This window comes from Somniosus microcephalus, chromosome 17 (assembly GCF_052327205.1).
Source record: "Somniosus microcephalus isolate GS21.2 chromosome 17, FLI_Smic_1.0, whole genome shotgun sequence".
Classification (NCBI taxonomy): Eukaryota; Metazoa; Chordata; class Chondrichthyes; order Squaliformes; family Somniosidae; genus Somniosus; species Somniosus microcephalus.
In genome coordinates, this window is record NC_141003.1 from 19,707,242 (window position 1) to 19,851,420 (window position 144,179).

Here is a 144,179-nt window from a genome sequence, read left to right on the forward strand (position 1 = left end):
TGTGCTCGCTGACCTACATCAGCTCCCAGTCCAGAAACAGCTCGATTTTAACATTTTCATCCTTGTTTTCAAATCCCTCCCTATCTCTGTAACTTTCTCCAGCTCTACAACCCTCCGAGATATCTGCGCTCCTCCAATTCTGGCCTCTTGAGCTCCCTGATTTTAATCGCTCCACCATTGCCTTCAGCTGCCTAGGCCCTAAGCTTTTAAATTCCCTCCCTAAATCTCTCTACCGCTTTCTTTCCTCCTTGAAGAAACTCCTTAAAACCTACCTCTTTGACCAAGCTTTTGGTCACCTGTGCTAATAACTCCTTATGTGGCTCGGTGTCAACTTTTGTTTGATAACGCTCCTGTGAAGTGCCTTGGGACCTTTTACTATGTTAAAGGCGCTATATAAATGCAAGTTGTTGTTGTTGTTGAGGTAATGCGAACTCTGTACAAATCATTGGTTAGGTTGCAGTTCGAATAGTGAGTCCAGTTTTGGGTGCTTTATTTTAGGAAAGATGCCGAGGCCAGGGAGCGGGTATGAAGAGATTCTCTAAGATGATACCAGGTATGAGAGGTTTTAATTATCAGGAGAAAAATGAAACTAGGGCTCTTTTCACTAGGACAGAGAAGGTTACGAGGAGAGCTGACAGAGGTTTTCAAAATTAGGATGGGTTCTGAGAAGGTAAATGGAGAAAAATGATTTCCACTGTTCGGTGAGCATCATTTACTGAGAAAAAAAGGGAGCGGTTAGAAGAATTTTTTTACACAATACGTTGGTAGGACATGGATGGCCCTAGCAGAAATAGTGGTCGTGGTGCTAGCTTTCAAAAGGGATAAATAGCTGAAATAAATAAAAGGGTATCATGAAAGGGCATGGGAATGGGACTAAGTGGCTAACACCTTCAGAGAGCTGGCGCAGCCATGACGGGCCGAATGCCCTCTTTTGTGGTGCAAAATTCTATCATTCTACGATAGACCTTAAGACAGGTAGTAAAGATGTTATAGAGAAAGATAACAAATTAACACAGCCGTAATAAAGGAGAGGAGAAAAGAAAAGAGAAATTGACAAAACAACACTGGCTAGTTGACTGAGGAATGAAGCTGGAGATTTTAAGTAGCTCTGTGGCAAACTACTAGAAGAAACAATATAGAGTTAGGGGGTGGACTCACAGCCTGGTGAGATGTTGCAAGTGAATGTGAAAGTAATTTAAGTCAGGATGTTATTTCATGGTCGGGTATCTCATTACTATGAAATTGTGTTTTTTTCTTTCTAGCTCGAGGGTTAGACTGAAAATGTGAGTGAAACAACATGGCAGAAATGTTTGCAAAGGATTCCGATAAATGTTTAAACTATGTAATGAGATAATAAGATGGAGATTGGCACATGAGTACATTTCACGATCTGCCCTTAGAGAGAATGCTGATGGGGGTTGATGGAAAGATTCCACAGCTAATTTTAAACCAATTAGTGTCTGTGGAGACTAAGACAGTCGAGGTCACAGTACTTTCTTGCATAAATAGAATACCTTTCATATTCTACACGTGCAACATTAAATATTTTTATTCAATCGTTTTAAACCCCCTTCCCCACGGTCCTTCCAAACATAGTTTGCCATTGTTTAGAAATAAAATGTGAGTAATCAGCATGTAAATGTAAAATGTCGTAAGGTAGTAAGAGGAAATACACTTATGCCTTCTCGTGATTATCAATTCGTATCACAGCCCTTGGTAAAAAAAAGTATTTGGGGGTGAAATCGAACTTTAGAGGGGCGCAAAGATGTTCTGATCTGGAATGCACGGCCTGAAAGGGCGGTGGAAGCAGATTCAATAGTAACATTCAAAAGGGAATTGGATAAATACTTGAAAAGGAAAACATTTGCAGGGCATTGGGGAAAGAGTAGGGGAGTGGGACTAATTGGAGAGCTCTTTCGAATGGCCTCCTTCTGTGCTGTATGATTCTATGATCCCAAAACAGGTGGTAGTGGATCAGTCGCCTGTTATACACTGTCTGATTTAACATTCCATTAAAGTCAGTAGGAAGGAAAATCAGACAGTGTGTATAACAGGCGGACGATCCGATCCGCTACCACCTGGTTCACGCCCCCACCAAAGTTGAATTCCCCCCCCTCCCACCTTAATGTCCTTTCTGCTGCCCTGTGCTAGACCGATGTCTAATGACAGGGACATGTTCAAAACAAGATATATCCACTTGACTGTAAAGAGAATAGCTAGTTTATTCTAGTAAGCTGTGGCTGGTATGATCTGCATCAAACCAGAAAAACGATTAGTGTTTCCCAACTGCTTCACCACAAGATATATGCTGGTACTTTTAATAACACATCTTTGCTTCTGAAAAATAGATACCAGATTTGTTCATTAATGGATATTCAATAAAAATGCACATGTCCGGTGAATATTCAAGAACGAATACAAATGAAAGTTCTTTCTTTCTTTCCTTTAACATTCAAGAACTACGCAGATCTTTCTCTGTAGTAATTCACATTCTGCCATGCTGAACGTAAAACAATCCCGTCTGGCCTTGTCTTCCCTTGCTCTTAAAAAAAAGCTGCATGCCAGCGAAGAGGGGAGGGGCAAAATCATAAAGAGAATGCAGTGAGGAATATCTCAGCAGTGTTCGGCCAATGGGAGGAGCTGGAGCGAGTGGGATAAGAGATTTTTCATCCTGAGCAAGGATCAGCGTGCGCTGCTGAATTTTGTCCACTGCATTGTTCTATTGGTGATTATGCCAGTGAGTTGCTTAAATATTTTTTTTATTCGTTTATGGGATGTGGGCGTCGCTGGCAAGGCCAGCATTTATTGCCCATCCCTAATTGCCCTCGAGAAGGTGGTGGTGAGCCGCCTTCTTGAACCGCTGCAGTCTGTGTGGTGAAGGTACTCCCACAGTGTTGTTAGGTAGGGAGTTCCAGGATTTTGACCCAGCGAGGATGAAGGATCGGCAATATACTTCTAAGTCAGGATGGTGTGTGACTTGGAGGGGAACTTGGAGGTGGTGGTATTCTCATGCGCCTGCTGCCCTTGTCCTTCTAGGTGGAAGAGGTCATGGGTTTGGGAGGTCCTCTTTTATTGAACGGTAAATTAACTGTAAATTAAATAGAACTTTAAATAAAACTTATCAAATCGAATTAAAATGTCGTTTGCCGGGGTGATGATGCACTCAGTCCCCACGGCGCCCACCGGTCTCGGAAGGCCTCAAGTGTGCGGGCGGACACCGCGTGCTCCATCTCCAGGGCCACCCGGGCACGAACATAGCCGCGGAAGCGAGGCAGGCAATCGGGCCGGACGACCCCCTCGACCGCCCGCTGCCTGGACCTGTTAATGGCCACTTTGGCCAGGCCCAGGAGCAGTCCTATGAGGAGGTCCTCCGATCTGCCCGCTCCCCACCCCCCGCATCGGGTGCCCGAAGATCAGGAGCGGGGGGGACTGAAGTGCAACCAAAAATCGAGGAGCAGCCCCTTTAAGTAATGGAACAGGGGCTACAACCTCTCACACTGAGTATAAACATGGAACACAGACTCCTTGAGGCCGCAGAAAAGGCAGGCGGCTGGGAGTCCGTGAACCTACTTAACATTTTATTGCACGGGACTGCTCCATGCAACACCCTCCAGGCCAAGTCCCCAATAGAAAAGGAGGTGGGTTTGGGAGGTGCTGCCAAAGAAGCCTTGGCGAGTTGCTGCAGTGCATCTTGTAGATGGTACACACTGCAGCCACGGTGCGCTGGTGGTGGAGGGAGTGAATGTTTAAGGTGGTGGTCTTCCTTTGGAGTAAACATCACACTATTCTCCATGGGGAGAGCGTGAAGATACGAAGGCTGATTACCGTCTGACAGATCGCAATGTGAACACTCCATCCATGGCCGTAGCCATCTTTATACCAGACGATAGGGTGGTTAATCCTATACGGGTTGGGGGGAGGGTTTTATCGGCTCCCTGAACCCATACAATGAGGAGGGGGCCACCAACACCCTCCAGACGTGAGTATCCCCGCTTGATGTCAACCCAGAATTCAGAGCCAGAGCTCCGGTCTCCACTCGTCGGGACTGTTGGGAGTCGGATTTGAACCCTGCCCCTTCTGACGCAGAGGCGGGAATACTATCACTAAAAGAACGAAAGTCTTCCATTTATACAGCACCTTTCAGAACCTCAGGACATCCCAAAGCTCATTACAGCCAAGTAAGTTTTTTTTTTGAAGTGACAGTTGTAATGTAGGAAATGCAGCAGCCAATTTACGCACAGCAAAAGTGATAATGACCAGATAATCTGATTTTTAAGTGATATTGGTTCCCCACCCCACACCCTCATTGTATGGGTTGTATGATATTGGCCAGGACACCGGGGAGAATTCCCCAGCTCTTCTTCAGAATAGTGCCATGGGATCTTTTATGTCCACCCGAGAGGGCAGACAGGCCTCGGTTAATGTCTCATCCGAAAAACAGCACCTCCGACAGTGCAGCACTCTCTCAGTACTGCACTGGAGTATCAGCCTGGATTTTGTGCTCAAGTCTCTGGAGTGGGACTTGAACCCACAACCTTCTGACTCAGAGGTGAGAGAGAGTGTTGCTCACTGAGCCAAGGCTGACATGAAACCAAAGGCCACTGAGTGAAAGTTCTCTATTGAAACTAAGCGGCCATTCCTTATGGGTTGCTAGACAGTGATTGATGACAGATTATTCAACAGTGAGGGGCTTAATACTGTCCACCAATGCACATTCCAGCAGGGGGCAGGCAGTGTTTTAACATGAAGAGTGGGTATCCTGGCTCATCTGCTGCTGATCTCTCACCCACGCCTTTGTTACCTCCAGACTTAACCATTCCAACACACTCCTGGCCAGCCTCACATCTTCCACCCTCCATAAACTTGCGCTCATCCAAAGCTCTGCTGCCCCCTATCCTAACTTGCATCAAGTACCGTTCATCCATCACCCCTGTGCTCGCTGATCTACACAGGCTCTCGGTCCGGCAACGCTACAATTTTAAAATTCTCACCCTTGTTTTAAAGTCCCTCCTTGGCCTCGCACCTCCCTATCTCCGTAACCTCTTCCAGCCCTACAAGCCTCCGAGATCTCTGCGCTCCTCCAATTCTGGCTTCTTGCGCAGCCCCGATTTTAATCGCTCCACCATTGGCAGCCGTGCCTTCAGCTGTCTGGGCCCTAAACTGTGGAATTCCCTCCCTAAACCTCTCCGGCTCTCTTCCTTCCTTTAAGATGCTCCTTAAAACTTACATCGTCACCTGTCCTAATATCTCCTTCTGTGGCTTGGTGTGAAATTCTATCCAATAACGCCCCTGCGAAGCGCCTTGGGCCATTTTACTACATTAAAGGCGCTGTATAAGTACAAGTTGTAGCTGTTGTTGTAAATCCTTGCCCCAAAGGCATTTTTTTTTAAATGGAGAACAGAAATAAAAAGTAAAGAAATAATTTAAAAATAGAAAAAGATTGTTTTACTTGGAAAGGCCGAATCTTGGTTACACACATAAAAAGCTAAGTGATGTCAATTTCATGTCAGTTTCTGGACAGCCCTCCGTGCATCTGAAACCATGTCGGGGACGGAGGATTAGTTTCAACGTGGATTAATATATTTTTTTAAAAGAGAAAACTTTGGAACTTGTGGAGACTTATGCAAGGACGTGTGTTGTGGTTCTTGTTTAAGTTTTGCAGAAAAGTAAATGAAACAAAGTTCACTATTGATATTCAGACAAGTTATTAACCAATGTCGAACTGAAGATAACAGGGTGCTTGAGGTTTGACCTGAATTAAACAGCAGTGCACACCCTGACTGGGGAGGATTGTGTTGCTTCCGGGGAAGGGGGCAGGACACTGGGGCAATCACGTGATAAAGGCATATCTCAGCTGTTGGCAGGTCTCTTTGCTCAGGACCCTTCCTCTATCTGCTTTCAGTCCAGGGGCTTGTGCCTAACTCCCGAGAGACGCTTTAAACCTCGTCAGAGTAACTGCTGTGCTTTCCAAATGAAACGACATCACTTTGCGGGGGGAGCCAGAACAAGCGTTAACGATTGAAGAACAGGCAAAGTCAACTTTTGTACATTTTCGACCTTAAGGGACTTCACAAAAATGCCGCTAGTCAGGTCACTTTCGGTGACCTCTTTAAACGGGCTCCCTCTCTGGGAAGATGAAAATTTACCCGTGGAAGATCTAATGTTCTTTGAGGTTTCTTGGGAAGTCACCAACAAAGGTCAGTAATCGGCTTCAATTGCAGAAACCCCCGAAGCATTGGTAACCACCCGCTCCCCAATGTCTCCAGACCGTTAGAAGATTAAAGATGCTAATTTGTTGTCGGATTTTACAAGAACGCTTAATTTCTAAAATGGTTTATCTCAGTCTCCCTTTTTAATAGCCTATAACTGGCGTGTAAATCCTTAATTTCCCAGCCAGCCTCGGTGTTATCAGCTTTCTGGACCTCTGGCCTTTACACGTTGCTCATTAACTTCTAGCCAGTTGCCTCTGGGTGAGTGAGGGGCTGGAGCGTGTAGGTTGGTTTGGACAACGCGATTGGTTTTCTAGCTGGGAAGTTGCATCGTCCGCCTTTACTCTGAGTTGTACAGAATTTGGCATTTCAGTTAGATTCATGTAATAGAATAACGTTCACAAAGCCTGGAACTGAATCCATGACCTCTAAATGACGAAGGGTTTCGACCTGAAATGTTGACTCTCTTTCTATCTCCACGGATGTTGCCTGGTCTGCTGAGTTTTTCCAGCATTTTCTGTTACTTCCATGACCTCTAACCCTTCCACAGATTGGGTTATAGATGGATGTTTGTTTTTTTTCCTTTTAGACTGATTTATATTTAAATATTGATGCAATTCATTGACTTTTATAGGAAGGAGCAGGAGTAGGCCCTCTCAAGCCTGTTCTAGAGCTTCTGCCATTCAATTAGATCATGGCTGATCTGAACTCGACTCCATTAGTTCTCCATATCCCTTGATGCACTCGCCTAACAAAAATCTATTAATCTTTGTTTTGAAAATTCCAGTTGTCCCAGTATCTGCAGCCTTTTGGGGGCGAGCGCGTTCCAGATTTCCATTACTTTTGTATGGAAAAAGTGCTTCCTGATTTTCCTCCCCGTGTTACCAGCAGCCTGCTAGTGAATCTGTTTTTGAGGTGCTCAACCAGATTGTTAGTGAAGCTGTCCCGGCTCACTTCCCCGAGTTGGCCCTCGGTAAGCAGGGGGCTAGCACATGGGTGGGAGTTCGCATGGTCCAGCCAGTCATAAGCTCGTGCGGGGAATACCCCTTGTCCTGGTCAAAAGTTGACAAACTGCTCTTAAAAAGCTGACACAATCCCAGCCCCCACCCCCTCTTTCCCCCCCCCCCAAAAAAAAAAATTGCCAATTCAAATAACAGGCCTTTACAGTGACCAGAATAAGTTAATTCTCTTTTATTACATGGCATTACAAGATTTTCAGAATCCCAGTTCACAACTTGGGACCACTTTTTTTGCTTTGGAAAAACAAACCTAAAGCCCTTGCTTACAACGTGATTCGAATCATAGGAGCTTACAGCACAGAAGGAGGCCATTCGGCCCGCCATGCCTGTGCTGGCTCTTAGAAAGATCGGTCATGCTTAGTCCCACATCCTCGCTTTTTGTCCGTAACCCTGCAAGTTCCTCATCCTCAAGCACCTGTCCAACTCCCTTTTATAGAATCAGCTTCCATCACCTTTCCAGGTACAGCGTTCCAGATCCCGACAACTGAGTGGGGGAAAAAAATTCTTCTCTTCTCCCCTCTAGATCTTTTTCCAATGATTTTGAATCTATGACCTTGAGTTTTTGACCAACTCACCAGAGGGAATATTTTATTCCCCTATTTACTCTATCAAAACCTCTCCTCATCTTGTGAACCTCTATTAGGTCACCTGTTAACCTTCTCTGTTCCAAGGAGAACAGTCCTAACTTTTCCAACCTCTCCTCATAACTGAAGTCCCTCTTTCCTGGTATCATCCTGGTAAACCTCCCCTCTACCCTTTCTAAGGCCTTTACATCTTTCCTGAAGTGTGGGGCCCAGAATTGCCCACAATACTCCAGCTGAGGCCTAACCAGTGATTTTATAAAGTTTTAGCGTGATCTCATTGCTTTTATATTCTATTCCTCTATTTTTTAAACCCAAGTAAGAGTTCAGGGGGACCTTGGGTTTGTTGTAACCTAAGTTTCTGGTTAAGGCCAACATATCTGACACTTGTATTGCATCTAGGAAGTAGTAGCAGTTTGTGGTAATAACAAGTGTTGGAAATACAGGGTTCACTAATTCAAAAGAAAGATCCAGGACGTGAGTGCAGAATGACTCGGGCGGTGAGTGGAGGAGCAGGCTGCTGTCTAGGAAACATGGCAGCCCAGAAGCTAGTGGAAAAGTGGAGTATAGGCAGTAATTCAGGGGACCAATGAGGCGTGCAGTTGAATCAAGGATCAGGTGGGAAGGGTGAGTGAGGATTGCACCAGGACAACATTGAGGTAGCTGATTGAAAGCTAGTAAACCGTTCCTTTTCTGGCTGCTCAACTTGGCGGTGTTGCTGAAGTCCAGCCCAGGAGATCAGTGGGCAAATGGAGATGAATCCAGGAAACCAGTGGAGCAGTGTATTTCACAACAGTGAAGGCCAGAAGCCAGCAAGAGGGTGAAAAACAGGCCAGAAGCAGGTGAGGAAGTGAACTTCAGCCCAAATGAGCAGAAGAGAAGAGCGCAGAAGCCAGTGAAGTTCAGCCCATTTGAGATGGAAGCGAGTTAGGTTGCTGTCTTGCCCAGAAGGTTGTTTCCAGAGGATCTTTCAGCTTCCTCTGTGCAACTGTCCCAGGGCAGAGTTGGCAACCAGCATTGGCAGGTGTGGACCAGAGCACAGGGAATTACAGTAACAATCCTCCGGCTGGGACTGTCCTCCTGATTGTAAACTCTTCAGTGGGAGTCCAGACTGGAAGGTTAGTGGCAGGAGAAGCAGAGTGGAGCAAAGGACAAGCAATCGGCCTATAATTGAGAATAGCAACAGAGCAGATGGCCAGTGTGGCAGCCCTGCCCCCTCTCTCTTCCCCTTCCCCCCCCCCCCCCTTCCCTTTGATGCCAAGACTGGAGGGGGGAGGGGATTGAGCTGCTAAGAAATGTGGGAACAATACTGGTCAGTAACTTGAGTTGCAGTTCCACAATGCAGGTAAGGACCACAATGCAACTCTGTTTGATAAAATACTGTGTTTTTTGAACTGCTTTGCATTCTGGTCTTTGCTCAAATCCATTGCTTTCCCTTCTTGGAAGTTCTAAGTGTTGATTTGGGACTGCAAATGCAGCTGGGGCTGGGGACTGCAAATGCAGTTGGGGCTGGGAATTGCTAAATTGTAGGCATGTGTGTAGGTCAGACCTTAATCTTTTAATTTCCTTAGATCAAAGATTAATTCCGCTGCAATACCTGCTTTGTATTTTTGCAACTGATATTTCTCTTGTGTAGACAGAGGGCACCAAACTGCTGCAAACGGCCGACTGTTGCTCCAGGATAGAATTCTCCCTCTGGCCACAAATCCTCCTCCTCGATTTTGCTATTTGTATTAGGATTAACATTTTTTGCCAAGTCCAAAGCAATTTGGGGACAGGATAAGGATAGGAAAAGTTAAGATTTCCAGATCGAATGTTCTTGTTTTATTTGCTGATAATGAAAATAAACTGAGAACTTAAATACTAATGTCTCCGTGTCATAAAATATATAATTGAACTGCAACCACTTCTCTACCTCTTCTCGGGCGCACACACAAACATCTCGGAAATTTCACAGGGTGGTGAGAATGAAACGAGAGATTGGATGCCTGAAAATATGGCTCAAGCGAAGGGAGGCTTTTGAAGGTGGATGAGTTGTAGCTGACCAAGAACAGCTGCCAATAGAGGAGAGGAGTGGGCAATGAAGAGTGCATTTCCTTTTTGGAGGATAGGAGTGGAAGGTGTATGCAGGGTACGTAAACCTAAAGGAGATTGATGAGGGATGGTGGGGCTAGGCCATGGGAGGAGTTTGAACATGCGGTTCACTGTTTTAAGTCAATTTGCTGGGGCACAGGAAGCCAGTGGAGTTGGGTGAAGATTCAGTAAAGGCGAAGACTGAGGACCACGGTGTTTTAGATGAGCTGTAGTTTTTGGAAGTCCATAAGGAGATCAATGGGAGAAATCAGGGTTTGAAGTAATTAAGATGCAACTTTTAGGGTTTTGCCATCAAGAGCAGAGGTAGGCAATCTTCCAGAGCTGGAAGAATGCAGTTTTGATAATGGATCAGATGTGGGGGAGGAAGATGAGCTTGGAGTTGAGCAGTACACCAAGGTTCCAGATCTCTGGGCTAAGCCTAAGACTCTGGCTATGGAGGTCAATTGAACTGAGGCTGGAGGCACATAAACGTTTGCAGGAAATGACTTTTGATTTTGCTGGTGTTTACTTAAAGGGTTCATCAGGTCTTGAGGTTGGACAGGCAGTTGAAAGAGGTCTATTGTCTTTAAGATTGGGTGTTGATTTACACTTTAGAAATGTCCAGCCAGTCTGCTGGCTGAAAAACTAATTAGGGTTGGTCAGACGTTTAGTTTATTAAAGGGAAGTGAGTCAAAATTAACACGTACGAAAATGTAGAATGAACATATACAATTTCTGTGAGTTTAGAGGTTATTGAATAAATAGAGGCAATGCAGTAGGAATCTCAAACCTCCACCAAATGATGTCTGCTGCAATCCACAAATGATATCTATCAGCCATGTAACTAATTATTCTGTTTTCAGTATTCACCACTAGACTACTTCTTTATCTTGATTGACTTGTGTGGGCAGGTGAATGCCAGTCATAACCTCAAACCTTAGATATTTATGTATTTGCATCTTAATGCATTCCAGTAATACTTCTAATGCTGGGAAAAGGAAATACTACTGGTGGAAAGGAAAATGGAATAGAAATATGAGGGGGGGAGGGGAGGCATGGTAGTTGTTTATTCCTTTATTGCTAACACCTCAAAGTTGGGAGCGAGCCTTTGGCTTAGTGCTAGCACTCGAGTCCATTACCAGGGTTCGAGCCCTGTTCTAGACAATCCCAGCGAGTGGAAACCAGAGCTCTGGCTCCAAATTCTGGGTTGCTATCCAGCGGAATAGTTGTGTCCTTTGGGCGTGGGTGGCCTCCCCTTCCCTCACCGTATGGGTTGTGTGTACACTATCGACTGCTATAAAGATGGTTACGGGCATGGAAGGAGCGTTAATCAGCCTGAAAATCCTTCTACTTCATGCTATTCTCCAATGGAAATGCGACGATATGAAAATGGCAACCAAATTTTCTACATTAACAAAGGACCTACCTAACTCGCATCAGAGTCCCTTGGTGATAAATGTCACTGCCTACTGTGGAACTGAGCTGCACAAAGATCCATAGGATTTGAGGCTCAATCCCTGCTTTTAGCTGATCTCAACTGGGATCAACTAGCTGGGGGTGCTAACATTGGGCTCCATTGGGAAATGCATGTGTGTAAACTGGCTTGGTTATGGTGCCACTCAAGGCTGGCCAGCCCATCACCACTCCTCCCCAGGCTCACACAAGACTGGCCATTTTGTGAAGTACTCTAGGGCAGATTGTGAACCAGCCTGAATCAATATCTTCAGGAAAGGAGAACAAATTAGGGGTGGGGGGGTCAGTACTCCCAGTAGCGCATAACATCAATATGTTGGGCAAGTGACTCATTCCCATTGCGCTCATCTCCAACAATGGCAATTAATTTTGATTTAACTTTCATTGTGGACATAGCTAGTCACCATCAGGATTCCATGTCCTCTCCCTTTTTTAAGCTTAGCACACTCTTTAAATGTCTTTCCTAGGTGATGTGCGCTTATAAATTTAAAGAATATTAAAAAGCTGCATGCAAAATTTTATTCTGATCTCGCATGTAAAAGCAGTACTATTGCATAATGTCAGTTCTGCCATTCTGAGATCTGTCCATCAGAAAGATAAGGAAGAAAAGTTGCACCTACGTTGCGCCATCAATTCTCTAGCCATCTCAATTCACTGCCTGGGAATTACTACTTGAAGTGTTGTGTAGACAAAGGCAGCAGGTGATTTTTCACAAGGCAAGATCCCAGAAAGAGTGAATGAGATCATGGACCATTTCAACAAGTCCTCTGGATAGACTTAAAATGCTCTAGTAATGATGTATTCTAACAGCATATTACTTGGTTTTAAATTCTTTCTTTCAGTTGGTGGTATCTACACTGTCATCCAGACGAAGGCCAAAGTCACAGCAGATGAATGGGGAGAGAACTATGTGCTGATAGGTCCATATTATGAGCAGAATGTAAAGACGCAAGTGGAAGTGTTTGAGCCAAGCAACCCGGCCATAAAAAAGGCAATGGAGGCCTTGAGGTATTTTGGGTTTCAGGTAAGGGCTACCCTGTGTCTGGGGGCAGGGGGGTGGGGAAGCAACTTGCTCATGTTCAGTGTCGATTCAATAGTAAACATTGATTCATGTAACTTCATAACCATTGGCTTTATTGGAAATGGGGGCAATCTGGGCAGTGCAATTTCTATATTTTGGAATTTCATCCATTACCCTGAGTGCTCCCAATTCCTTTGAACATTAAAAGAGGTGGCTGCAGAGACAGTGGATGCATTGGTTTTGATCTTCCAAAATTCCCTAGATTCTAGAATGGTCCCAGCGGATTGGAAGGTAGCAAATGTAACGCTGCTATTCAAGAAAGGAGGGAGAGAGAAAACCGGGAACTACAGGCCAGTTAGCCTGACATCAGTCGTCGGGAAAATGCTGGAATCCATTGTTAAGGAAGTGGTATCAGGGCACTTAGAAAATCATAAAACCATGTTGACTCTGCCTAATAATGTTATGAAGGGGAAATCATGTTTGACAAATTTATTAGTTTTTTGAGGATGTATCTAGCAGGGGAGATAAAGGGGAACCAGTGGATATAGTATATTTGGATTTCCAAAAGGCATTTGATAAGGTACCACATAAAAGGTTATTACACAAGATAAGGGCTCATGGGGTTGGGGGTAATATAGTAGCATGGATAGAGGATTGGTTAACGGACAGTAAACAGAGAGTAGGAATAAACTGGTCTTTTTCAGGTTGGCAGGCTGTAACTAGTGGGGTGCCGCAAGGATCAGTGCTGGGGTGACAGCTATTTACAATCTATATTAATGACCTAGATGAAGGGACCGAGTGCAATGTATCCAAGTTTGCTGACGATACAAAGCTAGGTGGGACAATAAGCTGTGAGCAGAACAGAGAAATGTGAGGTTATTCACTTTGGTAGGAAGAATAGAAAAACAGAATATTTTTTAAATGGTGAGAAACTTTTAAATGTTGGTGTTCAGAGAGATTTGGGATCCCTCGTGCAAGAAACACAGAAAGCTAGCATGCAGGTACAGCAAGCAATAAGGAAGGCAAATGGCATGTTGGCCTTTATTGCAAGGGGGTTGGAGTATAAGAGTAAGGAAGTCTTGCTACAATTGTACAGGGCCTTGCTGAGACCACACCTGGAGTACTGTGCACAGTTTTGGTCTCCTTATCTAAGGAAGGATATACAGGAAACTTTCGTTTTAACCAGAGGTTAAATGTCTGGAAAGCTCTATCTACTGTCAAAATTCAGGAGCCGTTTCCTATAAGTTTTTTTACTTCTCGTTGCTTTTTTTTTCCAGTCAGGCTCTGCAAGGTCTAGCTGAAGCTGTTGCTTAGCTACAGAGACGCTTTTAAGCTGCGGCCGACTGTTTTGAAGCTGTAACAGGGTTTGTTGTTTTGCGGATACCAGAAAGTTTCCTGTATTTGCTTTGGAGGCGGTGCAACAAAGGTTCACTAGATTGATCCCTGGGATGAGAGGGTTGTCCTATGAGGAGAGATTGTGTAGAATGGGCCTATACTCTCTGGAGTTTAGAAGAATGAGAGGTGATCTAATTGAAACATACAAGATTCTGAAGGGAATTGACAGGGTAGATGCTGAGAGGTTGTTTTCCCTGGCTGGCGTGCCTAGAACTAGGGGGCACAGTCTCCGAATAAGAGGTCGGCCATTTAAGACCGAGATGAGGAGGAATTTCTTCATTCAGAGGGTTGTGAATCTTTGGAATACTCTGCCTCAGAGGACTGTGAAAGCTGAGTCTGAATATATTCAAGGCTGAGATAAATAGATTTTTGGACTCTAGGGGAATCAAGGGATATGGAGATCGGGTGGGAAAATGGAGTTCAGGTCGATGATCAGTCATGACCTTATTGAATGGTGGAGCAGGCGCGAGAGGTCATATGACCTACACCTGCTCCTATTTCTTATGTTCTTATTAACAAGTTGAGCATTAGTACAAAACCTAAACAATTGATTAAAGTTGGGGGAGGTGACTGAAATGTGAAATTAAAACATGCAGTAGGTCAGTCAGCGGCTGAAGGTAGATTAACACTCGAGGGTCTGATGAAAGGCCCCTCTAACATAGCCTTTCAAATGCTGACTAATTTGTACATTCTGATATTGAGATTTGCTGACTGGTTTTATTTGCTCTAAGTAATACAGTAAAATCAATACATGAAATGTAACAGTGATTTTATCCAGGTATAGTAATTTTATTCAGAAGTTGGATAAATGTATATAACTTCCAGTACCTCACTGAAAATGTTTTTCTGTTTCATTGATCCTTTGTTGTGTTTTGTGAAGCAGATGAGTACAGGAAAAGTTCTGATATCCGGCACCGACTGGACCGAGCTGCTGCCGATCTATCAAAACTTCCGGATAGACCAGCGCTAATGTTGAAGGATAGGAGGTTTTCATCTCCGTATCTGACAACAAACACTGTTGCTTAGCAACAGCTTGTAAACACTTGGCCCGTACCTTGGAAGCGTCTCTGAAGCTGTTGCTAAGCTACAGAGATGCTTTCCAGAGCCTGACTGTTTTTAAAAAAAAAAATGCTAGGAGAAGAAAAAAAACCTAACCAAAACGGCTGCTGATTTCTGCCATTAGATTGAGGTTTCCGGGCATACAACCTCCGGATAAACCAAAGTTTCCTGTAATGATATTTCATATCGCTTGGTCTTGTCATTTTCCAATTTGGACATGGAGGATAAGGGGCTAGGTCCTCACAAGTAAGGAGTGTGATGGAATATTCTCCACTTGCCTGGATGAGTGCAGCTCCAACAACACTCAAGAAGCTCGACACCATCTGTAACGTCCGTGTGTAATTGAGACACGGACTGCAGGAGTTGGTTATAACAGGTGTTTACTGAATGGAGACAAAACTGGAACTACTATACAAAGTTACTACACAGGCTTATATACAGCGGTGGTCACTACTGGTGCTGCAGAATATAGTTCCTTCTTCAAAGTGCATACACTACAATTCCTCCCCTTTTAGCTAAACAGTACATAGCATTCGATTAATAATTAAATAACATATTTACAATTACAGTTGCTATATACATTAGCTGAAATTAAACAATTATAAATTCAGTCTTTGAGGAGGCTTCCTGATTCTGTCCAGATAACGCCTCTTTGGGGTATCGGGTTCTTCTGGCAAAGTTGATTCGGGATCAACGTTGTTGTTTGGTTCGTCTGCTTCCAATATCACCGATTCTGAGGTAGATGCAATTGGTACTTCGGTTTCATCACCAGGTGTATCGGATCGTGGTGTGGATTTGGCGTTTTCCAGTGACTCTAGAATCTGGTCAGCATGGCATCTTACAATGCTCTCCAACGTCCACGGTATACATTAGAGGTCCTTGCCGTGTGCAGATCGTTCCTGGCTGCCATTTCTCTGTGTGGTAGTCCCGGGCCAAAACTGGTTGACCTATCTTGAAACTCCTGGTTGGCCTTTCATTCATATTCTGAAACTGCCTGTTCTCCACATCTCTTCTGATGCTTGGCTTAACCAAATCCAAGCGGCATCTTAGTCTTCGATTGAAGAACATCATGGCTGGAGTTTGGTTGGTAATGTGTCGCATTCCGGTAGGCAAACAAGAAGTTATCCACCTTGTGTTGTAGGGGTATGTCTTCATTACACATTGCCTTGATAGCCTTCTTGAATGTTTGCACGAACCTCAGCCAATCCATTGGTGGCTGGATGATATGGGGCGGATGTGTAATGCTTAACACCATTGTTCTTTAAGAACCTCCGGAACTCTTCAGACACAAACTGGTCCATTGTCGGAGCAAATCTGTTCAGGCAGCCCATTTCTGGCGAATATGGTTCGTAAGACTGTGATAGTTTTTTCTGTGGTGGTTGAGGACATTTTTATTACCTCTGGCCACTTTGTGCATCCACCGCAATTAAAAACATCGAGTCCACAAATGGACCAGCAAAATCAATGTGTACCCTTTGCCATGGAGATGAGGGCCACTCCCATGGATGTAGAGGGGCTTGTGGTGGGGCGTTTTGGACCTTCTGGCATCCTGTACAGCTCTTGGTCATCTCTTCGATTTCTCTATCAATTCCCGGCCACCACACAAACGCTCTGGCTAAGTTCTTCATTTTTACCCCTCCCAGATGACCCTCATGAAGCTCATTGAGCACTCTATCCTTCAATTTGGGTGGAATTACTACTCTGGATCCACACATCAAGGTTCCTCGGCACACTGACGGCTGTTCTCTTCTCGGCGAGAATGCTGGCAACAGTGGTTCGCCATGTGCTGGCCATCCCATCACCATTAAATCATAGACCCTGGAGAGTGTCGGGTCATTTTGTGTTTCCTTTTCTATGTTTGCATTCGTCACAAGTAGACATTTGACTATGGTCGAGTGGAATATCTCCACAGGATCCACTGCAGGTGCTTCTTCCACCATCGGCAACGGTAGGCGTGACAATCCATCAGCATTCCCATGCTGTTTAGTTCCTTTGTACTCGATGTCATATTGGTGTGCCCCTAGGAAAAGGGACCACCTCTGTAGCCGTTGTGCTGTCATTATCGGGACGCCCTTCTGGGGGTTTAAAATGGAGACAAGAGGTTGATGATCAGTTAGTAGAGTAAATTTCTGTCCGTGCAGGTAGTGATTGAACTTCTTCACCCCCCACACCAGGCTGAGGGCCTCGCTGTCAATCTGGGCGTAGTTACGCTCGGCTGAAGTTAACGAGCGTGACGCAAAAGCTATCGGCCTCTCTGAACCATCAAGGAATTTATGTGACAGTACCGCTCCAATGCCGTAGGGAGACGCATCACACGCCAGTCTTATCGGTAGTGATGGGTTGTAGTGAGCCAGTACTTCTCTTGAAGTGATTCAGTCTTTACACTTCTGAGGCCCGCTTACATTCATCGCTCCATTTCCATGCTACTCCAGTTTGTAGTAGGGCATTCAGTGGGTGCAGAATTATGGACAAATTTGGCAAAAACTTATGGTAGTAATTCACCAATCCGAGGAATGACCTCAGTTGCGACACATTTTCAGGCGCTGGAGCCTTAACTACCGCTTCAATTTTGTCAGGGGACTTATGTAACCCCTCTTCATCAATCACGTGGCCACAATACGATATCTGTTTCTTAAAAAACTTGCACTTGGGGCGATTGGCTCGTAGCCCATGTTCTCTTAGTCTAGTGAGCACCTGCTCTAGGTTGGCAAGGTGTTCACTGTCATTTTCACCTGTCACTAGGATGTCGTCTAAGTAACTGAGTCCCCGGAATCCCTTGCAGGACTTGTTCCATCGCTCTTTGCCATATCGCCAGAGCTGATGCTACTCCGAATACCAGTCAATTATACTGGTAAAGACCTTTTGTGAGTGTTTATCGTGAGATATTTCCTAGAGGATTCTTTAACCTCCATCTGCAAATATGCTTGTGCTAGGTCAATTTTTGTAAAACGCTTCCCTCCAGATAGTGAGGCGAAAATATCTTCTATCCTCGGGAGAGGATACTGTACTGTGTGAAGGACTGGGTTCACCGTCACCTTGAAGTCCCCACAGATGCGAACCTTCCTTGGCTCCTCAGACTTATTGTTTAACGTTTTCTTCATGATAGGAACGATGGGTGTCGCCCACTCGCTCCAGTCTACCTTAGATAACACACCTGCATTCTCTAGATTCTCCAGCTCTGCCTCGACGGCTGGGTGAATTGCATACGGTACCGGTCTTGCTTTGAAAAACTTGGGAATTGCATTCTCTTCTATTTTTATCGAGGCGGTTACGCCTTTAAGAGTTCCCAGTTCTTGTTGAAATACCTCTTTAGCGTTTGCTAAAATTTTTGACAATTGTCCAGGTGTGACGTCATCATCTTTTTTACCAGCCACAGTCAGTGCCTGAATGGAGTGCCAGTCTAAACTTTCTGATCCATTCACGTCCCAATAACGGTGGTCCACCATCTTGCAGTATGTACAGATACAATTTCTGTATTTCCTTGCCATTGTATTCGACAGGCACCCTTATTTTCCCTCTGGGGTATACTTTCTGCCCCGTATACGTCTTCAAGACAATGGATGTGTCTTTCAAGGGTATGTGTGAGAATAGCCGCTCGTAGTCTCGTCGATTCATGACGGTCAGGGCTGATCCTGTATCCAATTCCATTTTGACTTGGGACCCTGCTATCGTGAGGGTGACCCAAATGGTTCGGTGATCCTCTTTTGCGATTACGTTGTGTAGTTTGAGACAGCTTAGTCTCTTGTTCCCGGATTCACTATCGCTCTTCTGGTCTTCGGAACTACTGTCCGTCATCTTTTGTACTTTCCTGTACTGTTCCTTAGTAGCCTTTTTGTTGTCGTTCGTCTTCTTCCCGGACCTGCAAACTCGTGCAATGTGTCCCATCTTTCCGCATTGCCTGCATATTTTGTCCTTAGACCAGCAGTCCTTCTGGTCATGGGTTGTTCTGCCGCAGCGATAACATTTTTCAAATCCCCGTGTCATTTCATGGGTGCCGTATTCCTGTGGTTTTTGCTGTATTTCCGCAGCTCCCCTTGCTGCTGCTTCGTACGATACTGCCACGCTGAAAGCCTTATCTAGCGTCAGCTCTTTCTCAGAGTAACTTCTTCTGTGTTCCTTCACTCAGGAGTCCACAGACAAATTTGTCCCGTAGGGTATCTGCCAGTCCTGCTCCGAACTGGCAGTGCTTTGATAGCTTGCGTAGTTCTGTAAGGTAATCAGCATTGCTCTCTTTATGCTGATTTCTCTTGTGGAATTTAAATCTTTCTGCTATCAGCAGCGGTGTAGGATTTAGGTGTTCCTGTAGGATATCAACAATTTCGTTAAAACTCTTCGCCATCGGTTTGACTGGAGTGATCAGGTTCCGCAATAGGCCGTACGTTCTTGTGCCCATTAAGTTTAGTAGTACCGATGCCTTTTTCTCATCGGCTACTTCATTTGCCTTGCAATATACTTCGACTCTTTCCACATACGTGGTCCAGTCTTCTATTGCATTATCGAAGGCAGTGATATTGCCAGTCTTCGGCATCTTGGAGATCTAAGATGGCGCCTCCTGCACTTTGCCTTCTTCCCCGATTGAACAAAATGGCGCCTCCCGCGCTTTGCCGCCTTCCCCGCTGGATTAAGATGGCGCCTCCCGCGCTTTCTGTCTTTACCGCTGTTGCTGGCGTTTTTATGCCTTGATGGCGACGCCCTATGGTCTTCGCGAACTTCCCCCTCCGCGCTGCTGCTAACGCCGCTCTCAGCGGTCCCCGTGGTAAACTGCAGCTCCTCGCGGCTTTCTGCGCTTCTAATTTCTTTAATTACTGTTCCCGTCGTCAGAGCAGACCCTATGGGACACTTTCCTCCCTTTTCTCGGGTCTGTACGCTGCCCGACTTCGTAGCACCGGCCGCGCCCTGTGTGCTCCACCCTCTCTCTCTCTCTCTCTCTCTCTCTCTCTCTCCTCTTCCCGACAACGCTGCTCGGCCCCATTGAAAAGCCACCCGATCGAGCTCTAGCCCGCCGCAGCCCAGGAAGGATCAGTGTACTACCTGCCACCAGCCCGATTAGCTGGAACACTATAGACTGGATAACCAAGCCCAGCTCTCGACAGTCTCTCCTGCAAATCTTCGAATTCGATGAATCAGAGGGCAGTTGCCCATGGTCGACGCCCGTTTCTTCTGTTTTTTTTCTTTTGGATTTCTTCCTTCTGGCCTCGACCTCTAACAACTTCGCTTCAGGGATGGATCCCCGTGAGGTGGTGCAGAACTGTAGGTAAGTTCGGATCTGTTCGTCGCCAGTGTAACGTCCGTGTGTAATTGAGACATGGACTGCAGGAGTTGGTTATAACAGGTGTTTACTGAATGGAGACAAAACTGGAACTACTATACAAAGTTACTACACAGGCTTATATACAGGGGTGGTCACTACTGGTATTGCAGTATACAGGGGCTGCAGAATATAGTTCCTTCTTCAAAGTGCATACACTACACCGTCCAGGACAAAGCAGCCCGCTTGATTGGCACCTCATCCACCACCTTAAACATTCACTCCCTCCACCACCGGCGTACTGTGGCTGCAGCGTGTACCATCTACAAGATGCACTGCAGCAACTCGCCAAGGCTTCTTCGGCAGCACCTCCCAAACCCGCGACCTCTACCACCTAGAAGGACAAGGGCAGCAGGCGCATGGGAACACCACCACCTCCAAGTCGCGCACCATCCTGACTTAGAAGTATATCGCCAATCCTTCATCGTCGCTGGGTCAAAATCCTGGAACTCCCTACCTAACAGCACTGTGGGAGTATCTTCACCACACGGACAGCAGCGGTTCAAGAAGGCGGCTCACCACCACCTTCTCGAGGACAGCTAGGGATGGGCAATAAATGTTGGCCTTGCCAGCGATGCCCACATCCCTAAGGCGAATTTAAAAAAATATATAGATAAACAGAGCATGATGGATGAGAAAGTAAATTTAAAGAAAGTAAAAACTAAGTATCATTCAATGTCCAGAGTTGAATGGTAGAAGTATTTGAAATCAAATCTTGAGTTAAGGCAAAAGTAGTAGTCGGCAATTTGGATCATTGAAATGTGCTTCACCCGAGAAGGGCATCTACATTTGGTTTAAATTCACTCTCTGTAGGGACGTTTGACAAAGATTTCCACTCCTGATTTGCTGTTCATTGTGTCCCATGCTGGAAGATACAAGTGTGGTCAGGGTTGAGCTTGGCTATGATACTAGCACAGTCAAACAGCTTGAAAATACATCCTGTTGAGGCATGAAGAATAATCTCACCGAGTGAGATTCTGGAGGGTGACCGTGAACCCAGACCTCAGCAGAAGGTAGCTGTTGGAAGGAAGGGGATGGAGCCAACAAGCTGGTGATAGTACAAGGTCTTGGTTATGAGTTTAGAAACTTGAAAGAATTGGCAGTAATTAGGCTGGTGGTAATTTCTATGCAAAATGTTCACTAAAACCTTTTTTCTGATCAGAAGCAAGTCACCCTGACTCATGCAATCTTTGTTTCCAGGTTTGCTTCGGCAGATGGTTGATTGAAGGTAATCCGTATGTGCTGCTATTTGATATTAGTTCAGCAGCCTGGAATCTGGACAGGTGGAAAGGAGAATTCTGGGATGCCTGCCACATTGGCGTCCCCCATCACGACAGCGAATCGAATGATGCTATAATTTTTGGGTCCTTGACTGCCTTGTTTTTGAAAGAGGTATATTGACTTTAATACTGCATTAGCAACTCTGTTCAGTACTTCAGCTATTGCTGTGAACTAATGTAGAACGCACCGATATCTTTGACTTCAGAACATCTTCAAATATGTCTTTTCCTCCTCCTCCTCACTCTTTTCCCCCCCCCCCCCCCCCCCCCCCCGGCCCCACAGGACATTAGTTTAGAGCCTTTCCTGACAAATATGTGTCCACGACACACACTATCCATGATTGAAGGCTAATTTGACCATCTATTTACAGGGAAGCTAAAAGGATGGCTAGTTTGTGAAATGAAAGAAAACTTACACTGGTGTAATAAAGGTGCTTTTGTTGAGGTTGGGATAAGGCACATTTTTGGAGAACAGTGGAGGGAGTTCTACTCTTCCCCAACTTGTTCCTGACTGCCAAAAGTCGCAAAAGGCTGCTGGGAAATGGAGCAAATATGCCTCGTTCTGATGAGGTCAGAATCCAAGAGGTCAAAGTGTGAACCACTAGAAATAACATTTTACTGGCATGGAACAAAGGCGGGCAAGTGCTGTTGAGGTATAGATCAGCCAAGATCTAATTAAATGGTGGAAAAGAATCGAGGGCTGAATGGCCTACTCCTGTTCCTCTGCGCAAGGACCAGCTCAAACTCCAACGCAGCTCATTCGGGTCAGACCTTGGGAAATGGAGCTCTGGCACTTTTTAACTCGAGCGATGCAGTTAATGTTATAGCCTCTCGTTTCCACTCTTCTTGTCATTGTTGGCTGTTATTCAGGTCTGCCACACCTGGAACGAGTACATGGTAGAGGGGAGCGGAGAATTCAGGAACCATGAGTAAACTGGAGTAGCACCAGACTATAGGCTTAATATATATATTTTTAAATGGAACTCTTTGTTAGCTTAGTTATTATATAAGATTCCTCTTTTTTTGTATTTTGGTTGTTACTTTAAATGTGTGATGAACCTTAGTACCAACATGATTAATGGGTCACTTTCTTTAGACACTGAATCTCGCTCAATATACAGTTGTAACTGTCTGATGCCTACTTTCCATCCATTCATAGCTTGTAACGTGCATCTTTAAGATGTTTCCATTGTTTTGTTTTTCCAGCTTTCTGATCAGTTCCACGACAAGCCAAATCTCATTGTCCAGTTTCATGAATGGCAGGTAGGAGTGGGACTGATACTAAGCAGAGTCCGAAACCTCCCCATCGCAACAATCTTCACCACCCACGCCACATTGCTGGGCAGGTACTTGTGTGCTGGCAATGCTGACTTTTACAACCTACTCGATAAGGTAAGCTTGTTTAACCGTCTGATCCTGTGATAATTATTCCACCAGATAAATTCGGAAATGAAAGATAAAACTGTTCAACGGGGTTTAATAGTTTTACTCAGCTGAAGCGATTTTTGCATCTTTTCTTGGCATAACCCATGGTTACTGACATTTGAAAAATTGTATTTTGTAAATTTGAGCATCAGCTTCAGTTCTCCGAACTTCTGCTGCGACCAAGATGGCGATATTTTGACAGCACCTCAGATGGTGCTAGAAGTGCCGTGTGTGTGTGTGTGTGGGTTGTGTGTGTGGGTTGTGTGTGTGGGTTGTGTGTGTGGGTTGTGTGTGTGGGTTGTGTGTGTGGGTTGTGTGTGTGGGTTGTGTGTGTGGGTTGTGTGTGTGGGTTGTGTGTGTGGGTTGTGTGTGTGGGTTGTGTGTGTGGGTTGTGTGTGTGGGTTGTGTGTGTGGGTTGTGTGTGTGGGTTGTGTGTGTGGGTTGTGTGTGTGGGTTGTGTGTGTGTGGGTTGTGTGTGTGTGGGTTGTGTGGGTTGTGTGTGTGGGGGTTGTGTGTGTGGGGGTTGTGTGTGTGGGGGTTGTGTGTGTGGGGGTTGTGTGTGTGGGGGTTGTGTGTGTGGGGGTTGTGTGTGTGTGGGGGTTGTGTGTGTGTGGGGGTTGTGTGTGTGTGGGGGTTGTGTGTGTGTGTGGGGGTTGTGTGTGTGTGTGGGGGTTGTGTGTGTGTGTGGGGGTTGTGTGTGTGTGGGGGTTGTGTGTGTGTGGGGGTTGTGTGTGTGTGGGGGTTGTGTGTGTGTGGGGGTTGTGTGTGTGTGGGGGTTGTGTGTGTGTGGGGGTTGTGTGTGTGTGGGGGTTGTGTGTGTGTGGGGGTTGTGTGTGTGTGGGGGTTGTGTGTGTGTGGGGGTTGTGTGTGTGTGGGGGTTGTGTGTGTGTGGGGGTTGTGTGTGTGTGGGGGTTGTGTGTGTGTGGGGGTTGTGTGTGTGTGGGGGTTGTGTGTGTGTGGGGGTTGTGTGTGTGTGGGGGTTGTGTGTGTGTGGGGGTTGTGTGTGTGTGGGGGTTGTGTGTGTGTGGGGGTTGTGTGTGTGTGGGGGTTGTGTGTGTGTGGGGGTTGTGTGTGTGTGGGGGTTGTGTGTGTGTGGGGGTTGTGTGTGTGTGGGGGTTGTGTGTGTGTGGGGGTTGTGTGTGGGTGTGTGGGTGGTGTGTGTGTGGGGGTTGTGTGTGTGTGGGGGTTGTGTGTGTGTGTGTGGGGGTTGTGTGTGTGTGGGGGTTGTGTGTGTGTGGGGGTTGTGTGTGGGTGTGTGGGTGGTGTGTGTGGTGTGTGTGTGGGTTGTGTGTGTGTGTGGGTTGTGTGTGTGTGTGGGTGGTGTGTGTGGTGTGTGTGTGGGTGGTGTGTGTGTGTGTGGGTGGTGTGTGTGTGTGTGGGTGGTGTGTGTGTGTGGGTGGTGTGTGTGTGTGGGTGGTGTGTGTGGTGTGTGTGTGGGTGGTGTGTGTGTGTGTGGGTGGTGTGTGTGTGTGGGTGGTGTGTGTGTGTGGGTGGTGTGTGTGTGTGGGTGGTGTGTGTGTGTGTGTGTGTGTGTGTGTGTGGGTGGTGTGTGTGGTGTGTGTGTGGGTGGTGTGTGTGTGTGTGGGTGGTGTGTGTGTGTGGGTGGTGTGTGTGTGTGTGGGTGGTGTGTGTGTGTGTGGGTGGTGTGTGTGGGTGGTGTGTGGGTGGTGTGTGTGTGGGTGGTGTGTGTGTGGGTGGTGTGTGTGTGGGTGGTGTGTGTGTGGGTGGTGTGTGTGTGGGTGGTGTGTGTGTGGGTGGTGTGTGTGTGGGTGGTGTGTGTGTGGGTGGTGTGTGTGTGTGTGTGTGTGGTGTGTGTGTGGGTGGTGTGTGTGTGTGTGGGTGGTGTGTGTGTGTGTGGGTGGTGTGTGTGTGTGGGTGGTGTGTGTGTGTGGGTGGTGTGTGTGGTGTGTGTGTGGGTGGTGTGTGTGTGTGTGGGTGGTGTGTGTGTGTGGGTGGTGTGTGTGTGTGGGTGGTGTGTGTGTGTGGGTGGTGTGTGTGTGTGTGTGTGTGTGTGTGTGTGTGTGGTGGTGTGTGTGGTGTGTGTGTGGGTGGTGTGTGTGTGTGTGGGTGGTGTGTGTGTGTGGGTGGTGTGTGTGTGTGTGGGTGGTGTGTGTGTGTGTGGGTGGTGTGTGTGGGTGGTGTGTGGGTGGTGTGTGTGTGGGTGGTGTGTGTGTGGGTGGTGTGTGTGTGGGTGGTGTGTGTGTGGGTGGTGTGTGTGTGGGTGGTGTGTGTGTGGGTGGTGTGTGTGTGGGTGGTGTGTGTGTGGGTGGTGTGTGTGTGGGTGGTGTGTGTGTGTGTGTGGGTGGTTGTGTGTGTGGGTGGTGTGTGTGTGTGTGGGTGGTGTGTGTGTGTGGGTGGTGTGTGTGTGGGTGGTGTGTGTGTGTGTGTGTGGGTGGTGTGTGTGTGTGTGGGTGGTGTGTGTGTGTGTGGGTGGTGTGTGTGTGTGTGGGTGGTGTGTGTGTGTGTGGGTGGTGTGTGTGTGTGGGTGGTGTGTGTGTGGGTGGTGTGTGTGTGTTCTTGGAGAACCAAGAAAAAAGCTGTGAAACTTGGGGGAGAATAAATTTCTCTTTCCGGAATTTCCCACCGGACCACTTCTTAAAGGCACGAGCCCCACCCCAGTAACCTACCCTTCACTCTAAGGATTCTGGGCACAGGAAGTGTTACTGTTGCTGTGAGGAGTGTGCAGCCATTGTAAAGCAAAGACCTTTCATTGGTCTTGTGGTGTGTTGGCAGATTAGTTGGGCCCAGCAGGTTAGCTCTGTTGTCCACTTGCTGACTGTGCTTGTTCGTACTAGCCACTGGCTTCTGTGCAACTTTAAAAAAAAAAAAAAAAAAAATGTTGCCAGTCAGCACTCAATCAAGCCTAAGCTCACTTAACCTGCAGACTACAGTTGTTCTCGAGTTTCCATCTGCAATATCACGGGAGATTGACTAATTGTTTTAAACAGTACTGACGTCGTTTCGGAGTAGGTGATAAAATGCATGCAATCGGTTTTAAGTATAGATGTGTCTCATGCAAAGCATAACACAGCCAACAATGAGAGAGCATGCGTAATGTGAGTTGCTTATTTGTAGAATGTGCAACGCATAGTTAAATGTTTTCCAACCATGGATTGAACTGTTTCCACGCCACGTATCTGATCAGCATCTTGAGTATAGATGATTGAGGCGTGATCTAATTAAGGTGTTTAAAATGTTAAAAGGATTTGATAGGTTAGATGCGGAGAAATGAATTTCCTCTGGTGGGTGAATCAAGGTCAAGGGGACATAATCCTGCATGGTCATTCGGCAGCAAAATCAGGAAGCACTTTTTTACGCAAAGGATAGTAGAAATATGGAACTTTTTTTCCTCTTTCCACCCCTACTACCCCCCATAGATGCTGGGAGTCAATTGAAATTTTCAAGACTGCAATCAATAGATTTTTGTTGGGTAAGGGTATCGAGGGTTATGGAGCAAAGGTGGGCAAATGAAGTTGAGGTGCAGATCAGCTGTGATCTCATTGAATGGCGGAGCAGGCTCAAGGGGCTGAATGGCCTCGTTCTGTTCCTATGCACATTACCTAGAAAGTTAAGGCTGTCTACACAAAGAGTCATACAATATTCTTTTTTTTCTCCCCCACCCATAATTCCTCTTTCTTAGTCTTTGCAGTACACTCGTTCTGTGGCTGAGAAGACTTGCTGGAAATCTTGTCGGCTAACTTTGGACTGGTGTGACTGGCCCTCCGAGTTCTTTTCTTCCTCCTGTGTGTGGGAAAAGTATTCTGTCTCTGCTTGAGCCTTCCCCTGTGGACCAGTAACATTACAACATGCAGGATAATCTGGACTCCATTAGAACAGGATACATTTCCTCAATGTTTGGGGAAGGTGTGGGAACACATGCAGAACCACATTTGAATCTTTTGAAGGCCAGTTTTCTTGGAGCAAAGGGACAGTTTTGCTGCTGCTATAGAAGATGTGCCACTAAGAGATATACTAATAAGAACAGGAGTAGGCCATTCGGCCCCTCGAGCCTGTTCTGCCATTTAATGAGATCATGGCTGATCATCCAAATTCAGTACCCTGTCCCTGCTTTCTCCCCATATCCCTTGATCCCTTTAGCCTTAAGAAATATATCTAACTCCTTCTTGAATATATTTAATGAATTGGCCTCTGGTAGAGAATTCCACAGGTTCACCACTCTCTGGGTGAAGAAATTCCTCCTCATCTCAGTCCTAAATGGCTTACCCCTTATCCTTAGACTGTGACCCCTGCTTCTGGACTCCCCCCGCCATTGGTAACATCTTTCTTGCATCTAGTCTGTCTACTCCTGTTAGAATTTTATAAGTTTCAATGAGATCCCCTCTCATTCTTCTAAACTCTAGCGAATATAAGCCTAATCGACTCAATCTCTCTTCATACGTCATTCCTGCCATCCCAGGTATTGGCCTGGTGAATCTTTGCTGCACTCCCTCCATGGCAAGAACATCCTTCTTCAGATAAGGCGACCAAAACTGCACACAATACTCAAGGTGTGGTCTCACCAAGGCCCTGTACAACTGCAGTAAGACATCCTTGCTCCTGTACTTGAATCCTCTCGCTATGAAGGCCAACATACCATTTGCCGCCTTAACCGCCTGCTGCACCTGCATGCTTACCTTCAGCAACTGGTGCACAAGGACACTCGGGTCTCGTTGCACTTTCCCTTTTCCCAATCTATTGCCGTTCAGATAATAATCTGTCTTCCTGTTTTTACCACCAAAGTGGATAACCTCGCATTTTTCCACATTATACTGCATCTGCCAAGCATCTGCCCAATCGCCCAACCTGTCCAAATCATACTGGAGTTTCTCTGCATCCTCCTCACAGCACACACGCCCACCCAGCTTTGTGTCGTCTGCAAACTTGGAGATATTACACCTAGCTCCCTCATCTAGATCATTAATATATATTGTGAATAGTTGGGGTCCTAGCACCGATCCCTGTGGCACCCCACTAGTCACTGCCTGCCACTCGAAAAAAGACCCGTTTATTCCAACTCTTTGCTTCCTGTCTGCCAACCAGTTCTCTATCCAAGTCAGTACCTTATCCCCAATCCCATGTGCTTTAACTTTGCACACCAATCTCTTATGCGGGACCTTATCGAAAGCCATCTGAAAGCCCAAATACACCACATCCACTGGTTCTCCCTTATCCTACCAGTTACATCCTCAAAAAATTCCAGTAGCTTAGTCAAGCATGATTTACCTTTTGTAAATCCGTGTTGACTTTGTCCGATCCTGTCACTGTTTTCCAAGTGCCCTGCTATTACATCTTTTATAATGGACTCTAGCATTTTCCCCACTACTGATGTCAGGCTTACCGGTCTGTATTTCCCCGTTTTCTCTCTACCACCTTTTTTGAATAGTGGGGTAACATTAGCTACCCTCCAATCCATGGGTACTGTTCCAGATTCCATCGAATGTTTGAAGATGATCAGCAATGCATCTACTATTTCTAGGGCCACTTCCTTAAGTACCCTAGGATGTAGATTATCAGGCCCTGGGGATTTATCGGCCTTCAATCCCATCAATTTCCCTAACACCATTTCCTTACAAATACTGATTTCTTTCAGTTCCTCCCTTTCATCAGACCCTATGTTCCCCGACATCTCTGGGAGGTTATTTGTGTCTTCCTTTGCGAAGACAGAACCAAAATATATATTTAGTTGGTCAACCATTTCTTTGTTCCCCATTATAAATTCCCCTGATTCTGACTGCAAGGGACCTACGCTTGACTTCACCAATCTTTTTCTCTTCACATATCTATAAAAGCTTTTACAGTCAGCTTTTATGTTCCCTGAAAGCTTACTCTCATACTCTATTTTCCCCCTCTTAATTAATCCCTTTGTCCTCCTTTGCTGAATCCTAAACTGCTCCCAATCCTCAGGTTTGCTGCTTTTTCTGACCAATTTATATGTCCTCTCCTTGGATCTTATGCTATCCCTAATTTTCCTTGTTAGCCACGGTTGAGTCACCTTTTTTGTTTTATTTTTATGCCAAACAGGGATGAACAAATTCTGTAGTTCATTCATGCGATCTTTAAATGTTTGCCATTGCCTATCCACCGTCAACCCTTTAAGTAACGTTGCCCAATCCATCCTAGCCTACTCGTGCCTTATACCATCGTAGTTTCCTTTTATTTAAATTCAGGACCCTAGTCTCTGAGTCAACTACTTTATTCTCCATCTTAATGAAGAATTCAATCATCTTATGATCACTCCTCCCTAAGGGGCCTCGCACAACAAGATTGCTAATTAATCCTTTTTCATTACATAATACCCAGTCTAAGATGGCCTGATCTCTAGTTGGTTCCTCGACATACTGGTCCAGGAAACCATCCCGTGTATATACTCTAGGAATTCCTCCTCCATAGTATTGTTACTAATTTGGTTAGCCCAATCTATATGTAGATTAAAGTCACCCATGATGACTGCTGTGCCCTTATTGCACGCGTCTCTAATTTCCCATTTAATGCCATCCCCAACCTCGGCATTACTGTTTAGGGGTCTGTATACAACTCCCACTAATGTTTTCTGCCCCATGGTATTTCTCTGCTCTACCCATACAGATTCCACATCAGCAGAGCTAATATCCTTCCTTACTATTGTGTTAATCTCCTGTTTAACCAGCAATGCTACCCCACCTCCCTTTTCCTTTTTGCCTGTCCTTCCTGAATATTGAATACCCCTGGATGATGAGTTCCCAGCCTTGGTCACCCTGGAGCCATGTCTCCGTAATTCCAATTACATCATATCCATTTACATCTATTTGCGCAGCTAATTCATTCACCTTATTACGAATGCTCCTCGCATTAAGACACAAAGCCTTCAGGCTTGTTTTTTTTAACACGCTTAGTCCTTTTAGAATTGTTATTTACTGTGGCCCTGTTTGATTTACACCCTTGGTTTCTCTGCCTTCAACTTTTGCTTTTCTCTTAACTGTCTTTTCTTTCTATCCTTGCTTCCCTTTCCTCTGTCTCCCTGCACAGGTTCCCAACCCCCTGCCATTTTAGTTTAAACCCTCTCCAACAGCACTAGCAAACACACCCCCTAGGACATCGGTCCCAGTCCCGCCCAGGTGCAAACCGTCCAGTTTGTACTAGTCCCACCTCCCCCAGAATCGGTTCCAATGTCCCAGGAATTTTAATTCCTCCCCTTTGCACCATTCCTCTAGCCACGTAGTCATCTGAAATATCCTTCTATTTCTACTCTGACTAGCATGTGGCATTGGTAGCAATCCTGAGATTACTACCTTTTTGATGTCCTATTTTTTAATTTACCTCCTAACTCCCTATCTTCAGCTTTTAGGACCTCATCCCGCTTTTGACCTCTATCATTGGTACCTATATACACCACGACAACTGGCTGTTCACCCTCCCCCTCCAGAATGTCCTGCAGCCTCTCCGAGAGAACCTTGACCCTTGCACCAGGGAGGCAACATACCATCCTGGAGTCTCGTTTGCGGCCGCAGAAACACCTATCTATTCCCCTTGCAATAGAATCCCCTATCACGATAGCTCTCCTGCTCTTTTTCCTCCCGCCCTATGCAGCAGGACCACCCATGGTGCCGGGAAGTTGGCTGCTGCTGCCTTCCCCCAATAAGCCATCTTCCCCCAACAATATCCAAAGTGGTATATCCGTTTGAGAGGGGGATGGCCACAGGGGAACCCTGCACTACTTGCCTGTGCCTACTACCCTGCCTGGCGGTCACCCATTCCCTTCCTGCCTGTGCAGCCTTTACCTGCGGTGTGACCAGCTCATTAAACGTGCTATCCACGACGTCCTCAACATCGCGAATGCTCCAGTATGTATCCATTCGCAGCTCCAGAGCCGCAATGCGGTCTGCCAGTAGCTGCAGCTGGATACACTTCCCGCACACATGGTCGTCAGGGACACAGGAAGTGTCCCTGATTTCCCACATTGTGCAGGAGGAGCATGCCACGGGGCTGAGCTGTGCTGTCATGACTTACCCTTTAATTAATTCAAATTAAATCAAATCAATGCTACCAATTACACTACAATTAAATGATATACTCAAGGGCCCTTGTTTACTAGCACTCCCCGCTACACAACAGAGATCTTAGAAACTATAACCACAAAAATTAAGACCTTCTAAACTTTATAAACTATTATACTCATAGACTCAGTATCCACAGCCCCCTGGGGTAGAGAATTCCAAAGATTCACCATCCTCAGTGAAGAAATTTCTCCTCCTCTCAGCGAACCCTTATTCTGAGACTTTGACATAAGAACATAAGAAATAGGAGCAGGAGTAGGCCAATTGGCCCCTCGAGCCTGCTCCGCCATTCAATAAGATCATGGCTGATCTGATCCTAACCGCCAATCCACTATGACCGGACTATCTCCTGAATCTAACAGAATTAGACACACGAAACAGGAGCAGGATCAGGCTACACGACCCCTGGGCCCGCTCCGCTACCCACAGGGCCATGACCGATCCAAACCTAGACTCGTCCAAATTCCTGCCCGCTCCCCGTAACCCTCAATTCCCTTTTCTTCTAGGAAACTGTCAATTTCTGTTTTAAATTTATGTAATGATGTAGCTTCGACAGCTTTTTGGGGCAGCATATTCCATGGACTTACCACCCTCTGAGTGAAGTAGTTCCTCCTCATCTCAGTTTTGAAAGAGCAGCCCCTTATTCTAAGACTATGCCCCCTAGTTCTAGTTTCACCCATCAGCTGGAACATCCTCCCCGCATCCACCCGATCCAACCCCTTCACAATCTTATATGTCTCAATAAGATTGCCTCTCATTCTTCTGAACTCCAATGAGTAGAGTCCCAATCTACTCAACCTCTCCTCATATGTCCATCCCCTCATCCCCGGGATTAACCGAGTAAACCTTCTTTGTACTGACTCGAGAGCAAGTATGTCTTTTCTTAAGTATGGACCCCAAAACTCTATGCAGTATTCCAGGTGCGGTCTCACCAATACCTTGTACAACTGAAGCAATACCTCCCTATTTTTATATTCTATCCCCCTAGCAATGAAAGCCAACATTCCATTGGCCTTCTTAATCACTTGCTGCACCTGCATACTAACCTTTTGAGTTTCGTGCACCAGGACCCCCAGATCCCTTTGTACTTCAGTACTTTCCAGTTTCTTGCCATTAAGATAATAACTTGCTCTACGATTTTTCCTGCCAAAGTGCATAACCTCACACTTTCCAGTATTGTATTCCATCTGCCAAATCTCTGCCCACTTAGCCTGTCTATGTCCCCTTGCAGGTTTTTTATGTCCTCCTCACTCACTACTTTCCCTCCCATCTTAGTATCATCTGCAAACTTTGATATGTTACACTCGGTCCCCTCCTCCAAATCGTTAATATAGATTGTAAAGAGTTGGGGACCCAGCACTGACCCCTGCGGAACACCACTGGTTACTGATTGCCAGTCTGAGAATGAACCATTTATCCCAACTCTCTGCCTTCTGTTAGATAGCCAATCCTCTATCCATGCCAGAATATTACCCCCAATTCCGTGATTTTTTTATCTTAAGCAATAATCTTTTGTGTGGCACCTTGTCAAATGCCTTTTGGAAGTCTAAATACACTACGTCCACTGGTTCACCTTTATCCACCCTATATGTTACTTCCTCAAAGAACTCCAGCAAATTTGTGAAACATGACTTCCCCTTCATAAAACCATGCTGACTTTGTCTTATTAAATTATGATTATCCAAATGTCCTGTTACTGTCTCCTTAATAATGGACTCCAAAATTTTACCTACCACAGATGTTAGGCTAACTGGTCTATAGTTTCCAGCCTTCTGTCTACTGCCCTTTTTAAATAAGGGTGTTACATTAGCAGTTTTCCAGTCTGCCGGGACCTTTGAGTCCAGGGAGTTTTGGAAGATTATTACCAATGCATCCACAATCCCTACCGCCACTTCCCTCAAGACCCTAGGATGTAAGCCATCAGGTCCAGGTGATTTATCCGCCTTGAGTCCCATTATTTTACTGAGCACCACTTCCTTAGTGATTTTGATCGTGTTTATCTTCTTTTCCCCCCCCCCCATAGCCCCCTGCTTGTCCGGTGTTGGGATATTCTTGGTGTCTTCTACTGTAAAGACTGATGTAAAATATTCATTCAGTGTTTTTGCCATCTCCATATTTCCCACCATTAATTTCCCGGTCTCATCCTCTAAGGGACCAACATTTACTTTAGCCACCCTTTTTCTTTTTATATAACTATAAAAACTCTTACTATCTGTTTTTATATTTTTTGCTAATTTACTTTCATAATCTATCTTCCCTTTCTTAATCAATCTTTTTGTTATTTTTTGCTGTCTTTTAAAGTTTTCCCAATCCTCTATCCTCCCACTAGATTTGGCTACCTTATATGCCCTTGTTTTTAGTCGAATACTATCCTTAATTTCTTTACTTAGCCACGGATGGCTGTCTTTTTTTCTTTTACACTTTTTTCTCAGTAGAATATACTTTTTTTGGAAGTTGTAAAATAACTCCTTAAATGTACGCCACTGATCATGTATCGTCTTACCCTTTAATCTATTTTCCCAATCCACTTTACTCAATTCCGCTCTCATACCTTCATAGTCTCCTTTATTCAAGCTTAGCACACTTGTTTGAGATACAACCTCCTCACCCTCTAATTGAATATGGAATTCAACCATGTTATGGTCACTCATTCCAAGGGGATCCTTTACTAGGACATTTTTAATTAATCCTGTCTCGTTACACAGGACCAGATCTAAGGTTGCTTGCCCTCTGGTCGGTTCAGTTACATACTGCTCAAGAAACCCATCCCTAATACACTCAATGAACTCGTCCTCAAGGCAGCCCTGCCCAATTTGATTTGTCCAATTAATATGATAGTTAAAATCCCCCATAATTATAGATGTTCCCTTATTACAAGCCTCAACTATTTCCTGATTGATACTCCGTCCAACCGAGTTACGACTGTTCGGAGGCCTATAGACTACGCCCACTAGTTTTTTTCCCCTTATTATTCCTTATCTCCACCCAAACTGTTTCATTATCCTGATCTTTTGACCCAATATCATTTCTCTGTATTAGTGATTCCTTCCTTTATTAACATAGCCACCCCACCTCCCCTTATTTCCTGCCTGTCCTTCCTGATTGTTAAATAACCTGGTTCTGAACTCCCCAGCCAGGGGAATCAGCCTCTCTGCATCTACCCCGTCAAGCCGCTTGAGCATTTAATAGCTTTCAATGAGATCACCCCTCATTCTTCTAAACTCCAGAGAATATAGCCCCAATCTACTCAACCTCTCCTCACAGGTCAGCCCTCTCATCCCAGGAATCAATCTAGTAAACCTTCGTTGCACCACCTCTAAGGCAAGTATCTCCTTCCTTGGGTAAGGAGACAGAAAGGCACTAATTTAAGCTGCAAAGGACATGAACGATTCAAAATTTATAAACGCAACGCATCGATTGTGTGGAACATTGTCTTGCTGCTCTGCCGAATTCTTCAGCAAACTCATTCAGTATATAGATGAAAGGGGAGGAATTTGGATAACATTCCATTACAGATCAAAAGCATTCTAACATGCCCTCAAGTTGATCTGGACACAAGTGTTTTGTGTGTTTATAAATTCTGAATCATTTATGACTGTTGGAGCTGAAATGGGTAATGCAGCCTTTCTGTAGAGCGAGAGAGAGAGTGCCAAAAACCAGTTAACAGTGTTGGCGATTCTGTAACCATGCACTTTGTAACTTAGATTTATCCAAAGCTTACACCAAAGTGGCTTGAGGTTGCAGCTGTTGAGGTCCAGTGTTGTCGAGAAGCTTGGTTTGGAGTTCTTCCAATGGCAGAATTTGGTGCTCAAAACATTTTTTAAGACATAAATCTGGATCTGCCCCATTACTGACTTGCTTTAAGAAGCAAAAGACTGTTCTATGTGCGGGGATATCTGTCTTGGAAGTAAAACGCTCGAGATGCCATTGGGCCTTTTAGTCTGTTTTTAAAATGTGCTTTGTCCCCTCAGCAGCTCTCATTGGAATGGAGGTCTTGCCGCTTGATCCTTTGAACCTGACATTTATATAGAGTGCTCGTGCCTTCAGGGATCTGTCCATCAAGTGTAATTTAATGAGCAAACTGCAACTCGAAACAATTGTGCTTTGCTGCTGGCCTTTTGGGCCTCATTGACCTTTTTTTACAGTCAGGAAAGCCCTTGTTAGAACATCTGATCTTCAAGTAAATGTTAGTTTGTCAAATCTCATTGTAATGCATAATGGCTACAGAATTGTAAATGTAGATGCCTAACAAGAATTGTTACATCTACGGTCTTGTGGGTTATTTCTTGATCGTATCTCCTCGGTGATGCAAAGACCTAAATTATGACTTATTATTGAAGTACTAGGGGAAAACTCATACCCTCCCACTTTTTCCACCTCTTAAACAGTTCGATGTTGACAAGGAAGCAGGGGACAGGCAGATTTACCACCGCTATTGCATGGAGCGAGCCAGCACCCACTGCGCACATGTGTTTACAACTGTCTCCGCCATCACCGCTGTCGAGGCAGAGAACATGATAAAGAGAAAACCAGGCAAGGTTTACGTTGGCCTAAGCAAACCCCTCCACTAGCTGTGCGTCTCAATAAACCGACCCAGTTTTGAAGATTGCTACTGTTCATTCTGCCGTTAGGAAATAATCGGCCATCATTCACCTAATATGATCAGTTTGGAAATATAGTTTTGTGCTTGTAGTGGTTCGATATTGTTTTGCCGTTTACTAATAGCGAAGAAGGTTACTCCAGAAATTCCTGGGATGTTAAGAACCAACAGGAAGTGTATACATGCGTTGAGAACCCCCCCCCCCCATCACCCCACAGATCTAGATTAAGGGAGGCGTTCATTCAGATATGGATCCTGTCCCCATGTATTCTTTGAGCTGCTGGTTCGTAGGAATTAAACTAGGAGAACTGACCCTTTTGCTGGTACAAACAGATTGAGTATATTTTAACATTGCAAAATTATACCCAGTCTTTTAACACCTTCAGTGGGCAAATGTATACCTCATCATGCCAGTCTCTAGTTAGAACTGAATTAATGGCTTTTTAGTTCTTTAACACTCCATGAAAAGTAACCAAATAAGCCAAATTGTTCAAATTCTTTGTGCCTTATGCTCGGGGTGTTTATTATTGGTTGCCCTGCCATTTAGTGCACCTAGTTTTATGGGGTTTGTGTGATGGGAACATTCAGATAATGGCAATTATTTGATTTTCACTGCAGTGTTCTTATTGAGAGTTGTCGGAGTGAAAGTTCCTTAAGTTATGTGCTGTTTGTGTGTTCTAGCACTTGATTAATTCCTGCTTTGGGAGTGTGTTAAAACTGCTGCTGGAAGGCACTGTGCATTGTGTTGTGCAAATCACAGGCTACACCAGTTAACATAGGGACTGCTACTTGGAAATGTTATGGTAACAACATTTTCCAGAGGACGTATGTGCTAACTTGCTAACTCCTATTTATAGCAGGCATTGTTGCAGTGATTACGGACTGCTAAGATTCATCTCTAAGCCGAGTTTAGATAATTACGGATGATGGCCAGTTGACCCATTTTGGGTCATCCATCCAGAATGGCCCTAATGTCCTACCATTACATCCAACTGGTTCTTAAATAACTCTTTGCCTCCACTAATAAATGGGAATCTGTTCCATGTATTGTATTGATCACTGTGTGAAGAACCTCCTGATACTTGTCCAAAACTGGCCTTTTATTAGTCTGAATCTGTGCCCTCCTTGCTCTCTTGTCCGAATTAATTTAAAGTAGGTTCTGGATCTACCTTTTCCGTTTACTATCTCTGGGACCTCTCTCTCAAATTGCCTCTAGGACACCTCTGCCATTCAAGGCTAAGAAATCCAAGTCTCTCCTTGTAACATTAGGGATCGTTCTAGAGGCTGTTCTTTGCACTGTCTCCAATGGTTGACTGACTCCCCTGTTTCTTGGTAGCCAGCCAGCATACTAATGGTATCGCACCTCCATGGGCTGTGGGCAATGAGGGCTGTGCCTGAGGCAGCCATGTTGGTAGTTGGTTCGTTTCCTGCTTTGAATGCTTTCTGGCTCCTTGACTGTCCATTACACGGGGGAGCATGATTGTTCGAATGTATCGACGGGAGAGCTGACTACCTGGTCGATGATGATAGTTATCCCTGCTAGGCTATACACCCCCTCGGATACAGTTAGAAGGTTGATCCATTTCTTTTGATTGTTCCATGCCAAAGTACAAAAATCTAATGTTTGTTACTTAACTGAATTAAATCTGCAAAGAGACATCCCTACAAAACTTAAGTTAATCTTCTTCATTTTTCTTTGTGTTCTAGACGTAATCACACCTAATGGGTTAAACATCAAGAAGTTTTCTGCCATGCACGAGTTTCAGAATCTGCATGCCTTGTACAAGTCTCGCATCCAGGAATTTATTCGAGGCCACTTCTACGGGTATTGCATGCTGCTTTTTCATCTTTTAATGTGTTGTAGCAACACGCTGGGATTTTTATGTCCAGTGAAAGGCGTCTTTAGACCACTACTGCACTCTATATAGCAGGCTTTATCAATCTTTGAAAGCTTAAGAGCCATAAAAATGAGTTATGATCTGACCAGCCATAAGCTTCAACTCCACACACTCACTGATTTAACCCATTGCAAGCATTCCATGTACAAAAACACTGGAATCTAGCAGACCCTGTGCTTTGCTTCCAACCACCTTAAATACCACCAATCCATCTTCATGCTTCTCTTTCTCACACAGTTACCAACAGTGGCTTGGTCCATAAGCCCAGTGTGGTTCCTTCCATTAAGTAACAATTTCAGGCACGGCTTCATCCCTCTTAAGTGACTGAGTGTGTTTTTTGCTACAAAGATAAGATTGCCAAAAATTAGTGTGCAAACTAGTCTGAAAACAGAAATAAAAACAGGAAATGCTGGAAACACTCAGCAGGTCAGGCAGCACCTTTGGAGCAAGAAACAGAGTTAACGTTTCAGGTTGATGACCTTTCGTTAGAACGGTCATCAACGTGAAACATTAACTCTGTTTCTCTCTCCACAGATGCCGCCTGACCTGAGTATTTCCAGCATTTTCTGTTTTCATTTCAGATTTCCAGCATCTGCAGTATTTTGCTTTTGTATTAGTCTGAAAACAGATTCATTATTGGGCCATTATGATGCAAGAAATCCCACCTACTGCAAACTACTTTTTAGTACTTGGTTTCCTGACTACTTGGTAAGACTTTCTGAAACAAAGCATTTATGTGTCACATTTCTGTGTGTGCAAAACAATCCAATCCCTGTATATATTTAAAAAAAAAGTCATAAATATTGTGTAAGGGCAAGATATGCAAAGTCAAAACCTGCAGCATGTATTCACTGGGACTATAGTCCTCTTGTTATATCACTGATGTAGTTCTGTAAATATGTCTGCACTGAACACTCCGTTTTTATAAATGGAAGAATATTTTAACATAGTTGAAATTCTTTTTACATTCTTTTTAAAGGGGCGTGTTATTGAAGTGCTCCCTTTTGTTGGAGAAAATTGAACCTTTTTTAATAAATCTGTTTGATTCCAGCCACCTGGATTTCAATTTGGAAAAGACCCTCTTCTTCTTCATTGCTGGCAGATATGAATTTACAAATAAAGGAGCTGACTTATTCATAGAAGCTTTGTCGAGATTAAACTTCCTCCTCAGGGTAAGAATGCGGGAAGAGACAAAATTCCATCGGGTGCTTGCGCTGAATTGTAACATTATTCCGGAACAGTTCTTCTCGAGCATCACGACTACTTGCTGTAGTTTGTGATCAGCTGTCATGAATATATTCTATTCTGCGCAAAGCTGATAGTTTAATCAGATGCTCGAGGTGTCCAGATGAAAAGGATTTAAGTATATAAATCTCATCTGGATGCTGCCGTTTAGATTATTGGTTCACCTATAGTGTGTGGTTTTATTGAATAACTACAAGCCAAGCCATTTCATCTGCAGTGAGAGTGCACTAAATGGTGAGGCCAGATGGCCAACAGATTTGTATTTCGAATCCAAGAAATTCTAGCCCAGAATGCCGCCATACTTGTGCTGCTGATTTTCAGCGAGAGCTATCCACTCTAATCCCATGCCCCTGATTCTTTTTCCTCTTAATTTCGTTCTTTTCAAAATCATATCCAATTGCCTTTTAAATGCTGTTCGTCTCTGCCTCAAATGCCATTTTGTAGAAAAGCATTCCAAGTTCTAAGCCGTCTGCTTAGAGAAATTCTTCTGCCTTCTCCTTACATTCTTTCAGCGATGATGCTGGCCAGCGGAATCGCCCCATAGCGCTTTGTGTAACCCACATCGCAAGGCGCTTACAGGCACAAGCTGACATTCAGTGCATCGCCAACTAGGAGCTATTGTATGTGATCTGTTTAGCTGTCTGTTTTAATGTAGATACTTGGCCCGTTCCACAGCAGTGTCAGAGTACGATGGGAGGAAATGCCCAGCCATCATATAATATCCATTTTCAATTTCAACACCATCCAGGTTGCCATTAATCTCCAATTTGGTTTAACCTCACTTTTTGTACAGGCTGTACCTGAATTTTTCACGTGTTTTGCCAAAAAGTAAAAAGAAAATCAACTATAATATATAAAAAGGCTGATTTATATAGTCTAAATGCCTTTGAATTAATCACTGCTTCAGAAACTTTACCTAGGTGGATTATGCCGATGGGAAAGTTTAAAAACCCAAGTTACTTGTGTATTTTTTATGGATGGGAGCTGCCTTTAATATAACTGAACTGGAAGGGGTTAAGTATTAATGTGACTCTTACAAATTCAGGTTTGTTGTAGACTGCTTTTCTGCCTTGGTGGCAGCGGTCTGTCCTGTCCTGAGTATCTTAACTTCTGAGAGAGCGGACCCGCACTGCCCTATACGTACTTGTACGATGGTGTAGCAACCGTACACGTTTGTGATCTTAACTAGATATTGGTGTCTTTCACGAGCAGCCTACTTCAGTCTCTTACCAAGGCGCAAACACTTGAAGAGATGAGGCCTGATTCAAATCAATAAGCTGCTATATTTCACGGTGAGGTGAATAAAAGGAATAGCAGTTAAGATTGGACTAGTTCAATTCAAACTGTACAACTTATCCTCATGTAATACACACAAAACAAGGATATGCAGCATTGCTTGATGTGATTTGGTCTGATCTGCTCAAACCTGCAGCCCTCAAATTTAAGGGTCTTCAAGCGGGTTGAGGGATAAATGTTGACCAGGGCACTGGGGGGAAAATACTGCTGCTCTTCAGATAGTGGCATGGGATCTTTTTATGTCCACCTGCGAGGAACGATGGGGCCTTGGTTTAACGTCTCATCCAAAAGATGGCACCTCCAACGGTGCAGCACTGCCTCCGCTCCTAGATTATGTGCTCAAGTCTCTGGAGTGGAACTCGAACCCACGACCTTCTGACCCAGAAGCGAGAGTGCTACCCACTGAGCCAAGGCTGGCACAGCGTCATGTCATGATTCTGCCTCAGGAGGGGGGGGGCCCTTGCAGTAACCCCCTGCCACTGGCGCTGGAGAGAAGAAACAACAGTAAAAAGAGGCTGCTGGCAGATTTTCCACTACCATCAGCTGGAAATGGGCTGCGTCCCTGATTTATGGTGACTGAAAAAATGCATTTTCTGATGGGTGTTATTGTAACCTACTCCATGACCCATGGGATAAAAGGAAATACTGGGCTAATAAGTGAAATTCGGTTTTTAGTACAAGATTCCAGGATGTTTATCTCTGCTTTGGGGAACAAATACTTCTATCAATTTTCTTTTCTATATGAAAATAACAACTACTTGCATTTAATGTAGTAAAACATCCCAAGGCACTTTACAGGCCCGAGTTTCAGACAAAGTTTGACACGAGCCACATAAGGAGATAGTGGAACAGGTGACCAAAAGCTTAGTCAGAGAGTAGGTTTTAAAGAGCATCTTAAAGGAGGAGAGGGAGGCGGAGAGGTTTAGGGAGGGAATTCCAGAGCTTGGGACTGAGGCAGCTGAAGGCACGGCTGCCAAAACCATAAATATTGGCCTGGAAACTCTATGCTACCTGCAGAATACCAACCCCACTTACCAGCAGTAGGAACAGTCAAAGTAACAGGTTTGTCAATGTTTAGATTTAAAAAGAAAAACCTTTTATCTGATTTGTAAGATTATAGCCAGTCCGCAGCGCTGGTGATTGGACCACATGAACCATAAAGAGCGATCAGTTTGTGGGGGGGTGTTGGGTGGGTGCAGAAATGCAGCCTGTTTTTAGCTACTATAGAAGTTGCCCATTTCCTCTCCCCTCTGCTCAATAGTTTTTGGACGTCATGCCTCCTCCTTCCCAATATCACAGCCTCAAGTCCCAGAGAAACCCAGCCAGAGCTCTGCACTCTTTTCCCCCCCCCCCCCCCCCCTTCAGACCCCTGGGTGCTGTACTGGTGTAGCTCAGAGCAATATCAATATGTTCCTCTGATGTGTGGATGCATTACATTTGGCAATGGAATAGCAACAGAAATGATATTGTTGGCAACTGCATATCACGATGTGCTTCTAATTTAAAGCAATATATCTGCTTCCTGTTTCACAAACAGGAGCCACTCGATTCAGAGAGCTGTCCTATAACTCGCTGCCAGACGTCTCTTATCCTGCATCTACTGCACTTCTTGAACAATAAACATTTAAGCCTTTTTTTTACTCTTTCCAGTCCGTCTTGACCAATCTTAGTTTTTTTTCCCCCTAAGAATGTTCATGAGCTCAAGAGTAACAGCGCCAGGGACCCGTGTTCGAATCCGGCCTCGGGTGACTGTGTGGAGTTTGCACATTCTCCCCGTGTTTGCGTGGGTTTCCTCCGGGTGCTCCGGTTTCCTCCCACAGTCCAAAGATGTGCGGGTTAGGTTGATTGGCTATGATAAATTGACCCTTAGTGTTAGGGGGATTAAATACGTGGGGTTACAGGGATTGGGTGGGATATGTGTCGGTGCAGGCTCGATGGGCCGAAATGGCCTCTATCTGCACTGTGGGGTTTCTGTGATTCTGTGAACCCGCACTCAGTGCTACGGAGCCTGTGTTTTCTCAGCAATGTGATCCACGTTTGAAAGTCAGCAATCCTGACAGTGCCTCCGACAGGTCTGTTTATTGTGAAATTGGTTGGCTGAATGAATCGCTCTTCCATGAAAATGTGGAAGATGAGTTTTCTACCTTCAGGGAATCTCTTTGATACTGAATGGCCTGAACTTACAAATCGCTGATCGACCAAACTTTTGACATTTATCCCACCTTGTGAGAACTCCTTGCCACTTTAGAAGAGTTCATTTTAAATCAGTACTTAAACTCGATGTAAGTACAGGAAACTCTCGACTTACCGGCACCCAAACAACCGGAAACCTCGGTTAACCGGCAAAATTCAGGAGTAGGTTCAGTTAAGTTTTTCTTCATATTAGTGGCCGTTTCTTGATTCTTGGCTGTGTAATCGGGGTTTCCTGCACTTGTTGCTAAGCAACAGGGACGCTTGGTCTGTGGCCGGGCTTCTTGCACCTGTTGCTAATCAACAGGGAAGCCTGGATTTGTTGCTGTGTACGGAGCTCTCGTACCTTTTAAACTATAACTCTCTGTAATCCGGACTTTTTGATAAACCGGCACCACGTCGGTGCCGGATAAAGAGTTTCCTGTAGTGAGCATGTGGAACTCGCTACCGCATGGAGTGATTGAGGCATAGATGTATTTAGGGGAAGCTAGATAAGTACGTGAGGGAGAAAGGAATAGAAGGATGTGTTGATAGGGGGAGATGAAGTTAATAGAGTAGGAGGAGGCTCGTGTGCTGCATAAACACCAGCATAGACCAGTTGGGCCGAATGGCCCTGTTTCTATGTAAAAATGTGTTACTTTTCTCAATAGATTTTTAAAAACACAGTATATAACATGAAAAATCATACTGGGCTTGGAGAGGTAAAGAAAATATTAGCCAGATCTTCTGCTCAAGGTCGATTGCATGGGGACAGGATCAAGCTTGCACATGGTGCTCTCGTGGTCCAATAACTTGGGTTTGAAGCAGCACTGAGTTCTACTTGATCTGCCCATGATTACTGTGCCGCTGGAATCCAAAGTGGTTCAAACTTTGCTGTTTCAGGTTAATGTGAGAAATTGAAATCTTGGTCCAAATTGGACCGTTTTGAATTAGATGCACCGATCTGTTAAATGCTAATTTAAGGAAAATGTGAGGTCATCCACTTTGGACCTAAAAAGGATAGAACAGGGTACTTTCTCAATGGTGAAAAGCTAAAAACTGGAGGTCCAAAGGGACTTGGGGGGCCAAGTACATAGATCATTAAAATGTCATCAACAGGTACAGAAAAATAATCAAAAAGGCTAATAGAATGCATTACGTATGATATACAGCACAGAAATGGGCCATTCGGCCCTACCAGTCCATGTTAGTGTTTATGCTCCACTCCAGCCTCCTCCCATCTTTCCTCATCTAACTCTATCAGTATAACCCTCTATTCCCTTCTCCCTCCTGCTTATCTAGCCTCCCCTTAAATGCATCTATACTATTCGCTTCAACCATTCCCTGTGGTAGTGAATTCCACATTCTCACCACTCTCTGGGTAAAGAAGATTCTCCTGAATTCCCTGTTTGATTTCTTGGTGACTATCTTATATTGATGGCCTCTGGTTCTTCTCTTCCCCACAAGTGGAAACACTCTCTATCTATTCTATCAAAACCTTTCATAATTTTAAAGACCTCTACTAGGTCGCCCCTCGGCCTTCTCTCCAAGAGAAAAGAGACCCAGCCTGTTCATTCTTTCCTGATGGGTATACCCTCGCATTTCTGGTATCACCCTTGTACATCTTGTCTGCACCCTCTCCATGCGCCTCTTTTTCTATAATATAGCGACCAGAACTGCACACCGTACTCCAAGTGTGGTGTAACTAAGGTTTGATACAAGTTTAGCATAACTTCCCTACTTTTCAATTCAGTCCCTCCAGAAATAAACCCTAGTGCTTGGTTTGCTTTCCTAGATTCTTTTAAAATGCACAAATGTAATCCATCCGGATCAGGGGTTTTATCTTTTTTGAGTTTGATTAGTTTATTTTAATATTTCTCCTCTTTATTTTAAATGCATTTATCTCATTTCTAGTCTCATCATCCAATGTCATGTCCACCTGTTCTATCTCCCTGGTATCTATCACTGCCTGTGCTATTATCCTGCCCATACCTTAGTGGCCCTATTCTCATCCTGATTTTCCTTTTTTATATTTATGTGCCTCTAAAATATTTAACTCTTGTTTTATGTTCCTTGATAATTTAATTTCATAGTTCCTTTTTGCCTTTCTAATTTTTTTTTACTTCTCTCCTAAACTCTTCATATTCTCCCTTATCATGCTCTCCCTGCTGTCCATGTACTTGGTGTACGCCTCTTTCCTTACCTTCAATTTTTCCCTATGTCTTTATTCATCCATGGTATCTCATTAGTGTTTAGCTTGTTCTTGTTTTTTAGTGGAATATATTTTTGCCGGACTCCGTTGAACACCTTTTAAAATATTTCCCACTGCTGTTCTACATTGTTTGTCTTGACAAAGGGTTCACCTGAAACATTGACTCTATTTTCTCTCCACAGATGTTGCCTGGCCTGCTGAGTTTTTCCAGCATTTTCTGTTTGTCAATATTGTTGTCCATTTTATTTTCCCAAGTTCTATTCTCAGTCCCTCAAAATCGGCTTTTCTCCAATCTATTGCCCTGGTCTTCGTCATACTTATGTCCTTCTCAATTATGATCTTAAAGCGTATTATATGATGGTCACTGTTGTCTAGATGTTCCCCTACTTTTACTTCTTTTATCTGCTCTGGTTCATTCCCCATTACTAGATACAATAGCGAATCCTCCCTTGTTGGGCTTCTTGCATATTGGGTTAGAAAGCAGTCCTGTACACATTGTAGGAACTCCATTCCCTTATCCTCTTTACCTACATCTTCTGGCCAATTAATATCAGGATAGTTGAAATCCCCCATGGTGTTACTCATTTCCCTCATTTGTTTGCCTATTTCTTCCTCCCTTCCACTATTGGGTGGTCTGTAGACTACCCCTATTAGTGTGATTGATCCTTTTATTATCTTTTATCTCTCTCCACATGGATTCTATTTTTGTCTTGCTGATAGCTGTCACTTTTTTCTACTGCCATTATGTTATCCCTAATAAGTACAGCTACTTCACCTCCCCTTTTTCCCTCTCGGTCCCTTTTCTTGTCTCGGCAATCCCTACTATGTCTGGTTCCTTGCAACTTCTTATTGCCTCCAGTTCCCCTGTTGTATTACTGACACTGCAAATTGCTGTACAGACAGTTTAACCCATTTTTAATAGCAGTTCATCTCAATTTATTGTTAACTATCTTTTTACACTCCTGTTCTATAACTCTCTTTCTCTTTATTTCCTGACCATCAATGTCCTCCCTTACTTTATTTTTTTCCTATGCTCTCTCTTTTCCCATTTTGTTTATATTTAGGCTGGTTTAATTTCTTGTAGATCCCTCTCCCCATCTTACTAGTTCAAAGCCTTTGCCACTCCCCCCCCCCCCCCCCCCCCCCTCCCTATTTACCCTTTCCACTAGGACATGGGTTCCACCCCGGTTCAGGTGGAGCCCGTCCCATCGGTACAGCTTCTTCCTGTCAGTTCTGATGCCAGTGTCCCATGAAAAGGAACCCCTCTTTCCCACACCAGCCCTTTAGCCACGTGTTAATTCTCATGAACTGACTGTTTCTATGGCAATTTGCACATGGCTCGGGCAATAATCCAGAGATTGCACCGTATCTTGCGGCCCCTTCGGATGCGATAGCGAAGCGATTGTGCTGAAACCCAGAACTTGCGATCTGTCAAGAATCATCTTGACAAATCGCATGCATTCCCGGGAAAAGGGCCTCCGCGGGCGGAGTTTGCCCAACTTCTGCCCAGCGAATGCCCGTGAAATTCTTATGCCTGGCCTTGAATGGAGAGCAGCGTAGGTTTAACAGAATGATACCCAGACTCCAAGGGTTAAATTACGAGGAGAGATTACACAAATTAGGGTTGTATTCCCTAGAATTTAGACGGTTAAGGGTTGATTTGATCAAAGTTTTCAGGATATTAAAGGGAACAGATAGGGTAGATAGAAATAAACTATTTCTGCTGGTTGGGGAGTTTAGGACTAGTGGGCATAGTCTAAAAATTAGAGCCAGACTGTTCAGGTGTGAAATTTGGGAGCTCTTCTACACACAGGGTGGTAGAAGTTTGGAACTCTCCTGCAAATGGCGATTGATGCTAGATCAATTGTTAATTTTAAATCTGAGATCGATAGATTTTTGTTAACCTAAGGGATATGGGGCAAAAGCAGGCATATGGAGTTAGGTTGCAGATCAGGCATGATCTCATTGAATGGCAGAACAGGCTCGAGGGGCTAAATGGCCTACTCCTGTTCCTGTGTTCCTATAGCCTGTAAATATTCTACACCCCCCCCCCCCCCCCCCCCCCAAACAATCTCCATCCGTGGCAACTGGGAGTTTTGACTAGTGAATCCTTTGGACTTCAATGTGCTTATCTCTTAAGTGATATCTTTAGTCTGTCAATACCCCGTCCCTTCATAAAAGTTTGGACTGTGGCTGTAGCAAAAAAAAAACACTACCTAATTTTATAAAGTCGTGCAGTTTTGTGAGGGAAAGGGTAACTCAACATCTTGATGATTATTTGTGCACTGAAACCCTGTCAAATTGGGTACAATCTGTGTTTGTGTGTGTGTGTGTGTGTGTGTACGCACACACGGAGGTGCCCACTTTCAGATCAGATGTTAAACCGTCACTTTTTTGCTTTGAAGAGCAGGGAGTTCACCTAGAGATCCAGTCAACATTCATCCACCAGCAAAAAAATAACTTGACTGCTCACTTCATCTAATTGCTGTGCACAAATTGGTTGCCACACTTGCCTACAAAACAGTGACTACACTTCCAAAGTAATTCATTGGCTATAAAGAAAGACTTACACTTATGTAGTGTCTTTCACGACCTTGGGACATCCCAAACCGCTTTACAGCCAATTAAATACTTTTGAAGCGTGGTCACTTTTTTGTAATCTAGGAAACTTGGCAGTCAATTTTGGATGAGGGATAAATGTTGACAAGGACACTGGGGAGAACTCCCCTTGCTCTTCTTTGAAATAGTGCCATGGAATCTTTTCCGTCCATCTGAGAATGTAGACCGGGCCTCGGTTTAATGTCTCACCCAAAAGACGGCGCCTTCGACAGTGCAGCACTCCCTCTGTACTGAATTGGAATGTCCGCCTAGAATTTGTGCTCAAGTCCCTGGAGTGAAACTTGAACCCACAACCTTCTGACTCTGAGGAGAGTGCTACCAACCATTGTTGACACTGTAAAGTGCTTTTAGACATCTTAACATTGTGAAAGCCACTTTGCAAATGCAAGTTTGTTCTTTTCTAATGACTTTTTTAAAAAGAAGTTGCCTTGGCAAATGAGGTTTTCGTCAATGTTATTTGTTTTCTCCAATGTTAGAAACATAGAAGATAGGAGCAGGAGTAGGCCATTCGGCCCCTCGAGCCTGCTCCGCCATTCAATGAGATCATGGCTGATCATCCAAATTCAGTACCCTGTCCCTGCCTTCTCCCCATATCCCTTGATCCCTTTAGCCTTAATAAATATATTCAAGAAGGAGTTGGATATATTTCATGAACTGGCCTCCACCGCCCTCTGTGGCAGAGAATTCCACAGGTTCACCACTCTCTGGGTGAAGAAATTCCTCCTCATTTCGGTCCTAAATGGCTTACCCCTTATCCTTAGACTATGACCCCTGGTTCTGGACTCCCCGGCCATCGGAAACATCCTTCCTGCATCTAGTCTGTCCAGGCCTAACAGAATTTTATAGGTTTCGATGAGATCCCCTTGCAATCTTCTAAACTCCAGTGAGTATAAGCCCAATCGACACAATCTCTCCTCATACATCATTCCTGCCATCCCAGGTATCAGCCTGGTGAATCTTCGCTGCACTCCTTCCATGGCAAGAACGTCCTTCCTCAGATAAGGAGTCTTCCTATGCACGAGAGCATATTTTAAAAATTTGCCGTACCATGAGTAATATCTGTTCTTATTGAACCACACGGCAGATGATGTTCACTGAAAGCATTACACTATATCCAGTTTTCAAACGTAAATAGACAATTAATGACTCTTAGAAGTAGTGTTGAAAACTGTGCCGTGCAAAGATTTTTTTTTTTTGTGCTGGGAACTAAGAATTGGTTCATTTTACATAGTGTTTCTTTCTTTTAGGTTCACAAGTGTGATGTAACAGTTGTGGTGTTTTTCATAATGCCGGCAAAAACACACAACTTTAATGTTGAAACATTGAAGGGGCAGGCAGTCAGAAAACAGCTATGGTAAATCAATCTTTTTTCTTATTTTTAAATGTTCTCTGTTGCATTTGAGAGCTTAACAGTATTTTAACATCGGTGTCACCTGAGCGAATAACCTTAGTAGCTAGATCATTCTTCATTGAGCAGTTGAATACAGATTCCATTCTATTATTAAGACGATCCATGGTTATTTTTAACATCTTTAAACAAAACATGGAATGGTGTTGATTTTATATTCATCCCCTGTTGGGGGAATGGAGTGGTCTATTGGGTAAGACACTTGTTTAAACACAGCCCAGATTGATGGAATGAAAGTCGTCTCTATCTGTCTGTAAGGGCCCTGTGTAAAATGAGTTTGGAGCAGCCTGAATCCTGTTGGAGTGGTTATGGGCCTACGACACAAAACTACCCCAATTTGGCACTAATTGACAATCTCTCATGGCCACAATCTCTCCTGGAACTCCCTAGCTAACAGCACTTTGGGAGTACCTTCACCACACGGGCTGCCATGGTTCAAGAAGGCAGCTCACCACCACCACCTCCTCGAGGGCAATTGGGGATGGGCAATAAATGCTGGCCTTGCTGGCCTTGCCCACATCCCAGGAATGATTTTTTTTTTTTTTTTTTTTTTTAAAAGATAGCTGCTATGAGAAATGAAGGGGGACACACAAATGTCACACTGATGCAGTCGGGTGTGTTCTGCGGTTGGTGCGGCGGTCCTTTGCCGAGGCTGCCCCTGTCTATGCTGTATGTATCTGCCCATTGAACGTGTGATGCCGATACTGGGCATTTGAAATGGGAAGAGTTTCATTTCCCAGCAATAACCTTCCTTTAACTCGAGTGCAAATAAAATAAATAAACATTGCGTGAGATAGCAGCCCAACTGGTTCTATTCTCCTACGAGCCACTGACGATTGAATAAAAGAATTCAAACAGACATGCACTTACTGCCCATCACCACCAGTAAACCTGGAGCTGTAACCATAGCAACTCTCTGCTATACCTGCAGTTGGTTTTTTTCTGTGACATCAGTACCACAAACTAAACCTGCTTGTGCCATGCAGTTGATACAAAATTATTACCACAGTAAAATTTACATAGATTGCCAAAATATGTCCAATTAATTGCCTATAATCTTAGGCAGTCCCTCGGAACCGACTGCGGGACCTACAGTCTCTGTCACAGGTGGGGCAGATGGTGGTTGAAGGGGCGGGTGGGTGGGGTGCTTGGGTTGACATGTGCTCCTTCCGCTGTTTGTGCTTGGCTTCCGCTTGCTCCCGACGAAGAGACTCGAGGCGTTCGGCACCTTCCCAGATGCTTCTCCTCTGCTTTGTGCGATCTTGGGCCAGGGATTCCCAGGTGTCGGTGGGGATGTTGCACTTTTTCAAGGAGGCTTTGAGGGTGCCCTTGAAGTGTTTCCTCTGCCTACCTAGGGCTGTCTTGCCGCGTCGAAGCTCCGAGTAGAGCGCTTGTTTTGGGAGTCTCGTATCGGGCATGCGGACAATGTGACCCGTCCATCGGAGCTGATCGAGCGTGGTCAAAGCTTCGATGCTGGCGATGTAGGCCTGAGCAAGAACACTGATGTTGGTGTGCCTATCCTGCCAATGGATAGGCAGCGCTGGTGGTACCTCTCCGGTGCTTATAATAATACTTTAAAATAAAACAGTGTGGCGGTACCACCGGTTGTCCCTTACATTGAGATACATAATTCCCTTTAACTTACCTTACTGTATGTATAACTTACCTGTTTGGGCCATTGCCCCTTTAACCTACCTGTTTGGGCCGTTGCCCCTTTAAGACGTGCCCTTGCGCGCTGACGCCACGTACCACGTGACGTACATGTGGCGGCCGCCGGCCCGACTCGGTCTTCCAGGATGGCCGCCGGCACAGCCCGGCCTCGCGACTTCGGCCGCATCGGCCAGCCGACGGGAGCGACGTGATCTTCCGCTCCCGCGGCAAGCATCGGCTCAGCCTTGCCTCCAACTCCCGCTCGCGACTTAGGCCTCAATGGCCAGCGACGCAACAACACGCATCACGTGACGCCTTAAGCGCAGGAAACGCGAACAACGCGATGACGTCATCACGCTCTCCACAGGACTGCGAACTCCGTCCTCGTGGCGTCCCCGCTGGGGAAAGACCTACACCACTGTTCCTACAGTCAGCCATCTTACCTGCTACCTTACCTGTTGTATTTAACCTGTTCCTGTAAATAAACAACTTATTTATAGTTTGTCGAAGTCGAACTCGATTATTTAGTGGCGATGCACACGAATCGCTACAACAGAATAATTCAAGACTCCCATCATGACGGAATAACAATCAGGTGCACCACTCCATGGCCGCTGTTACAAATTTCAGGTCTACCCTAGTGGACCTCATGTCCCTTACTCATAAAAGCTCACCCATACTGCCCAATAGCTAGTTGTATGATAGCAGAAATCCCCTTGCTATTTGGACTCTTCACTCTTGAAGGAGACTTCATGCAGGGAATAAATCCTGTACATTTATTTATTTATTCTAAAAGGCCTCTTCCATGTGTAAGTTTCCCTGATTTCCATGCTTTGCTGCTAGCTGTAATTGGGAGCTCATTGGACTCTTGGACAGAGACATGTCTCTCCCGGTGCCTTGGTTGGTAAAATTACCAACCAGTGTGCAAATGAGCCCTATGAAAGCCAGGTTCCATTGTTAATCTGCGTTAAGTTGACTGCTCCATGTCAGGGCAGCTGTTGGGGCACCACAATGCTCCTAGGCAAGGAAGGAAAACAATGAACCAAGGATTCCTGCTCCTGATTTACTATCCATTGACTCCTGCTGTAAAGATTGATTGTGGCTATTGGATGAGGGCAGGATCTGCTTTGGTTGTAATTCCCTCCAGCCACCCCCAGTTAAATGGCCTGTACACCCACTGAGTTTACACATGAATGGCACCTTGGGCAGTGTACCAGATGGTGGCCAGTGACTTCAACACAAGTCTGGCAAAATTGTTTGGATAAAGTATTCTTATCCAACCAGAAGCTTATTGTGTTTAATAACACTATTCATTCTTAAAACAGCACGAGTTCTTTTCAAGAAGCCCACATCCAGGGGATAATAGGAGCTAGTTGCTAAGTCTACTTGCCATCCCTGGTGTATTTGCCAGAGTGACCGATTAATGTTTGAATTGAGTATGAGACTAAAAGGGACATGAGTAAACTATGTGAGACTCTAATCATAGCATAAAGCCTCACATGGGAATTCGGATCAGAGAATTAAGTGCAGAGGTCGGAGGGCACAATTCACAAATATCCGATTTTTCTAGTCATTAATTTTATTGATCTCCGACCTTCATTCTCTGAGATCAGTCAAGTGAGGCTGTGCACCAGACTGAAGCCTTGCAAAATTTTACCCTATGGCTTTACACTGGAAGTAGCAATTGGACTCCTTGATTATTGTCTGTATTGGAATACTGAGCTGAAGGCTACTTTCAAATGGCACGTAGCTAGCACCAGTCCCATGACTCAACATTGGGCACAGTTGTTCCTTGCTATAAGGTAAATTCCTTTGCAACAGCCTGATGAAAAGGATTGTAGGGAGAAGTAAATTGGTGCCGAGTGTTTCTGCATGCCCTGGATGTCAACCCTGGCAATGCAATATCCAGTGCTCACTGCAAACTTTGTATAGCCGCAAGACATTTCATTGTTTTCTTTTGCAGGGATACTGCCCATTTAGTCAAGGAGAAATTTGGAAAGCGGCTTTACGAAGCATTGTTAAAGTAAGTTACTCAGAACCTTCAGCATAAAGTTAAAAAGAAAAAAAGTATATACGCATTATCCGTAGTCTGTGATTGGCAGTACATTTTAAAACTCAGGCGTGCTTTGGATGAAGTTACCCTTTTGGACATGTAGTACAAATGAGCAGAGTAAAGCTGGGGCAAGTTGTATTGAACCATTTTACATGTGCACAAACTGGCTGTCTACTTTTACTTGCAGTCTGTGCTATTATCAAACTACGCACAAGCTTATGTTATGTAGGGAAAACAGGGATTCGATCACGTTAACCGATAGATACTTGCATCCACCTATAAGTGCCTTTTTATGTGATTATTTGTATCTAAAGATTCTGATCATTAAGTTTCTGTGAAACTTGTAAAAGGATATGACCCATTACTAAGAGGTGCTTTAATGGTTTGCAAAAAATGCAGACTAAACTCAACGCATGGGCTTTGGGTAGCTTTGTGTTAAGTTGCACCAACCACCCAAAAATTGATTTGACCTATTCCATTTCTGTCATGATGTAATACTCTTACCAATTATCCTATATATTTGCAGAGGAGAAACTCCAGATATGAACAAGTTCCTTGATCGCGATGACTTGACCATAATGAAAAGAGCCATCTATGCAACTCAGGTATATTTGGAATTGAAATAATCTTTACATCTGTGTACAGATTGAAAATTACTTTTTTTTTAAAAAGGGAAAATAGTTATCCATTGGCTGTAAAGCGCTTTTGGGTGTCTTGTAGTGAAAGGCGTTATATAAATGCAAGTCTTTTTGAGTTTGAAATTTCAAGAGAAATGTCTCAATTAATTGTACTTTTTTGAGACCTTCTGAGTGAAACGTGTCGGTGGAGAGGAAGAATAATATACATGCATGTTGGCCATAATTTGAAGTTCAGAAGTTCCCACTGAGTTAGTCATTGCAGTGAATGCATGGTTTTCCTTTTCTTTAATCTTTAACATGTTCCAGCTCAGACCATTTCATTTTTTTGTTAACATCACAAAACACTAATTGTGTCAATAGATGTCTCTGGGACATGACTTAGGCCTGCACTTCAATCCATCACTCCCCTTGCACATTTTAAAATCAAGGTGCTCTCAAGCTGCTAAATGCATTACACCGTAACAGGAGCAGGCCATTCAGCCCCTCGAGCCTGTTCTGCCATTCAATGGCTGATCTGTACCTCCACCCCATATACCTACCTTTGACCCATATCCCTTTGATACCCTTTAGCTAACAAAAATATGTTGACCTCCGTCTTGAAAGTTTCAACTGTGTTGGGGGAAGAGGACTTCTTCCAAAAACGAAGGAAGGGAGAAATAAAATGCATAGATTGTTCTGCAGTATTTTGATCATCTTGCACTAACCTTAAATATTTGAATATATTTCCATTTTCAATACAAATGAGCTGTGTTGCTGTTTATAACCATTTGTTGGTTGGTTGTCAATGATTTGGAGTTCGTGCCTCTATCAACGAGTCGACTTTATATTCTGAACCCTGATTCTGGCAAAATCCCTTAATGTATTGGGGTGGTTTGTGGCAAGGATTCAGTCATGTCCTTCTTTCGATGTGATTTGCCATCTATTTAATTTTGTACGGTTTTATTTTGATGACCTAAAACAGCTTTTTGCCCACCATGCAGCATTGAGCCGTTGTTTAGCATTGCTAGTACTGCAGCCACTGATCAGAGCTTTGTTCTTACTGACTTCAGCGCCAAACATTGCCTCCTGTGACCACACACAACATGCTCGATGACGGCAAGGACCCCATCCTCAACACCATCAGGCGAATTGGACTGTTCAACAATCGGGCTGACAGGGTCAAGGTACGCGCTTTATCTTCTGTTCATGGGTGAGAATGCATGGCTACAGACCCAGCCTGAGTGATGGGCCTCGCTTTTATGCAATGTTGCATCAGTTATCGGCATGTTCGGAATGAAATGGCATTGTCCAATAGCAGTAGATAATACTGCAGTCCACACGATAGGAATGACCACTGGTCTAAATCTACAGACATCTAGTTAGTTATCTGTTCAATTCACAATGATCCAATATGAGTCACCTGAGGTTCTTACAGCTCCCTCTTTGGCTCTTGCCTGCCATAGTAGTTAATCTGTGTAAAAACTTGTTTGGGGATTTAAGTACATCACAAAGCATTGAATGACACAGGCTATTTGACCCAACAAGACCTGCAAAACTGGAAAGGCCTTTCCCACAGGCACTGGTTTAAGGGTGAACTGCTGTCAGGTGGAGCAGGCACACATGGCCAGAACTTGCTGGCCAGCAGTCCATGTTTGCATTCCCTTTATTTTCCATCGATTTTCCCCGTTTCTGTTCAAACGTAAACATGGTGGCATAGGCTGCTGACTGGCCTGTTCCAGAACCTGCCCTTGCTGAGATCTTTCATCCCCGGTGTGAAGCGCTGACAGCTGAAGGAGCTCATGTAGTTCTGGTTACTGTCTCCTTAGAAAAGTAGGTGGTTTGTGGAACTTATTTTTGCTTGTATTATGAAAACAGTAGGTGTCACATTGGGATTTTGAATGATTAGTCATTATTTAAACATTATGCTGGATTGCGTGTGTGCAATAAGTCATGCATTGAAGTGAAGCAGTAAAGAGATCGATTCTCTTCATTCAACCCCACCCACCTGCCAATTGTTGATGTAGGCCCCCAATCCTGGCAAACCCAGGGCAAGCTCACTGCTGGAAGTTAATGGCCAGTGGCCTGGTTATCCATATTTCCAGTTAAATCAGTGGAATCAAATTCCCCGCACTCTGGGGAGTCTGCCCATCAGTTATTGCACATTCCTAGATCATGGGGACTCCCTCACTGCTCATACACAGTCTCCATCATTCATGTCTTCTTGATGTTGTCTATATAAATCAGTACCTGTTGTCATCCCTTGTATGACTTGTGCATCAGTTATTTATTCTACTTGGGGATAGTGCCGGAAAATTTCTCTCTGACCTGCAAATAAATCCAAAAAAAGTCTTCATCTTGTCTGCACTTGTTCTTCGAAATGAGCCAGTCAATTTCCACAGAAGATGCTTCATGGTCACAGCAGCACTGCAACCCTTGTGTTCCATGTTTTGATCATCTGTACTTATCCCTATCCCTAGTGTGTCAGCTGTGGATCGGTTAGTAGCACTCTCGCCTCGGAGTCGGAAGGTTGTGGGTTCAAGTCCCACTCCAGAGACTTCAGCACAAAATCTAGGCTGACACTCCAGTGCAGTACTGAGGGAGTGCAGTACTGAGGGAGTGCTGCACTCTCAGATGAGATGTTGAATCAAGATGTCTGCCCCCTCAAGTGGACATAAAGGATTCCATGGCTCTATTTAAAGAAGAGCAGAGGCGTTCTCCCCAGTGTCCTAGCCAATATTTATTCCTCAACCAATGTCATTATCATATTGCTGTTTGTGGGAGCTTGCTGTGCGCAAATTGACTGCTGTGTTTCCCCACATTACAACAGTGACTACAGTTCAAAGGTACTTCATTGGCTGTAAAGCACTTTGGGACATCTTGAGGTCATGAAAGGTGCTTTAGAAATGCAAGTCTTTATTTATTTATCGACTTAATCAATGAAGTATTGATTGCTTTGGTCGGCAATCAATTTTGTTTATCTCTCTCGGTGGGGGATCATTTTCTTCTCCTGTCCAGCCATGCTTGAGACTGATTAGTTTCATACTTGTGTTCATGCTCACCGTCCTGTTCATGCTCACCGTCCATTTTAAAGACTTGAATCCAGCAGATGCTGCTAAACTCGCTTTAATGTGTGGTGTTATTATCTCCCCTCTATGTTCATGCAAATATCCTCTGCTGAGATGGTGGGCAAGCAACCACTTCCCAGACCAATACCTCTGGACAGTAAAAGGCACAAACCAGAATACTCCCGAGTCCTGGCTCTTTATCTTTTCCTCCCATCTTTCTAGGATGGGCCTAGCCTGCTCTTGGGACCTCCTCAGAGTGTCTGGTAGGGGATCGGGGAGCACCATTGTAAGCAGCCACAAGGATTGATTCCACTAATGACGTGGTGGTGTGGCAATGCACTATACAGCTGGAAGCGAGGCATTGCATGACCTAAGCTTTTCACTGCCTGGCTGTAGCTGATTTGAGATTGCTGCTTATAAGTTACATAAGAATTAGTATTTTTTTTGGGGGGGTTGGAATGTGGGTGACATTGGCAAGGCTGCTGTTCTTGCTCTTCTCTGGTTGCCCGGAGGTGGCGGTGGCGGGGCTTCTTGAACCACCGCAGTCCTTGTGTTGAGAATTCCAGCGACGATGAAGGAATGGCGATGTATGTCCAAGTCAAGAAGGTACGTGACTTGGAGGTGATGGTGTACCCACAGTACTGCTGCTCTTGACCTTTGCAATGGTAGAGGTCGCAGAGGAGGGAGGTGCTGTTGAAGTAACCCTGGTGAGTTGCTGCAGTGCATCCTGTAAATTGTACATCCTGCAGCCAGAGGGTGCCATTGGTGGATAGGCTGGAAATTGAGTCCAGTGACCGGGACGCCAATCAAGCGATAGTCCTGGAGAGTAACTTCTTCTTTCTGAAGTGTTATAGAAGGAGTCTCCTCACCACACCTACAAAGTTTAGCAACACCAGAATGTTTCAGAAAGGATTAATAACTTTTCTGAACTATGTTGAGAAGTAATTTCAGTAATATGATGCTGAGGTTTTTAATCCTGGTGTGTGGAGCTTTAATCTACTTACACTTGGCCAAGCATGCTGTCTGCTGCTATCCCCCATCATTGCTTTACACATCATAGATAAATGAACATTGCATCCATTAATGCACTGTGATGTTCTTGGCTTCACTGATTGGGACAAGTATCATTAGAGCTGGGCCAATATAACTAATTTACAGTGATATAAAAATCAGTCTGTGAGGTGCTTAGTGGAGGGGAAAAGATAAATTTGGAAAATCTGAAGTCGAAACTAAACTAGGCTGATTGATTGGTATCTTAATGAGGTGGAATGTGAATATCGTTTAGATCAGTAATTATTTTAATGAACGTGAACTGTATTGTTTTAACGAGTACAGATGGCTGAAGATTTGGCTTCTCCCTCATCCAATAATGGTTCTGCATGATAGGTGCAATTAAATGTTGTGGTCTTTCATTTAGTTTTCACAGCTATTGATTGTGTCCTGCCTCCACTGAGCTTTGTCAAGTTAGTGATGAAATTGTTTCAGCTTTTCAGAAATACTCCATGTAATTGTAAATTGGTGAAATTGCCAAAAGAAAATGTTGACCTGTTAATAATTTAAACTCTTGAATATGGATTAGTGCGTATTTAATAGTTTTCTAAATCGTAGTTCAGGGATTCTGAAGTTTGCTCCCTTGTAACTTGTACTTACCGTCATTAATCAGCTCCATGTTTTATACAGGGGATTAGTTAAAGATATAGTTACTCTGTAGCTGCCAATCTCTGATCAGTAACAACTATATCCACATCTGCCAACCTAGAAAACTAGGAAAATCTAAACTACTTCTGTAACCGCGAACTGCTTAAAACAACCCTGAATATTGGCCTCCTGACACATGAATACACAGAGATAGACTGTACATGCAACAGGACATACACAAGTTTTTAAAAGCTGCTTTATAGAATCTTATTCATTGTACTAAAACATACCTGTAACTATGACTCAAACTATCAGCTCATCTTAAGATTTTTCTCCCTCAAATTCATGCATAGCCAACAGTGGCAGAAAGTAATATTTGTCTCTAAAAGGTTCCAGTTCTGCCTCCCAGCTGATAATTGGAATTGAAGGTTGTCAGTATCTAGTGGGGTGAGTGAAATGCTGAGTTGACACCTGGGCTCAAATGCTTAACCGTACGATTTAAGATGCTGACATTTGGCATGTGTGCAGTGACTGTTCTCATCCGGCAATAGCTTGTTGACACTGGCTGGCTATGATTTGGTCTGCCAGATCCCAAAGGGAACTCTGCGCCAACATGCTCATCTTCCACAAGTTTTAACTGGCGTCTGGCGGTCCGAGCTTGACATACACAGAAGTTACAATGCAGAAACTGGTCATTTGGCCCAAAAAGTCCACAACTTATGTTTACCTGCCAAATGAGCAAGTAGTCCTAATCATATTTACCCACTCTGTTCCCATGCCCCTTTTTTCTCCTTTTCCTTCATCCACCTCTCCAATCTAATCTTGAATGTTGACATAGTTTCTGCCTCAAACTCTAACCCTGGAAGTGAATTCCACAGCCTCGCAACTCTGCACCAAGGTTTCTCTCTCTCTGTTCCAAATCTCTTGCATTTCATCTTGTATCTATTGCCCCTGATTCCTAGATCCTAACATGGTAGTCAACCGCAAGTGATGTGAAGCTGGAAGTCTTTCACTGCTTTCCTCTAGTCAACTGGTGGAGTATTGCAATGTTAGCGTTGCTGTGACCTTAAAGTTGCAGTGTAAATGTACCCTGGGTGTCCTTGTGCAAGAAACACAAAGTTAGCATGCAGGTACAGCAAGCAATAAGGAAGGCAATGGCATGTTGGCCTTTATTGCAAGGGGGTTGGAGTATAAGAGTGAGGAAATCTTGCTACAATTGTACAGGGCCTTGGTGAGACCACACCTGGAGTACTGTGCACAGTTTTGGTCTCCTTATCTGAGGAAGGATGTACTTGCCTTGGAGGCGGTGCAACGAAGGTTCACTAGATTGATTCCTGGGATGAGAGGGCTGTCCTATGATGAGAGATTAATGGGCCGATACTCTCTGGCGTTTAGAAGAATGCGAGGTAATCTCATTAAAACATACAAGATTCTGAAAGGGAATTGACAGGGTAGATGCTGAGTGGTTGTTTTCCCTGGCTGGAGTGTCTAGAACTAGGGGCCATAGTCTCCGGATAAGGGGTCGGCCATTTAAGACCGAAATGAGGAGGAATTTCTTCACTGAGGGTTTGAATCTTTGGAATTCTCTGCCCCAGAGAGCTGTGAATGCGGAGTCTTTGAGTATATTCAAGGCTGAGATCGATAGATTTTTGGACTCTAGGGGATAGTTCAGGAAAGTGGAGTTGAGGCTGATGATCAGCCATGATCTTATTGAATTGCGGAGCAGACACGAGGGGCCGTATGGTCTACTCCTGCTCCTATTTCTTATGTTCTTAAACCAAAGTGCCAGTTAGGGCTAATTTCAGAAATGCTTTCTGAATAGCAATATCGGTGTTTCTCTTCCAACAAATACTTGTTTTTGTTTTTTTGGCCCGGAATTTGTGGTCAGAGGCGTACTGCCAGAGTACGCCTCTGACCTGCTTGGAAATATCCGCACTTGCCTTCAGGCTCCCAGGCTGCGGAAACTTTGGGTCCTGAGCCTGCGGGCGTAACGTCCCAGGGACGCAGGTGGTTTGGAAGTGTCCTTGGGATCACGTGGGCCAAGCCCTCCTATCAGAAAGGAGGATTCCTGATATCCTTATGGGGATTTCATTTACGAACGGAATCCCCATAAGCATATTAGGAATCCCCAAATAATTAAATAATTTATACAACTGGAATAAAAATAAATGTTCCCATTTACAAATTTAATTACAAGTCTCTTAAATAAAGCACATACAATAAAAATTAATTTTTTTGAAAAATAATTGTAAACATTTGCATAAATGAATTTTAAGTGCTTGTGCATGATTTTTAAATTTTAAATTTAAGATTTATATTAACCCTTGCGCTGGTGGAAGCAGGCCCTATGCCTGCTTTTACCAGGCATAAGGATTTCGTGGACATTTGCTGGGCAGTAGTTGGGCAAATAGCCCAAAGATATTTTTCAGTCGGCGTGGTAGATCTGTCAAGGCGAATCTTGACATTGCAAGTTCCAGCTTTTCGCACAAGCGGAACCCCAGAACTTGGGCCTTTTAGTAGGCTTACGACTGCATACGCCATCATCGGCACTGCAGATTCTGGGCCAATATGTTTTACAATCCTATTGCTTTTTAATTTTCTAGATTGTTTTCCACCCTGAGTTTCTATCCTCCACAAGCCCTCTCTTGCCTATGGATTATGAAGAGTTTGTTCGAGGCTGTCATCTTGGTGTTTTCCCATCCTATTATGAACCTTGGGGATACACTCCTGGTAAGTGTTATCATTGTGTTCCTTTTGTATAAAACACGTGAGGCTTTTGTTTTCCAAAAATTGGAAGAGATTGGAACAGCCTGTGGGAGTGTGCAGTGTAGGTAGAAAATCTTAATACTGTAGCCGGTTCACTGGGAAGAAATGGACTTCACATTATGTAAAAAGAGAGAATTGGCATTTATATAGCGCTTTTCATGACCTCTGGATGTCCCAAAGCACTTCATCACCAATGAAGTACATTTGAAGCGTAGTCACTGTTGTAATGTAGGAAAGCCAGGCCAATGGTAGGAGAGTAGATGTGGACAGTATTCATGCTAGAAGTTACTCCTGGCAAGGGTGTGGGGATAAGGGAAAAGCGAACTCTGTGCCAAGAACTACCAACTTGCCTTGGAACTGCCCTTCTGAGGCTGGAGCTTGGGATTCTGTTTGAAGCAGACTTGCTCTCTGTTCCAGAGTGCAATGGCACTTTATACTGTTTCTCTTCTGCCTGCTTCAACTGGGTGGAGGTGCATGGCGCATGCCCCGCCCAGTTGTCCCTCTAAATTGCATCAGGGTCCTATTTACGTCATAGGACCCCATTTTGTATTGAGGCTCCCTACCTAGGCTACCCTGTGGAAGGCCCCAGTAAATATAGCAGCAGAGCAGTAAGTGGTGCACAGCTATCTTAACCCTGCTACCACCCCGTATCCCCGAACTGTGGTTCCAATGATGACCGGACCAGAAAGATGAGTGATTTTTCCCAGATCCGATCAGGATTATTTAATTCCTTATGTATGGGGGGATTCTATCATTTGAAGTATAACCATACAAAGTAAGCAACCTTCCTATTCTTTGTCATTTTCTCACCCCCAGAACCCTTCACCCCACAACCCATGAGTAATAACAAGATTGTGGAAGAAGTGGATATAATTATCCTTATAATCTCCTAATGAATAATCAGCCTATTAAAATATTTTTTTAAAACCTAATCAGCCTATTAAAATATGTTTTAAACCTAAGTCCCGGGCCAGTCAGCCCATCAAAGCTTCGTCCTCTAGTACTCTAACTCGCCTAGTCCAGTATCCAGCTGCATTTTGAATTCCCTAATATCTTTTGACTCTATTTTAACTATTAGATTATTCCAAATGTTGCCCATGATTTTTTAAATTCTGTTTTGACTTTATTTTCACATTTATACTTGTGTTGTCTGGCTCAGCTGGTGGTACGCTCCCTTCTGAATCAAAAAGTTGTGTTTTCAATCCTCACTGTAGAACTTGAATTCCACTGCAGAGAGAGTGCCACATTGTCAAAGGTTCTGTTCTGCACGTGAAATGGTAAACTGATGCCCCTGCCCCTTCTGGTGATTCAGGTGGGCATTTAAAGTTCCCGTTGCACTATTCAAAGAAGAACAGGGAGTTCTCCTGGTATCCGGACCAATACATTGTCTTGTGTGTGGGATTTAGTGTGCAAAATGGTTGTCACATTTACCCACATAACAACTGTCACTGAATCTCAAAGTAACTAATGTATGTGGTCACTCTTTCCCTCCTGGTTATTGTCCAGAAGAAAGACCAAGATCACTTGGTGGTGGTAACTTGTAAGATAATTAGTGAAAGATAAAGCTTGCCGAGTATAAAACAGCATGTGCTACTTCAATGGTTCTGCGTTATTTGCTTTTATAGCTGAGTGCACAGTGATGGGAATTCCCAGTGTGACTACCAACCTCTCTGGCTTTGGTTGTTTTATGCAGGAACACGTGGCCGATCCAACAGCCTATGGTAAGCCCTTTTAAATTAAATGCTGGACCCACAAGATGCTCTACATTTAGTTTTCGAAGCGGGTTTTCCCCTCTTTAACTTTCGCGCTGTCTTTGTGTCCAGGTATTTTCATAGTTGATCGTAGATTCAGATCTCTCGACGAATCCTGCAATCAGTTGACCCAGTTCATGTTTGGGTTCTGCAAGCAGTCCCGTCGCCAGAGAATTATCCAGAGAAATCGGACTGAAAGACTTTCAGAGCTTCTAGACTGGAGATACCTGGGCAGAGTAAGTATTTGCAGCTAACACCATGAACATTTAGGAAGGATAGAGGGCCAAAGGGGGGGTGTGAGTGTGTTGCACATGATGTGGGTGGCTTTGTAACCCCAATTTCCTGTACCCTGGAAGTGCACATGATGCATAATGGATGGGGATTTGATGTTAAAGAAGAAAGAAATAAATACTTGCATTTATATAGCACCTTTCACACCCACTGGACGTCCCAAAGCGCTTTACAACCAATGAAGTACTTTTTGAAGTGTAGTCACTGTTGTGATGTAGGGAATGTTATGGAGCTTTGACATCAATGAAGCTGAGATTCCAGATAGACTGAAGTGACTGAAAACCAATAAATCTCCTGGTACTTGGAGACAAGGGATGTGAAGCACTGTCGGTCATTCTAAGGGAGTCGACGAACACGGGGGAGCTTTCTGATGGATTGTAAACAAGCAAAGGTAATTCCCATGCTCAAGAAAGGTTACTGAGCCATTCCTGACAAATGCAGACACATTAGCCAGACCTCCATAATAGTGAGCCGAATGGGATTCATAATCAGAAACAAAGTGGAGCGTACCTGTATGAAAATAACCTAATAAAGAACAGACGACGTGGCTTTAGAAAGGGTTGATCTTGCCTGATCAATCTCGAGACTATCCTGAGAAGGTGACATCCCAGGTTGTCGAAAGAAAGCAGAAGTCTTGTTTTATAGTGTGAGAAGACCTTCAAAAAACCCCATGGTAAAATATTGCATAAGAGACTCCTTTACAAAATAAGGTCAGGGTAATAATGTGAATTAGTGACAGGCTAAAGAGAAGGAAGCACAAGGCAACTGTGTAAGGAGATCCAGATTGCAGTGGAGGGAGATTAGATGGAAATGGAGGATATTCAATGGGGTGCCCACCTATTCCTAATCTATCCAAAGTGAATTGAAATTGTGGTCTTGCAAGCTAGTAAATTCACAGGTGAGACAAAAATAGTGAGCATTATGGAGTCAAGATGTTCAGCTCAGATCTTCCAAAGAGAGCTCTCTTGTTTTTGCAAATTGATCAGTGGCAATTGAATTTCATTGTTGAAAACTGCGAGGTACTGTTTGTTGGAAGTAAGAAAAAGAAGCGTGTTTACTCCATGGGTCCGGGCTAGAACTTGGGAATGGGAAGGTTTGGAGGTGTAGGTTGACTTCTCTTTCACCATGTCCAAATGACATGAGGTGGCAGTAAAGCAAATAGGATTATAGGTTATATAATTGTTTTCTTTCCCGAGAGGTTATGCTAAAGCTATATAGTGACCTGGTCAGATCACACCTGGAGCACTGCGTACAGTACTGGTCACTAGTTCATGCCCTGGAGACAATGTAGAGGAGAGCAATAAAAAAGATCCCTGATATCTGCGGGAAGAGTTATAACAAATGGCTTGATAATATTGAAAAGAGATGTTAAGTGAGTAGATAGGATACTTTACAGGACAGAGAGAGGAAAATCTGAAACCATGCTTTCAGATATGCCAGGGCAGCAAGACCAGAAGAGGACATCTCAAGATTGTGAAGGGCAATCTACTTTGGGAAGTTGTTGACCTTGACTTGGCCTTTTGGATGAGGAAAAATATGGTCAGAGTGCTCTTCCGACATTGTTAAAAAATGAGGTGGAGATTGGTTTGATAGTCTTAATTTCCTGACTAAAGAGGCTAACGTGACAGAGGGAAGGGAAAAAAAATTACACATTGTAGAATTTAGTAAATGTAAATTTCAGTCTCCAACCTTGTGTTTTCAAAACGGAGTACGGTTGATCCCTAAAAGCCTAATCATTGTACTAGAAGAGTTATTGCAATGTAGTTTTTTCAAAATATTATTTGGTATTCACGCAAGTTCTAGAAATGTAACTCATTCCGATGCACAGCACTTGTGGTATTAGGTTCCATAATCTTTGCTACATTTTCTGGCAGCCGATGATAATTCTGTGTAATTTCTTTTAATCTTCAGTATTATATGCATGCCCGCCATCTTGCGCTGTGCCACGCCTTCCCAGAAAAATTCCAGATGGACCCAATTGCACCACCATTGGTAAGTCTGTCTGTTTCGTACGGTTGCATATTGTTTGAATTTGCATTAAGGCAGTGTTACAGGAACTATCTGCCACATAGACTTCATCTTTTTAAACAAAAATAATAATAATGGTATAGACTAATTTTTTTTTTCCCACACTAGACTGAAGGTTTCAGATATCCCAAACCAGCATCTGTGCCCCCATCCCCTTCTGTGTCCTTGCATTCAAGTCCACACCAAAGTGATGATGAGAATGATGAGCGGTACGATGAGGATGAAGAGGCTGAAAAGGATCGAAGAAACATTAAAGCACCAATTTCCCTTGGTTCAATTCCTGCAGGGAAGACCCAGTCACATGAGGAGTACCAAAACTGAGTAGATTGCTAACTTTACCATTTGGAACATGTTTACAATACCTTGACGATGTAAGAGTGGCAAGTTAAATCCATATAGCCTGGTTGTACTATAGCCTGTGACTAAGACAGCCATCACACACTCAACAGTATCAAGGCTGGAATTTTGTTGAGAGGGAAAGTTATGTGCAAATGTGTATAGCAAACTTGTATAAACTTTCAAATGATTATAGTAGCTAAAGAAAAGATTGGTCCTATGAATATTCGATAAATGTCCTCCCCCGCCACAATACACTGATTTGGTGCTGAAAGGATCGAACATTCTTTTCCCCCTATACATTTGGTCACTTTGTCCAGCTTTCATTCCTTTAAAACTTATTTCTGGTAATGAATTTCCTCTTTTAAGGTAATGGTGAACTTGCAAAACCACCCCTTGATTTCTATAAATAAGGATCATTTTATTAGACTATTTATAGAATTTTATAATTGTATAAGTCATGTTCCATTAGTTCATTCATGGTTCTCATTGGGAATCGTCTTTTCTGTGATTAATGTTTCAGAAGTAAAGGTGTGGTGGATCATGCTTGTTTTTCACTCTGAACGGCCTCAGTCTCCAGTGCACTAAAGGATCTCCAGCACCTGACATTGGAGCTGGTGTTTCATTGTTGGGGTTGGAGCTTCTCTTAACCTATTTTGACATATATAGTCTGAGAAAATACAACCAGATTGTAATTTTGTAATTGGAAATGCTGCTTTTATTCCTTGATGCTAATGTCATTAATAATCACTGTTGTGGGGTGTGTATACAGATTAGCCTATTCATTGAAGGCCTTCTGCTCTTGTACCTTTACTGATTTCACCGCATCTTTGATCCCGGTGACTTCTCTTTTGGGGCGTATGTGAAATAGTGTGCATCAATCACCCTACTGCTGATATAATAGGAGAAATGCAATTTGAAATGAGCACCTCCATGACATTGCAACTGCTACCATCCACCAAGATGAGGGAATAAACCTTTCACTTTTTTTACTCGAGGGTCTATCTTCTAACTGGGGAATTTCAGCTTGAAAGTTGTGAAATATACTGCACTTGGCTTGAGAAAATGTAAGATATTCCTACAGTTGCAAAAACTAAATGATTATATAACTTTCTAATGATTGATCCTGTTCTTAAAGCCAAGTAAAGCATTTCAGTCCAACAAGTCACATCTGTTCTAGTACTTTTACTAAGGAACGTTTCTACTTTTTATATAAGCTATTTCTTTCCAACTTGTGATTTTAGAATAATCTATTTTTTGTAGCTGAAATTATAATTATAATTAAAGCAGCTTTTGGTAGAAATTTATCTAATTAAAAACATGTATTTCAAATCGATCTAAACCCTGGCCACAAAGCCATCACAAAGGTCAGTTGTGCTGTAAGAGGTGAGGAGCAAGAATCTTAAAATTAACAGCACTACTGGGGATTGGATGTTGTAGTGAGTTAGTCGGAGTTTGGATGCAAGGTCCTATGTGAAATTAGTCTCTCCGTCTTCCCACAGTTCCCACTAGGCAAAGAAAATCCTCTAATTTGGCACTAAACTGACCATCTCCCTGGTGTGGGAAATAGAAAATACTATACTAGTGTGATCTTTCACCTCAATGAACACCATTGCTGAAAAGTATTAAATGGTGTGTTTACAGACGTTTCATTCCAAGAACGATGCATCAACTATGAATTATCTGCTATGTTTTCAAAAATTAATTCAACAGCTGTTACATAATGCATCAGTAACATTAAGTTCCCGCACAGTGTTTTTAAAAGTGTTGTTTAAATACTACAAATCACTGTTTAAACTAGCATTCCTTGCTGCTGCTGCCCGATTTGCCTGTATTTCAAACAAATTAAGCTCCAAGAACTAACTGAAACAAAAGTTACATAAATAAATCCAACCAATGTACTGTTTATATTGCAATAGCCAGAAAAGAGGGAGGAAGCTTTTCTATTTCCTGTGTATTGTCTCCATCTTAAAATCAACGGCCCTGCAAACCCCTGTTTGTATCCTCCTGTGTCGGCATTAAACAGAACGTCACCTCTTGGCTTTATCATTCTAAAATGTACTTAGCAGGGAAATAGTCTCCCGCACTTACAACATGTGTCTGTATAGAATAAAGAGAAATCCGATTTGTGAAATCACTTTCCGTCAGTTAGAGGATAGAAGGGGAAATGTGCTCAGTCATGAGTTAGGTGGGCAGATGTCTCGAGCACAATCTTAGCCCCAGGCTCTAACTAGATTCAAAAGCCCCAGGTACCTATTCCAGAGTTAGATTCTAAATGTGCTACTGTACTTTGGGCAGTGCAAAGGGCAATAAGAATTCTCAATGAGCCATGTAATCAGTGGTGCTGTCCCTTTTCCCATTTCTAGGAATCTGACTGACTCTGAAAATCCAAAGGGGATTCAGTAGGAATCTGATTAACACACAGATGGTGTACACAGACTGCTTTTAATGGCCGCTCTTCTGTATTTGCGGCATTAATGATCCATTTTGCATAATCAGATTTCTGACATAGAAGCAGTCACAATGACTGACTGCCAGTTTAATTTGCGGACAACATTTAATATATCCAATGCAGTAGTTTCATCTCGAATAACAGTTTTCATTTTAAATCCACCTAGATATAGTGAAATGCTCATAGTTGTTTTGATGAATTCTATTAAAGGTGACTTAAATATTGATTTGGAAAGCACAGTGACTGCAAATTAATGTTTTAGAATTCTTGCATTCTGTTCAATATTCCTAATACAGTAGTTGTGTCACCAGCTCTGAATTGGAATTTGCAGACTAATCTTCTCTCTTAACCCTATGCCCTAGCACCTCTATTACTATATCCAGTTAGCCCTTGACATTAACTAAATCTGATATTGGTAGCTTAAATATTGATTTAGCTGGTCAGTGTTAATGTTACTACTAAATATTACTGAAATATGTGCAGAAACTGTATTATGGTTTATTCTACTATTTCAACAAATGCTATGTTCTGGCACAAAGCATTAAGACTTGTAGTGAATAACTTGTTTATATTGTTACAAGATTGATGACCTTAATCAGATGTAACTGACGATGTATTACTTCAGTGTGCAATAAGTGTCACAAAATGTTTAAGCTGTTGCATTTATTATGAAAAATGTCAATATTAAACACATTTTTCCCAGTCTTGCATATAGTTACGGGCATTTGATAACCTATTCTAGGTAGCAGCTGTGGGTCAATGGTAGCACTCTCTCCTGAGTCAGAAGGTTGTGGGTTCAAGTCTCACTCCAGAGACTTGAGCACAGAAGCCAGGCTGACACTTCAGTGCAGTACTGAGGGAGTGCTGCGCTGTCTGAGGTGCCGTCCTTCAGATGAGACGTTAAACCGAGGCCCTGTTTGCTCTCTCTAGTGGACGTAAAAGATCCCACGGCTAATTCAAAGAGCAGGGGAGCTCACACACCGGTGTCCTGGCCAACCAACACCTAAAAGGGATGACTCGGTCATTTATCTCATTGCTGTATGTGGGAGCTTGCTGTGCACAAATTGGCTGCTGCGTTGCCTACACTACAACAGTGACCACACTTCAAAAGCACTTCATTGGCTGTAAAGCGCTTTGGGATGTCCTGAGGTTGTGAAATGGGTGATGTAAATGCAAGTCTTTCTTTAACTTAGATTGTTGGCCTCCACTAAAAGTGCACATTGACTTTGCAGCTCTCACTAACACATTATACAGTGAAAAGTGCCAAAAAAAACCCAGTTAATTCTAAAACTATCCTTGCACATATTTTAGTTTTTGTGGTTATGCTATATCAAAATGGCAGCCTGTGTGGATGTCATCAGATTTTCTTTATTATACAAAACCAGGCTCCATATTTTGAACAAAAGATTTGAGTGTAATTTGAAACAGTATCAAAAGTGCTGACCAGTTGAGGAAGAATAAAATCACGTTTTTTTTTCTAATTTACTAGTCCAGATATTTGATTTAAATTAGGATAAAATAGAGCTGAAAATGTAACTTCGAAAGCCCTGATACCCGATAGTAATAATTAGCATTCACGAAGCTAAAGGACTTTTAATTCATTAAATAATTCCACATTTTAAACAGGTTATGGAAAGGATGTGATATCTATTACCATATACAATATAATTAATAACTTACAAACATACTTTTGTGTAGCCATTTGGTACAGCGTCACATTGCACATAGATGAAATTTAATGACTCGATGGAAGAAATTCGGTGTTTAGAAGAGCAATTTTCTCCAGTTTGGGTTCTCTTGCCAAAAATGCTGCTGTTCCCCTTCCTCCTCCTCATCTGTAATTTAAAAAAAAAGTACATACAACAAGTGACAATTCACAGGAGTTTGTGTTTAACTCAATTAGAATATGTGAAGTAGGGTTGCAAACTCTGGGCGTATTCTTGGACGTTTCATCACATGACCTCCTGCTGTCAACCACCCCGCTCCTGCCATTGGTCAACCAACATGTCCATCTTCATGACGCCCCGCCTTCCCACGCCAATTGGGAAACGAACAGACCCTTTGTTACCCACTTGAATGATTCTTGACTCAGCCAAACAGCCTTTCTTTCCCCCATCTCCAATATTTTTATAACTAATAAATCAAAGTGTTCAAAGAAAATGAAAAAATAGGTTGTTTTAAAATTGATGCTGTAAAAAAAAAAAATTGCTATGACAAGAAAAAATATTAGTATAAAAATTTGGAATACAGCCAATATTTAGTGAGGTAAATTGGGATGGGGAAGACAACAAAGTTTATTAAGCAACACATTAAAGAAAGTAAGTAATAGATTAAAGGATATAACTCTGTTTTGCTGACTTTAAGGATTCAATCTGTATTATTCAATACTCCACCTGCAGGGCACTCTTCAGATTTTGCATACAAAGAGTGGTTACATAGGATTACATCGGATATACAGCACAGAAACAGGCCATTCGGCCCAACCAGTCCATGCCGGTGTTGATGTTCCACTCAAGTCTCCTCCCATCTTTCCTCATCTAAATCTATCAGCATATAACCCTCTTTTTTCCCTTTTTCCTCATATGTTTGTCTAGCCTCCCCTTAAATGTATCTATATTATTCGCTTCAGCCAGTTCCTGTGGTAGCGAGTTCCACATTCTCACCACTTTGGGTTTCTTCTGAATTAGCCTATTGGATTTCTTGCTGACTATCTTATAGTTATGGCCTCTAGTTATGCTCTGCTCCATAAGTGGAAACATTATCTATCCACTCTGTCAACATTTTTCATAATATTAAAGACCCCTATTAGGTCAGCCCTCAACCTTTTTTCAAGAGAAAAGAGACCCAGCCTGTTCATCCTTTCCTGATATGGATACCCTTGCATTTCTGGTATCATCCTTGTAAATCTTCTCTGCACCCTCTCCAGTGCCTCTATATCCTTTTTAGAATATGGCGACCAGAACTGTACGCTTTCCTCCAAGTGTGGTCTAACCAAGGTTCGATAGAGGTTTAGCATAACTTCCCTACTTTTCAATTCTATCCCTCTAGAAATAAACCCTAGTGCTTGGTTTGCTTTTTTTTATGGCCTTGCTAACCTGTGTCGCAACTTTGTGATTTGTGTATTTGTACTCCGTGATCCCTTTGTTCCTCTACCCCACCTAGACTCGCACCCTCCAAGTGATATGTGACCTCCCTATTCTTCCTACCAAAATGTAATACCTCACATTTATGTGTTGAACTTCATTTGCCAATAATATGCCCAAGCCCGTGTTCCTGCCTTTCTTGACCAACACCAGTTTGCCTATCGTGCAAACAGATCAACGGAGGATGCAATCACAACTGCTCTACACTCGGCACTGAATCACCTAGATGGTAAGGAGACCTACATCAGAATGCTGTTCATAGACTACAGCTCAGCATTCAACACTATCGTCCCCAACAAGCTGGCCTCCAAACTCTTGGCCTGAACACTTCCCTCTGCAACTGGACCCTGGACTTCCTAACAAACAGACCCCAGTCTGTCAAATTAGGTAACCACACCTCCCCCCCCCCCCCCCCCCAACCCTGAACACGGGGCCCCACAAGGATGTGTACTGAGCCCCCTCCTCTACTCCCTCTTCACCCACGACTGTGTGGCTGTTAATGGTTCCAACACCATCATCAAGTTTGCGGATGACACCACGGTAGTAGGCCAGATCACCAACAACGATGAGTCAGCCTACAGGGAGGAGGTCCAGCATCTCGTGAAGTGGTGCGCCGATAACAACCTGGCCCTTAACATCAAGAAAACCAAATAAATCATTGTGGACTTCAGGAAGTCCAAAGGCGGAAGTCACAACCCCATCCACATCAATGGGGCTGTGGTGGAAAGGGTGGACAGCTTTAAGTTCCTCAGAGTCCACATCACGGAAGACCTCTCCTGGTCCCTCAACATCTCCTCTCTGGTGAAGAAGGCCCAGCAGTGCCTATATTTCCTAAGGAGGCTGAAGGGATGTAACCTGTCACCCCTGATCCTCTCTAACTTTTACCGCTGCACTATAGAGAGCATCCTGACAAACTGTATCACAGTATGGTATGGCAGCTGTAGCTACTATGACTGGAAAGCCCTGCAGCGGGTAGTCAAAACTGTCCAACGCATTACCGGCACCCGACTACCGACCATAGATCACATATACCAGAAACGCTGTCTACGGAGGTCACGGTCCATCATCAAAGACCCTACCCACCCCAGCCACAGTCTGTTCGCCCTCCTGCCATCTGGGAGACGCTACAGATGCATTCGCACCCGTACGACCAGATTTAGGAACAGCTTCTTTCCCAGGGCTGTCATCCTACTGAACTCCACAAATAAACTCTAAAGCCTGCACATCTGCCAATGCACTTTATTATGGTTATGTTTATGTTATCACAGAAATCACAGAAACCTCACAGTACAGATAGAGGCCATTTCGGCCCATCGAGCCTGCACCGACACATATCCCACCCGATCCCCGTAACCCCTACACCAACACATATCCCACCCTATCCCCGTAACCCCATGTATTTAATCCCCCTAATACTAAGGGTCAATTTTTATCATGGCCAATCAACCTAACCCGCACATCTTTGGACTGTGGGAGGAAACCGGAGCACCCGGAGAAAACCCACGCAAACACGGGGAGAATGTGCAAACTCCACACAGACAGTCACCCGAGGCCGGATTCGAACCCGGGTCCCTGGCGCTGTGAGGCAACAGTGCTAACCACTATGCCACCGATATACTACAATATACTACAAGCCAAATGTATGTTGAATGTTTAAATGTCTTAATCCAAATGTACACTCTCGGGAACCGCAAGCCTACATTTCGTTGTACTGCACTTGTGCACTAACAATGACAATAAAAGTTGATTTGATTTGATTCTGCAAGTTTATTAATGTCCTCCTGTAATTTGTTGCAGTCCTCTTCAGTATTGACTATCCCCCCAATTTGGTGTCATCTGCAAATTTAGAAATTGTGTTTCTAATCCCTAAGTCTAAATCGTTAACGTAAATTGTGAACAGCGGTGGTCCCAGCACTGATCCTTGTGGAACACCACGACCCACCTTCTGCCGCTGAATAGCTACCCTTTACTCCTACTCTCTGCTTTCTGTCCTGAAGCCAGCCAGCAATCCATTCTCCTACTTGGCCCCTGACTCCACATTCTCTGACCTTGTTCATCAGTCTATTATGGGGTTCCTTATTGAAGGCCTTTTGAAAATCCAGATAAATTACATCTACTGCATTACCCTTGTCTACTCTCTCTATTACCTCTTCAAAAATTTCAATAAGGTTGGTCAAGCAAGACTTTCCCTTTTGAAATCCATGTTGACTGTTCATTATTAAACTTTTGGTTTCTAGATGTTCTTCTAATGAATAAATGAATTTGAATTTATGCAACATCTTTCAGGTCCTTGGGCTGTCCCAAACCACTTCAGAGCCAATGAATTATTTTTCAAGTGCAGTCACTATTTTGTAAATGCGGCAGCCAATTTGTTCACGGCAAGGTCCCACAAAACACCAAATGAGATCAATGAGCAGTTAATCTGATTTGGTGATGTTAGTTGAGGGATAGAAGTTGGCCAAGGCACCAGGAGAACTCCCCTTCCGTTCTTCAAATAGTGTCATGGGATCTTTTAAATCTATAGCTTCATATGTTTTTCCCCAATGCCTCAGTGGGTGAATGCACTTGCCAGTGTGATGCTGTGGCTTACAGACCAGGAAGATGCAGGTTTAACTCCTGGTTTGCATCTAGGGCACCAGTGGGGCACTACAATTGGACTTGGATGGGGAAAAAAAACATCAGCAGAAGTTTGTCTGCCCCTGATTTTAGTCTTATTAACTCTGCTGGAAAGTATGTGTGTGCGTATTTGGAGATCAGAATTAGGCTGTGAGGTGATGCTTGCCATTGTCAAAGAGTCTGACAACACTCGCCCACAAGATCACGGGTTCTGATTTTTTGGGGGTGAGATACTAGAGGGTTATTGGCAGCTGTGGAACCATATCTCAGTATGAGTCATCATTTTTGGGTGAGAAGAGAGTATTGGAGAAATACTCCAAAAGGTCAATTCATTGCCTCTAGCGTGGACACCTACTTGAAGGGAGCGCAGGATAGAGACAGGGCAACCACCCTGTAGTGCCATTCTCCAAACTGTTGCTCCCTTTCAGCATAGCTCCCTGCTGAAATTTGTCCTTTCACAAGGTCCTAGTGGGTCTTTTGCTCGGGTATAGTCCCAAGATGTATTTCTATCAGAAATGAAATCACAAAACAAAGGTGTAATTCTGATTCATAATATGTCATTATACCAAACACTTACTGTTCACTTAATTTAAAATCGCTGATCCAAGCACAACCTGAAAGTGTATCCCTTCTTACTGATCATTGTAATGAGTCCGTTACTAAATTCCAAAGTACTGGAATTACTTCAATATCAGATTTGCTTACTTCATTCAGAATTTAGAGCTGTTGTACCCACAACATAATGAATTGGAGTATTTCCAGCATTTTCTGTTATTTTTGTTTTGAATCTGGTTTTGCTATGAAATACCAACTCCCCAGGAATTAGCATCAGTGGTGGTTGGGGAGTGTAGTACACCAGATGGCACACCCTAGTGAATGGTCTGCTGGTCTTTTCTCACCTTTCTTTTGGTATGTTCATATATTACAGGTTTGTAAGTCTACATACCCCGATATGCAATGAACTTAGAGAACACGTGCAAAAATACTTGCCATCTTGTGCCTGTCTGATGGATGCCAGGAGTATAGCCGTTGCTTCTGATAGGGTTAATGGGTTGGTGTTTTGGCTTCTAGTTTCTGATAAAAGACGAGCATTGTTATTGACCTGTAAAGGGACTGCGAGGACGAAAGGATAATACTAACCTGTGTCATTGCAGTGTCAATATGTAAACTATGGAGCATCGTTAAGATGTTATGACATTTATCACTAAATACTTCTCCGATTTGATTTTGTCTCTTACCAATATCTATGTTTTCATACAGTTCTCCATCTTTTCCATCATCCGCAATTAATCGACGTCCCTCTGCAATGATAATTTGAACGCAAGTTTGAAACGCAAATCTGTTTTGCCATTTCCTGTTGTTTCTCCAGAAACTTACCCTCCTATCGAATGTGACCTCGGCTGTTTTATCGGGAACGAAGGCGCGCTTTCATCGGTGTTCATTGATTATGTGCATTGTGAAATATTCTGCTGGCCAAGGGTTTAGGAATATTGACTGGCCCTTGTCTACAAGAAATGTGAAGACTTGACTCGCAACCACCCGTCTCTTTCGTCAGTTGTATTCAGTCAAGATAAGCGCAACTTGATGCTCGGGCAGTGCAGAGCCCTCAAGACTAATGTAAGAAGTCACACAACACCAGGTTATAGTCCAACAGCTTTATTTGAAATCACAAGCTTTCGGAGCGCTGCTCCTTCTTCAGGTGAAGTGGCGAAATGCATAAAGACACAGCTTATATAGTCAGAGAATCATGTCAGATGTTTACAGGTAACCTTTCCAACTGCCATTTGTCACACCTCGGCAGAGAGATAATCACAGCAGTCAAAGGTGTGAATGGTGTCCAAACAGGTCAGTCAGGGAAACATTACATCAAAGAACAATGAGGTGGGGTCACAAGGGGTCAAATATTGCAGATGCTGGGGTCTGTATGAAAAACAAAAAAACAGACAAAAAACATTTTTTTTGGCTGGAAATCACAGCAGGTCCGGCCGCATCTGTGTAGAGAGAACAAGCCAATGTCGACTCGAGTCTGGATGACCCTGCATCAGGTGGGGTTACATGTAGCGTGACATGAACCCAAGATCCCGGTTCAGGCCGTCCTCATGGGTGCGGAACTTGGCTATCAGTTTCTGCTCGACGATTTTGCGTTGTCGTGTGTCTCGAAGGCCACCTTGGAGAATGCTTACCCGAAGATCAGAAGCTGAGTGTCCTTGACTGCTGAAGTGTTCCCCGACTGGGAGGGAACACTCCTGCCTGGTGATTGTTGCGCGGTGTCCGTTCATCCGTTGTCGCAGTGTCTGCATGGTCTCGCCGATGTACCATGCTCCGGGGCATCCTTTCCTGCAACGTATGAGGTAGACAACGTTGGCTGAGTCACATGAGTATGTACCATGTACCTGGTGGGTGCTGTCCTCACGTGTGATGATGGTATCTGTGTTGATGATCTGGCATATCTTGCAGAGGTTGCTGTGGCAGGGTTGTGTGGTGTCGTGGTCGCTGTTCTCCTGAAAGCTGGGTAATTTGCTGCGAACGATGGTCTGTTTGAGGTTAGGCGGCTGTTTGAAAGCGAGTAGTGGAGGCGTGGGGATGGCCTTAGTGAGGTGTTCATCGTCATCGATGACATGTTGAAGGCTGTGAAGAACATGGCGTAGTTTCTCCACTCCGGGGAAGTACTGGACGACGAAGGGTACTCTGTTGGTTGTGTCCCGTGTTTGTCTTCTGAGGAGGTCTATGCGATTTTTCGCTGTGGCCCGTCGGAACTGTCGATCGACGAGTCGAGCGTCATATCCCGTTCTTACAAGGGCGTCTTTCAGTGTCTGTAGGTGTCCATCGCGTTCCTCCTTGTCTGAGCAGATCCTGTGTATTCGCAGGGCTTGTCCATAGGGGATGGCTTCTTTAACGTGTTTAGGGTGGAAGCTGGAGAAGTGAAGCATCGTGGGGTTGTCCGTGGGCTTGCGGTAGAGTGAAGTACTGAGGTGTCCGTCTTTGATGGAGATTCGTGTGTCCAGGAATGAGACTGATTCTGAGGAGTGGTCCATGGTGAGTTTGATGGTGGGATGGAACTTGTTGATGTTATCGTGTAGTCTTTTCAGTGATTCTTCGCCGTGGGTCCATAGGAAGAAAATGTCGTCGATGTATCTGGTGTATAGCGTTGGTTGGAGATCCTGTGCAGCGAAGAAGTCTTGCTCGAACTTGTGCATGAAGATGTTTGTGTATTGGGGTGCGAATTTGGTCCGCATGGCTGTTCCGTGTGTTTGGGTAAAGAACTGGTTGTCGAAGGTGAAGACATTGTGGTCAAGGATGAAGCGGATGGGTTGTAGGATGGCGTCTGGAGATTGGCTGTTGTTGGTGTTGAGTACTGAGGCTGTCGCAGCGATGCCGTCATCGTGGGGGATACTGGTGTAGAGTGCCGAGACGTCCATCGTGGCGAGGAGTGTTCCTGGTTCAACTGGTCCGTGGGTGCTGAGCTTCTGTAAGAAGTCTGTAGTGTCGCGACAGAAGCTGGGGGTTCCCTGTACGATGGGTTTCAGGATGCCCTCGACATATCCAGAGAGGTTCTCACACAGGGTTCCGTTGCCTGATGCGATAGGACGTCCAGGTGTGTTGGCTTTGTGTATCTTTGGGAGGCAGTAGAAGTCTCCCACACGGGGAGTACGTGGGATGAGAGCATGTAGGATGCTTTGAAGGTCTGGATCGAAGGTTTTGATCAGTCTGTTGAGTTGGCGGGTGTGTTCTTTGGTCGGATCTGCGGGTAACTGTCTGTAGTATTCCTGGTTGTCCAGTTGTTGGTATACTTCTTTGCAATAGTCTGTTCTGTTCTGTATGACGATGGCACCTCCTTTGTCTGCTGGTTTGATGACGATGTTGCGGTTGGTCTTGAGAGCGTGGATGGCGTTGCGTTGTGCTCGGGTGACATTCTGGACTGTCTTGTGAGTGCGGCTGATGAAGCTGGCGTTGATGCATCTCCTGACAGCTTGAGCATACATGTCAAGCTTAGGGCAGCGACCCTCCGGAGGGGTCCAATTTGACTCTTTCTTCTTTGGTTGCTGCACTGCGGATCCCTCTGTCTGCTGTTCCGGATCATTGATTGTCTCATTGGGTTCGCTGCTGACATCTTGGGATTTGTGGAAGAATTCCTGGAGCCTCATTCTCCTGATGAATTCCTCTGTGTCTGCCGCGAGACCGATGGGGTCCATTTTGGTGGTGGGGCAGAAATTGAGCCCTCGGCTGAGAACTTCAATTTCGTCTGGTTGAAGGGTGTGGTCGGACAGGTTGACGATGGATTTCCCTGTGGTTTCAACCGTGGTACCGGGGGAGGCTTGGTTGCTGCTGCTGGTGATGCCAAGTTTCTCAAGCTTCCTGTTCTTGGTGTGCATGTAGGTAGCGTAGTTCCGTTGCCTTGTTTGTTTGGCGGTGTCTCGTAGCTGGTATGGACCCACGGCGAAGAATCACTGAAAAGACTACACGATAACATCAACAAGTTCCATCCCACCATCAAACTCACCATGGACTACTCCTCAGAATCAGTCTCATTCCTGGACACACGAATCTCCATCAAAGACGGACACCTCAGCACTTCACTCTACCGCAAGCCCACGGACAACCTCACGATGCTTCACTTCTCCAGCTTCCACCCTAAACACGTTAAAGAAGCCATCCCCTATGGACAAGCCCTGCGAATACACAGGATCTGCTCAGACGAGGAGGAACGCGATGGACACCTACAGACACTGAAAGACGCCCTTGTAAGAACAGGATATGACGCTCGACTCGTCGATCGACAGTTCCGACGGGCCACAGCGAAAAATCGCATAGACCTCCTCAGAAGACAAACACGGGACACAACCAACAGAGTACCCTTTGTCGTCCAGTACTTCCCCGGAGCGGAGAAACTACGCCATGTTCTTCGCAGCCTTCAACATGTCATCGATGATGACGAACACCTCGCTAAGGCCATCCCCACGCCTCCACTACTCGCTTTCAAACAGCCGCCTAACCTCAAACAGACCATCGTTCGCAGCAAATTACCCAGCTTTCAGGAGAACAGTGACCACGACACCACACAACCCTGCCACAGCAACCTCTGCAAGACATGCCAGATCATCAACACAGATACCATCAACACACGTGAGGACACCACCCACCAGGTACATGGTACATACTCATGTGACTCGGCCAACGTTGTCTACCTCATACGTTGTGTGGTAAACCACTTTTATCGTTCACTATCGTTACACTATAGTTATCACTGTTGTATTGTTATCACTGTTCTCACTGTTGTATCACTATACGAGGTCGCCTCTTGTCGCGCTGTTATACCTGGGCTGACCACCTCCGACTCCGCCCATGGCTCCACCTACCTGCCCAGGTATAAAGGTAGTCGACTGGCTGGTATTCCTCCTTGTTGGACCCGATCACCCACGAGGGTGGGCTCTGTTATTTAGTCAATAAAAACCTTTAGTTACGTTCCTAACTCGTCGCTTTTTATTGGACGAATTGATAGGTATATCAATTTTATTGACTAAATTTTAAAGATGTCTACTACTGGCCAGCCAGAAGCCCTCCCAGAAGCACAGCCACAGCAGCTTCCAGACACCGGGCCACACCAGCCGGCTTGGCTGCAAGCCCTCAAACCACCGTACCTGGATCTAAACCCACAGGCAGCAAACTCAGCCCTCAACTTCAAACACTGGCTGGACTGCTTCGAATCCTACCTGGAAGAATCCGGCGTCCCTCGGAGATCCAAACTAAGAGTTCTGAACGCCCAAGTGAGCCCGAGAGTATACGCACTCATCCAGGACACGACTACATACGAGGCCGCTATCATCCTACTGAAACAGCAGTACCGGAGCCCGGTAAATTACATGTACACCAGGCACCTCCTAAGATCCCGCCCGCAACAGCCAGGAGAGTCTGTAGCTGAATTTTTACGGGCGCTAAGAGCACTCGGCAGGAACTGTGACTTTAAAGCGGTGACGGCTGTTGAAAATACGGAAGATAATATCCGCGATGCCTTTGTGAAAGGCCTACGGTCCGACTACTCACGGCAAAGACTGCTTGAAGCTAAAGACCTCGACCTGGACAAAGCTGAAGCCCTCGCTCTCTCCCTAGAGGTGGCCCATCAGGACCAGGAGGCGTTTTCCAGGTACTGCTCGCGACCCTGGGACTCGGGCCCGACCCCTACCGCAATACCCTTCGCAGCGCCGCCCCCGGGACCTACCTCAGCGTCGGCGTCCCGGACCCGACCGGGACCGCCACCCCCGGTACCAGCTCCGACATCGGGCACCCGCGATCGGGCCACCGGCTGCTTCTTTTGCGGCCAGGAGAAGCACCCGAGGTCGCGCTGCCCAGCCAGGAACTCTACCTGCTCAACCTGCAGGAAGAAAGGCCACTTCTCTAAGGCCTGCAGGAGCGGATCTTCAGAGGCCAGCAGTGCCTCATGCGAACTGTGGGGGCGGCCATCTTCTTTCAAGGCAACTGAGGCCAGCATCCCCACACGTGAGTCATGGGGGCGGCCATCTTTGATCAAGGCAACCGACCCCAATAGTGCCTCATGTGAGTTATGGGGGCAGCCATCTTCTCCACCATTTTGTCCTACCTCGTGGGAGACGCCATTTTACCCACCACGCCCAACTGCCACCAGGCCCCCGGACCCGACGACCGCCTCGCCCGCAGACGACAACGACTCGCTTACCTACACACTAGCCTCCGTCACTCTGGATCAAGCCCGCCCACACCACCTGTCCAAGTCGATGATGGACATCAAAGTAAACGGCCACGCCACGACCTGCCTGTTTGACAGCGGAAGCACGGAGAGCTTCATCCACCCAGACACGGTGAGCCACTACTCCCTCCCTGTCCTGCCAACGCGCAACCGAATCTCGATGGCATCGATGTCCCACGCCACGGACATTAGCGGCTACTGTGTTGTGACCTTGTCGGTTAAGGGTACGGAGTATAAAAATTTTAAACTCCTCGTCCTCCCCCAGCTCTGCGCTGCCGTCCTACTAGGGCTGGACTTCCAATCCCACCTCCAAAGTGTAACCCTAGCATACGGTGGACCCCTCCCCCCACTCACAGTCGACAACCAGCGAATGTTAAACCGCCCACCGCGTAACACCTGCAGCCTATCCACCCTCAAGGTGCCGCCACCTTCCCTGTTCGCTAACCTCACCCCCGACTGCAAACCCGTCGCTACCAAGAGCAGGCGGTACAGCGCTGGGGACAGAGCCTTCATTAGCTCTGAGGTGCGGCGCCTCCTGAAAGAGGGCATTATCGAGGGGAGCAACAGCCCCTGGCGTGCCCAGGTCGTGGTCGTTAAGACCGGCGATAAAAATCGCCTGGTCATCGACTACAGCCAGACCATAAACAGATACACCCAGCTGGACGCATACCCCCTTCCCCGCATATCTGACATGGTCAATCAGATTGCACAATACCGCGTATTCTCGACCATCGACCTTAAGTCGGCCTACCACCAACTCCCTATCCACCCCGAGGACCGCCAGTACACCGCCTTCGAGGCGAATGGGCGCCTATACCACTTCCTTAGGGTCCCCTTCGGTGTCACCAATGGGGTCTCGGTCTTCCAAAGGGAGATGGACCGGATGGTTGACCAGAACGGACTGCAGGCCACATTCCCCTATCTAGATAACGTCACCATCTGCGGCCGCGACCAGCAGGACCATGACGTGAATCTGGAGAAATTCCTCCGTACGGTCCAACGGCTGAACCTCACCTACAATAAGGAGAAATGTGTGTTTAACACCTCGCGCCTTGCCATCCTTGGCTGTGTAGTAGAGAACGGACTCATCGGCCCCGACCCCGAAAGAATGCGCCCCCTCATGGAGCTACCCCTCCCCCACTGCCCTAAGGCACTTAAGAGAACCCTGGGGCTCTTCGCCTACTATGCCCAATGGGTGCCCAATTATGCGGACAAAGCCAGACCCCTCATGAAGTCCACATCCTTCCCCCTCACGGAGGAAGCGTGCGCGGCCTTCTCCCTCATCAAGGGAGACATAGCCAAGGCCACAATGCACGCAGTGGATGAGTCCATCCCCTTCCAAGTGGAGAGCGATGCATCCGACTTCGCCCTAGCCGCTACCCTTAACCAGGAGGGGAGGCCGGTGGCCTTCTTCTCAAGGACCCTACAGGGCCCCGAGATCCGACACTCGTCGGTCGAGAAGGAAGCCCAGGCAATTGTGGAGGCGGTACGGTGCTGGAGGCATTACCTGGCAGGCAAACGATTTACCCTCCTCACCGACCAACGTTCGGTTGCTTTCATGTTTAATAACAAGCTGAGGGGCAAAATCAAGAATGACAAGATCTTGAGGTGGAGAATCGAGCTATCCACCTACGATTATGATATCTTGTACCGGCCAGGTAAGCTGAACGAACCCCCTGATGCTCTTTCACGAATTACATGCGCCAGCGCGCATATTGATAGACTTCAGACCCTCCACAACGACCTCTGCCACCCCGGGGTCACCAGACTTTACCATTTCATTAAGGCCCGCAACCTGACCTACTCCATCGAGGAGGTCAGGACCATGACCAGGAACTGCCAGACCTGCGCCGAGTGCAAACCGCACTTCTATAGGCCGGACAGAGCAAGCCTGATCAAGGCCACCCGCCCCTTCGAGCGCCTGAGCATCGACTTTAAGGGGCCTCTACCGTCATCTGACCGCAATGTGTACTTCCTCAACATCGTTGATGAGTACTCCCATTTCCCTTTTGCCTTCCCCTGCCCAGACATGACCAGTACCACGGTCATCAAGTGCCTGAACGACCTCTTCGCCTTGTTCGGGTTCCCGAACTATATACATAGTGACCGGGGCTCCTCCTTCGTGAGCGAGGAACTCCGTCAGTTCCTACTAGCGAGAGGTATTGCAGCAAGTAGGACCACCAGCTACAACCCCCGAGGGAACGGCCAGATGGAAAGAGAGAACGCGATGGTATGGAAGGCCGTCCTCTTAGCCTTAAAGTCTAAGGGCCTCCCAACCTCCCACTGGCAGGAAGTCCTCCCGACAGCGCTGCATTCCATCCGGTCACTACTTTGCACTGCCGTTAACGCCACCCCCCATGAACGAATGTTTGTCTTCCCCAGGAAGTCGACTACGGGAACCACTCTACCAACCTGGCTGACCTCTCCGGGGCCCGTCTTGCTGCGAAAGCATGTGAGGGCCCATAAAACGGACCCCCTGGTCGAGAGGGTGAACCTCCTGCACGCCAACCCCCAGTACGCCTACGTGGCTTACCCAGACGGGCGGGAGGACACTGTCTCCTTACGAGACCTCGCACCCTCGGGCACTCCGGAGACACCACCTTTACCCCCCCCACCACCCCCCCAATTCCAGCCCAGGTAGACGGCATGCCAGAACCCCACGAGCCTTCGCCGACCACGCAGACACCAGCATTAACACCGGATAATGCAGCACCGCCGCTGCGACGATCGGAGAGGCTTACGAGGCCTCCGGACAGACTGACATACCAGAACTGGTAGTACACTTCACCCCGCCGGACTCAAATCTAAACAAGGGGTGAATGTGGTAAACCACTTTTATCATTCACTATCGTTACACTATAGTTATCACTGTTGTATTGTTATCACTGTTCTCACTGTTGTATCACTATACGAGGTCGCCTCTTGTCGCGCTGTTATACCTGGGCTGACCACCTCTGACTCCACCCATGGCTCCACCTACCTGCCCAGGTATAAAGGTAGTCGACTGGCTGGTATTCCTCCTTGTTGGACCCGATCACCCACGAGGGTGGGCTCTGTTATTTAGTCAATAAAAACCTTTAGTTACATTCCTAACTCGTCGCTTTTTATTGGACGAATTGATAGGTATATCACGTTGCAGGAAAGGATGCCCCGGAGCATGGTACATCGGCGAGACCATGCAGACACTGCGACAAGTGTTCCCTCCCAGTCGGGGAACACTTCAGCAGTCAAGGACATTCAGCCTCCGATCTTCGGGTAAGCATTCTCCAGGGTGGCCTTCGAGACACACGACAACGCAAAATCGTCGAGCAGAAACTGATAGCCAAGTTCCGCACCCATGAGGACGGCCTCAACCGAGATCTTGGGTTCATGTCACGCTACATGTAACCCCACCTGATGCAGGGTCATCCAGACTCGAGTCGACATTGGCTTGTTCTCTCTACACAGATGCGGCCGGACCTGCTGTGATTTCCAGCCAAAAAAAATGTTTTTTGTCTGTTTTTTTGTTTTTCATACAGACCCCAGCATCTGCAATATTTGACCCCTTGTGACCCCACCTCATTGTTCTTTGATGTAATGTTTCCCTGACTGACCTGTTTGGACACCATTCACACCTTTGACTGCTGTGATTATCTCTCTGCCGAGGTGTGATAAATAGCAGTTGGAAAGGTTACCTGTAAACATCTGACATGATTCTCTGACTATATAAGCTGTGTCTTTATGCATTTCTCCACTTCACCTGAAGAAGGAGCAGCGCTCCGAAAGCTTGTGATTTCAAATAAAGCTGTTGGACTATAACCTGGTGTTGTGTGACTTCTTACATTTGTCCACCCCAGTCCAACTCCGGCATCTCCACACCCTCAAGACTAGTTATAAATGAGTTTGAATCTATGTAGCACCTTTCAGGTCCTTGGGCAGTCCCAAACCACTTCAGAGCCAATGAATTACTTTTCAAGTGCAGTCACTATTTTGTAGGTAAACGCGGCAGCCAGTTTGTACTGACAGGGTCCAAAAAAATCATTTATTATAGGAAGTTAATTAAAATTTACTGTAAAGTAATGCGTTTAAATATTAAAGTTAATTATATAAACAACCTCAAACTGTGCATTTCAGTTCATCATAAAAATCCAGGCTGACACTCCAGTGCAGTACTGAGGGAGTGCTGCACTGTCGGAGGTGCCTTTTGGATGAGATGTTAAACTGAGGCTGGTCTGCTCTCTCAGGTGGACTTAAAAGATCCCACGGCATTATTTTGAAGAAGAGCAGGGGAGTTATCCCTGGTGTCCCACTTAGTCCTCAATCAACATCACAAAAACGGATTATCTGGTCATTATCACATTGCTGTTTATGGGAGCTTGCTGTGTGTAAATTGGCGGCTGCGTTTCCTACATTACGACAGTGACTGCACTCCAAAAAGTACTTCATTGGCTGTAAAGTGCTTTGAGACATCGGGTGGTCGTGAAAGGTGCTATATAAATGCAAGTCTTTCTTTAACAGATATTCTGAAAACAGTGTTATCCTCCCGCCTCAAGATCCCAATATTGCACAGCTATGAATAAACAATATCAGTTCTAATGGTTTGGTTTGGGTTGATTTTTGGTTAATATACGGTACATTTCTCAATATGAAGTAGTTATTGAGGCATGGGAGCTATGCAATCTCTTAATTAGCTAGATAGCCCGAAAATTTTATTGTTCATCTCTTTAGCTTAACTCTTCATTCGTCTATCGCCGAGGGTAGAAACGAAGAACAAATACAAACTCGTGTGCTGGACTCTGGAGCACTAGACTGGCATTGTGAAGAGAGTCGGTCAATAAAATGTCAGGATTAACTTACGTGCTCCTTTTAAATACAACATTGCCTGGGGTGTCCAGTTACGTCTCTGAAAGTGACCCTATTCAAACAAGAAGCACAACCTTGTTAGCTCCACACACACACACACATATATATATATTAAAAGAGACTGGAACATGAAGTGCGAACGTGAAAACGAATTGATTTCAAATAATTGAGCATCCTGCCCAGTTAACAGTTGGGTCTGTACCTGTGGGGCGCTCCTGGATTGTACGAAGAATGAAGACACAAGGAACAGCAGGAGAGCATAAGCTGTGACCGCCCCCAGACCCTGTACAGGGGAGAAAAGCTCAGTAAATATCCCGCGGATTGCCCACACTACTCCCTACACCGTTCTATCAAAATCAAAAATAATATGCAACATGATTTTTGCACAGTCTCAGTAAACTATCTACTTCTTCAGTCTCTTGTCATTCAACCTCCGACAGTTTTTTTTGTACCAAAGAAATCTAGTCTGGAGAAGGTCATCTGTACCGCCAAATGAACAGATCACTTTCTGCAAAAGCACAGAATGATTCGCAGTTCACACCTGTTTAAATCAATCTCAGCCAACTCTCAGTAAGTCTCAGTAATCTATCCGGCCACTCAGTTCAATGAAGCAAACAGTCCGAGTTCAAGCTCACTCACCTTCATCTCTTTCTCCTCAACTTCCACTTGGAGGTCTGATAGCAAGTGGCTGCTCTTTTTTTGTGTGTGGTATGCTCTGGTCCTGATCTTTGCACTCTTATAAATGCTCTCCGAGAAGTCCCTCTGGCAGGACGGGTGATTCTAAAGGGGCCACATGTCAGTCTTGGAGATGGAAGAGTTGAAACCACAAAGGGACGCAGGAGGAGAAGAAGCTGCAGGACGTCAGGGGATGATGGACACCAGCGACTAACCAGAGATAACCCCATTAACCCGGCAACTTCCTCAACATGTCAGCATCAACGTTTCAACCTGCTACACATCCCCTCTACGACGTCAATGCCTTGTCTCCTGATCAATAATAGCAACAAGATGAGAGCAGGTTGGGAAATGAAGAACTGCGAGCACTTCAGAGAAAGTTCAGTATTATGCGGGACGTTCTAGTGAAGTAATACTCCTTTTACTTGTTGCACTATAATAATGCTTTACTGAAATGTTGTGACATAACAGAACTCTCAAACTATGAAACAGTTTAGAGCCAGTATTAAAAGAAAGTTTGTTTGATTTTAGTCTCCTTTGCAATGTTGAATTGTACTGTAACGATGTTGTAACTGGGCTACTAAAAGAATTGCATCATTTCAAAACATATTTTAACCCGTGTTTTTTCTTGTTTTGGTATGTTCCAGAGTCAGTGAAGTCCTTTCAGATCAATTCTGATAAGAGGGACTTGATTTTCAGGCTTCATTTCAGATTGAATGTGGTTACAACTGTAATGTATTACTTGTATTCTCAGTCAAGACATTTTGTTCTGGTCAATATATACAGATATGTCTTTGGTTAATCACCCTTGAACTGACTATATCAGGAGAAGACTGAATTAAATTATACCGATCATCGAGCACAGCCACAACACATTAGGACTAGTTGAATATTAAAGGTCTGTGGTAAGTACTGGTCAGGATATATGCGGATAAATGGAATCGGTCAAAATTGAAATCGGCACTGAAAAGCAGAGATAATTAGCTGATCCAAGGCTTATATTGATCCAGTTTTTGGTCTCTTGGTCATCGCGAGTTAATGAACCAATTGGACAACGCTCTGGCATTTCTCAAACCATTTCAAGTGGGTTTTTTTATTATTAATTTGACGTCAAATCAATAGGGGTGTCAGGCAGTGGGATTGAAATGCCACCAGCGGGAGGGCTGACAGCAGACAGAGTTTAGACCCCTTGGATCAAGTAATGTCACTTCAAATATTGATTGAGGCGCAGTGCAGGCACAAAAGATGCTGCATTTGTACCTTTGGGCTTTCTCGTGTTCTATCTCAAAAATATACGAAGTATAAAAGTTGGCTTGGTTAATTAAATGGAGTAGTTAAATATTATAACCCATGAAAGGAGAACATGATCAACTGTTTACGAATCTCAAGAAAGGCAAGACTGAATTACTACTGAAGCTTAGTGCCAAGCATTCATTAACCTTTCATTGTGTACTCTCAGTTTGAAAAATACATATTTGGCATTCTTGTTATGCTTTGAAATTGATGAAGAACAGGTGACCAGGTAATAAAGATATTGGTGATAAAGGACCGAAAGGTATATGACATTGACTGTCTCTACATTATCAAGTGATATACTACACACTATACTAATATATATATATATATATATATTTATATACAAGCTGTATGGCTTTAGCTAATGAAACAGCAGCAGTAACTCTGCAGTGTGCCGAGGGTGGCGATTCCTTGGTTCTTACAAACCTGTACCCAACCTCTCCGGACTGAGAGAAATGGGTTGTGTCCATACTGTGCACTCCGTACTGGCCAATCAGAGATTATACCGGTGTAAATTCCTCAGTAGCTTTGAGTCAAAAAAAGCCAACATTTGGCATCAAGCGAGCTGTTGTAGAAATGCACTTGTAAAATGGCTTAAGAAGCAGTTTTTACGTAGACTAATTATTATATGTCTTTAACACATAAAATTACCATTTTATGAAGCATGAGAATGTCTGGGTTCTAGGTTGCACATAGCTTGTAATAATACTACAATTGGTTTACATTACTGGAGACAATTCTTTTGTGACATCATTGTGTTGGCTCCTTTACCATCTCCTTTTTAAATGAATAATATTCTTAGAAATCCAGATACTGCACATGCATAGAATTTTCAACATACAGGGACTGAGACATAAAATACAAAGAGAAACAAAACTTGAAATATCTAGATGAAGAGAAAATAAATACAAGCAACCAACACAGTTTTCAGAAAGGATGAATGTGCTTGACAAACCTGATTTCTTTGAGGGCATGACCGATAGGGTGGATGGGGGAAATGCAGTGGATGTAATGTACATGGACTTTCAGAAAGCCTTTGACAAAGTACCATGTCTGTTGGAGAAAATTAAGGGGCGTGGTATTAGGGGAAGGGTATACAATGTGATTAAAAGGTTAGAAGGAATGAAATAGAGAGCAGGAGTTTCCAGCAGTTTCTCAGAGTGGTTGGAAGTGGTATCCCACAGAGTTCTCTTCGGGGATCAGCTCCTGTTCACTGTGTACATCAATCATTTAGATATAGGCCTACAGGGAATTGATGTTCAAACTTGTAGATAATACTAAAGTAGGAAACATTGTAAATAATTCTGAGGACCAAAGGAAGCAGCAAGGAGATATGCATAAGATGATGGAATGGGCAAAAAGTGGCTGATAGAATTCAATGCCAATAAATGTGAGGTGGTACATTTTAGTTTAAAAAAGTAATAATTATACTTTGAACGGGAGAAGGCTGAGTGAGGTGGAAGAGCAAAGAGATTTGAGGGTTTAGGTTCATAACATATTAAAAGCAGTATTTTAAGTGGATAAAGACCATAAAAGCGCGAATGGAATAGTTTTTTAATGGCAAGAGGTATAGAATATAAAAGTCAATATATAATGGTGTCGCCGCCGCAAAGGCACGATGGGGAAGGGCCACAGTTTAAGGCCCTCCCGCCACTGTACACCGAGGGGCTGGAATCAGTATAAAACCCCCCTCGGGCCATATGATGTAGAAATGCTTTAATGTAAATGCACTTGAAATCTGTTGGTGTAAATAGAGTACCATGTACTGCATTCATCTGTATTATATGCCATATGTAATATGATTGGTGGATTGTAGTGTAATGTATTTTGACAAGTATTGGAATGTATCTTGACCCCTCGGGTTGTATGACTTATAAAATGTGTAATGAAAATGTATTGTAACGTGTCTCTGTAAATTGAGTGCCATGTACCGCAGTTAATTTGTATTGTACCAGATGTGGACTGTATTGTCATGTATTTGAACAAAAAGAAATTATGAATAAAGTATATTTTAGAAACAAAAAAATATATATTGGTGATCCAAATACTAAGCATTTGGAGTACTGTGAGTGGTTTTGGGTTCCATACTATGACGGGATGGGACAGAGTAGAAAGAAACAGACTGTCTCCGTGGATGGGGTGGGGGTGGGGTATAGATTTTTGTTCACACACAGGATTGTGAGACTGTAGAATTAGTGATAGAAGCAGAGATCATGCCAAATTTTAAAAATATGTTAGGTGGATGAAAGGTGAATAAAGGGACATGGAAGCAGGGCGAGCACGTGGGATTAGGACGACTGCTCATGTGGAGGCTAAACACCAACATGGACTGGTTGGGATAAATAGCTTGTTTCTGTATTGTAAATTTAATGTGATTCTATGTAATATATAATTGATTTTATCTCTAATTCTGTCATAAGTGCATGAGTTGTACAGAAAATCCAAGTAGTGTCTCGTATCTATTATGTTATTCCAACTTTCATACATAGCGTACCAGGATCTATGTCTGTTTTGCCTGCCTAGGTGGCTATTATCCTCAGGCAACAGAATGCATTCATTGATTTATAGATCAATGTATTCAAATTCTGTAGAAGTTCATCTCGTACATTCCTAATGTGTTAAAGCAAACCTCTTTTTTCTTCTTTAAGCTTCAGACTAATTTCCTGTCAATCGCATTAACTTCTAATAAATATGATTTGTCAAATAATTTTTGCAAGAGCCCTTTCAACCTCCCTAAAGCAGCTGTATGACATTGAAACTTCCAGGTGTGTGATGAGTGGAGTCCCCACGTCTGATCAAATGTAATCTTTTATTCTGCTTTTAAAAACTGAATAAAAGGAAACCCCTTCCAACAGTTAGTACCCAAACTTATAACATGAGCACAAATATAAATACATGAAAACCCACCTCAAGGTGGGAAAGTTTTTTTTAGCTCCATGGCAAATAGAAGCAGTGAATAAAACTGGAAGCTTGGATTTTCTGACTAGAGGACCCGAGATTGAATCTGAGACTGGACTGATGGTAGAAGTCAATTAAACTAATTTCTGCAGTTCTTGGCTGAGGTGTGCAGATGGACCATGTTGCAGCAAGAAATTACTTCATCCTGTGATGGGAAAAAGTTGGTCAGGATCTGCCCTGCTCAAACAAGAAAACTTCAGGAATTCCCCTGATGGTTCTGTGAGTTTATCTGGTGAATTACTGAGTCCGAGCTTTGGTATTGAGTTAGCTGATCTCATAGGGGCATGAAGATTGGCCTCAGCGCCCTTGGATTAGGGTAGGGAAGATTGACCAGGGCTCCCAGTCTTCATTGCTATCCAGCAAGCTCATCTGAAAGTGTGCATGTGTGGGTGTCAAGTGAGAAGAGTATTGAGCTCTTGTGGTGGAATAGCCTGCTGTCGGGTTCACATGTGAATGATGACCATATAGTTAGGGTATTGTAGGGTGGACAATACCCACAGAATCGTAATCCAGCAAGTTATTATCAGGATAGGATAGAAGGGGAGAAAATTAACTAGGGGAAAAAATGTAATTAGTTGATCATAGGCCACTCCAGGGATTTGATCACATAATCAAGGCTGACACTTCAATCCAGTATTGAGGGAGTGCTGAACTGTCGAATGTACCATCTTTTGGGTGAGGTGTTAAGCTGAGATTGCCCTATTAGGTGGATGTAAAAGATCCCATGGTATTATAAGTATGAGAAGACGAGCAGGGGAGTTCTCCCAGTGTCCTGGCCAACATTCATCCCTCAACCAATTAAAGCAGATTATCTGGTCATTTATCTCATTGCTGTTTGTGGGACCTTGCTGTGCACAGAGTGGCTGCCACACTACAGCAGTAATTTGTTTTCAAATTCCTCCATGGACTCGCCCCTCCCTATCTCATAACTTCCTCCAGCCCGCCGAGTTATCTGCGCGCTTCCAATTCTGGCCTCTTGCGCACTCCAGATTTCAACGCTCTGCCATTCAAGGAGATATTTCACATCTTTCAAGATAAATATATTCCACTGAGGAAAAAGGGGAGTAAAAGAAAAGACAGCCATCCGTGGCTTAGTAAAGTAATAAAGGATAGTATCCGACTGAAAACAAGGGCATATAAATTAGCCAAATCTAGTGGGAGGATAGAAGATTGGGAAGCATTTAAAAGCCAGCAAACAATAACTAAAAGATTAATTAAGAAAGGAAAGATAGATTATGAAAGTAAACTAGCAAAAAATATAAAAACAGATAGCAACAGTTTCTACAGCTATATAAAAAGAAAAAGGGTGGCTAAAGTGAACGTTGGTCCCTTAGAGGATGGGACCGGGAAACTAGTGGTGGGGAACATGGAGGTGGCAAAGACGCTGAACAAATATTTTGTATCAGTCTTTACAGTAGAGGACACTAAAAATATCCCAACACTGGACAAACAGGGGGCAATTGGGGGGGAGGAGCTAAACACGATTAAAATCACTAAAGAGATGGTACTCAGTAAAATAATGGGACTTAAGGCGGATAAATCCCCCGGACCTGATGGCCTACATCCTAGGGTCTTGAGAGAAGTGGTGGTAGGGATTGTGGATGCATTGGTGATCATTTTCCAGAACTCCCTGGACTCAGGAAAGGTCCCGGCAGATTGGAAAACTGCTAATGTAACACCCTTATTTAAGAAGGGAAGTAGACAAAAAGCTGGAAACTATAGACCAGTTAGCCTAACATCTGTGGTTGGCAAAATGTTGGAGTCCATTATTAAGGAAACAGTATCAGAGCATTTGGATAAACATAATTTAATAGGACAGAGTCAGCATGGTTTTACGAAGGGGAAGTCATGTTTGACAAATTTGCTCGAATTCTTTGAGGATGTAACATACAGGGTGGATAAAGGGGAACCAGTGGATGTAGTGTATTTGGACTTCCAAAAGGCATTTGACAAGGTTCCACACAAAAGATTACTGATCAAGATAAAAAATCACGGGATTGGGGGTAATATACTGGCATGGGTCGAAGATTGGCTATCTAACAGAAAACAAAGAGTTGGGATAAATGGTTCATTCTCGGGCTGGCAATCAATAACTAGTGGTGTCCCACAGGGATCAGTGCTGGGACCCCAACTCTTTACAATCTATATTAATGATTTGGAGGAAGGGACCGAGTGCAACATATCCAAGTTTGCCGACGATACAAAGATGGGAGGGAAAGCAGTGAGTGAGGAGGACATAAAAAACCTGCAAAAGGACATAGACAGGCTAAGTGAGTGGGTAGAGATTTGGCAGATGCAATATAATGTTGGAAAGTGTGAGGTTATGCACTTTGGCAGAAAAAATCAAAGAGCAAGTTATTATCTAAATGGAGAGAAACTGCAAAGTGCTACAGTACAAAGGGATCTGGGGGTCCTGGTACATGAAACACAAAAAGTTAGTATGCAGGTGCAGCAGGTGATCAGGAAGGCCAATGGAATCTTGGCTTTTATTGCAAGGGGGATGGAGTATAAAAACAGGGAAGTCTTGCTGCAGTTATACAGGGTATTGGTGAGGCCACACCTGGAATACTGCGTGCAGTTTTGGTTTCCATATTTAAGAAAAGATATACTTGCTCTCGAGGCGGTTCAGAGAAGGTTCACTCGGTTGATTCCAGAGATGAGGGGGTTGACGTATGAGGAAAGGTTGAATGGGTTGGGACTCTACTCATTGGAGTTCAGAAGAATGAGAGGCGATCTTATCGAAACATATAAGATTGTGAGGGGGCTTGATCGGGTGGATGCGGTGAGGATGTTTCCACTGATGGGTGAGACTAGCACTAGGGGGCATAATCTTAGAATAAGGGGCTGCCCTTTCAAAACTGAGATGAGGAGAAACTTCTTCACTCAGAGGGTAGTAAATCTATGGAATTTGCTACCCCAGAGAGCTGTGGAAGCTGCAACATTAAATAAATTTAAAATGGAGATAGACATTGTCCTAGCTGATAAGGGAATTAGGGGTTACGGGGAGAGGGCAGGGAAGTGGACGTGAGTCTAGAGTCAGATCAGCCATGATCCTATTGAATGGCGGAGCAGGCCCGAGGGGCCGTATGGCCTACTCCTGCTCCTATTTCTTATGTTCTTATGGTGGCCTTGCCTTCAGCTGCCTGGGCCCTAAGCTCTGGAATTTCCTCTCTAAACCTCTCCGCTTCTCTTCCTCTCTCTCTCTCCTCCTTTAAGATGCTCCTTTAAACCTACCTCTTTGACCAAGCTTTTGGTTACTTATCCTAATATTTCCTTATGTGGCTTGGTGTCAAATGTTGTTGATAACACTCCTGTGAAGCACCTTGGGATGTTTTACTATGTTAAAGGCGCTGTATAAATGAAAGTTGTTGTTGTGACTAGACTTCAAAAATACCTCATTGCCTGTGATGTGTTTTGGAACATCTCAAGGATTTCTTTCTTTCTAGAATGGCATGGAAGGCATCGGGAATATAAAACTGAGACAAAATGCTAAGTCCTATAATTATTCAATAGTGGTTGTATTATTCCTGACTTTGTGAGGAAGAAATGTCACTAGTAAAGTTGAATAAAATGCATATTTAATACTTTTGCTTTTTTTTAACCAGCGTTTTCTTGAAAATAATGGCCCAAGTATTAAATATTATTTAACCTTTTGCTTCTAACATCTGAGGAAATATTTCTGTTGGTTTGACACTTTGATTCCCTGTAAATGAGCCCATACATTTGATGAGCACATTGTGATGCCAGTATAACCTTATATCCCAGACATAGAGGTACTTTGTATTTGCGTAACTTGGCAAGGTAGTCAGTGTTACTTTAGAAAACTGTAGAGTCATCTCGTGTTTTGACAGAAACGTACCTCTCTGAAGCTAATACAATTATGGTTGACCTTTGCCGATCCCTAAAGGATATTGGTAGTGACGCATCTAGAATCTGACAGTTTATGTTTACAGATACTTTCATTGGTAAATATAAGCAATCTGGAACTACAGTGCTGTTCAACGAAACAAGCAATCACACTTTCTGTCATTCTATAGTAACCCCTTGTATATAAATAAACAATATATAGAATATTGGTAAATGGAGTACTTCTCAATATGGTTTTCCAGTAGGAACACAAAAGTTAATTTATAAATAAAACTCACTATGAATAAAAAAGAAATGGCATGAATAAAATCCTTGAAAACTGAAGAGAAAAATGCACTTTTTATATGGTAGATCAGAAAAGTAAAAATGTGTGTTAGGGTGTCTTTACACCTTAAGTTTAAACTATCAACAATTTGTTTGTTATATAAAAAAGCTACATATTACATTGTGTAAAATGCTTTAAACAATATATTTCTTCATTTTATCAGCACACCTATCAGTTATTGTTTGGGTTTGTGTTCATTTGAGGTTTTTTTAAAGGATATAGTTGATTTTTTTTAAAGGATATATTTAAAATTTATGAGATTCTCTCCTCATACACCCTCCTTGCTTTCTTTATCCATTTCTTAACCTCTCCTTATTTTCTCATAATCTTTCTTACTTTTATCAAACCTGTAGTCTCTTTATGCCCTCTTCTTCAATTTCAGTTTGTTTCTAACCTTTATTTATCCACGGCATTCTGAAGTCTCAAAGTAGTCTCTTTTTAAAAAATAGCAAGCATGTATCCTGCAATCTCCTTTATAAAAATATCCAATTGTTAATCTACAGTCCTGTGTGCCAATTTTTCTTTCTACCTCACCTCAGCTAGCTCACTCCTCATATTTCTATAGTCTGTCCTATTGCAGTCTGGTTCCCTTGTTTTTGTACTAACTTTTTCCCTTTTTATTTGGATCTTAAATTTTTATCATATGGTGGTCACTAGCCCTGAGGTGCTCACCCACATTTAATTCATCTACCTGATCTCGTAACCAGCCTGGCGACCCCTCTCCTACTGCTCGAGGAAGGAATCTTGTTTTTAGGAAGTCCATTCTCTTTTCTCCATTTACTCCCCCCCACCGTCCCAATCAATGAGTTGGTAATTAAAATCTCTGAGAGCAATAATTGTTATCCCTAATCTGTCTACAGATTTCCTTTTCCCTCCCACCGTTAGGGGGTCTGTAGTACAACCTCACTAATTTAACAATTCCTTTCTTATCTTTGCTCTCTAACTATGCTGACTTTGTCTGAACCTAGTTTATGTGTACTCTCTACAGCATCTCTACTCCTTCACCAATCTTGCCACTCCTCCACCTTTATTACTTGTTCTGTCCCTCGTAAAAATATTATAACCTGATATGTTTATTTCCCAGTCCTGCCCAGTTTGCAGCCAGGTTTCTGTTAATGCTAATTAATTTAGATCTTCTTGTGACAAATAGCTTCGAATTTCCTGAAGTAATTTTGCACTATCTGAGCATTAGCATACATGCACTTTATCTTTTTTTGGTTTATATTTAAAGCTACTTCTTTTCCCTTGATTTTTTTTGGATTAAGATAACACCTAATTTCTTTATCTCAGTCTTTTCCCTGCTTATAACTGGTCAATTCCATTTTTCTCCTCTACACCCTTTATTCCTTCTGCATGCTATTCTTTTTGCTAAATTCTTTATTGGTATACTTACCTCATTTATTTCTATCTTCTCTACTTGCTCTTTTGGATTGCAATTTTATTTTCCTTGCCCCCACCCCCCCCTTCCTTCCCAGTGACTTAAATGACTCTTCACTTCTCTATTTATCCGTTTTGCCAGTTCATTAGCTCCCTTAATGTTCCCCAAGGAATGTCCATCCTTGGGGAACATCTCCCATCTTCCCTAGATCTGGTGTCAATACCTCATAAAAATGAAACCCACTTCCTGACCACTCTTTTAGCCATGTGTTGGGCTCCCTAATCTTCCTATTCTAGTACTGTATGTGGTTGGGGAAATAATTCAGAGATTAACACCCTTTAAGTCCTACTCCTACATTTGCTTCATACTGTCCTAAATCCTTCTGGAAGGACTTCAGGCCTTTCCTTTCCTACATTGTTGGCTCCCACATGGACCACGGTGACTCCCTCTTTTTCCATAATCTTTTCCAGTCTTTCTGAAATGTCCCGTCATCCAAGCACCTGGGAGGCAACAATACATCCGGGACTTTCAGTCTGGACTGCAAAAGTAGTATCCACTCCTCTAACTATCGAGCCTCCTATTACTACTGCACTCCTAACTAAATTGCTAATATCTCTCACATCCCCTTGAGCCATCTTGTGTTTGTCGGTGCTGTTGCAATCCATTTGGCGGCCCTGCCCAGTCTTTATCTTCCTCCCAGGAAGCCAGTGCTTCAAACTTTTTGGAGAGGGTAATTTGATCTGGGTGCTCCTCCTCACTTTCCCTGACCTGTGGATAGTTACCGCTCTGCCCTCTACAACTGCTAGCACCGTGTCTTTCAGTAAGATGATTTGCTCTCTGAACACTTGCTCCAGAAACCTCTCTTCCACCCCGATGTGTCAGATTGTCTCCAAATCCACCTCAAGTTCTGAAGTTGCCAACTCAAGTAATCTCAGTTGGAGACACTTTCCACAGTTGTGTATGCTCCCGAGTTAACATCTGCTACTCAAAACGCCCACATCCTGCAGGAACCACACATCACTGTCCCTTCCTGTGTTGCCATTCCTCACTATAACTTAAATAACATTTATAATAAGTTTATGTTTTTATCTATTTAAATTTCAATTAAACTACTCTACTCCTCCACTCTCTGCTCCGAATGCTCACTCTAGCCAAATTCCCATCAAGTAAATACTGTTTTCACTCTATGGTGTGGTCTCCATTTGAACCCGTATGTTCTTGCTGCTACCTCTCATATGGTGCCTATTATCTCACCATTTACATTCATGGTTTAAAAACACTGACACAGAATGCTAAGATATCAGCCAGTGACTGCGCCTGATGCGATGCTGTTAATAGCTATTAAAGCAACAACATTTGCTGTAGGACTGAATCTAACAGCATCTTCCATTAGATAGAATTGCCCTTGCACGTTTAGGTGTTTTAATTTTTTGCGTGGCACGTTGCTGAAAGTGCAAGCTGATAATGGCAGAATGAAGGAAACAGGGATTCTGGGACCTGAGTGAACAAGGCAAGCAATTGTGTATCTCCTTAACCAATCAGATTGAAGGATTGTGAAATTAACAGTGCAAGGACTGAGAAGGAAGTGTAAATTAGAGTAGGTGAATTCAATGTCAAATCAGGTACAGAAAGAGAGATAAAGAGAGGGAAAGAAAGATTAGATTAAGAGAGAGAGAAAAAAAGAGACAGAAAAGAAAAGTAAAAAAATGTTTTAAATTTTAAATTTTACATTAAAAAAATCTCCAACAACAATTAAAACCTGAAGAAATGAGACTCCACACCTGTAATAATTCATTTTCAATGCCAGAAATGTTGTTTGGCAGTAATTAGGGTCAACATCCATCCATCCAGGAGACTTTAATAGCCACCACACAATGTGGGGCTCTGCAGACACCAACTATGATGGAGAAGTGATTGCACAGTGGGCTTCACTAGAGAATAAATTCCTCCTTTTTGATGCCAAAGATCGAGGTACGTTTCATTCGTCAAGGTGACAGAGAGAATCTAACCCAGACCTATGTTTCCTCTCTATAGACAGCAAAGGAAACCCAATCATCGCCTCCAGAACCATCCTTGACGATTTCCCCAACAGTCAACACAGGCCCTCAATCATCAACATTGGAATCGAAATTCCTGTCATTACATCAACACCGGAACCACGATGGAACTTCAAAAAAGCAGACTGGGAAACCTTCCAAAGGTCAGTTGGCACTGTTGTGTCGGTACCTTTCTACCTAGACACAATTTAGGACTCAGAACTCAGAGATTCAAACATGAAGTGCTTTATTGGAAGGAAAGGAAGTTCTGGCAAGTTCCGAACAAAGAGAGCTAAACTTAACCGAGAGAATACCCAACCATTTATCTCCTGTGACAGCGCCACCACAGGTGGGAGGAGAACACACAATAGAACACACAATACATAACATTTCCTCCCCTCTTAAATGGAAGGTCCACATTATTCCTCAATAGGTAAGTTACTTTCAATACACTCAACTAACCTAGGGTAGAGGTAGACTGCCTCAAACCCTGACTTTACCCTGGGGTTTATTCTGCCCCAGTCTTGTGGGTAAGTCACTAAGCCTACAGATCCAAGTGTCTTGGAGGCCGCCGCTCTCTGACAGGATACCGGCGGTCATCGCTGGCTTCCACAGCAGTAGGCATTGACACAGGCCTGGATGGAGAAGGTGCCTGTGTCAGTTGAAAGTCAGGTGTTTGCACAGGTGGAACAGTCTCTTTGACTTCCTGTGTTGGAGAAGAGCACTGTAGCAAAGGATGCTGGTTTGCGGTATCATTCGGAAACAGTTCAGGCCAACCAGCCGTTGGAGCCTCTGTGGCTGTCTCTGCTCCTAGCAACAGTTGATCTGTGTGTCTTCTCCAGACGACGTCCTCAGCAGTCTCAACAGTGTAAGACACAGGGCCCGTCTGTGCGATCACCGTAGCAGGAACCCATTTCGGTCCAGTGTTGTAGTTTCGAGCTAGGACGTGCTCTCCCGGATGAAACCATCTCTCCTTGGCTCTTTTCTCTCTCTTTTCAACTTGAGCTTGTTGTTGACGATGGACAACCTGCTCTGCCCTTGGAGGTTTGAGTAAGTCAAAACTTGTCCGCAACTGCCTCTTCATCATGAGCGAAGCGGGGGAAGTTTTGGTTGTGGCATGCGGCTCGTTCCTGTAGGACAACAGGAAGCTGTTCAGATGTTGGTGGATTGAGCCCTGACCTTGCGATGCCTTCAAGGCGTTTTTCAAAGTTTGCACGAACCTTTCTGCCTGGCCGTTAGTAGAGGGATGATAGGGTGCAGACCTGATGTGTTGGACACCATTCACATGCAGGAAGGTTGCAAACTCCTGTGATACAAATTGTGGACCATTGTCACTTACGAGTTGTTCCGGTGAACCATAACGGCTGAACATCTCACCAAGTTTCTCAATTGTTTTCTCTGCCGTGGTAGACCTCATCACAGCGACCTCCGGCCACTTGCTATGAGCGTCCACAACCACCATAAACATCTTCCCTTCGAAAGGACCGGCGAAGTCCACATGTACTCGCTGCCACACTTCTGCAGGCCAATCCCAGGGGTGTAGGGTTGCCAGCTGTGGAACATTCCGGACCCTTTGACATGGGGAACATGTTTTGGCTTTCTCCTCAATATTCCCATCGAGACCTGGCCACCAGAAATAGCTTCTTGCCATTTCCTTCATCCGAACCATCCCACTGTGGCCTGTATGAAGTTGTTGCAGTATAGGTTCCCTCAGAGGTGGCGGAATGATGACATGGCGTCACCAAAGAAGACAACCTGCCTGGACGGAGAGCTCATTTCTTTTTGAAACGTAAGGTTTCAAACTAGGAGAATCTCCTATCGCTCTCCCTCGAATGACATCGTCCATTACCTCAGACAGGACTGGATGATTGCGGGTGTACCTTCGCACCTGAACTGCAGTGACAGGTGCTCCCTCCACTTGTCTAAAGTAGAAGATGTCTATCTGACGAGGCTCTGGGGGAGTAACAGGCAAGGGTAGCCTCGAGAGACCGTCTGCGTTGCTGTGCAAGTCTGATTTGCGATATTTGATGTCGTATGTGTGTCCTGACAACAGTAAAGCCCACCTTTGCATCCTGCTTGCAGCGAGAGACGGAATTCCGGTGTGGGGCCCGAAGATTGAAGTCAATGGACGGTGGTCTGTCAGGAGTGTGAACCTTCTCCCAAACAGGTACTGATGAAATTTTCGAATTCCAAAAACGATTCCCAAGGCCTCGCGCTCGATCTGTGCATAGTTACTCTCGGCCTTGTTCAGGTGCGTGATGCGAAGGCGATAGGTTTCTCTTCACCCGAAGGCATGATGTGGGATATGACTGCTCCCACACCATATGGTGATGCATCACATGCTAGCTGCACGGGTAGCTTTGGGTCGAAGTGTGTCAGGACCTCCGAATTCAGCAATGCTTTCTTTGCTTGGGCGAAAGCTTCGTTGCACAGTTCAGTCCATTTCCATGTTTTGCCTTGACATAGCAACTGATGTAACAGCTTCAGCAATGTTGCTAAGTCTGGAATAAACTTCCCATAGTAGTTAAGTAGCCCCAGAAATGAACGTAACTGGCTCACATTCTGGGGTGCTGGGGCCTCCACGATCGCCTTGACCTTTGGCGGCGCCTTATGCAGGCCAGTAGCGTCAATCACATGCCCCAGGTACTCAACTGAAGACTGAAAGAATTCACATTTGTCTTTACGAACTCTGAGTCCGTACTCTTTCAGTCGTTGTAGTGTCGCATCCAAGTTCAGAAGATGATCCTCCTCATTTGTCCCAGTGACAAGGATGTCGTCCAGGTAGCACTGGACTCCTGGCAGTCCACTCAAAATCTGATCCATTGCCCTTTGGAATAGAGCAGGGGCCGACTTAATTCCAAACAGAAGGCGGCAGTACCTGTATAGCCTCTTGTGTGTCACAATTGTCAGCAGCTCCTTTGATTTGTCATCGACATGCATTTGTAGATAAGCCTGGCATAAGTCTATTTTGCTGAACTTTTGCCCTCCGGCCAGGCCCGTAAAAAGATCATCAATGAGGGGAAGAGGGTACTGTTCCACAGACAGCACCGGGTTAATAGTCACTGATACCACGGTAGTAGGCCAGATCAACAACAACGATGAGTCAGCCTACAGGGAGGAGGTCCAGCATCTCGTGAAGTGGAGCGCCGATAACAACCTGGCCCTTAACATCAAGAAAACCAAATAAATCATTGTGGACTTCAGGAAGTCTAAAGGCGAAGTCACACCCCCATCCACATCAATGGGGCTGTGGTGGAAAGGGTGGACAGCTTTAAGTTCCTCGGAGTCCACATCACGGAAGACCTCTCCTGGTCCCTCAATACCTCCTCTCTGGTGAAGAAGGCCCAGCAGCGCCTATATTTCCTAAGGAGGCTGAAGGGATGTAACCTGTCACCCCTGATCCTCTCTAACTTTTACCGCTGCACAATAGAGAGCATCCTGACAAACTGTATCACAGTATGGTATGGCAGCTGTAGCTACTATGACCGGAAAGCCCTGCAGCGGGTAGTCAAAACTGCCCAACGCATTACCGGCACCCGGCTACTGACCATAGAGCACATATACCAGAAACGCTGTTTACGGAGGTCACGGTCCATCATCAAAGACCCTACCCACCCCAGCCACAGTCTGTTCACCCTCCTGCCATCTGGGCGACGCTACAGATGCATTCGCACCCAAACGACCAGATTTAGGAACAGCTTCTTTCCCAGGGCTGTCATCCTACTGAACTCCACAAATAAACTCTAAAGCCTGCACATCTGCCAATGCACTTTATTATGGTTATGTTTATACTAATGTATTACAAGCCAAATGTATGTTGAATGTTTAAATGTCTTAATCTAAATGTACACTCTCGGGAGCCGCAAGCCTACATTTCGTTGTACTGCACTTGTGCACTAACAATGACAATAAAAGTTGATTTGATTTGATTTGATTTGACTTTAAAATCCCCGCAGATTCGAACAGATCCATCCTTTTTCAGGACAGGAACAATGGGTGTGGCCAATTTGCTCACGCTCACAGGCTCCAGGACTCCATTCTCGACTAAGGCCTCCAAGTTAGCCTCAACTTTTGGCCTAATTGCATAGGGTACAGGTCGGGATTTTTGAGACTTTGGCTTGCTGTCAGGTTTAATGTCCAGTCTCACGCTGATCTTTTTCATGCTCCCAAGTTCCCCATTGAAGAGTTCTGCATGTTTGTTTAACACTGCAGTCAGACCTGACTCCCCTTTTGACATCATGCGGACTGCAGGCCAGTCCAGCGTGATTTTCTCTAGCCACGCAGGTCCCAGTAGCAATGGGTAATTTCCCTTTACCACATATGGTGGCAGTTTTGCAGTTTGTCCATTCAATTTAACTGTCACCTCAATGACGCCTCTCATGGCCACAGGTTCGCCGGTATACGTCTTTAGCACAATGTTTGTTGGCTGAAGGGTAAGATGCTTTAGCATTTTGTTGTAGACAGTGTCTGAAACAAGGGACACAGCCGCGCCTGTGTCCACCTCCATCCGCACTGATTGTCCCTCCACCAGTGGTGACACCCAGTAGCCATTTGAACCACCTGCAACCGTCAGTATATGCACCTCTTCCTCCTCAGAGGTGTCGCTCCCCTCTGTTTTGCTTGTTCCATCATACTGCACTGAATGAACACTCTTTTTCCTCTCTTGTCCAAATACAGACATTTTGCTTCCATGCTTCCCAGCTCTGTCTGTTCTTTTTTTTACCTCTACAGGCGCGTTCAATGTGACCCTTTTTGCCACAATTTCGGCATTCCAGCTCCGTACACCAGCAGTCATTAGCGTGATGGCCCGTTTTCCCCACAACGGTAACATGTGCCGTTCCGCGCACCTTTAGGCTCAGACGACACCTTGTGAACTCTCCCTGTTGAACTCAACTGGTGAGCCTCCTTTTCCGCCATCTCCATGGAGACACTAACTTCAATGGCCTTTTCAAGAGTAAGGTTGTCCTCAGTAAGAAGGCGCTTCAGTGTGGCTGCATTTTGCAGACCACTCACAAGTCTGTCTCTAATGGTGTCATTCAGCACCTCCTTGAACTGGCAGTGTTCCGACAACCTTTTTAAAGCAGCAATAAGCATCGTCACTGATTCCCCCTCCTCTTGATTCCGTTTGTGAAATCTAAATCTCTCAGCAATAACCAGAGGTTTTGGTGAAAAATGTGCTCCAAGAATTTCCACTAGTTGCTTATATGTTTTCGTTCCTGGCTTACCTGGCTGCACGAGGCTGCGAAGTAAATTGAAAGTCTTCGGCCCGATTACACTCAAAAAGGTAGGCACGACCTTTTCATTTGCCACCGCATTCGCCAATACAAAATAGTCAAAACGTTCCGTATATGCGCTCCATTGCTCCACATTTTCATCAAAATCACCGATGTTTCCTAATATAGTAGCCATCTCACATTTCAAATTAAATTTTCTGTTTACTCACTGCACCCGTAACGTACGCAGATTCATCCGCTCCTCGTTGCCACTTGTTGTGTCGGTACCTTTCTACCTAGACACAATTTAGGACTCAGAACTCAGAGATTCAAACATGAAGTGCTTTATTGGAAGGAAAGGAAGTTCTGGCAAGTTCCGAACAAAGAGAGCTAAACTTAACCGAGAGAATACCCAACCATTTATCTCCTGTGACAGCGCCACCACAGGTGGGAGGAGAACACACAATAGAACACACAATACATAACAGGCACCAACATCAGGTGGATTCTACCAACCACCAATGCCTTTAACAGATTTATAGGAATGATTAAAGCTGTCACAAAACGCAGTATACCTCGGGGGTTTAGAAAGACATATATTCCTTGTTGGACAGATGAAGCGAGGGTATTCGCTGAACAAGACCCAGCCACAGCCACTGCAACGCTGGAGTCCTTGAACTCAGCGAGACATGAAAGGTGGAGGAGCCTTGTGGAGAAGACTAACTTCACTCACTCCAGTGGGAAAGCATGAGCCCTGCTCCGTCAACTTGGCGGGACAAACCCCGCCTATAAACACAGGATGACCATCAGAGTGGAGGCCATTGTATCCCACTGACACAAACATCAAAGGCTCCAGTGGACAAAGAATCTCAACGCCAGGTGAAGCGGCAGCTTTCAACAAACGTAATGGCGGCACCAAGATCGTCAACTATGTCTGATCCATTCACCTTGGATGAACTAAACGCAGCCCTGTCGACAACCAAATCTGGAAAAGCTCCTGGTCCAGATGGTGTTTACCCAGAATTCCTAAAAGCACTGGGACCCAAAGCGAAGAGATGGTTAACCTCCTTCTTCTGAGGTACTGGCAACCAGTAAAATTCCATCTATTTGGAGGGAGACTAAAATAATTGCCTTCCTGAAGCAGGGGAGGAATGCTTGTGAAGCCTCCAGCTGCCGCCCGATCTCCTTACTTTGCACTTGTTATAAAGTGCTGGAGAGGCAACTACTCCACAGACTAGCCCCCATCATCAAGCCAACCATTCCTAAGGAGCAAGCGGGCTTCCGGAGCAGCCGTAACTGCTGCGACCAAGTGGTAACTCTAACAACATACATCGAAGCAGGCTTCCAGCGCCAGCTCAAGACCGCCGTAGCACACGTGGACCTGTCAGTGGCATATGGCACAGTATTGAAGCATGGACTGCTTTTCAAGCTCTCCACCATTTTACCCTGTGATGCGCTATCAATTACTACAAAAGACTGGAAGTTGAGAGAGAGTAACAAACAGGCTTTTATTACCAAAGAACAGAGCATGCCTCTTGTGATTGCCTGGTATCCAAAAGGGCAGGGGGCTGCCGAGCAGTCACCTTTATACCCGGCCATGAGGGTGGAGCCAGGGGCGGAGTCAGCTGAGGCATGCACAGACAAGTACAACAATGTGTAAGAGTGAACAACAGTGAACAACAATACTAACAACAGTGGTTTACCACATTCACCCCTTGTTTAGAATCAAGTCCGGCGGGGTGAAGTGCACTAAAAGTTCGTGTACTGAAGTCTATCAGGAGGCCTTGTAAGCCGTCCTGAGCATTGCAGCAGCAGCGGTGATGGTGCAGCATCCAACGTTGAACCCGGTGTCTCATTCAGAGGAGGTGTAGCCGGTGGCGGGCCCTGGGGCTGCTGCATGCCGTCTACAGGGGTCGGAGCGCGGGTAATGGGAGGTAGCGATGGTGGTCTCTCAGAGGCACCCGAAGGTGCGAGGTCTCATGCGGGGACTGTGTCCTGGGGGTAGGCATGAGTAGCGGTGGATGGCGAAGAGGGTGTTTCAGGAGCACCCGCAGGTGCGAGGTCTCGAATGGAGACTGTGTCCTCCCGCCCGTCCGGGTACACCACGTAAGCATACTGCGGGTTGGCGTGGAGGAGGCTCACCCTCTCGACCAGGGGGTCCGCCTTATGGGTCCTCACGTGCTTCCGCAGTAGGACGGGTCCTGGAGAAGTCAGCCATGTTGGTAGCGAAATCCCCGACGTGGACTTCCTGGGGAAGGAGAACATTCTCTCGTGAGGAGTGGCTTTGGTGGCTGTACAGAGCAGCGACCGAATGGAATGAAGCGCCGCAGGGAGGACCTCCTGCCAGCGGGAGGTCGGAAGGCCCTTAGATTTTAAGTTTAAAAGGACTGCCTTCCAGACCGTCGCATTCTCCCTTTCCACCTGGCCGCTCCCCCGGGGGTTGTAGCTGGTGGTCCTGCTTGTAGCAATGCCTCTCGCGAGCAGGTACTGCCGAAGTTCGTCGCTCATAAAGGATGAGCCCCTGTCGCTATGGATATAGCTAGGGAAACCGAACAAGGCGAAGAGGTCATTCAGACATTTAATGACCGTGGTACTGGTCATGTCTGAGCAAGGGATGGCAAACGGGAAACGGGAGTACTCATCAATTATATTGAGGAAGTACACATTGCGGTCAGAGGAGGGGAGGGGCCCTTTAAAATCGATGCTCAGCCGCTCGAAGGGGCACGTGGCTTTGATCAGGCTCGCTCTGTCTGGCCTATAAAAATGCGGCTTGCACTCGGCACAGATCTGGCAGTTCCTGGTCATGGAGTAGGGCAGGTTACGGGATTTGATAAAATGGAAGAACCTGGTGACCCCCGGGTGGCAGAGGTCATTGTGGAGGGTCTGTAGTCTATCAACCTGCGCGTTGGCTCACGTACCACGTGATAGGGCATCTGGGGGCTCATTGAGTTTCCCGGGCCGGTACAAGATATCGTAATTGTAGGTGGAGAGTTCGATTCTCCACCTTAAGATCTTGTCATTCTTGATTTTGCCCCGCTGCTTATTATGGAACATAAAAGCCACTGAATGCTGGTCAGTGAGCAGGGTAAATCGTTTTCCGGCCAGGTAATGCCGCCAAAGTCGCATGGCTTCCACAATGGCCTAGGCCTCCTTTTCGACCGAGGAGTGTCGAATCTCGGGGCCCTGGAGGGTCCTTGAGAAAAAGGCCACGGGTCTCCCCGCCTGGTTAAGGGTTGCAGCTAGGGCAAAGTCGGATGCGTCGCTCTCCACTTGAAAAGGGAGGGACTCATCCACAGCGTGCATTGTGGCCTTCGCAATGTCTCCTTTTATGAGAGTGAAGGCTGCACAGGCCTCTGCTGTCAGGGGGAAGGAGGCGGACTTGATGAGGGGTCGGGCTTTATCCGCATAGTTGGGCACCCACTGAACATAGTAAGAGAAAAACCCCAGGCATCTCTTCAGTGCTTTCTGGCAGTGGGGGAGGGGGAGCTCCATAAGGGGGCGCATTCTATCGGGGTCTGGGCCGATGACTCCGTTCTCCACTATGCAGCCAAGAATAGCAAGGCGCGTAGTACGAAACATATATTTGTCTTTGTTGTATGTGAGATTCAGCCGCTGGGCCGTCCGGAGGAATTTCTCTAGGTTAACGTCGTGGTCCTGCTGGTCGTGGCCGCAGATGGTGACATTGTCTAGATATGGGAAAGTGGCCTGGAGCGCGTTCTGGTCAACCATCCGGTCCATCTCCCGTTGGAAGACAGAAACTCCGTTGGTGACGCCGAAGGGAACTCTGAGAAAGTGATAGAGCCGACCGTCAGCTTCAAAAGCTGTGTATTGGCGGTCCTCAGCCCTGATGGGGAGCTGGTGGTATGCCGACTTCAGATCAATCGTCGAGAACACCCGGTATTGTGCTATCTGATTGACCATGTCAGATATGTGGGGGAGTGGATATGCATCCAGCTGGGTGTAGCGGTTGATCATCTGGCTGTAGTCAATAACTAGGCGCTGTTTGCCGCCAGCCTTCACCACCACCACTTGTGCTCGCCATGGGCTATTGCTGCTCTCGATAATCCCTTCCTTCAGGAGTCTCGCTACCTCGGATTTAATGAAACCCCTATCCCCGGCACTGTAACGCCTACTTTTGGTAGCGATGGGCTTACAGTCGCGGGTGAGGTTAGCGAACAAGGAGGGGGGGGAGACTTTAAGGGTGGAGAGGCTGCAAATGGCGCGCGGCGGGCGATTTAAAAACTGTTGGCTGCAGATTGTGAGGGGGGGAGGGGTCCACCGTACGCTAAAGTGACACTCTTAAGGTGGCACTGAAAATCCAACCCCAGTAGGACGGCAGCGCAGAGATGGGGCAGGACCAGAAGTTTAAAATTTTTGTATTCAGTACCCCGCACTGAAAGAGTCACCATACAGTAGCCACTGACGTCCGATGACTGGGCTTTGGAAGCCATAGAGATGCGATGACGCGTCGGCAGGACCGGGAGAGAGTAACTGCGCACCGTGCCGGGGTGTATAAAACTCTCCGTGCTCCCGCTGTCAAAAAGGCAGGTAGTGGCGCGGCCGTTTACCGTAATGTCCATCATGGACCTGGACTGTTGATGCGGGAGAGATTGATCCAGCGTCACGGAAGCCAGCGTATGTTCAAGCGCGTCGATGCGGTCGTCCGATGAGGCGGTGGTGGAGTCCGGGTCCCCCGTAACCGAAGTCGGAGGCATCCAAGATGGCGGACAAAATGGCGGCGCCCACGGTCCCAATCCCCACGCGGCTGGGGGAGCCCAAGATGGCGGACAAGATGGCTGCGCCCACGGTTCGCACGCGGCGCTGCTGGCGTTAGCGGTCTTCCGTTTGCAGGCGCTAACGTAGTGACCTTTCTTCCTGCAGCCGGAGCAGGTAGCATTCTTCGCGGGGCAGCGTGCTCTAGGGTGTTTAGCTTGGCCACAAAAATAGCATTTTTGTGCCTTGGACATCGCGGCAGCAGTCGGAGGTGGCGGTCCCATGGCCCAAGATTGCGGCGTCCACGGCGCGGGGCGATTAGGGGAGAAAGCGTCCATATTTCTGTGGGCCGCGTCGAGCGAGAGCGTGAGGGACACTGCCTTTGTCAGGTCTATTTCACCCTTCTCCAGCAGCCTCTGCCGGGAGTAGTCGGACCTTAGACCCGCAACGAAAGCGTCTCGTATCAGTCCCTCCGCATGTGCCGCGGCCGATACTTCCTTGCAGTCGCAGCCGCGTCCGAGTACCCGCAGTGCCCGTAGGAAGGCCTCCACCGATTCCCCGGGCTGCTGTCTGCGAGATCTTAAAAGGTGCCTGGCATAGACCGTGTTAACCGGGCGTGCATACTGCCCTTTCAGTAGGTCGATAGCCGCCGCGTAGGTCGTCGCATCTTGGATTAAAGTATAGACTTGGTGGCTCACCTTCGAGGCCAGGATTTTCAGTTTATTTTCATCGAGAGTCACGGTTGAGGCTTCCAGATACGCCTCAAAGCAACGCAGCCATTGTGTGAATTTAGTCGATGAACCCGCTTCTTGTGGGTCTAGGTCCAGGCATGTTGGTCTGAGGGCTCGCAGCAGCGCCTGCTGCTCAGCGTTTTGCGCCATCGTTTGATCAGCATTCGGAGCCAACATTTAACTTTGGTAATAAAATTGATGCGCTATCAATTACTACAAAAGACTGGAAGTTGAGAGAGAGTAACAGACAGGCTTTTATTACCAAAGAACAGAGCATGCCTCTTGTGATTGCCTGGTATCCAAAAGGGCAGGGGGCTGCCGAGCAGTCACCTTTATACCCGGCCATGAGGGTGGAGCCAGGGGCGGAGTCAGCTGAGGCATGCACAGACAAGTACAACAATGTGCAAGAGTGAACAACAGTGAACAACAATACTAACAACAGTGGTTTACCACACCCTGCAGAACAACGATCCATCTTCTCAACTCCACGCTTCCATGTGTACTCTGGCACCCAGAAGGGCAGATATAAGATATAGGCTGCTTGCGAATTTCCTCTGAGGGCAGTGCACAATGATGTGCTCCAGGGTCTGATTAGGAGCTCCACAATCACATGATGGAGATGCTTTGATCTTCCATCTATGGAGAAGGTGAATGCATCTACCAAGACCAGTTCTGAGGATATTAACCCCCCGCACGCCTCCAATCCCGACTCCACGGCTCAGTAAAAATCGAGCCCTGCGTGTTTCAGTGAGGATTCTTCAGTCGGACTGGCTGAAGAGCCTCGCTCTTGCTTGTCCTGCTCACAAATGCCAGCGGTACCCTGTAGAAGGCGCCGTGCTGAAACAGACACCTGACTAGAGGAAATCTCTGCTGACAAACCTGCAAAAAGTCTTTGGGTAGCTGTCAGCGATGTGAATGGCAAACGGTTCCTTCACCGCTGAGAGCAAAATCCAGGCCAATACTATTGTAACCCATCACCAAATCTTCTGTAATTTCATACTCAAACTCCTACACAAATTGTGCATTTAGAATATCCATATTATATCAATAAACGACAGATGAAACTTTCCTTTATTGGGCGCAGGAAGATTCTGGTCTAAAATAATGAACTAGGATACAAAATGGTTTTCAACGGGTCACTGCACAGGTCAAGAATTTTTTTTATTTTTTTTTATTAATTGATGGGATGTGGGCGTCGCTGGCTAGGCCTGCATTTAATGCCCATCCCTAATTGCCCTTGAGAAGATGGCGGTGAGCCGCCTTCTTGAACCGCTGCAGTCCATATGGTGTAGGTACACCCACAATGCTGTTAGGAAGGGAGTTCCAGGATTTTGGCCCAGCGACAGTGAAGGAACGGCGATACAGGTCCAAGTCAGGATGGTGTGTGGCTTGGAGGGGAACTTGTAGGTGGTGATGTTCCCATGCGTCTGCTGCCCTTGTCCTTCTAAGTGGTAGAGATCGCGGGTTTGGAAGGTGCTGTTGAAGGAGCGTTGGCGAGTTGCTGCAGTGCATCTTGTAGATGGTACACACTGCAGCCACAGTGTGCCGGTGGTGGAGGGAGTGAATGTTGAAGGTGGTGGATGGAGTGCCAATCAAGCGGGCTGCTTTATCCTGAATGGTGTCGAGCTTCTTGAGTGTTGTTGGAGCTGCACTCATCCAGGCAAGTGGAGAGTATTCCATCACACTCCTGACTTGTGCCTTGTAGATGGTGGAAAGGCTTTGGGGAGTCAGGTGAGACACTCGCCACAGAATTCCCAGCCTCTGGCCTGCTCTTGTAGCCACAGTATTTATATGGCTGGTCCAGTTAAGTTTCTGATCAATGGTAACCCCCAGGATGTTGATAGTGGGGGATTCAGCGATGGTAATGCCATTGAATGTCAAGGGGAGATGGTTAGAGTCTCGCTTGTTGGAGATGGTCATTGCTTGGCACTTGTGTGGTGCGAATGTTACTTGCCACTTGTCAGCTCAAGTCTGAATGTTGTCCAGGTCTTGCTGCATATGGACACGGACTGCGTCAGTATCTGACGAGTCTCGAATGGTGCTGAACAGTGTGCAATCATCAGCGAACATCCCCACTTCTGACCTTATGATGGAGGGAAGGTCATTGATGAAACAGCTGATCATTGATGAAAAGACATGCCCAATTTTGTATTATGGCTATAATCGTGTATTTTGTGGGGGTGAGTGAATGCAATGAACAAAAATCAAAATGCCAACCTCTATTAAAGTAACCGGAGATGTTCCCCTAAAGCAGAACCACGCTTGACCTTTTTGTATATATAAGAGAACTGTCAGTAATGCTTACTGAATATGCCAGGAGAACACAAAAGGTTTTAAAATATGCTAAACATAAGGTTATGTTGTGAATAATATAGCTTACTCACTGCAGCGTCATGCATGGTAGCATCAATGCTAAACTTTTAATTCCCGGGGAAATCCTGCTTCGCTTGAACCAAGTTTGCAACGGCTGTTTCATGATTCAGTTAGAATAATAAAATGAATAAAAGTGAAGTGAATGAAAATGACTACAACACTTAACCTGCATTTTCTACCTTGATTCATCATCTCTCACGTAAGTTACCCACTTACATTCAAGCTATTCTGCTCAGCCTGCAAGTCTAGCTAGCTAATATTTCCATGGACCACCATGACTGTCACAAGATAATTACAGATGAGGAAAGTATTCTAATTGATACAGTAGCAAAATACTGTGGATGCTGGAAATCTGAAATAACAACCGAAAATGCTGGAAGCACTCAGCAGGCCAGGCAACATCCGTGGAGAGAGAAATAGAGTTAATGGCCCTGAAATTAGGATCGGGAGCTTGCAAGCCCCCGATGTGCACTCACCCTGCGCGCCGACATCTGAAGCCCGGGCCTGCTTGCATTTCCTGTCACTGGCCCGGTTCCGATGTCGGCGCGATGTGCTTACCTGATCCAGTGGCGTAGTTAGTGTGATGTGCCGGCTGGGATCAGGTGAGCACTCTGCAACCAATCAGGGGAGGGGAAACTCATTCATGAGTTTGAGAGTAAGAACTGTCAAACTCATGAAAAGTATGGGCTGCCAAAACACTACCTAAACTTTAAATAAAATTTTAAGAAACATCCCACTGATTATATTAACTATAAATAAGTTTTTAAAAATGTTTTAAATAATTAATGTATTTTTTGAAAAAAATAAATTTTTAAAAAATTGGGTCTAAAACTAAACTTACCTTACTGTAAATTCTTTAAAAATAATAAACCTGTGGGGAAAAAAATTCTAAATTGTACTCAAAGCCTACTTACCTATAAAACTAAATACTTACGTCTGGTTTTTCCACGCGTAAAAACCGGAGGCCTTTACACTCGGGCAACTCTGAAAAAAAAAGGAATTTCACTGCGCACGCACTGCCTCTGCAGTCGCACGCGTTCTGCCTCTTAACCCCTTGGGTCAGAGGACAGGAAATGCCGGTTTTCAGCGCATGCGCTGTGCATGCTGAAAACCGGCAATTCCTCCGGGCACACGTGTGAGTACCCCGTCCTTACTCACGCGTTGTGACAGGAATTACTGGGCCAATGTTTCAAGTCTGGGACCCTTCTTCAGAACTGGAAAAGGCAAGAGATGTAACAGATTTTAGGCAGGTGCAGAGGCAGGGAGGGGGGCGGGGGAGGGGAGGATCTGAAGGAACATTCTGTGCTAGGGTAGGAGGCAAGAAAGATTAAATGTTGCAAATGGGGATGGCAGAATCACACAGCCTGAAAAATGGGGGCAGGGGTTATAGTCTGAAATTGTTGAACTCAATGTTGAGTCCAGAAGGCTGTAAAGTGCCTAATTGAACAATGAGGTGCTGTTCCTCGAGCTTACGTTGAGCTTCATTGGAACAGTGCAAGAGGCCGAGGACAGAGAGATCAGAGAGATCAAAGTGGAAGTGAAGCGGAGAATTAAAGTGACAGGCGACGGGAAGCTCGGGGTCACCCTTATGGACTGAACAGAGGTGCTTTGCAAAGCGGTCGCCCAATCTGCGTTTGGTCTCCCCAATGTAGAGGAGACTGCATCGTGAGCAGCGAATACAGTATACTAAATTGCAACAAGTACAAGTAAATCGCTGTTTCACCTGAAAGGGGTGTTTGGGGCCCTGGACAGTGGGAAGGGAGGAAGTAAAAGGGCAGGTGTTGCATCTCCTTCGCTTGCACGGGAAGGTGCCGGGCGAAGGGGAAGGGCTGTTGGGGGTGATTGAGGAGTGGACTAGGGTGTCGTGGAGGTAGCGGTCCCTTCGGAATGCTGAAAGGGGAGGTGAGGGGAAGATGCGTTTGGTGGTGGGATCACGTTGGAGGTGGCGGAAATGACGGAAGATGATCCATTGAATGTGGAGGCTGGTGGGGTGAAAGGTGAGGACAAGGGGAACCCTATAGTGGTTCTGGGAGGGAGGGGAAGGGGTGAGAGCAGAAGTGCGGGAAATGGAACGGACACGGTTAAGGGCCATGTCAACCACAGTAGAGAGGAATCCTCGGTTGAGGAAAAAGGAAGACATGTCGGAAGCACTGGTATGGAAGGTGGCATCGTCAGAACAGAGGCGGCGGAGACGGAGAAACTGGGAGAATGGAATAGAGTCCTTACAGAAAACGGGGTGGGAGGAAGTGTAGTCCAGGTAGCTGTGGGAGTCAGTGGGCTTGTAGTGGATGTTTGCTAATAGCCTATCGCCAGAAATGGAGACAGAGAAGTCAAGGAAGGGAAGAGAAGAGTCGGAGATGGACCATGTGAAGGTGAGGGAAGGGTGGAAATTGGAAGTGTATTCTAATTGGCTATGTTGACTGCTGCTCTGCATTGGCTGGATATGTTGAACAGCAAATCTAAGATTCTTGGATGTCTTTCAACTTTATCCTTAGCTATTTCAGTACCATTCATCGAGTACATTTGCTGCACATTATTTTCTTCCAATGTGCAGATTTTTCTGCATTAAATTTCATTGCTCTGCCCACTTACATATTTTGTCCTATTTATTCTATAATTTTTGAGCTGCCTCCTCTATTCCACTGCTCCTCCTGGTTTAGCTTCATCTCAAATTTGAACAGCTTGCATTGGGATTCTGAGTCCAAGTCGTTGATGTAAATTAGAAACATTAGTAGCCCCATCACCAATCCCTGGGGAACCTCACTCAGTATTTCCCCTCCCCATCCCGACGTAACTCCTTAAACAAATACATTCATTCTCTACCATTCTTCCAATTTCTTATCCATCCTCAAAACTTACCTTGAATGTCCACAGCTTTGAGCTTAACCAATAACCTTTCGTGTGGAACTTTGTCAAATGCCTTCTGGAAGTCTAGGTACAACAGGTCTTAAGACTTACCACAGTCCACTTCGGATGTCACTTCCCCAAAGAAATCAAGCAGGTTGGTCGACAGGATCTTTCCCTTCTGAATTCTTGTTTGCTGCTGTTTACTATCAGATAATCGTCAGGTTTACACCTGATAATTGATTCCATTATTTTACATGGGTTTTGTAATGTATACAACATTGAAGGAACTACTTTGTTTTGCGGATGTACATCCTTAGTTGCGAGCGTATATAACAGACGCGTATCGATTTGTATAGTCAGTGCCGAAGTTCCAGTTACCCAGTAAAGATCACTTGAAGTTACTCTCAGTCTCTGCTGCTTTATTATTTTATGTAGTTGTGTATAGCAGTACAAACACAACAAATTGTCGACGAGAATTATGAACCTACGTCTTCCTATTCTGGCATTGCATCCAGAGGACACCGAAATTTGGAAGAAAGGAGCGAGAAGGTAGAGAAAACGAAGCACGCTTGCTAAGCTAGGCAGGGGATACGTAAGTCAAGTGAAAAGTGCACAGGACTTGCATGATGCTAGCTAACTAGTAAAGAAAGAAAAATGGGTTTGGAAAAGAAAAATGGCGATGATTGGCACGATTGCAGCATTTGATAGCAGCATTGAAGACTGGGCAACTTACATTGAAAGAGTGGAGTTGTACTGTGAGGCTAACGGAGTGGAGGTAGAAAAGAAGGCCACTGTTTTGCTGAGTGTTAGGGGCGCAAAGACATATGGGCTGCTATGTAGTTTACTAAGCCCTGAAAAGCCAGCAAACAAAACATTCAAACAAATAGTGGACACACTCTAAGACCATTTAAGCCCCAAACCACTGCTCATAGCCGAAAGATTTAAATTCCATAAACAGAACCAGAGCAAAAATGAAAGCATTTCTGAATATTTGGCAAAGTTGCGCAAATTATCAGAACATTGCCAATTTGGAGTGGGCTTATCAGATGCATTGAGGGACAGATTTGTGTGTGGCATGCAAAGTGAAAGCACACAAAAGAAGCTCCTGTCTGAAAAACACCTCACATTGGAGAAAGCTCTAAGTATTGCAATATCAATGGAAGCAGCAGCACATGGCGCTTTAGAAATTCAACAAAAATCCCTGGAATATTCAACTAATAAAATGTCACTGGAACAAGAAAAGAAGTGCTATCGCTGTGGCAAAATGTCACATGACCACAATGACTGTTGGTTTAAAGACAAAGACTGCAGACAATGTGGCAGACGAGGGCACATTGAAAGAGTCTGCAAAGCAAATAAGAAGCCGAAAACTGATACAATACAGAGTAACAAAAAGGTACATCAAGTGACTGAAAACAAGAAACCTTTCAAAGATAGATACAAGAAGGTACACTACATGACTGGAGACAGTTCAGATAAAGAAAAAAGTGACACAGACTCAGAGGAAGAGGATCTGGCTTGTCTAAAACTACACAGTGTGAAAGAAACAGAGGATCACAGAATAATATGGGTTACTCCAGAAGTGGCAGGAGTTAGGCTGAAAATGGAGTTGGACACAGGCTCAGCTTTAACAGTGATCTCTGTACATGACTACAAACAACTGTTTTCACACATACCGCTAAGGCCAACTAAAGTACTGTTAAAGACATACACAGGACAAAGAGTGTGTCCCAAAGGTAAAATAAAAGTGACAGTGACATACAAAGAAAAAAAAATACCGCAATTGAACCTCTATGTAGTGGAAAATGGAGGACCACCATTGCTGGGACGCAAATGGCTCAGGAAAATACAGTTGGATTGGCACACCATCCAAGCACTGTTTGTGTCAGCAAACGAGGACAGCAACACCACTCCTGAGAGACTGTCACAAATACTCTCTGACTCTCAGGAAGTGTTCAAGAAGGGAATAGGAACACTTAAGGGCATGAAAGCAAACATTAAGATTGAGGAGAACGCAAATCCAAAGTTCCACAAGGCCAGACCAGTGCCTTATGCAATTCGCCCTTCAGTAGAAGCAGAGCTGGAGAACTTGGAGCAGTTAGGGGTCCTGTCCAAGGTGGATTGGAGTGAATGGGCCACACCTATAGTTCCAGTGATGAAGAAAACCTCCAGCACAAAACCAGGAAAGCTAAGAAAAGTGCGCATCTGTGGAGACATTAAAGTGACTGTTGCCCCAGTCACAGTACAGTACCCATTGTCTTGCATTGAGGACATCTTTGCTTCCCTGTCAAGAGGGGAATGCTTCACAAAGATTGATTTGGCCCAGGCCTATCTCCAAATGGAAATTGATGATGCATCAAAGAAGTACCTGACAATAAATACGCACAAAAGCCTTTACCAGTACAATCGGCTGGTATTCGGAATAGCATCAGCTCCTGCAATCTGGCAAAGGGCAATGGACCAAGTCCTGCAGGGGATCCCAGGTACTCAGTGTTATCTTGATGACATCATCATTACTGGCAAGAATGACAACAACCACCTTTCCAACCTCGAACAGGTGCTCATCAGGTTACGGGAGTATGGGCTCCGAGTGAACGGAGACAAGTGTGAGTTTTTCAAAAAGGAAATCTCATACTGTGGACATGTGATTGACAAGGACGGTTTACACAAGTCTCCAGACAAGATTGAAGCTGTGATTAATGCACCAACACCTGAAAACGTGTCTCAGTTGAGATCATATCTTGGACTGGTGAACTACTATCACAAGTTCTTGCCCAACCTATCCACAGTGTTACATCCACTAAATGCACTGCTACAGACAGGGTCACAATGGAAGTGGAGTGACAGCTGTGAACAAGCTTTTCAAGAGAGTAAAAGACTCATTACTTCAGAAGAGGTGCTAGCTCACTTTGACCCATCCTTACCTATTCGACTGGCATGTGATGCTTCACCCCATGGCATTGGTGCCGTGTTGTCACATAAGTTCCCAGATGGCTCAGAAAGACCAATAGCCTTTGCCTCAAGATCATTGACTACAGCTGAACGCAATTATGCACAAATTGACCGAGAAGCCCTCAGCCTTGTGTGGGGAGTCAAGAAATTCAACCACTACTTGTAGGGTCAACAGTTTACACTGTTAACTGACCACCAGCCTCTCGTTTCAATCTTCAACCCAAGGAAGGGTGTTCCAGTGATGACGGCACAATGGCTACAGTGATGGTCACTCTTCCTAGGGGCTTACCTGTATGACATTGAATACAAGGGGACCAAGCAACATGGCAACGCCGATGGTTTGTCACGTTTACCACTGCCGACCTCAGAGAGAACCACAACAGTTGACTCAGCAGAGGTATTTCACACAATAGTTGAGCAGCTACCAGTGACAAACTCCCGCATTGAAAGAGAAACACGCAATGACCCAACATTGTCAAAAGTTTATGACATCACTGTGAAGGGATGGCCAGTGCATGGTGACTCATTGTTTCCAGCATTCTCAGCTAGGAGGGAGCAGTTATCAGTGTGTCGGGGAACACTGACGTGCGGCTCACGAGTTGTGATTCCTCCCAAGCTTCGTAACCGAGTGCTAGATGAACTGCATGAAGACCACTTAGGTACGGTAAAGATGAAAAGCCTTGCCCGTGGTTATGTGTGGTGGCCGGGAATTGACAAACAGATTGAGGACCTGACAAAGAGCTGCTCAGGATGTCAAAAGGTCCAGAACGCACCACCACAAACCCCTCTCCATCCATGGGAATGGCCCTCATCACCATGGCAATGTGTGCACATCGACTTTGCTGGACCGTTCATGGACTCCATGTTCTTGATTGCAGTCGATGCACATTCCAAATGGCCCGAGGTCATTAAAATGAAATTAACCACATCTGAAAAGACCATTTCAGTTCTGAGGACCATGTTCGCTAGAAATGGCCTACCAGAACAAATCTGCACAGACAATGGACGACAATTTGTCTCTGACGAATTCCAAGGTTTCATGAGGAAAAATGGAATCAAGCACTACACATCTGCCCCGTACCATCCAGCTACAAATGGCTTGGCAGAAAGATTCGTACAGACTTTCAAGAAGGCCATCAAAGCAATGTACAGTGAGAATCTACCACTGCAACACAAGATAGACAATTTCCTCTTTACTTATCGGAACACAGTACATGTAGCCACTAATCAGACTCCAGCGATGATGTTTCTGAACAGGAACCTGAGATCTCGCATGGACCTTCTTAAACCGAATGTACGTCGTGATGTAGAGAACAAACAGTTCAAACATTTGAATGCTAAGCCAACAAGAAGCTTCAGTGTGGGACAGTCAGTTCTTGCTCGTGATTTCCGGATGGAAAAGTGGCAACCAGGGACAATATCCACAAGAGAGGGACCACTGATGTATATTGTGGATGTGGGAGAGAACGTTTTGAGATGTTATGTGGACCAAATTCTGGATGTTCAAGTGAAAAACACCCCTATACCTCGCCCAGACTCACCTGACATAGAAACAGACACTCCTGATTCATCAGCATCAGCACCAGCCTCATCCACAGCTGAGAGCTCTACCTGTGCTGATAGCTCACCTGATGCCCCTGTACCTGTACAGTCTCATTCCCCAAAGCAAAAGAGTCTGGAGAGACGTTACCCAGAGAGGCAGAGGAGGCCTCCCCAGAGACTTGACTTGTAAAAGGGCTGTTGACAAAATAAAATGTTATGTTGGAATTTGAATTTTGTTACTTTTAAGAAAACCAAAAGGTTACTGTAAAGACAGGCTCTGTATGTTAATTATAGAAATTTTGCGTTAATATACCATTAAACTAAAGGGGGAGGAAGTGTAATGTATACAACATTGAAGGAACTACTTTGTTTTGCGGATGTACATCATTAGTTGCGAGCGTATATAACAGATGTGTATCGACTTGTATAGTCAGTGCCGAAGTTCCAGTTACCTAGTAAAGATCACTTGAAGTTACTCTCAGTCTCTGCTGCTTTATTATTTTATGTAGTTGTGTATAGCAGTAGAAACACAACAGGTTTGAAGTAAGATTAATGGGTCTATAGGTATGAGTCTTGATCTTTGAGCTGCAATATGATCAGCACTCCATCCTCCCAGACTGTTACCATAGTTTTGGATACTGATGGGGGATATGGTTTCTCAGGGGAATGCAGCAAGAGCCAAGTCCATGGCACTACGAGTGGCTTAGCTGCACAGGAGGGGAGGAAAAAGAGTGGGAGAGCACTAGTAATAGGGGATTCTATCATAAGGGGAACAGATAGACGTTTCTGTTGCCGCAGACGTGACTCCAGGATGGTATGTTGCTTCCCTGGTGCCAGGGTCAAGGATGTCACTGAATGGCTGCAGGGCATTCTGAAGGGGGAGGGCGAACAGTCAGAGGTCGTGGTTCACATTGGTACCAGCGACATGGGTAAAAAGAGGGATGAGTTCCTGCAACAAGAATTTAGGGAGCTAGGTAGCAGATTAAAAGGCAGGACCTCAAAGGTTGTAATCCCTGGATTACCCCCGGTGCCACGTGCTAGTGAGTATAGGAATAGGAGGATAGAGCAGATGAATGCGTTGCTAAAGAGTTGGTGCAGGAGGTAGGGCTTTAGTTTCTTGGATCACTGGTTCTGCTTCTGGGGAACGTGGGACCTGTACAAGTCGGACGGGTTGCACCTGAACCGGAACGGGACCAACATCCTTGCAGGGAGGTTTGCTAGTACTGTTGAGGGGGGGGGTTATCTAACTTGGCAGGGGGATGGGATACGGAGTGGAGCTATAGAAGGAGGTGATGCACAGCCAAATATAGAGGAAAAAACAAGTCAGCCTGGAAGGCAGAGCAAATATGTAACAGCACAAGGGAGTATGGCAAGGCTGGATGGCATTTATTTTAATGCAAGGAGTCTTGTGAGTAAGGCAGATGAATTGAAGGTGTTGATTAACACATGGGAGGATGATATTGTTGCTATCACAGAGACATGGTTGAGGGAGGGGCAGGACTGGCAGCTCAATATTCCAGGGTATAGAATCTTCAGGCGAGACAGAGGGGGGGTGTAAAAGAAGAGGGGGTGTCGCAATATTAATCAAGGAGTCAATTACTGCTGTAAGGAGGGATGATATCTGAGCAGGTTCCTCTAATGAGGCCATATGGGTAGAACTTAAAACCCAAAAGGGGGCAAGCACTTTGCTGGCAGTGTACTATAGGCCCCCAAACGGTCAGGGGGAGATAGAGGAACAGATATGTAGGCAAATCTCAGAGAAGTGTAGAAATAATAGGGTAATAATAGTAGGGGATTTCAACTTCCCCAAAATTAACTGGGATAGTCAGAGTGTGAAAGGCTTAGAGGGTGCGGAATTCTTAAAGTGCATCCAGGAGAGCTTTTTGAGCCAGCATGTAGAAAGTCCTACAAGAGAGGGGGTGGTACTGGACCTAATTCTAGGGAATGTGGCCGGGCAAGTGGTAGAAGTCTCAGTAGGAGAACATTTTGGTGACAGTGACCATAATTCAGTGAGATTTAAGGTAGTCATGGAAAAGGACAAAGATGGACCAGAAATAAAGGTTCTAAATTGGGGGAAGGCCAATTTTAATATGATAAGGCAGGACCTGGGCAAAGTGGACTGAGATCAGCTACTTCACAGAATCACAGAATCACAGAAACCCCACAGTGCAGATAGAGGCCATTTCGGCCCATCGAGCCTGCACCGACACATATCCCACCCGATCCCCGTAACCCCTACACCAACACATATCCCACCCTATCCCCATAACCTCACGTATTTAATCCCCCTAACACTAAAGGTCAATTTATCATAGCCAATCAACCTAACCCGCACATCTTTGGACTGTGGGAGGAAACCGGAGCACCCGGAGGAAACCCACGCAAACACGGGGAGAATGTGCAAACTCCACACAGGCAGTCAAGAAAATCCACATCAAAGCAGTGGGAGTCTTTCAGAAAGGAAATAGAGAGAGTACAATGCCAACATGTTCCCGTAAAGGTCAAGGGTGGGACCAACAAGCCCAGGGAACCCTGGATGTCAAGGGATATACAAGAATGGATTAGGAAAAAAAGGGAGGCTTTTGGCAGATACAAAGGACTAAAAACAGTGGAAGCCCTGGAGGAGTATAGAAACTGCAGGTGGGTACTTAAAAAAGAAATTAGGAGAGCGAAGAGGGGGCATGAAAAAACACTGGCAGGAAAAATAAAGGAAAATCCCAAGATGTTTTATAAGTATACTAGTTGGGGGTGCCCGGCGGTGCCGAGGCTTTTTTGAGGGCATGTTGTTGTTGGAAGAGAGAGAGGGAGCGACTGGGGGGAAGAGAGAGAGGGAAGGAGAGAGAGAGAGAGGGAAGGAGAGAGAGAGAAGGAGAGAGAGAGAGAGAGGGAAGGAGAGAGAGAGAGAGATGGAAGGAGAGAGAGAGAGGGAAGGAGAGAGAGAGAGAGGGAGGGAAGGAGAGAGAGAGAGGGAAGGAGAGAGAGAGGGACGGAGAGAGAGGGAAGGGGAGAGAGGGAAGGAGAGAGAGTGAAGGAGAGAGAGGGAAGGAGAGAGAGGGAAGGAGAGAGAGAGAGGGGGAAGGAGAGAGAGAGAGGGGGAAGGAGAGAGAGAGAGGGGGAAGGAGAGAGAGAGAGAGAGAGAGGGAAGGAGAGAGAGACGGGTGAGAGAGAGAGAGAGAGACTGGGGGAGAGAGAGAGAGAGAGAGAGACTGGGGGAGAAGAGAGAGAGAGAGAGATTGGGAGGAGAAGAGAAAGAGAGAGAGATTGGGGGGAAGAGAGAGAGACTGGGAGTGTGAGAGAGAGAGAGAGAGAGAGAGAGAGACTGGAACCGAGAGAGAGAGAGAGACAGAGTGTGAGAGAGAGAGAGACTGGCAGTGTGAGAGAGAGAGAGATTGGGAGTGTGAGAGAGAGAGAGACTGGGAGTGTGAGAGAGATTGGGAGTGTGAGAGAGAGAGACTGGGAGTGAGAGAGAGAGAGAGAGAGACTGGGAATGTGAGAGACTGGGAGTGTGAGAGAGAGAGAGAGACTGGGAGTGTGAGAGAGAGAGAGACTGGGAGTGTGAGAGAGAGAGAGACTGGGAGTGTGTGAGAGAGAAACTGGGAGTGTGAGAGAGAGGGAGATTGGGAGTGTGAGAGAGAGAGATTGGGAGTGTGAGAGAGAGAGAGATTGGGAGTGTGAGAGAGAGAGGTTGGAAGTGTGAGAGAGAGAGATTGGGAGTGTGAGAGAGAGAGAGATTGGGAGTGTGAGAGGGAGAGATTGGGAGTGTGAGAGAGAGAGATTGGGAGTGAGAGAGAGAGAGAGAGACTGGGAGTGTGAGAGAGAGAGAGAGACTGGGAGTGAGAGAGACAGAGAGATTGGGAGTGAGATTGAGAGAGACTGGGAGTGTGAGAGAGAGATTGGGAGTGTGAGAGAGTGAGATTGGGAGTGTGAGAGAGAGAGAGATTGGGAGTGTGAGAGAGAGAGAGATTGGGAGCGTGAGAGAGAGAGAGATTGGGAGTGAGAGAGAGAGAGATTGGGAGTGTGTGAGAGAGAGAGATTGGGAGTGTGAGAGAGAGAGAGATTGGGAGTGTGAGAGAGAGAGAGATTGGGAGTGTGAGAGAGAGAGAGATTGGGAGTGTGAGAGAGAGAGAGATTGGGAGTGTGAGAGAGAGAGAGATTGGGAGTGTGAGAGAGAGAGATTGGGAGTGTGAGAGAGAGAGAGATTGGGAGTGTGAGAGAGAGAGATTGGGAGTGTGAGAGAGAGATATTGGGAGTGTGAGAGAGAGAGACTGGGAGTGTGTGAGAGAGAGAGACTGGGAATGTGAGAGAGAGAGATTGGGAGTGTGAGAGAGAGAGAGACTGGGAGTGAGAGAGAGGGAGATTGAGAGTGTGAGAGAGAGAGATTGGGAGTGTGAGAGAGAGAGATTGGGAGTGTGAGAGAGAGAGATTGGGAGTGTGAGAGAGAGAGAGACTGGGAGTGAGAGAGAGAGATTGGGAGTGTGAGAGAGAGAGATTGGGAGTGTGAGAGAGAGAGATTGGGAGTGTGAGAGAGAGAGATTGGGAGTGTGAGAGAGAGAGAGAGATTGGGAGTGTGAGAGAGAGAGAGATTGGGAGTGAGAGTGAGAGAGATTGGGAGTGTGAGAGAGAGAGAGATTGGGAGTGTGAGAGAGAGAGATTGGGAGTGAGAGAGAGAGAGATTGGGAGTGTGAGAGAGAGAGAGATTGGGAGTGTGAGAGAGAGAGATTGGGAGTGAGAGAGAGAGAGAGAGACTGGGAGTGTGAGACAGAGAGAGATTGGGAGTGTGAGAGAGAGAGAGAGATTGGGAGTGAGAGACAGAGAGAGATTGGGAGTGTGAGAGAGAGAGATTGGGAGTGAGAGAGAGAGAGAGAGATTGGGAGTGTGTGAGAGAGAGAGATTGGGAGTGTGAGAGAGAGAGAGATTGGGAGTGAGAGAGAGAGAGAGATTGGGAGTGTGAGAGAGAGACTGGGAGTGTGAGAGAGAGAGACTGGGAGTGTGAGAGAGAGAGATTGGGAGTGTGAGAGAGAGAGATTGGGAGTGTGAGAGAGAGAGAGATTGGGAGTGTGAGAGAGAGAGATTGGGAGTGTGAGAGAGAGAGACTGGGAGTGTGAGAGAGAGAGACTGGGAGTGTGAGAGAGAGAGATTGGGAGTGTGAGAGAGAGAGACTGGGAGTGTGAGAGAGAGAGACTGGGAGTGTGAGAGAGAGAGATTGGGAGTGTGAGAGAGAGAGAGATTGGGAGTGTGAGAGAGAGAGAGATTGGGAGTGTGAGAGAGAGAGAGATTGGGAGTGTGAGAGAGAGAGAGACTGGGAGTGTGAGAGAGAGAGAAATTGGGAGTGTGAGAGAAAGAGAGATTGGGAGTGTGAGAGAGAGAGAGATTGGGAGTGTGAGAGAGAGAGAGATTGGGAGTGAGAGAGAGAGAGAGATTGGGAGTGTGAGAGAGAGAGATTGGGAGTGTGAGAGAGAGAGACTGGGAGTGAGAGAGAGAGAGACTGGGAGTGTGAGAGAGAGAGATTGGGAGTGTGAGAGAGAGAGAGATTGGGAGTGTGAGAGAGAGAGAGATTGGGAGTGTGAGAGAGAGAGATTGGGAGTGTGAGAGAGAGAGATTGGGAGTGTGAGAGAGAGAGAGTGGGAGTGAGAGAGAGAGAGCGATTGGGAGTGTGAGAGAGAGAGAGATTGGGAGTGTGAGAGAGAGAGATTGGGAGTGTGAGAGAGAGAGACTGGGAGTGTGAGAGAGAGAGACTGGGAGTGTGAGAGAGAGAGAGATTGGGAGTGTGAGAGAGAGAGATTGGGATTGTGAGAGAGAGAGAGAGATTGGGAGTGAGAGAGAGAGAGAGAGATTGGGAGTGTGAGAGAGACAGAGAGATTGGGAGTGTGAGAGTGAGAGAGATTGGGAGTGTGTGAGAGAGAGAGAGATTGGGAGTGAGAGAGAGAGAGAGATTGGGAGTGTGAGAGAGAGACTGGGAGTGTGAGAGAGAGAGAGATTGGGAGTGTGAGAGAGAGAGATTGGGAGTGTGAGAGAGAGAGATTGGGAGTGTGAGAGAGAGAGACTGGGAGTGTGAGAGAGAGAGAGACTGGGAGTGTGAGAGAGAGAGAGATTGGGAGTGTGAGAGAGAGAGATTGGGAGTGTGAGAGAGAGAGACTGGGAGTGTGTGAGAGAGAGAGACTGGGAGTGTGAGAGAGAGAGATTGGGAGTGTGAGAGAGAGAGAGAGATTGGGAGTGTGAGAGAGAGAGACTGGGAGTGAGAGAGAGAGAGATTGGGAGTGTGAGAGAGAGAGAGATTGGGAGTGTGAGAGAGAGGGATTGGCTTTCTATGCCATTAAAAAATCAATCCAAATAGAAATCCCAATTAGCATTTGGCTCAAAATTTTAAAATCCGTAATTGACCCAATTGCACTCTATGGCAGTGAGGTGTGGGGACCGCTAACACAACAAGAATTTGCAAAATGGGACAAACACCCAATTGAGATCCTACATGCAGAATTCTGTAAAGGTATCCTCCGGACTCAAAGGAAAACCGTAAACAATGCATGCAGGGCAGAACTAGGCCAATATCCATTAATAATTACTATCCAAAAAAGAGCCACCAAATTTTGGAAACACCTAAAAATGAGCAACCCCCACTGCTATCATTACGAAGCCCTGAAATGCCAAGAGAGGACCATAAAGAAGAATACCCTCAGTCAACTAGTCCTGGGACTCAGTGAATTAACTACTAACACTACTAACAATAACCAGCCCCAGGACAGTGACATCGTAGCAAAGAGAATTCGACCCAACACAATTGTCACTAAGCAAAAGGAAAAATACCTGTCATATTGGGCAGAAACAGCAAAAACCCAAAACAAACTCAATTGCTACTTGGCCCTAAACAGACAGTACAACATGGCTGAATACCTGACCATGGTAAAGGATAGCAAACTGAGAAAAACCTTGACAAGGTACAGACTTAGTGAACATAGCCTGGCCATCGAAAAAGGCAGACACAGACAGATCCGGCTGCCAAGAGAGGACAGGATATGCTCTCACTGCAGTCAGGGAGTGGTGGAGACAGAGAGGCACTTCCTCACAACTTGTGGAAAATATCAGGGCATCAGGGAGAATTTCTACCAAAAATTCACAAAAATATGCCCTGAATTCAGAAATTTGAATGACGACCAAAAACTCCCATACCTACTAGGGGAACAGAGAAATTGTGTAACCTTAGCGGCACACTATGTTACAGCTTGCCATAAACAGAGGGACAACCAGTAAACCTAAGAAAAGAGTATATACAAATTATACGAATGTATATTTATACACTCAGGGATATATCTGTTTATACACTGTATGAATAGATCTGCGTTTATGTGTTCAACCATAAATGTTTTTTGATGCTTTGGCAACATAAGATGTACATTATCATGCCAATAAAGCAATTTGAATTGAATTGAATTGAATTGAGAGAGAGACTGGGAGTGTGAGAGAGAGACTGGGAGTGAGAGAGAGAGAGACTGGGAGTGTGAGAGAGAGAGACTGGGAGTGTGAGAGAGAGAGAGATTGGGAGAGTGAGAGAGAGATTGGGAGTGAGAGAGAGAGAGAGATTGGGAGTGTGAGAGAAAGAGAGATTGGGAGTGTGAGAGAGAGAGATTGGGAGTGTGAGAGAGAGAGAGACTGGGAGTGAGAGAGAGAGAGATTGGGAGTGTGAGAGAGAGAGAGATTGGGAGTGTGAGAGAGAGAGAGACTGGGCCGCCACGGCCACTCACCTGATGGCTTTGGGTCGGGCTCTGGGGCGGGGCTGTTGATGCCGCGGGGAAGTTTTGTGCGCGGCGGCTCCCGGCACGGCCCGCCGCGGCCGGTTACCTGGTGGCTTTGGGTCGGGCTCTGGGGCGGGGCTGTTGACGCCACGGGGAAGTTTTGTGCACGGCGGCTCCTGGCACCGACCGCCGCGGCCGGTCACCTGGTGGCTTTGGGTCGGGCTCTCGGGCGGCGCGGTTGACGCTGCGGGAAGCCCCGGGACCGGGCCGAAGGGGTGAAAGCCCGAGTGAGTCCCCGGGCCGCAGCCGCAAACTGAGCCGAGCCCTGAATGCCGTTGGCCGAGGCGAAGACGGTGACCTGGTCGCGGAAATGAACGGCCTTCAGCAGGTTCTGGGCATTGTCTAAACTGGCGACTAAAACAAATCGATTGGCGTCCACCTCGGGCCCAGGGGGCAGCGGCATCGCGCCGGGAATCCGCTCAACTCAAGGCCCAGGCTTCCTGGGCTGCTAGGCCGCGCCCGGCGCCAGCACAGCCGCTCGAAATGGCCGTCAAAGTAGGCGAGCCTCGGGGTGAAGGGCAGGGGATCACTTCATTTCTAACTGTTCCTAAATACAATTTAAAACTGAAATAAATTGTTCTTTTCCTTAGTTCCCTAACACACAGAAAGTGTGGGGAAAAAATCGTGAAGAATCAAGATGGCGGCCACTCACCTCGGTTCAGAATGATAAGGCCCACCCACACACGCACCGATTGGTCAACCATCAGGTCACTGAACTGTAGGATTGGTCAATCGTCAAGTCACTCAACACTCAACTGTAGGATGGCCCGCCCGCACGCGCAATGAACCCGCCCCCGTGACGCAGCGATTGGTCAACCGTTGGTCAACTGTCAGGTCGCTCGACCGCACGATTGGTCAACCTTTACGTCACTCAATGCTAATGAGCAAATGAGCAGAACTTTTCCCATTTAATGAGCGGAATTTTGAACGTTTTTTGGATACCGTGGGCACGATTTTTGTCTGACTGAAAAGTAAATACGCTTATGACCGTTCCGGAATCGTAATCTTTCTTTTGATGTAACACGCGTGTAGGTACGCTCTATAACTTTCGAATGTATAGAGAATGGACAGACAGACAGAAGAGCAATTATAGATATATATAGATTAAGGGCAAGAGGATAACCAGGGAAAGAGTGGGGCCCATTAGGGACCAAAGTGGCAATCTGTGTGTAGAGCCGGAAGATGTAGGTGAGGTTTTAAATGAATATTTTGCATTTGTGTTCACTATGGAGAAGGACGATGTAGGCATAGAAATCAGGCAGGGGGGTTGTGATATACTTGAACAAATTAGTATTGAGAGGGAGGAGGTACTAGCGGTTTTAGCGGGCTTAAAAGTGGATAAATCCCCAGGCCCAGATGAGATGTATCCCAGGCTGCTGTGTGAGGCAAGGGAGGAGATTGCAGGGGCTCTGACACAAATTTTCAGAACCTCTCTGGCCACAGGGGAGGTGCCAGAGGACTGGAGGACAGCTAACGTAGTACCATTATTCAAGAAGGGTAGTAGGGATAAACCAGGGAATTACAGGCCAGTGAGCCTAACAGCAGTGGTAGGGAAATTATTGGAAAAAATTCTGAGGGACAGAATTAGTCTCCACTTGGAGAGGCAAGGATTAATCCAGGATAGTCAGCATGGCTTTGTCAGGGGAAGATCATGTCTGACCAATTTGATTGAATTTTTCGAGGGGGTGACTAGGTGTGTGGATGAGGTTGATGTGGTCCACATGGACTTCAGTAAGGCTTTAGACAAAGTCCCGCATGGGAGACTGGTCAAGAAGGTAAGAGCCCATGGGATCCAGAGCAACTTGGCACATTGGATCCAAAATTGGCTTAGTGGCAGGAGGCAGAGTGTGATGGTCGAAGGTTGTTTTTGTGACTGGAAGCCTGTGTCCAGTGGTGTACCACAGGGATTGGTGCTGGGTCCTTTGCTGTTTGTAGTGTACATTAATGATTTAGATATGAATGTAGAAGGTATGATCAGTAAGTTTTCAAATGAAATGAAAATTGGTGGAATGGTAAATAGCGAGGAGGGAAGCCTTAGGCTACATGATGATATAGACAGGTTGGTTAGATGGGCAGAACAGTGGCAAATGGAATTTAACCCTGAAAAGTATGAGGTGATGCATTTTGGGAGGACTAACAAGGCAAGGGAATACACAATGAATGGTAGGACCCTAGGAATGACAAAGGATCAGAGGGACCTTGGTATGCATGTACATAGATCCCTGAAGGCAGCAGGACAGGTAGATAAGGTGGGTAAAAAGGCATATGGGATACTTGCCTTCATTAGCCGAGACATAGACTATAAGAGCAGGGAGGTTATGATGGAGCTGTACAAAACGCTAGTTAGGCCACAGCTGGAATACTGTGTGCAGTTCTGGTCACCACACTATAGGAAGGATGTGACTGCATTGGAGAGGGTGCAGAGGAGATTCACCAGGATGTTACCTGGGCTGGAGCGCTTCAGCTATGAAGAGAGACTGGACAGGCTGGGGTTATTTTCCTTAGAGCAGAGAAGGCTGAGGGGGGACCTGATTGAGGTGTACAAAATTATGAGGGGCACAGCTAGGGTAGATAGAAAGGAACTTTTCCCCTTAGTAGAGGGGTCAATAACCAGGGGGCATAGTTTCAAGGTAAGAGGCAGGAGGTTTAGAGGAAAAACTTTTTCACCCAGAGGGTGGTTGGAATCTGGAACTCACTGCCTGAAAGGGTGGTAGAGGCAGGAACCCTCACAACATTCAAGAAGCATTTAGATGAGCACTTGAAATGCCATAGCATCCAAGGCTACGGACCAAGTGCTGGAAAATGGGATTAGAATAGACAGGGCTTTATGTCCAGCGCGGACACGATGGGCCAAAGGGCCTCTTTCTGTGCTGTATAACTCTATGACTATGAGTTCCACTCCTACCAATCCCAATGGAAGCTTGCTCCCCTGCACCAGTCAACTCCTCCATGTCTCATTGTTGACCCTCTACTGTGCCACAGCTACATGCTGTCCCTCAGCAGCCATGGACAGCATTTTACAAGAAAAATCAGCGTTGTTCCGCCCATTAGGATTGCAGGTGCCTGGATCAATTAGATTGGTTGGATGATGGACTGAAGGTTATTTGAAGCAATTAGATATTATTTTATCTGTTAGTTGCAGACAAATTTGAGGCCAAAATGGTTCCAGATGAGCTGATAGTTTCTGAGGGTTGCAATTAACAGCTGTGTTTATTTTTGTCCTTTTTACATATATTAGATATAGAGAGCAGAGAGAAAAGCGTTTGGAAAAAGAAAAATTCTTTACAGGAACTTGCTGAAGCCTACCCGACCAATGTATTATATGAAGGTTGTTGTATCCGTGTGTTAATGGAGACACGGAATGCAGGAGTTGGTTTAACAGGTGTTTACTGAACAAAGTCTGGAGGTGAACTAAAAGATACAAGACGCTATACAGGCTTATATACCTGAGTGGTTACTACCGATATTACAGTACACAGGGGCTCTTAAAGGTACATACACTACAATTCCTCCCCTTTTAGATAATTAGTACATAACATTTTAAGTAATCATTAATTAACATGTTTACAAGAACAATAATCTACACATTTGCTGCAGTTAATCAATTATAAGCCAGTCTCTCTGGAGGCTTCCTGACTCGATCCGGATAACGCGTCGGTGGTGTAGTAGTTTTCGGTGGTGTAGTAGGTTCTTTTGGCAAGGTCGATTCGGCTTGAACGCCAGTGTCGGGTTCATCTGGTTCCAGTATCACCGGATCGGAGGTAGATACTATGGGTATCTCTGCTTCATCATTAGGCGTATAGAGTTGTGGTGTAGGTTGTCCCTTTTCGGATGACTCTATGATCTGGTCAGCATGGTGCCTTATTATGCTTTCTCCAATGTCCACGGTATACATCAGCGGTCCTAGTCGTGTGCAAATAGTTCCAGGTTGCCATTTCTCGGTACGGTAGTCCCGGGCCAAAACTTGTTGACCTATCTGGAAGGTTCTAGTTGGCCTTTCATTCATGCCTTGAAATTGCCGGTTCTCTACGTCCCTTCTGATGTTTGGCTTGATCAAATCCAGCCGGCATCTTAGTCTTCTATTGAAAAACATCATGGCGGGAGTTTGGTTTGTAACCACATGTGTTGCATTCCTGTACGCAAACAAGAAGTTATCTACCTTATGTTGTAGATTTATGTCTTCATTACCCATGGCCTTTATGGCCTTCTTGAAGGTCTGGACAAACCTTTCAGCGAATCCATTGGTGGCGGGATGGTATGGGGCAGATGTGTAGTGCTTAACCCCATTGTTTTTTAAGAACTTCTTGAATTCTTCGGACACAAATTGCGGTCCATTATCAGAACAGATCTCTTCAGGCAGCCCATTCCTGGCAAATATGGTCCTTAATACTGTGATGGTTTTTTCCGTGGTGGTGGAGGACATCTTTATTACCTCCAGCCACTTGGAGTGTGCATCAACCACGATTAAGAACATTGAGTCCATAAATGGACCAGCAAAGTCGATATGTACCCTTTGCCATGGAGATGAGGGCCACTCCCATGGATGTAGAGGGGCTTGTGGTGGGGCGTTTTGGACCTTCTGGCATCCTAGACAGCTCTTGGTCATTTCTTCGATGTCTCCATCGATACCTGGCCACCACACAAACGCTCTGGCTAGGTTCTTCATTTTCACTCCACCCAGATGCCCCTCGTGAAGCTCCTTTAGCACTTTATCCTGGAGTTTGGGTGGAATCACCACTCTGGATCCACACATCAAGGTTCCTCGGCACATTGACAGCTGTTCTCTTCTTTGCGAGAATGCTGGCAACAGTGGTTCGCCATGGGTTGGCCATCCCTTCACCGTTAAATCGTAGACTCGTGAGAGAGTCGGGTCATTTCTCGTTTCCTTTTCAATGGTAGAATTTGTTACTGGTAGACATTCCGCTATGGTTGAGTGGAACATCTCCACTGGGTCCACTGTAGGTACCTCTTCTACCGTTGGCAACGGTAGGCGCGATAAACCGTCAGCATTCCCATGCTGTTTTGATGTCATATTGGTGTGCCCCTAGGAAAAGGGACCACCTCTGTAGCCTTTGCACTGTCATAATGGGAACGCCCTTTTTAGGGTTGAATATGGAGACGAAGGGTTGATGGTCAGTCAACAAGGTCAATTTTTGTCCGTGTAGGTAATGGTTGAATTTCTTCACTCCCCACACCAGGCTGAGTGCTTCCCTGTCGATCTGGGCATAGTTACGCTCAGCTGAGTTCAATGAGCGTGATGCAAAAGCTATCGGCCGCTCCGAGCCATCAGGGAATCTATGCGATAATACCGCTCCTACGCCTTAAGGGGATGCATCGCATGCCTGTCTGATTGGCAGTGATGGATTGTAATGAGCCAACACTTCCTTGGACGTGATCAAGCCTTTGCATTTATGGAAGGCATGTTTACAGTCTTCGCTCCATTTCCAAATTACTCCCGTTTGTAGCAGTGCGTTAAGAGGGTGCAGAACAGTTGACAAGTTCGGTAAAAATTTACGATAGTAATTTATCAATCCCAGGAACGACCTTAATTGTGAGACATTTTCAGGTGCTGGAGCTTTTATGACCGCTTCAATTTTTTCAGGTGACTTATGCAACCCTTCTTCGTTAATTATATGGCCACAATATGATATTTGTTTCTGGAAAAATTCGCACTTGGGGCGATTTGCTCAGAGGCCCCGTTCTCTCAGCCTAGTGAGCACCTGCTCCAAATTGGCAAGGTGCTCGTTGTCGTTTTCTCCTGTTACAAGGATGTCGTCTAGGTAGCATTGAGTCCCCGGAATCCCTTCCAGGACTTGCTCCATAGCTCTTTGCCAGATAGCTGGAGCTGATGCTACTCCGAAAACCAGTCGATTGGACTGGTACAGGCCTTTGTGTGTGTTTATCGTGAGATACTTTTTAGAGGCCTCCTCAACCTTCATCTGTAGATATGCCTGTGCCAAGTCAATTTTGGTGAAAAGTTTCCCTCCGGATAGTGAGGCGAAAATATCTTCTATCCTCGGAAGAGGATACTGTACCGTGTGAAGGACCGGGTTTACAGTCACCTTGAAATCCCCACAGATGCAAATTTTTCTCTGTTCTTCAGATTTATCATTATTCAACGTTTTCTTCATGACCGGGACAATGGGTGTTGCCCACTCGCTCCAATCTACCTTGGATAACACGCCTGCCTTTTCCAAATTCTCCAGCTCTGCCTCGACTGCTGGACGAATTGCATATGGCACCGGCCTTGCCTTAAAAAACTTGGGAATTGCCGCATCTTCTACTTTTATTGAGGCGGTGACGCCTTTCAAGGTTCCTAGTTCCTGTTGAAACACTTCTTTGGCGTTGGCCAAGATGTCTTTTAATCGTTCAGGTATGACGTCATCATCATTTTTTTTCTTACTGGTCACCGTCAGTGCCTGAATGGAGTGCCAGTCTAAACGTATCTTCCTGATCCATTCACGTCCCAACAGCGGTGGACCACCATCTTGCAGAACGTATAAATACAACTTCTGTATTTCCTTGCCGTTGCATACAACAGGCACCCTTATTTTCCCTCTAGGGTATACTTTCTGCCCCGTATATGTCTTCAAGATAATGGATGTGTCTTTCAAAGATATATGCGGAAATAGCCGCTCGTAATCACGTCGACTTATGACGGTCAGAGCTGATCCTGTATCTAGCTCCATTTTAACTGGGGACCCCGCTATCGTGAGGGTAACCCAAATGGTCTGGTAATCTTCTTTGGCAATTACATTATGTAATTTGAGACAGCTTAGTCTCTTGTTTCCGGAGTCGCTATCGCTCTTCTGGTCTTCGGAGCTACTGTCTGTCATGATTTGTACCTTCCTGTACTTTTCCTTATTGATTTTTTTTCTGTCGGTAGATTTTTTGTTTCCAGATCGGCATACACGTGCAATGTGTCCCATCTTTCCGCATTGCCTGCATGCTTTGTCCTTGAACCAGCAGTCCCTCTGGTCATGGGTGGATCTGCCGCAGCAATAACATCTCTCGAAACCCCGTGTCATTTCATGGGTGCCGAAGTCCTGTGGCTTTTGCTGTATCTCTGCAGCTCCTTTTGCTGCTGCTTCATATGACACAGCCACACTGAAAGCCTTGTCCAGTGTCAAATCTTTCTCAGAAAGTAGCCTTTTCTGTGTTTCTTCACTTAGGAGACTGCAGGCGAATTTGTCTCGTAGAGAATCTGCCAGACCTGCCCCAAATTGGCAGTGCTTTGACAGCTTTCTTAATTCGGTGAGGTAATCAGTGTTACTTTCATTCTTGTGCTGATTCCTCCTGAAGAATTTGAATCGTTCCGCTATCAGCAGCGGTGTTGGGTTTAAGTGCTCCTGTAGGGTATCAACAATCTCCTTAAAATTCTTGTCCATCGGTTTGGCTGGAGTGATTACGTTTCGTAACAGCCCGTATGTCCTTGCGCCCATCAGGTTTAGAAGTACCGATGCCTTTTTATCATCCTCTACTTCATTCACTGTGCAATATACCTCCACTCTTTCCACATATGTGGTCCAATCCTCTATATCACTTTCGAAAGCAATAATATTGCCAGTCTTAGGCATCCTGAAAATCAAAAATGGCACCTCCCGTGCTTTCCTCTCTTCCCTGCCGAGAAAAAAATGGCGCCTCCCGCGCTTTCCCGCCGCTGACAACGCTGTTCTCCGCGGTTTTTATTTACACAGATATTTTTTTTAATAGTTGGAGACTCGTTCCCACCGGATTCTCTGGGACTTTTCCTTCCCTCTGCTTGGTCCGAACGCCAACCTGCTTTGCAGCGCCGGCCGTCTCCCGAGTACTCCACCCTCCGTCTCTGTTTGCCTCTGCCTTCCGACTCGCTGCTCGGCCCCGCTGCAGAGCCACCCGATCGAGCCTCAGCCTGCCGTCCAGGAAGGATTAGTGCAGTACCTGCCACCAGCCCGGCTAGCTGGTGAACTCACAGTTTTTTTTTTTTTTTTTTTCTACCTTCGTCTGAGGAATCGATCTCCTTGAGGTGCTGCCGAATTGCAGGTAAGTCCGTTTCCAATTCGTCACCACTGTTGTATCCATGTGTTAATGGAGACACGGAATGCAGGAGTTGGTTTAACAGGTGTTTACTGAACAAAGTCTGGAGGTGAACTAAAAGATACAAGACACTATACAGGCTTATATACCCGAGTGGTTACTACCGGTATTACAGTACACAGGGGCTCTTAAAGGTACACACACTACAAAGGTTTATTTCCTTCCTGAGCAGCCACTGAGGCTTTTTGAGATTTGGAGGCTGCTCGTGCAGTGAATACAATGGCCTAGATTTTGCAGCCAATGGCAAAGGAATGGCGCTTGCCGTTCATAACGCTAACTGCTCCCCACAAACTTTTGGCAAGCTTTTGAGTGGCAACATACGCTACTTAGAGATCATTTCCAGCGTAGTGCCCTCTACTTGGGATCTGGGGCATCTGTGAGCAGGGTAGAAAACAGCAAGGCTCTTCAACCAATTTGATTGAAGAATCCTCACAGACACTCAGAGTCTAAACCAGGAAGTATAAAATAGATTTAATTCTGTAATGTATACAACATTTAAGGGACTACTTTGTTTTGCGGATGTACATCCTTAGTTGCGAGCGTATATAACAGACGCGTATCAATTTGTATAGTCAGTGCCGAAGTTCCAGTTAACCAGAAAAGTTCACTTGAAGTTGCTCTCAGTCTCTGCTGCTTTATTATTTTATGTAGTTGTGTATAGCGGTACAAACACAACAAATTGGCGACGAGAATTATGAACCTACGTCTTCCTATTCTGGCATCGCATCCAGAGGACACCGAAATTTGGAAGAAAGGAGTGAGAAGGTAGAGAAAACGGAGCAGGCTTGCTAAGCTAGGCAGGGGATACGTAAGTCAAGTGAAAAGTGCACAGGACTTGCATGACGCTAGCTAACTAGTAAATAAAGAAAAACGGGTTTGGGGAAAAAAAATGGCGATGATTGGCACGATTGCAGCATTTGATAGCAGCATTGAAGACTAGGCAACTTACATTGAAAGAGTGGAGTTGTACTGTGAGGCTAACGGAGTGGAGGTAGAAAAAAAAGCCACTGTTTTGCTGAGTGTTATGGGTGCAAAGACATATGGGCTGCCACGTAGTTTATTAACCCCTGAAAAGCCAGCAAACAAAACATTCAAACAAATAGTGGACACACTCCAAGGCCATTTAAGCCCCAAACCACTGCTCATAGCCGAAAGATTTAAATTCCATAAACAGAACCAGAGCAAAAATGAAAGCATTTCTGAATATTTGGCAAAGTTGCGCAAATTATCAGAACATTGCCAATTTGGAGTGGGCTTATCAGACACATTGAGGGACAGATTTGTGTGTGGCATGCAAAGTGAAAGCACACAAAAGAAGCTCCTGTCTGAAAAAGACATCACATTGGAGAAGGCTCTGAGTATTGCAATATCAATGGAAGCAACAGCACGTGGCGCTTTAGAAATTCAACAAAAATCCCTGGAATATTCAACTAATAAAATGTCACTGGAACAAGAAAAGAAGTGCTATCGCTGTGGCAAAATGTCACATGACCACAATGACTGTTGGTTTAAAGACAAAGACTGCAGACAATGTGGCAGACGAGGGCACATTGAAAGAGTCTGCAAAGCAAATAAGAAGCCGAAAACTGATACAATACAGAGTAACAAAAAGGTACATCAAGTGACTGAAAACAAGAAACCTTTCAAAGATAGATACAAGAAGGTACACCACGTGACTGGATACAGTTCAGATAAAGAAAAAAGTGACACAGACTCAGAGGAAGAGGCTCTGGCTTGTCTAAAATTACACAGTGTGAAAGAGACAGGGGATCACAGAATAATATGGGTTACTCCAGAAGTGGCAGGAGTTAGGCTGAAAATGGAGTTGGACACAGGCTCAGCTTTAACAGTGATCTCTGTACATGACTACAAACGACTGTTTTCACACATACCGCTAAGGCCAACTAAAGTACTGTTAAAGACATACACAGGACAAAGAGTGGGCCCCAAAGGTAAAATAAAAGTGACAGTGACATACAAAGAAAAAAAAATACCACAATTGAACCTCTATGTAGTGGAAAATGGAGGACCACCATTGCTGGGATGCGAATGGCTCAGGAAAATACAGTTGGATTGGCACACCATCCAAGCACTGTTTGTGTCAGCAAAGGAGGACAGCAACGCCACTCCTGAGAGACTGTCACAAATACTCTCTGACTCTCAGGAAGTGTTCAAGAAGGGAATAGGAACACTTAAGGGCATGAAAGCAAAAATTAAGATTGAGGAGAATGCAAATCCAAAGTTCCATAAGGCCAGACCAGTGCCTATGCAATTCGCCCTTCAGTAGAAGCAGAGCTGGAGAACTTGGAGCAGTTAGGGGTCCTGTCCAAGGTGGATTGGAGTGAATGGGCCACACCTATAGTTCCAGTGATGAAGAAAACCTCCAGCACAAAACCAGGAAAGCCAAGAAAAGTGCGCATCTGCGGAGACTTTAAAGTGACTGTTAACCCAGTCCTCCATACAGTACCCATTGCCTCGCATTGAGGACATCTTTGCTTCCCTGTCAAGAGGGGAATGCTTCACAAAGATTGACTTGGCCCAGGCCTATCTCCAAATGGAAATTGATGATGCATCAAAGAAGTACCTGACAATAAATACGCACAAAGGCCTTTACCAGTACATTCGGCTGGTATTTGGAATAGCATCAGCTCCTGCAATCTGGCAAAGGGCGATGGACCAAGTCCTGCAGGGGATCCCAGGTACTCAGTGTTATCTTGATGACATCATCATTACTGGCAAGAATGACAACGACCACCTTTCCAACCTCGAACAGGTGCTCATCAGGTTATGGGCTCCGAGCGAACGGAGACAAGTGTGAGTTTTTCAAAAAGGAAATCTCATACTGTGGACATGTGATTGACAAGGACGGTTTACACAAGTCTCCAGACAAGATTGAAGCTGTGATTAATGCACCAACACCTGAAAATGTGTCTCAGTTGAGATCATATCTTGGACTGGTGAACTACTATCACAAGTTCTTGCCCAACCTATCCACAGTGTTACATCCACTAAATGCACTGCTACAGACAGTGTTACAATGGAAGTGGAGTGACAGCTGTGAACAAGCTTTTCAAGAGAGTAAAAGACTCATTACTTCAGAAGAGGTGCTAGCTCACTTTGACCCATCCTTAACTATTCGACTGGCATGCGATGCTTCACCCCATGGCATTGGTGCCGTGTTGTCACATAAGTTCCCAGATGGCTCAGAAAGACCAATAGCCTTTGCCTCAAGATCATTGACTACAGCTGAACGCAATTATGCACAGATTGACCGAGAGGCCCTCAGCCTTGTGTGGGGAGTCAAGAAATTCAACCACTACTTGTATGGTCAACAGTTTACACTGTTAACTGACCACCAGCCTCTCGTTTCAATCTTCAACCCAAGGAAGGGTGTTCCAGTGATGACGGCACAATGGCTACAGCGATGGTCACTCTTCCTAGGGGCTCACCTGTATGACATTCAATACAAGGGGACCAAGCAATATGGCAACGCCGATGGTTTGTCACGTTTACCACTGCTGACCTCAGAGAGAACTACAACAGTTGACTCAGCAGAGGTATTGCACACAACAATAATTGAGCAGCTACCAGTGACAAACTCCCTCATTGAAAGAGAAACACACAATGACCCTACATTGTCAAAAGTTTATGACATCACTGTGAAGGGATGGCCAGTGCATGGTGACTCATTGTTTCCAGCATTCTCAGCTAGGAGGGAGCAGTTATTAGTGTGTCGGGGAACACTGGTGTGCGGCTCACGAGTTGTGATTCCTCCCAAGCTTCGTAACCAAGTGCTAGATGGACTGCATGAAGGCCACTTAGGTATGGTAAAGATGAAAAGCCTTGCCCATGGTTACGTGTGGTGGCCAGGAATTGACAAACAGATCGAGGACCTGACAAAGAGCTGCTCAGGATGTCAAAAGGTCCAGAACGCACCACCACAAGCCCCTCTCCATCCATGGGAATGGCCCTCATCACCATGGCAATGTGTGCACATCGACTTTGCTGGACCATTCATGGACTCCATGTTCTTGATTGCAGTTGATGCACATTCCAAATGGCCCGAGGTCATTAAAATGAAATTAACCACATCTGAAAAGACCATTTCAGTTCTGAGGACCATGTTCGCTAGAAATGGCCTACCAGAACAAATCTGCACAGACAATGGATGACAATTTGTCTCTGACGAATTCCAAGGTTTCATGAGGAAAAATGGAATCAAGCACTGCACATCTGCCCCGTACCATCCAGCTACAAATGGCTTGGCAGAAAGATTCGTACAGACTTTCAAGAAGGCCATCAAAACAATGTACAGCGAGAATCTACCACTGCAACACAAGATAGACAATTTCCTATTTGCTTATCGGAACGCAGTACACGCAGCCACTAATCAGACTCCAGCGATGATGTTTCTGAACAGGAACCTGAGATCTCGCATGGACCTTCTTAAACCGAATGTACGTCATGATGTAGAGAACAAACAGTTCAAACATTTGAATGCTAAGCCAACAAGAAGCTTCAGTGTGGGACAGTCAGTTCTTGCTCGTGAGTTCCGGACGGAAAAGTGGCAACCAGGGATAATATCCACAAGAGAGGGACCACTGATGTATACTGTGGATGTGGGAGAGAACGTTTTGAGATGTCATGTGGACCAAATTCTGGATGTTCAGATGGAAAACACCCGTATACCTCGCCCAGACTCACCTGACATGGAAACAGACACTCCTGATTCATCAGCATCAGCACCAGCCTCATCCACAGCTGAGAGCTCTACCTGTGCTGATAGCTCACCTAATGCACCTGTACCTGTACAGTCTCATTCCCCAAAGCAAGAGAGTCTGGAGAGACATTACCCAGAGAGGCAGAGGAGGCCTCCCCAGAGACTTGACTTGTAAAAGGGCTGGTGACAAAAGAAAATTTTATGTTGGAATTTGAATTTTGTTACTTTTAAGGAAACAAAAAGGTTACTGTAAAGACAGGCTCTGTATGTTAATTATAGAAATTTTGCGTTAATATACTATTAAACTATAGGGGGAGGAAGTGTAATGTATACAACATTGAAGTGACTACTTTGTTTTGCGGATGTACATCCTTAGTTGTGAGCGTATATAATAGACGCGTATCGATTTGTATAGTCAGTGCCGAAGTTCCAGTTAACCAGTAAAGATCACTTGAAGTTACTCTCAGTCTCTGCTGCTTTATTATTTTATGTAGTTGTGTATAGCGGTACAAACACAACAAATTCAATGTTAAATCATGTACAGAAAGCAAAATAAAGTTTGGGAAAGAAAGATGGGATTGAGAGAGAGATAAAACAGACAGAAAAAGTAATAAAATTATTTAATTAAAAAAAAAATCTCCAACACTAATTAAATTCTGAAGGAATGAGACTCCACACTTTAAAATTTAATTTTCAGGGCCAGGGAGGTTGTTTGGCAGTAATCATCACTTATCACATCATTAAAAATTCACTTACTCCTGAATGAACCAGCTTTAACTTTTTCTGGCGTGTATCGCAATGTCACATCATTACATTGATTTCAATGCAAGGCTATTGGCGAGGACTGTTACAGTGGAGCCTGTGTAGGAGTGGGGTGTCTCTGACAGCAATTTTAATGGCCCGGAATTTGTGGTTGTAATGATGGCAAATGGTCAGCGCTCACCGTCATTGCTGTGTAAAACTGACAGCAACTTCTGCCGTCCGCATGTGCAGTTAAATGCGGAAGCCTGGAAATTGCTGTCGGTGATTCCCCGCTCCTCCACAAAATGTGCTGTTGCAGTCTTTGCAGATGCAATCAAGACAGAATCAGTGATTTGACGTGAACTTCAACATTTTACGCATTATTCTTGCTGTAAAAAACATTAAAAATATTATGCCTTGTTGAATGAGGTGTAACTGAGTTTTTAAAAGGTGTACTAAATTATAATTCCTGATCAACCTCTCTGGCCCTGAAAAACTAATTTTGCATGTGTTGGGTGTCATTCCCTCACAATAACATTTAAACATTCCATGATTTTTAAAGTAATAATTTTTTTTAAATGTTTTAAGTTTGTTTATATTTCAGCTTCTACCTTAATCCCACGTGTATGTCCCATTCTTTATTTTGCTTTTTGTAAAATGAGTAAAAAGTGAATTCTAATCCATACTTTTTACTTCCTGATTTGCTGTCTGAGAGAATTCTTCAATCTGATTGGCTGATCAGCCTGCTTGATGACTTGACTGTTCCTGGAAGTCGCAGATTCCCTATGGATGTCGCCAGATTCAAAGTCACATCGGAATGGGGAAATTAACGCTCCAAATCCCGGTAAATCTTTGTGGGCAGCTTCTTTTGAGGTCAGCGGCGAAAGCTGTCCCTTTGCCTCCGGCAGCGAAATCTGGACCAATATTTCAGTGTTTAAATACGTAGATGCCGAAATTTGCTGTCTGATTTACTCAAGAATGGTGAGTGCTGTTAGCTTCACCGTTATTCTTAATGCAAAATCTGAGCCATTAACTGCTAGTGTCAATTTTTCAGGCTTCAGAAATAAAAAAGGGACTGAAGTAGAAGAGTTTTACTTAAATTTTAAAACATTACTCACATATGATTTTACTTTTTTTTTAATTCATTCATGAGATGTGGGTGTCGCTGGCAAGGCCAATGTTTATTGCCCATCCCTAATTGCCCTTAAGAATGTGGTGGAGCTGTCTTGAACCGCTGCAGTCCGTGTGGTGAAGGTACTCCCACAGTACTGTTTAGGAGGGAGTTCCAGGATTCTGACCCGGCGACGATGAAGGAACAGCAATATATTTCCAAGTCAGGATAATGTGTGACTTGGAGAACTTGCAGATGGTGGTGTTCCCATGCGTCTGCTGCCCTCGTCCTTCTAGGTGGTGGTCGTGGGTTTGGGAGGTGCTGTTTGTGGTAAACCACTGTTATAGTTATCACTGTATATTGTTCTCACTGTTCTCACTGTCACATCACTACACGAGGTCGCCTCTTGTCGCACTGTTATACCTGGGCTGACCACCTCCGACTCCGCCCATTACCTGCCCAGGTATAAAGGTAGCTGACTGGCTAGTATTCCTCCCTGTTGGATCGGATCACCCACGAGGGTGGGCTCTGTTATTTAGCCAATAAAAACCTTCAGTTACGTTCTTAACTCGTCGCCTTTTATTGGACTAATTGATAGGCATATCAATTTTATTGGCTAAATTTTAAAGATGTCTGATAATGAACAGCAACAGCAAGGAGCTCACCCAGCAGCACAGCAACAGCAGCCTCCAGACAACGGGCCACACCAGCCGGCTTGGCTGCAAGCCTTGAAACCACCATACCTGGATCTAAACCCACAGGCACCAAACTCAGCCAACGACTTCAAACACTGGCTGGACTGCTTCGAATCGTACCTGGAGGAAGCCGTCGTCCCTCAGAGATCCAAACTAAGAGTCCTGAAAGCCCAAGCGAGCCCGAGAGTATATACACTCATCCAGGACATGACTACGTACGACGACGCCATCAACCTACTGAAACAGCAGTACCGGAGCCCGGTAAACTACATGTACACTAGGCATCTCTTAAGATCTCGCCAGCAACAGCCAGGAGAATCGATAGCGGAATTTTCACGAGCGCTGAGACAACTCGGCAGGAACTGTGACTTTAAAGCGGTGACGGCTACTGCGAACATGGAAGACAATGTCCGCGACGCCTTGGTGAGAGGCCTACGTTCCGACTACACACGGCAAAGACTGCTTGAAGCTAAGGACATAGACCTGGACAAGGCCGAAGCCCTCGCCCTCACCCTAGAGGCCACCCAGCAAGACCAGGAAGCGTTTGCCAGGTACTATTCGCGACCCTGGGACTCGGGCCCGACCCCCACCCCACCACCCTTCACAGCGCTGCCCCCGGGACCTACCTCAGCGTCTGCATCACGGATCCGACCGGGCCCGCTAGCCCCGGTACCGGCCCCGACATCAGGCAACCCCGATCGGGCCACTGGCTGCTTCTTTTGCGGCCAGGAGAAGCATCCGAGGTCGCGCTGCCCAGCCAAAAACTCGACCTGCAAAACCTGCCTCAAGAAAGGCCACTTCTCCAAGGCCTGCAGAAGCAAATCCTCAGAAGCCAGCAGTGCCTCATGCGAACCCTGGGGGCGGCCATCTTTGTGCGGGGCAGCCGAAGCCTGCAGAGCCTCATGGGAAAACCAGGGGCGGCCATCTTTGTGCGGGGCAGCCGAAGCCTGCAGAGCCTCATGGGAAAACCAGGGGCGGCCATCTTTGTGCGGGGCAGCCGAAGCCTGCAGAGCCTCATGGGAACAGCAGGGGCGGCCATCTTTGTGCGGGGCAAACGATTTAAACAGAGCCTCATGTGAACTACGGGGGCCGCCATCTTCGCCGCCATCTTGTCATGACAACGACGCGCTCATCTACACCCTAGCTTCCGTGACCCTGGATCAAGCCCGCCCGCACCACCTGGCCAGCTCAATGATGGACATCAAAGTCAACGGCCGCGCCACGACCTGCCTGTTCGACAGCGGAAGCACGGAGAGCTTCATCCACCCAGACACGGTGAGCCACTACTCCCTCCCCGTCCTGCCAACGCGCAGCCGCATCTCGATGGCATCGAGGTCGCACGCCACAGACATCAGCGGCTACTGTGTCGTGACATTGTCGGTTAAAGGGACAGAGTATAAAAATTTTAAACTCCTCGTACTCCCCCAGCTGTGCGCTGCCGTCATACTAGGGCTGGACTTCCAATCCCACCTCCAAAGTGTAACCCTAGCATACGGTGGACCCCTCCCCCCACTCACAGTCGACAACCAGCGAAAGTTAAACCGCCCACCGCGTAACACCTGCAGCCTATCCACCCTCAAGGTACCGCCACCTTCCCTGTTCGCTAACCTCACCCCCGACTGCAAACCTGTCGCTACTAAGAGCAGGCGGTACAGCGCTGGGGACAGAGCCTTCATTAGCTCTGAGGTGCAGCGACTCCTGAAAGAGGGCATTATTGAGGGGAGCAGCAGCCCCTGGCGTGCCCAGGTGGTGGTAGTCAAGACCGGCGACAAAAATCGCCTGGTTATCGACTACAGCCAGACCATAAACAGATACACCCAGCTGGACGCATACCCCCTCCCCCGCATATCGGACATGGTCAATGAGATTGCACAATACCGCGTATTCTCGACCATCGACCTCAAGTCGGCCTACCACCAACTCCCCATCAGCCCGGAGGACAGCCAGTACACCGCCTTCGAGGCGAATGGCCGCCTCTACCAATTCCTTAGGGTCCCCTTTGGTGTCACCAACGGGGTCTCGGTTTTCCAACGGGAGATGGACCGGATGGTTGACCAGAACGGACTACAGGCCACTTTCCCCTATCTCGATAACGTCACCATCTGCGGCCGCAACCGGCAGGACCATGACGTGAATCTGGAGAAATTCCTCCGTACGGCCCAACGGCTGAACCTCACCTACAATAAGGAGAAATGCGTGTTTAACACAGCGCGCCTTGCCATCCTTGGCTGTGTAGTAGAGAACGGAGTCATCGGCCCCGACCCTGAAAGAATGCGCCCCCTCATGGAGCTACCCCTCCCCCACTGTCCAAAAGCACTTAGGAGAACCCTGGGGCTTTTCGCCTACTATGCCCAATGGGTACCCAATTATGCGGACAAAGCCAGACCCCTCCTGAAAACCACATCCTTCCCCCTCACGGAAGAGGCGTGCGCGGCCTTCTCCCTCATTAAGGGAGACATAGCCAAGGCCACAATGCACGCAGTGGATGAGTCAATCCCCTTCCAAGTGGAGAGCGATGCATCCGACTTCGCCCTAGCCGCTACCCTTAACCAGGAGGGTAGGCCGGTAGCCTTCTTCTCAAGGACCCTACAGGGCCCCGAGACCCGACACTCGTCGGTCGAGAAGGAAGCCCAGGCAATTGTGGAGGCAGTACGGCGCTGGAGGCACTACTTGGCAGGCAAACGATTTACCCTCCTCACCGACCAACGCTCGGTTGCCTTCATGTTTAATAACAAGCTGAGGGGCAAGATCAAGAACGACAAAATCTTGAGGTGGAGAATCGAGCTTTCCACCTATGATTATGAGATCTTGTACCGGCCCGGTAAACTGAACGACCCCCCTGATGCTCTTTCACGCATTACATGCACCAGCGCGCAAAGTGATAGACTTCAGACCCTCCACAATGACCTCTGCCACCCCGGAGTCACCAGACTCTACCATTTCATTAAGGCCCGCAACCTGCCATACTCCATCGAGGAGGTCAGGACCATGACCAGGAACTGCCAGATCTGTGCTGAGTGCAAACCGCACTTCTATAAGCCGGACAGAGCAAGCCTGATCAAGGCCACCCGCCCCTTCGAGCGTCTGAGCATCGACTTCAAGGGGCCCCTACCGTCATCCGACCGTAATGTGTACTTCCTCAACATCGTTGATGAGTACTCCCGTTTCCCCTTTGCCTTCCCCTGCCCAGACATGACCAGTAACACGGTCATTAAATGCCTGAACAAACTCTTCGCCTTGTTCGGGTTCCCGAACTATATACATAGTGACCGGGGCGCCTCCTTCATGAGCGAGGAACTCCGTCAGTTCCTATTGGAGAGGGGTATTGCAGCAAGCAGGACCACCAGCTACAACCCCCGAGGGAACGGCCAGGTGGAAAGAGAGAACGCGACGGTATGGAAGGCCACCCTCTTAGCCTTAAAGTCTAAGGGCCTCCCAACCTCCCGCTGGCAAGAGGTCCTCCCGATTGCGCTGCACTCCATCCGGTCACTACTTTGCACTGCCATTAACACCACCCCCCATGCTCGAATGTTTGTCTTCCCCAGGAAGTCGACTACGGGAACCACCCTACCAACCTGGCTGACCTCTCCGGGACCCGTCTTGCTGCGAAAGCACGTGAGGGCCCATAAAACGGACCCCCTGGTCGAGAAGGTGAACCTCCTGCACGCCAACCCCCAGTACGCCTATGTGGCTTACCCAGACGGACGGGAGGACACTGTCTCCTTACGAGACCTCGCACCCTCACCCCCCCCCTCCCAACCCCCCGAGTCCAGCCGAGGTAGACGGCATGCCGGAACCCCACGAGCCTTTGCCGACTACGCAGACACCAGCTTTAACACCGGATAATG

General features: G+C 45.5%; 2 protein-coding genes across 3 annotated transcripts; one reads left to right on the forward strand and one right to left on the reverse strand.

Annotated features, from left to right (window-relative positions):
* The first annotated feature begins 5,703 nt into the window (after positions 1-5,703).
* Positions 5,704-67,675, forward strand: gys2 (glycogen synthase 2). Its single transcript, XM_086010019.1, has 16 exons — positions 5,704-6,197; positions 12,198-12,379; positions 21,339-21,530; positions 22,625-22,810; positions 35,265-35,409; positions 37,184-37,301; positions 38,426-38,546; positions 48,163-48,269; positions 51,937-51,996; positions 52,553-52,631; positions 53,714-53,827; positions 59,950-60,076; positions 61,738-61,833; positions 61,936-62,099; positions 64,066-64,146; positions 64,291-67,675. Exons 1-16 carry the CDS (start codon positions 6,077-6,079, stop codon positions 64,501-64,503), a joined length of 2,106 nt encoding a protein of 701 aa, XP_085866145.1. The 5' UTR covers positions 5,704-6,076; the 3' UTR covers positions 64,504-67,675.
* An 872-nt stretch (positions 67,676-68,547) lies between these two features.
* On the reverse strand, positions 68,548-110,853 carry spx (spexin hormone). 2 transcript variants are annotated; one of them, XM_086010021.1, is made up of 7 exons: positions 110,792-110,853; positions 109,869-109,951; positions 84,495-84,575; positions 84,287-84,344; positions 73,968-74,030; positions 73,720-73,803; positions 68,548-68,805 (listed from the first exon to the last, which is right to left on the reverse strand). In XM_086010021.1, exons 2-7 carry the CDS (start codon positions 109,881-109,883, stop codon positions 68,735-68,737), a joined length of 372 nt encoding a protein of 123 aa, XP_085866147.1. In that variant the 5' UTR covers positions 109,884-109,951; positions 110,792-110,853; the 3' UTR covers positions 68,548-68,734. The 2 variants fall into 2 exon arrangements, with proteins under 2 accessions (XP_085866147.1, XP_085866148.1); XM_086010022.1 differs by lacking the exons at positions 109,869-109,951; positions 110,792-110,853 and adding an exon at positions 84,932-85,811.
* Positions 110,854-144,179: the final 33,326 nt, after the last annotated feature.

Bases quoted from the DNA above. Each gene is read 5' to 3' on its own strand.
- gys2 (XM_086010019.1), top strand. From the start codon at position 6,077: ATGCCGCTAGTCAGGTCACTTTCGGTGACCTCTTTAAACGGGCTCCCT. The intron at 21,531-22,624 runs GTATATTGACTT...TTGTTTTTCCAG, and splicing joins CTGCCTTGTTTTTGAAAGAG to CTTTCTGATCAGTTCCACGA. The intron at 52,632-53,713 runs GTATATTTGGAA...TACTGACTTCAG, and splicing joins GAGCCATCTATGCAACTCAG to CGCCAAACATTGCCTCCTGT.
- spx (XM_086010021.1), bottom strand. The intron at 84,345-84,494 runs GTACAGACCCAA...TTGTTTGAATAG, and splicing joins AATCCAGGAGCGCCCCACAG to GGTCACTTTCAGAGACGTAA. The intron at 73,804-73,967 runs GTAAGAGACAAA...GTCTTTTATCAG, and splicing joins GTATGAAAACATAGATATTG to AAACTAGAAGCCAAAACACC.